Raw genomic sequence first — 143775 nt, 5'->3', positions numbered from 1 at the left:
GACTTACATGGTACGACTTGCCTCATGTGACAAAGTTGTACTGAGTAAATTGGCCCCTAACAGTACTGCAGTCTAAAGTTTGCTCTTCCCTCTCCTACAGATTTTAAGTGGTAATTTAATTTGATGAATTGACACATGAAATATTTAATATTTAGGGGGGCTATGATGATTTTCGGGGGGGGGGGGGTTGGTTTTTCAACAGTGCCTTTCAGGGAGGGACTTTCCTAAAGTGTATAAGACAGAATACTTGGGGGAGCAGAAATCCATAATGTTGTTGCCTTCTTCATACTTCCTATCTTGAAGCTTTCTGTAGAAGCTTGTAGAAGTGATCTTTCATGTCACACTTGTCTGATCACCCACACCAGCATTTACACAGTCAATTCCACTTTACATTGCCAAGACACTCATCCTCATGCACCACTGACACAGGCTCAAAACACTGCAGGAGACGCTGACTATGAATGACATGTATGCTATCGTATTTGAATTAAATAGGGACTCCTTATCAGACGCAGAGTGTTTCTTTTTGCTGTTTTGTTTTAAGCTAAAAATCCACTGTCGCAAAAACAAAATCTGAGCTCGAGGGTTACATTTCGCCATCAACAATACACAGAGTTGGAAAAAAGCCCTGGGGGTACTTGTGTAAATGGGCTATATAGGATGTACTGTCCCAATGAGTATAGTAAGGTTTTTTTAGCTGTTAGTGTCGGTCAGAAATAGGGTATTGAATTTGGTCAGTTTGGTCTCAAAAAGGGTGTGGTTTTGCACTCTACTTATGAATTGGGTATTGCTTTTAGAAGAAGCAACTTTTACATTTTAAGGCAGGCCTAAAACAGGGTATTGGGTGTTGATTTAAGGGTCAGGTCTTAAATAGGGTTTCAATGTTTTTTTTCATGGCATAAATAGGGTTAGGAAAATTGCAGATTTTGGTTTAGGGTTTTGAGAAGTCGGTTGCACACCCCCACCCAATTTATCTGAGAGTACTCCTCCCCCTGGTAAAAAATGAGACTAAAGTGAAAGATAAATTCCATTCATGTTTTATTCATTTCTTCAACTATAGTAAAAATCTCTACACATAAGTGTTATGAAACGCAAAACAGGTTCTGCAGTCATTAGTAACAACTTATATGTTGTTGAGCATGATGCAATGACATGAGACATGAGACATGAGACTTGTTCACTAATGAAAGCCGGCTTATAACTGGAAGAATCATGTAAATATGAGCACATGAGAGTTGTCAGGGCGTGGGTTTTCTTGGAAGGGCAGGTGGTGATCCAGGGGTGTAGCCAGGATTTTTCAAAGGGTGGGGAGGGGGGGTCACACTGCGTCAAAATGGGCTTCTTAACAATGGTCAAGATATCATCATGATGTTTTCGTCACCTGTTGTTGCTTAAAAAAGGCTTACAAAAGGGGGGATCACGGGCACCCCACAACCCCCTAGCTATGCCCCCGGGGTGATCATTATGACAGCTGTGATGATAAATAACACCCAAAATGTCAAAACAAATAGTTGGCAAAGTACAGAAGCATGTAATTTGATCACATTTTCATTATTTTTTTTTACTACATATTATATTATATAACCGCTTAGCCCACCTCACCTCGATTATCACAATGTTGTGTGGGAAAACTGCTGAAAAGCTTCTAATCAGAAACGTACTGTCTGCTAGTTATGATTGTGTCTAGTTGATTTGTTCTGGGCATTAGGGTTGCAAATTAACTCAGTCACTCAGTCATCAAAGGTGACTCATCCCTCAGGCATTTGATGGGCATTTGACAGGTTGTACTTTGTACCTAAGAAAAGATATAAGCGAGCTATATTGTAAACATTTTTCAAGTACATGATGATTACATCCCCAACATTAACAAGTACAGAATAAACTACTGTTGGACCAAGTTATTTCTCTTCCTTGGTGTCCGTAGAGGAGACCACTGAACTAGATCCTTGCAGTGTACCAGGAAATCATGAACAGGAAACAGACTTCAATAAAGGAAAAATTATTCAAATCAATATTGACTGAAAATTAATGTGGCAAAAATTTGGCTCAAGAATCAAGGCTGACATCAGCGAGTTAGTCAGGAGATTTCCTCTAGTAGTAACTGATGAAGGGTTCATTTAAATAAGAGTACAAATATGTCACGAGTTCCACTAAAAGCTTAGCTATAAATCCAGTGTCCATTCAAATAACGATACTCTCGTAACAAACAAGCCCAGATATCCACAAAATTTCCCCTGTTAGTATAAACAACCAGTTTGGGAAATGAATCGTCAAGGAAAGATTTTAACCCAGTTCCCATTCCTGGTTACTCTTGCCTGCTTCATGTACCCAAGTCCCAGGGAGGGTACTTGCAGTATACATGATGGGAAGGGAGTCTGAAGTATTTTGGGGGGTTGAAATTTATACCCTCTGTATTTTTTGGGGTCGAGATCTGTCACATATTTTTTTAGGTCTTAAAAAAGTATGCGGCCGTATTTGGAGAGCTTTTACATCTCTAAGCGAAATTTTTGCTGCATTCAGTGGATCTGAAGATTATTCGTTTGAACTTTTTTTCAGCAACGTGTGAGTTCTGGAAAAAATAATGACATAGTATTGAGGGGAATCCAAGTGTTGTATTTTTCGGGGTAGGAAATTTTGATGCCAGATAGTTTTTTGGATGTAAAATGATGCTGACCATTAGGGCTGTCATTAAGTTTTGATTCACCGGTAGCCTTGACCTTCACACCCATAACAAACTTGTTACCTTATGGGTGAGTGGGGGAATTGTATCAACTACAGGCAAGTTCCCCCATATTACATCAAGGGCCCATCAGCCAAGCTCAGCCATAACATCTAATGTTTAACGAAGCAGGCTTTTATTTTTAAAAAGTACCGATTTACAATTCTTTGTATTTCATGACTAAATTGTCAAATGCCACACCCCCAAGCAGCCCTAAAGGGAGCAAATGTCACACACGTGTGGAAGGAAAAGATGCTTAAGTTATTCTTTTCAAATTTTCGTGAAATTCTGCTTTCTCCAACAAAGAAATTATGAAGAGCAGCTTGTACAAAGGTACAAGGTTCAATCTTAAATGAATATTTAACAAAGGTAATAAGAGATATGCAGCTAATGGTAAACCTCTCATAACACCCTTCTGACTTAGAAACTCTGACTACGAAATAGCAATTATGACCAATTATACCAAATATCAAGTTAGGAAAACTATTTTTACCAAGAGATTATGATCAATCTCTTGTTGTTACCAAGATCTTTTTTTCTGCCAAGACAATTTAAGGCAAACCAGTTTTGTGAGAACTTGTATCATTTTTCATACTGTTACACTCAACTCAAAAACAAGAGTCAAAAGAGCATGTAGTGTGCAAAGAAACTTGTGTCTGATAGTCCAGGGCTTTTGGATTTTCTAGTCAGATCAGGGTATGAGATTCTGTCAGTAACTTGCCAATGGGCTTCTTAGACGCCCTGTACTTAAGAGAAAAAAGAAATTTCTCTAGTTTCTCTAACAAACGGTGGAAAAGTTGGAATTCGAGTAATTTGCTCAAGTTGAACTGGAAATAACGAAAAATTTGATGTGAAGGTTTTGCATGACAAAGCACAACACATGCAACATGCTGACGTAGTTCATTAATGCACAATAGGAAATCAAAATCCTCTCAAGTCTTAATATGACTTGTCATAGTCTAAATGTTAAGTCTTAATTTATGACTTGTTGTTCTCTACTCAACTTGATAAAATGGATGATGCCTGCATGTCATTCTTTTCACCTTGTATATTCTTCAAGTTATCTAGCATGGGACTTATTTTTTTCTTATCTAGTCTTGTGCATTATTTAAGTCATCTAATATAAGTAATCTGACGATAACTAACCCACCTAGATCAGCCTAATGTTACTAGCAGATCAGTTTTACCCTTCTATTAAGGAAGTATTCTGCCTGAAATGTGCCTCAGGGCCTAAGCGAGATGATGGGCATCCCCAACATTTTCATATGGGAATCCTATGGCGTATTTCCTGCTTCTATATCTGTATCGAACAAAAAATAGTTCAAATAATTACATACTACAAACAAAAAGTAGTGATAGAGGGCAAAACAATAAATACTTTCGTGAACTTATGTCATGATTTCTTGTCTCTCACTGAGCATAAAGAGAGGGGAATCTCTGTCTTACAGAGTAACTATAACTATAACCTTGTTTCTGCTTTGAAAGACCTCATCACTTGTAAAGCACACGGCTGTAAGATGGGCTATTTATTACCACTTAAGATTTGTAATAACGATATTTAAACATAAAGGCAGTAGTGTACCACTAGGTGTTTTCAGCTAGCCCTTGTAAAATTAATAGACTAAATTAAAATAAACTACTTGTGTTGTATCACAAATGCTGTTGTCTTAGTGGCTTTTCATGAGTTTGAAATGGATTTTCGTGAAACTTTGCACATCTACTAAACTGGGCATGAAAAATCGAGTGGAGAGGCTTATTTTTTGTTTCAGTGAAAAATTTGGAAAAGCATGACATTGGTCTCTGAAAGCAGAGTTCCAGATAAGTGAGGGTAAAAAAAACCCGACAAGATCAGCTACATGACCTGAAAAATTAATAGAAAATTTATAATGATTTGGTTGGGTAGTAGGGATTGAACTATTGGAATTTCTTATAAACACCTTGCCTTGAAAACTTATCTTAAACCTCGTGAAAGGTCCATTAGGCTGATCCAGGATCAGTGTGGATGTTTATTCTAGTTTACGACATTTTACCTTGAGTTATCTTTTTCACATTGTGTGGTCCTAGAAAATATCCATAACCACCCAAGGAGGGATATTGGGTATTGAAAATTCCAAAGGGATGAGGGTCTAAAAGGGAAATTGTTTAAAGGGAAATGTGAACCAAAACTGGAATTTCCAGAGGGACGGGGAAGGGGTTCAAACCAAAACGTCCTCCATGCAGGTGTTTGGTTATTCCTGGATCAACACATTTCCTTCAGTTTTCATGAGGGGGGTGGATAGGGGTATGTAAATCTGCCGATCCGTGCCTTTTTTTTTTGCCAAATCCATTGATCTGCCAATATTTTTGTTCAAATCTGAAGCCACAACCACATCCGGAAACAGAACCGTAAAAGTTCAAAGGTAAACTGGTAAATGTGAATGCTATTGTTAATTTTGCCCAAATAGTAAAGAAAGCAACATGCTTGACGACTATAACACAGTACATTTGTACAATTCCAATAACAGTCTCACACCTGATTTAAAATGAGCTTCATTCGAAAAAAGAAATCGTTTGGATGAACTCGTTAACATACTGACCAAGGCTGAAGGAAGATCTATAATCCAAATTGCAATTAGGACCCAAGATCCGAACATCAAGATGGGCACGATCCGGAATCCGCACCAAAGTTCACAGCTGATCCACGATCCACTGTGTTTTCAAAATCCGCAAATCTGCTTGATTTACTGTAAAAATCCACAATCCGTGCACTTTTTAAGGCCAAATCCGTCGATCTGAAAACCTATTCACCCCCCTCTTTTATGTTGGCTTGCCTCAAATCAAAACAAAAAAACATTAGAAACCTTCTTGTGCAAGAAAAATGAAGTCCTTAATCAACTTTTTATCCTGGATCAGTGTTAATGTGTAGTTCCAGAAAAATATCTATACCTCCCCCACAGAAGGGATTTTCTCTAACACCTCCCCACCCCTCTGGAAATTCCAGTTAAGCTTCATACATTTCTTTAAATTTTTTAGTCTCATAGAACTCCCCACCCCCCAGGAAATTCCAATCCCATTCTGTGGGGGGAGTATGGATATTAATTTTTCTGGAACCACACAATCAGGTTTCAAACAACTCGGCCCTGCTTAGGATGCAGAGGTTATGGCCTCCTGTGCAGATGCACTTTGGGCTCGTCACACAATCTTCCTCATGGGTGAGGAAGATTGCGTGATGAGCCCAAAGGATGTCTGCATAGGAGGCTACAGAAGTTATGGCCTGTGGCCGCTTTTCTGCTATGTCTTACATGTTGGAAGGTTATAATCCCCAATCAAATCAAGTTCAAAGAGAGTTGCGACTGTAATGAAGACTAAGTAAATAATAAGAAATGCCATTCCAAGGCACTTATTTAAATGCCATTTGTTTGCTACTACCAGAAATATGGTCACAAACACAGTGCCAAATAGAGATATTGATGTGTAAATTATGCTGCCACTCAGGACAGCAACATAACCTCCTGGGTCCACAGCTGACGTCTTCAGTAGCCAAGGGAGTCCGAGGCACAGTAAAATGTCAAAAACATTGCTGCCTACTGTGTTAGAGACAGCCATGTCACCATCTCCTTGACGTGCAACAATCAGGCTAGATATCCCATCAGGCACACTGCTCCCTGCAGCCAGAAATGTGAGGCCCATGATGACATCTGGGATTCCAAGTGTGAAGCCTATGATTGTCACCATCCAAACCAAAACATAGGAGAGTAATGCAATCCACACCACCGATACAAAGAATGAGACGAGATACCACTTCTCCCATTTGTCACTGCGGCAGTCGGGAATTGTGACGTAACACAAACATGCGACTGGTAACGCCAAGATCCACAAGACTCGTGAAACGAACCCCTGGGGCATTGAAAATGGCGACTCGTCACTTTGGTCGATAATTTTAACTTCCTCTGCAGCACCGGAAGGATTTAACCTTTCTTCGCCATCCCCAGCATCGCCTCTCAAGAGGGATTGCTCTTCATCGCTACCTCTGCCATTTCTTTCAATATCAGTTTCTCCATTGTTAATTCTTGTTAGCCTCTCAAAGCAACCTTCAAGGCTTGTGTTAAAGTACATGATAACCACGTACAGGAGGTACATGGTCACCAGGACTACAGCCTCGTACCAGTAAACTTTCTTGTCGTAACTGATTGCGATCAAGGCCGCGATACTCAACAAGTAACATGTACAGTCACGCAACAGAGGCCAAGGCGTAAGGCGAAGCGCAGATCCAGCGAACAAACCGCATATCGCAACAATGAAAAGAATATTGAATACCGCGGATCCCACAATAGTTCCTAGGCCAACGTCGCTCTTTGTAATAAAAACGCCAATAACTGAGGTAAACAGCTCAGGGGCAGAGCTTCCAGCAGCCATGAAGGTCGCACCGGCAACATCAGAATCTATGTTCAACTTTTTGGTGATCTGTTCCAATGAAGGAACGAAATAGTCGTCGCACACCACAGCCAAGGCACCGAACATGTAAATGGCCAGAAGGAAATGAATAACGACGCCTCCTTGCTCTCTTCGCTGGTACTGAGTCATGAAATCATCGGGGAATTCGTCTATAGAGGGTTTAACGCAGTTCTGAGGCGGCGCTGAGATTTTGCTTCGTTCAAGCTCGGTCGATCTCGCCTCTCGAGTGGAACGTTCAAGTACTAAATCAGTTTTTCGTGTCATGGGCGATATCGACTTGTAGAGCAAACTTGGGTACATGAAACAGGCGAGAACAACTACCAAAGCATATCGGGTTAAAATCTTTCCTTCTCGAGCCATGTTTCGGTAAGACCTGCACATACGATTTCAGGCGAAAAAAACGTGTTTCGTGATTTTCAATTTGGTGCAAAAGTGAAAATTTTTCAGCAGGGGTAGGGGTGGGGATTATCATTCTCTAACCACAACGTATTCGCTCTTCTCAGCTCTACTCCGTCAGTGGAATAGAGTGTGGTCACGTGACGTCATCAAATTCTCAAATCCCAAACTAAAGATCGCCTAAAGGTCAGACATAAGAGGTACTAAATTGATATCCGCTTACAAGTTTCCAGCTCAACAGCGTCTTTCGTTTGGAAACCAGTGCATTTTAAATTTCGGAGTTATGGCGGTGCGTGACATGAAGCTAAGATCGCGTTTGTCGAAAAATATACACTTATCTCGTGATTTTTAACCATTTTAGGAGTTGAAGTATTAGGAAAAGTGCTTGTGTGAATGTTTTTTGGTTCGGTTCAGATAATCAGGTGATAATCAATCAGGAGGCATGCAAAGCCTCTGCTGCGTCGTGTGCTTTCTGCACGTCATGCGGCGCAAGCGTTGCGAATAGAGTTTTGGACATTATGCCGGCATTATTTTGAGCATAATGTGAGGCAATAGAATCGATCATTTTGCCGGAATAATAGAGACACTGAAACTGGCTGATGGCCTGGGCCTTGGCAGGTGCCTGGGCAAGTCGTGACTGACTTGTGACGATATATAGCTACCTGTTGGTCTCAGCATGAAGGAGAGCTTCCAAATTGGTCAAATTGGGCTTCAGCACACAATAAGGTTTTGCTAATTCAACCCACCAGAGCAATGGCGTCGCTCACGCCTCAATATAATTAGCGTTAAGCTTTATCTTTTACATGTAAGCATGACGGAGTATAATAGTGACGCCTTTGAAGCATAATAGGATCGTGATTTTCAGCAGACAATCAAGGCATGTTGCCTTATTTTAATAACATGACAGGGACATGAATTTTGTGATCTGACACGGCTGTCTTTTATTCAGAAAGAAAACGAGTGCAAGATAACAAAGGTTTAAACTCGGTGTTCTAAAATTAATTCAAAAAGAGAGTACAAGATACAAGCGTCGTTAATCATTATGGTAATATTAGTATGAATGCGAGTGCAATGAAGCATTTACACTGCGAGTGATATTTAAAATTTCTCTCAAAATTGCACGAGCCTTTAGGCGAGTGTAGGTTAAAAGAATTTATAAATATCACGAGTAGTGTAAATCCTTAATTGCTCGAGCTTTCATACGATTACTCATTTACAGTATATGACTGAGAAAATTGCGAACGCGCGGGCGTTAATTTGTACTGCAGTGCAAATTAAGAATTAATGATAAATTGGCTGCTCTCAACCAGTCACAATGAAGGATTTTTTTTCTCAGGTCTTACTGCCCAGTGTTTTGTATAAATTTTCTATGTAGATTCCACACTCAGAGGGCCCCCGTAACTTTGACCTATCTGGTTTGTGTTACAAGCCTCCGCTCTCCTCAAGAGAGCCCTCAAGAAATATTGGTACTGTCCATGGATTTAATGATTAAACCATTTCGGTGTCACGACATCTGTCATGACACACGGAGACAACAAAGGAAATTGCTCTCTGCACTTGAAACAGTTATGACCTTTGCAATGTTCACAAACAGAAAACGGACACGTGAGGAATAATTTCTCCGATTATCTCTGTTAATTTTGTTTTGAATCTTTAAAATTCTAAATGTATTAGAATCTCACTCACAAAATGTACCAAATCTACATTGTGGCCTCTACGGCCATCTCTCGAATCTCGAGATATTTTTCCGCAAGACCGATAAAAGAAGCCATAGCGAAAACGCAAAGCACTTACTTCGACAATTTACAACATGACTTAAACAGAAAACGATCGATGAACCAATCAAGTCGTTTCCTAGTCTTCTCATGTGGGAAGTCACGCAACGCTCGGGGAACGTTGCATGACATCCCAAAAACGGTTACTAGTCGCTTTCCACGCATTTAAGGAAAAAAATCGCGAGGCCTTGAACACAGACGCCCTCAGATTTTAGAGTTGGACCATTAGATTAGATTAGGAGGGGGGGAGGGGAGTGTAAGTACTTTTTCGACCCAGAGAAGAGGAAAAATGCGCGCAATGAATTAACCAAACACCTCAGATGATAAAACTTATGATTTATTTAATATTCTGGATATTTACTCCCAACCTACTTTACCCCAACCTCCACCCTCCGCACATTCATCAATTTGCACTCCCTCCTTAAAATGTCGTCACGTGTTCCTCTTCGTTTCTCTGCGAGCACGGGCACGAGACAAACAAACAGCCACGTGAACACCTACACCTGTACTCACTCATTGGGCATGGACCTAAACATAACAGACCCGAAGCGGAATACGCCGTAGGTTAGTTTTGGGCAAAGGATTTCAATGATTCCTGATTGATTATTGCTAAGTAACTAGTTTTCCTAAATGGTACAAAATGCTGCCGAAGGGAAGAATGATGTAAGGAGTGTGCAGAGCAGGATTGTTCCCATACAGAGCCCAGGATTGTCGGAACAGTAACAAACTGGTTTATTTAACTTCTCGGAATACAGCAGTCGGCTGCATGCAGCACTAAGCCTCATTACATTTTCATTGTTCTCTTATGGACGAAACTCGCGCTCTTATACAAGTACACCTGAGAGTTTCCAGAAACTTCTCAAAGGAATTGAATAGCATTGTTGCAAGGTTTCTAAATTATACATTCGTATACAAATTATACGAATATTACATGAGAAATACAACATTCCAGAAGGTTTTAGATCACGGCTGAAGGACTTCCGGTTGGAGATTTTTAATAACAAGCCGTGATTTTTGCGAAGGATTTGATTGAAGTATATCCTTTCCCCGTGTGATTTCCAAAATGTTGAGTTAAGTTGTGCAGGTAGAATATATAAAAGGTACCGGTAAAATCTGTGACTTCAAAAATAATATTAGCTTCAACAGATCGCAAATAACACCTGAAAATTATAGGGAACTCTGCTTCAAACTATGAAACAGCTGCCTGGTTAGAAATCAAAATTTTGCTTTTGCACAATTAAACATCATCAATAGCACAATACAACGTCGAACCTTTTTCAACTGGTTTACTTCTACAAATCTAGTTTTGAGAGTTTTAATGTTTACGGTAAGCAAACGATAAAATTTTGAAAACTGACTTGGTTCTATCACGGCGGGCGCCTTAGCCCTTCAAACTTCTTCTTTTCTGTATTAACTGATGCTTCTGTTGTCCAGGCTCACTCACTGCGCAGCAATAAAGGATAACAAAAGCGTAAAAAACCCAGCAACAAGCGTAAAAAAACAGAACAATTTACTCAGCTGAGAAAACCTCACCCCCGAACAGTCTTCAACGCGAGAGAGCACATGGAAAACAGCGCATATTAATTTTTCCATTCGCGCATAACCACAATTCCTTGCGCCTTTGATCTTACCGCTACCACAATTCCCTGCGTTTCGCAAAAACGCGTTCAGGGCCCCTTCAATGTGACCTTCTCCCGATTAGAGAGCTGCCTCGTTCGTTCGCTTCAGGCTCGCTCACCGCGGCGGCAACTAGTGTAAGCTAAAAGTTTGTAGAGAAGATCAAACGAGTATTCCGGTGTTTCTGGTTTTAGTTCAGACAAAGCCGGGATTCTAGGACGCCTCTCTAAACTCGTGTAAATGGCAATTCGCAGGGCTGTGTAAAGATGGTTTCGTTAAAATGCAAACGGACATTTACCAATGCGGTGCCGCTTGTCCATAAAGCTATTGGCACTACATTTACAACTGCTAACAAGATATGTCTTTTTCATCTTCTTCGCCAAACAGCCATGACAGTCATATTCTGATAGTGTGTCTCGATCGCTAGAGAAACTCTGGTTAAAAACCACTCGATCACCAGTTCAACTGAAGTGTGAATGGCAAAAGTCTGTAGCAACGTCAAAGGATGATCTTTTTCGCGGAAGTACATCAACTGATATAAATACAAGAAGCCGTTAACAGACACTATAGCAGTTGATTCATACAACATGCTCATGATAGCGATATCAGCCATTAGTCTTTCACGGCGAGGAGTACGAAAACTTCCCCAAGGAGCTGATGTTCTTTTGCAAAACAGATGAAAAACGTGATCAATCACAACAATGGTGCTGCGTTCTATGACTTCTGTAGCGCCATGAATTATTCCAAGAAGAGCAATGGAGTGCAAGGTACCTAGATCCGCGTGTAAAACTCGAAAAGTTACTGCCGTGCCAAGGTACAATGGCGCTAGTAAGACATACGAATATCGTGGATGGCTAAGGTCCCAGCACCGTTGAATTCCAACTCGTGATATTGTTTTGAGAGCGACCCCAATGAGAGGAGAAAAGACTGCAATAAGTAGCTTTCCTTCTTCGTTTTCCCTACTATATGCTGGATAAAGAAAGAGTACTACGGTAGTTACAGTGAAGAAATAAAAAAATGCCATCAGTGTCATTTGTAGGAACAATGTTATCCGTTTTCTTCTTGATGACCGTGTGCAGAGATGTTTCGTTAACAAATGGACTTGCCAACAAACACTGATGAAAAGCAAAACTTTGAGCGGAAGCTTTTGTAACGAAGTTAACTTTGAATGAGACATTCTTAAAGCTAGCAGAGTAACACGAGTTTCCTTTTCACCCCCATTAACTGATTTGGACGGAAAAGTAAGAACAAACTTGTGAAGAACCAAATGTGTTAAAAAAAATTCAAAGATGACATTTGACATTGTTCGCATCCACTGAACCTGCAACGGAATTGATGTTGCTGGGTGCAGTTCGCACTGGAGTTTAGTTTTAAAACAGAGATACGAGAGCAACAGGTATACTATACCTATCGTGGTCGCTGTAAAAATGAAAATCAAAGCTCCATTGTACATTGATTTACAAATTGTTCGTAGAGCGGATGGTCTGAGTCGCTTCCAGGCCATTGCTCTATCTTCATCTTGCTGATCTTCCTGTGTTTCATTGTTCTCCTCTGGTAAACTTGCGTCTATAAGTCTTGCATTTATTTAATTCTGCTGGATCTTATGAAGTCTAAACGTGTGGCTTCTCTGTCGCTGTATTCTTGATAAATACACTCCTCATCAGGATCTCCGTGACGATACCATTCTCGACCTGTGCTTTCTAGAGGATCGTAGCCAAAAGACTCTGTCGTGTATTCAGGTTCTTGTGGGTTGTAGTGCTCTGTCACTCCTCGTGTAAAACTGAACACGATATGGCCAAACACCTCTATCACTGTACTGCTACTCATCTCACTTGTCATCAAACCAGTAACAACTATGTCTAATGTCTACAATGCTAACAGCCTTAAAACCTGAACTGACGTATTGAGAGAACATCGTTGCGAAGATTTAAGAAAGTGGAAACTCTTCTTCAAGGCGCTTTCAGAAATGCTTTCTGGTTAGAAACTTCCACCAACGAATCGAATGGTTTGCCCCAGATTTTCCAATCGCATAGATTTTCTGCTTGAACTTGCTTGGGCTTCCTCAATGTAAATTAGTGGAATATTAGCTTTCGAAAGCTAGAATATGAAAAAAGAAAATTACTACCTTTTTTAATCTTCATTCTTGACTTCCTCCGCTCTTTATGCCGATTACGAGAGGAGCAAGCCCGTGGCGGGATTCCCATATAAAAACGACGGGGGTGCTCGTCGGAAATTTTGAAAAGCACCCCTAAGAGGCACCAAGTTCCTGTTTTGTGGGCGTGGCTTGAATTTTTTTTTAACCCCTAAGTTCCAATTCTAAAACAACTCGTTATCTCCTGTCATACGTTTTTCTGATCAATACCCTAAAAGATACCTTAAAAGCTTCCGCTGTGGACCCTTTGAGGCTGAACACCCTAAGAGATATGAAAACCGCTTTTTAACCCCTATAAGGTACGACTTGAATCCCCGTCCTTTATATATGGGACCTCCCCGGGGATGAGGAAGACACTCTTGGTGCGAGTCAAGTGTTGTTTTAAAGTGCTTTAACGCGACTCGATAATGGTAACTTGTGATCAGTGCAAAGAAGTAGAAGCGTTTTATTGTTTGCTATGGATTCACTCATGGTCATTAGATAGAAACCCTTCCACAACATGGACACCAGGAAACCGCATTCCGTTCCACTGTTCAGACCTAAGTCTCAACAGGTTTAGTTTTACGTACAATCTTGACTGCTTTTTCTTTTTCCTGTATTCGGAAATTTTGCCGATAATTTTCCAAAGCGAGGGGTACACCTGTTATGTGAGTAGAGACCTTTACTGAAATTGAAATCCGTTCAAGTTTAAAATGACTTTTCACCTTTGTTTTAGATCATGGCTACGTGAGTGAATGCGGAGGTGGTAATGGATTTTGAATACAATTTGACATAGTGGCGTTCCCTGGCAACGGTCGATTCACAAAGGAACGAGAAACGACGTTCACCTTCATTTCTCAAACTCTTAATAATTCATTAAGTTAAAACAAAGAAAATCATTACCCGGTCTTAATTAGCATAGATTTTCACGATTTTAGTTCTCCGTTTACTCTTTAGTTTTTGTTTCGATTGAGAAGATCAGTATATCAAACACTCGAGATAGTGTTTCATCTGCTATCCAAACACCTCGAATTTCGTCAAAATTACTCCGCTGCGCGTCGTATTCTCAACTCTTTTCTCGGCGTTTGGGTATCCCGACGAAACACACTCTCTCGTGGTAGATATATTACATCATTCACAGAGCCTATCCCGCCTGCCCCCGCAGGCCAAGAGAGACCCTGACTCTGATGAGATGCCCACCACTATATGTGTTCAAAATGTAATCTCTCGAACGGAATATTCACGCAGGGCTGACTTAAAGACTCTTTAACGCGTCCATGTATAAATGCCAAAGGGATGTACTAGTCCACAACGCCACCGATACTGCAGTTTCAGTTGCCAATAAAATGCCCTTTAAACAGCCATAATAACCATGTTCTGTTAGTGAGTTTCGATCACTTTGAAAATGCTGGGGAAAAGCCACTCAGTCACCAACTAAACTGAAGTATGAAAGGCAAAAAACTGCCAGGGAATCGTTTTGTAAGTAAATAAATTGCCACAAGTACAAAAATTCGTTAACAGACACTGTAGCAGTTGATTTCCACATGACCATGATAGCGACGTCAGTCATTAATATCTTTTGGCGAGGAGTACAGACCTTCCCGTCCCCACAGAGCTAACGATCTTTTTAAAATTCTATCACTGACAAATGCGGTCAATCCCAGCCATAGTGCAGTGCGGCGAATTATTAGTGAATAGGCTTCATACATGACTACGTCACACGCTCAAAATTCACCGTCAGGCCTCGTTGGCGAAAAGGTTTCGGCTTCAAACCTCCTACACCCTCGTGTTGTTTTCACGACGGTATTGTGGTCATCTTTGCTGCGTTGGGAATTTATCCACAATAAAATCTACCTATATACGTGCAGGGTGTTGTTTTTGGCCTCGCTACCCTGAACAAGGTATAGAATTTTATGAGAATCTGTCCTAAGAGGGGTCTGAACCCATCCTGAACAGGGTATGATCGCACGTTTGCTGTCATTACCTGTGGTTTAACAGTATGTTACAAGCCGAAATCGGAGACGTTTGCCGGTGTTTAGATGGTCACTACTTAGTCAGCATCACTCAATTTTCAGGATTATGCAGTACTTGTATTGTTGTCGATATCCTCTAATCTCATCAAATCTTTTGTCCTAAACAGGATTCTAGATAGTCTTGTCCTACTCGTCAGGGATTTTTCTTTGTCTTGGGTCAGGGTTTCAAACCACCGGCGACACCCCTATACCCAACCATTGGTCAAATACCACCCCCCTGCACTGTCCTTGTTTCTTACATTAAGATACATGTACATCTAGCACAAATTGTCTAATTGAACCCGAAAGTGCCTATTACTTTGGCTAGAGTACATATGTAAATGTTGGATTTATTGAGTTTCACACGTGCAAAATAAAAAAAAAAAAATTAAAAAAAATAGTAATAAATAATAATAATAAAAAAAAAGAAACAGAGAGACATAAAGTACATCAAGTTGCAAAACGAGTGCTACAAATATAATACAGACCTACCGAAACACTAGCCGAAAAAATTCTTGTTTTTCGGCCATTTCAATTTCAGGAGAAAGATAAAACAAACAGCGGTTACACATGTTGTAGCATACAAAACGTAGAGTTTTTAAAATATACCATAAGAAACCCGTTTGTTATCGGTTTGTAACCGCTGTTTGTTTTCTCTTTCTCCTGAAACACTAACCGTATGTAGGTATAGAACATACTTCATTTAACTAACTAAGCGATGACAAACAAAACTCTCGTAAAATATTTCTACACAATTTTCATCACGATATTTAAAGTAAAGTTCTATTATGAATTGATTAACTTACTGGCAGTAAGGAAAACAAACCAAACACTTGCACATAGAATACTTGTCTCTAAAGAAGACCACCGTACATACTTCCTATAGCCAGCTTACTTTCATTTTAGCTGCTCAATATTCCCACGTTTACTGTACACACATTAATCATAACATTTACAATTTCCTCAAGGGTGATTGGTGCATGAACTGCTGTGTTTTACTCTAGTTAATGCAACAAATGCAGGACAAAACAGCAGAACAGTTTAATAATTAAGCATTTTTATTTGTAATTTTTATCCTTTGGAAATCTATAAACATTTTATCATATTTGTACATTTTAGCCTTTTAAGTATTTTTTTAAAGTTTTTATTATTTCTACTCTAATTTCAAATTTCTAAATTGTACTTAATTTTTTAGATCTTATAGATTGTACATATCTTTATTCCCCAGGATCCCTGTGGATACCAGCCTCGTTGCTGAATGGGCTACCGTGGTTACTTACTCAGTCACTTGCTTACTAAAAGTTAAGTTTCAACATTTTAAGTCTTCCTGATGGTTGCCAGAGTCTCTACTGTCCTCAGTAGCTTATGTCCTCAAGTTCTCTGGTGAATTTGATGTAAAGCTGACCCATACCTCTTGGCGCTTATCTCCAATATATGTGACTTAAAATTTAAGCGTCTACTCCCCCTGGGTGGGTTGCTAGTCCATTGCTGGTTACTCTACAACATTCTATTAGGTTGGCCCAACAATTCGCCGGTACCCATTTATACTCCTGGGGGGAGAGAGGCACTGAAAGAGTAAAACTTCTTCCCTAAAAACACAAAATAATAACCCTGGCTGGGCCTGGAAGGCTGACCGCTAGATATTGGGTCAAGTGAACTAGCTATTAGGCCACTGCGTCTAATGGTTAGTTAAGCGGCAGTTTAGCCCTCAGATAAAGCTCTTAGATAAAGTCCTCAGATAAAGCCCTTAGATAAAGCCCTTCGATAAACTAGCCCTTAGATAAAGCCCTTCGATAAACTAGCCCTTAAAAAAACCCTCCGATAAAGCCCTTAAAAAAGCCCTTACTGATGTAAAGTCCTTACATAAAGCCCCTAAATAAAGCCCTTAGATAAAGTCCTGAGATAACGCCCTTAAAAAGAGCCCTTAAAAAAGCCCTTAGATAACGCCCTTAGATAGTCCTTAGATAAAGCCCTTAAAAAAGCCCTTAGATAAAGCCCTTAGAAAAAGCCTTTAAAAAAGTTCTCAGATAAAGCCCTTAAAAAAGCTCTTAGATAAAGCCCTTAGATAAAACCCTTAGATAAAGACCTTAGATAGTCCTTAGATAAAACCCTTAAAAAAGCCCTTAGATAAAGCCCTTAAAAAATCCCTTGGATAAAGCCCTTTAGATAAAGTCCTTAGATAAAGTCCTTAAAAAATCCCTTAGATAAAGCCCTTAGATAAAGTCCTTAGATAAAGCGCTTAAAAAAGCCCTCAGATAAAGCCTTTAGATAAAGCCCTTAGATAAGGCCCTTAATAAAGCCCTTAGATAAAGCCCTTACATGTAAAAAAAGTCCTTAAATAAAGCCCTTAGATAAAGTCCTTGATAAAACCCTTAGATAAAGCTTTAGATAAAGGCCTTAAAAAATTTCTTAGATAAAGCCCTTAGATAAAGTCCCTGATGAAGACCTTAGATCAAGCCCTTAGATAAATGTCTTAGATAATTAAAGCCCCCAGATTAAGCCCTTAGGGCCTGTTTACAAGGAGGGAGGGTTATCCTAGCAAGCGGGTTAACCCTAGCTGGAGGGCAAAAGATAGTCCGGGTTTACAAGCAAAATTTTACAAGTAGGGTAACCCTACATCCCGGGACAACTTAATGGACGGTTACACTTAAAGGGTCTGGAAACAATTAGAAAGTTAACCCGGGTAGGCGGGTTAACCCTACCTGGAGTGTTTACAAGGGAAAAAGTTAACCTACCTGCCAGGGCAACTCCCGCACGCAGATATGGTAACCCTCCTATCCGGGTAACCCTAGCAGCCTTGTAAATACGACGAAGAAATAAAACAGGAAATGTGCGAGTGCTAGGGTAACCCTCTCTTCTTGTAAACAGACAGGCCCCTAGATAATAGTACATTTTAAATCAGTTTTTCTCAAGTAAACTATCTCCTTTGGCTAAAGGTTTCACGATGTGGTAGCTCTCTTGCGTAGCGTCTTTAGCTAAACGGCATTTTACAAGGCTGGCTCAAAGATTCGTTAAAGCGCCCATGAGCAATTAATGAAAGGAATGTACTGGTCCATGATGTTACTATTGCGGCAACAATGGTTGCCAATAAAATGTGCCTTTTCCATCTTCTTCGCCAAACAGCCATGACAGCCATATTCTGATAGTGAGTCTCGATCGCTAGAGAGACGCTGGTGAAAAACCACTCAATTACCAGTTGAACCGAGGTTGTGATAGCAAACGACTGCAGCAACTTTAAAAGGGAATCGTTTTGTAAGTAAATAAAGTGATACAAGTACAGAAAGCCGTTCACAGACACTATAGCAGTTGATTCAAACAACATGCTCATGATAGCGATATCAGCCATCAGTCTCTCACGGCGAGGAGTACGAAAACTTCCCCAAGGAGCTGATGTTCTTTTCCAAATCACATGACAAATGTGATCAATCACAACCATGGTGCTTCGTTCTATGACTTCTGTAGCGCCGTGAATTATTCCAAGAATGACGATGGATTGCAAACTGTCAAGATCTGCTTGCAACACTCGGAACATAACCGCTGACATGCACCACAAAGGTGCTAACAAGGTATGCGAATATCCCGGATGGGTAATGTTCCATGACCGCTGTACACAAATTCGTGAGATTACTTTGAGAAGGACTCCAATGAGAGGAGAGAAAAGTGCGATTAGAAGTTTACCATCCTTGTCTTGTTTGTTATAGGCTGGGTAAATTATTTCGGCTTCAGGAATGACAATAATTACAACAGAAAACACGAGAATTAACGTTTGAAAGAAAAACAACGCCTGCTGTCTCCTTGAGCAGCGCTCGAAAAAGTGTTTTGTTAGAAGATAAAATTGCCGGCATGAACTTAGAGTACTGAAAACGAAAAGTGGAATCTTTTGCACTGTCGAAAGTTTGGAATGAGACACTCCTAGCGCTTGTAGGAGCATGCGATAAGATGCGTCTAAACCATATGCAAGGCAAATAACTAAGATCAGTTGTCTCTTCACCCCATTTAACTGATATGAGCGAAAAAGAAATCGAAAAACCAACAATTCCGATCCATACAGAAAAGCAACACAGATGGCATCAGAAATCGATCTCAACCACTGCACTTTCACTGGAATGGTCTCCTTTGGGTAAAATTCGCATCTGTTTATAGTTTTATAACAAACATAAGAGATGAAAATGCATACTGAGCCGATGATTGTAGCAGTTAGTAAAGAAATCATAGCTCCAATGTACATGGATTTACAAACTGTGCGGAGAGCAGATGGTCTGAGTCGCTTCCAAGCCATTGCTCTATCTTCATCTTGTTGATCTTCCTCTGTTTCTTCGTTCTCCTCTGGCGTACACGCATTTATAACCCTTATATCTGGGTGGTTAGACGCTAGATAGTCCAAGCTTGTGGCGTCTTTGTCGCTGTATTCTTGATAAATGAGCTCATCAACAGGAGCATAATACCATTCTCGACCTGTGCTTTGTAGAGGATCGTAGCCAAAAGACTCTGCTGTGTATTCAGGTTCTTGTGGGTTGTAGTGCTCTGTCACTCCTCGTGTAAAACTGAACGCGATATGACCAAAAACCTCTATCAGTGTACTGCTACTCATTGTTGCTTCGAATACCGAACGAATGTAAAGAAAATTTTTGTCAGTGTAATTTGACGGGTTTCTTGTATGAAGGAAACCGAATTGTGTACTCCACGATGACTTGGAACAGGTAAACTAAAATATTCCTGTGTTCCTTGGCATTTTAAAGCTCTTTGGGAGTCCTATTTGCTACCGAACTTTGAAACATTAATTTACGATTGTTTGGAACCAAGTACGCATAAATGAAACTAAAAATTATTGTCATTATTCAGTAATAGTCTATAGATCGTGAGGCTGTTTCATGTGATTCGCCTCAGTAAACCCAAGCCAAGGATATTGTTATGTTGAAAGTCTCAATTAATAATATGATACTCATTAAAACTGCTGTGAAATAGTTTTTTTATTGTAGAGTTGAGGCATGATTTCAAAGATACATTGGAACAATTACGACAAGCAAATCATTTTCCGAGCATTCCGAACCCACCTTTATTTTTAAGTCATCTTGCTGAGTTAGTTAGAAAGCATTATTGGAGAACAATAGATTCCCTGCTAGTTATGTGGTAAACATCTGGTTCGGAAGTAAAACTTGCATCTCGAAGGAAAAATTGTGTGGAAAAATTATTTAGTAACGTTTTTTTTTTCTTGTTAGATTCAAACGGACACAAGACAATTCTTTCCCCTTAGGTTTCCAGCGCTGCTTAATTTTGGAATATCTTGTTCTGTATCATTGAGAGCTGGTAACCGAAAAACCTTGTCAACAGGATGTGGATACCAGTCTGCTCCCGGCGTTCTCATTGAAGAGGATCGAAACTTGTTTTCTCAGTTATTAATGCCCTTTTTCTTGGCTCGTTTAGAACTGCTAGCTCCACTGAGACACCATCACTGTATTGGAACTTATTTCATTTTGAATACCATGGAAAATGGTTTAAAGTAAAAAGTATGTTATTGAAGTTAGCAACGGGTCCATGAACTCTTTGAGCCAAGTAAATTGAAATCTCTCAGTTTCTAGAAGGTGCAACTGAAACCCTCAGGCTAACGCTGTAACGAACATCTCCTGTCGAGAACGTACCATGCATTCAACGCTTTCCGGTTTATAGAAGCAAGAGATGATAATCTAATGATAGATGCTAGTAGAGGGAAACGTCCCGAGAATTAGTCAACTGAATTTAAACGGTCATTAACTGAACTTAAGGTGACCAATTTATTCCAGAACTCTCTATGCATGTACAAGCAGACATAAATAGGCAGACATAAAATAGTCGATGAAACGAAAACAACCCCCCTGGGGGACTCCCATATAAAAAGGACGTGCGTGCTCGTCGTACCTTGTAGGGGTAAGGTAAGGCGGTTTTGGCACCTCTTAGGGTGCTCAACCTCAAAAGTTCCACAGCAGGAGCTTTTGCGCTATCTGGTAGGGTACTGAGCCAAAAAAAAAAAAAATGTGACAGGAGATAGTTGACAATTTTAAAACTTTACGAGTACAGACTGTAGAAGGTATTCGAAGCAATCGTCTTTATTGCTGTTAGAAATAATGAAAGTCAGTTAATGCGCTGTTTTACAATTGGTACCTCTTAGGGGTGAAAAAACATTCAAGCCACGCCCACAAAACAAGATTGTGGTACCTCTTAGGGGTTTTTTTTCAAAATTTCCGAAGAGCACCCCCGTCCTTTTCATATGGAAGTCCCCCCGGGAAACAACCGTATCCAATTGGCTGCAGCCATTTTCCTTTTCGGTGGATCCAGTCTGGCTCTTGACACGTTTGTGAAGGAGTTCAACCACCCGAGAATAGATATAAGTAATGTCTGTAAGAAAGCTAGCCAGAGAATTGGAGTGATCATGAGGTGGAAGAATCTTATACCAACTGAGGCCAAATTACACCTGTACAAAGCAGCTATTCTCCCTCATCTTACATATTGCCACCTAGTGTGGCATTTTGCAGAGCCTCGGACACTCGTAGATTAGAGAGAGAGTACAGGAGCGAGGACTGCGTGCTGTTTTTAGAGATAAGTTGTCTAGCTACCAGCAGCTGTTAGAGAAAGCCAGTCTACCAACATTGTATAATAGGAGACTACAAGACATATGTATTTTAATGTATAAGGTTAAACATAATTTGTGCCTGCGGACTATTTGTAACATGTTTTATGCTAATAGCCACACTTCTAATTTACGGCAGAGAGATTTTCATTTACCTAGATTTAACACTGCTACGTATGGAAAACATTCAATTCGATATCTAGGCCCAAGACTGTGGAGCAAACTAACAAGTAAAGAAAGATCGGCGATAAATCTCAAGCAGTTTAAGACCCACGTACGGAGGCCAGATCTAGACAACATCTTAGATGGATGTAGTGACTGTCATCTTTGTAACTCATAATTTCTCTTATAGGACTTTTCTATTAGCAGTGGGGATTCTCCACTGCTAGATGTAATTAACACGGTAATAAAGTTATTATTATTATTATTATTATTATTACTATTACTATTACTATTACTATTACTATTGCTATTGCTATTGCTATTACTATTATTATTATTATTATTATTATTATTATTATTATTATTATTATTATTAGTCAAATCCTTGTGCACCAAAAAGCGTTATTAACTACAGTCGAACCTCCCGTAAGCGACCACCCAAAATTTCAAGCCTAGGTAGTCGCTTACGAGAGCTTGGATCATATTGGGTGAAACCGAGAGCGGGGCCTTAACGGGAAAATCTCAAACCGAGACAGTGTCACTGGCTGCATGTGTGGATTTTCTAGCCTCACAGACCTTCTCACAAAATTTTAACAGAGGAGTATTTCGTTATGCAAATTTATCGGACGCACGAATGCAACTAATAGGTGGTTTTCACATGACGTCACTAAAATTCGACCTACAAAACTATTGATCTTCCTGAGATTTTACTGAAATGATGTATAAGAGCAGCTGAAAACTAATGTTCATACAAATTTTCGCTCCGAATGGGTTCTTGGTTTTGTGATACACTACGCTTAAATTTCTAAGCTTTTGCGTTACGCGGCATTTACATGACGGCTTAGCCGAGAGCTGTAATGATGGTTAAAAGAGTGACTTATTTCGGAGAACTTGGCTATCTGAACAGTTCATGTCTTAGAAAAAGTATTATTTTAATGTTTTAGAGTTCCTTGAGGGATAAATTCACTCTTTTGTTGCAAAACTCAGTGTCAGATGTTTCTGTTGGTTTCCGGCCGCCATGTTGGTGCCCATACGGATGGGCACCAGCATGGCGTCTCCATACGAATCTCTATAAATTTGGGTAAAAAATTTCTTGGCATATCTCGCATAAGAAAAATTGCTGTGACCAGAATTTTGGCGAGAGTCTTCGCATATTTACCTTCTTTCATTTCCCAGATTCTGGACTTTATCTATTGACCGGTTTTAATTTTTATTTTGATCTATTTTGAATTGCGTGACACTGAAAACCAGCAATTCGAACAGAGAGATTCAACCAGACAGTTCAGGTTCCCTGTTATTGTTATAAAAACAGGTTCACGTTGTTAACTGGATGTATATCGAGTTATAGATACACTTGAAAATTTAAATAGCACTCGAAAATCTCGATTTATTCTTGGCTACGATCATTCACGTCTCCAGATCTAGAGCTGCATGTCTATACATGTCCATCTTATATATAATCGGCAGTGAAACTCTTATTAATTCAAACAACTAGCTGATCTTGTGCCTTCAGCGCCATCTTTCCTTTGTGCTAAGCTAAGAGTGACAGTTGGCTCTGCCGGAGACGAGAATGACCTACGCGTCGATCAAATCATTGTATCCAGACAAAACTTGACTGAAGCAGCTGAGCAACAGCGATAAGCATTGAACGATTCTTTCTTATTCACAGTTTCGACACTGATTGAAACTTCCTCAGCTGAATGTTAATCAAATAGTTTTTCAAAAAAAAATTAATGATGATTTTCGGACAAAAATGATACCTTGTTCAACATTTCATGTACTTCAATAAGTCACGTCAATTTGATCTCCTGATAAGTAATGTTTTCAAAGTGGTTGTCCAAAGTTTTTAAAAAGCGTTTTGGAATCCCCGCAATTTTTCAGTTATTCAGTTAAAAGTAAGAGTAGCTATAGTTCTTGAGAGTACATTCAACTGATGCAGTTTCCGAGCCAAACATTTTCGTTATGAGTAACACGCTGATAGAGGTGTTTAGGGTTCATTGTGTTAGCTTAACTCGAGGCACAATTGCATATGCTGGACAAAAAGCTTGAAAAAACTGAGAGAAAAATAAGTTTCGATCCGTGGACGCAAGGGTCGAGAGAGGAATGACGTGCCTCGATCCAGCTACTGACAGAAAAACAGAAAATGCAGCCAAGTTCGAACCACTGAAAGATGTTTGAGAACACTTTGAAAAGACCGCAGTTCCTTTAGCTTAAATATTCATGAAGTTGCCATGTTATCATATCGACAAATAAAATTCAATTTTTTCGGCTTGAAAATTTGAATGTGGCATACAGGGAGATCTTTCCTTGGTTTGCATGAAAAAGACTTTCTAGAATCGCACGAAAATGCGTACCCTATGATTTGCCAAGTAAAACACCCTTCCATGAACAGCCAATAGATAGATCATTATTGACCACCTGCTTTTTACTTAGATTTTAAAGTCGAAAATTGAGGGTTTTAGTAGATATATAGTAATTAACAGGCGGAACAAAAAAGTGTTCATAAAAAGTGAATATTTGAAAACATAACTTCACAAGACACAACAGTTATACGGCCCGCTGATTTCTCGACAGAAGGCTTCGAACGAAAGAAAAACAAATATCACCGGAAGACATAGTTTGTCAAATGCAGATTGCCACCAAAGTTCAGTCACGTTGCTTGCTGTACCCCTAAGAGCATCACTAACCAGGTGTCGATTAGAAAACGGGCTCCTGCACTGACAAAAAACTAGGTGGGTTTTGAAATATTTGTTCAACTGGTCTCCCAACCAAACACGATGAATGGAAACGCCCTGATCGAGGTTTTTGGTCATATCGTGTTCAGTTTTACACGAGGAGTGACAGAGCACTACAACCCACAAGACCCTGAATACACGGCAGAGTCTTTTGGCTACAGTCCTGTAGAGAGCACAGGCCAAGAATGGTACCGTCACGGAGATGCTGACGAGGAGTGTATTTATCAAGAATACAGCAACAGACAAGCCACAACTTTAGACTTCATAAGATCTAGCAGAATTAATGCAAGCCTTATAGACGCAAGTTTCCCAGAGGAGAACGATGAAATAGAGGAAGATCAACAAGATGAAGATAGAGCAATGGCTTGGAAGCGACTCAGACCATCCGCTCTCAGAACGGTTTGTAAATCAATGTACATTGGAGCTTTGATTTCTTTACTAACTGCTACAATCATAGGTTCAGTATACATGTTGAGCTGCTATCTATGTCTTAAGACTGTAAACAACTGTGAATTTTACCCAAAGAGATCCTTTCCAGTAAACGTCCAATGGATGAGATCAATTTCTGCTGCAGTGGCTTGTGTTTTCCTATACAGTTCCTTCTTTGTGAACACCTTATTTCTCTTTCGCCGGTATCAATTAATGGGGGTGAAAGGAAAACTGATCCTGGCTGCTTGCCTCACATATTTCTTGGACTCAACTTATCGAGTGTTTCTACAAGCTTTGGGAATATCTCATTCCAAGCTTTCTACTTTGCAAAAACTTCCACTCTATGTCTTTTTCTTTATGAGTGTATGTGTTCAAGCCTATCTTCTAACGAATCACTTCCGTCTGCGACGGACAAGGAGACAGCAGCTGGCTTTGTTCTTGCAAATGACAGCTCCTCTCTGTTCCATTATAATTCTTGCCGTTGCTGTGGTCGCTATCATTTATCCTCTGTGTAACGTGCAAAGCAAGGAAAGTATTCTACGCCTGGTAATCGCACTCTTTGCTCCTCTCATTGGAGTCTTATTTAAAGTAATCTCACGAATTTCTGTTCAGCGGCTAGGCAACGTTACCCATCCAAGATATTCGTGTGTCCTGTTAGCGCCATTGTATTGTGCCTCAGCGATTATGTTCCGAGTGTTGCAAGCAGATCTTGACAGTTTACAATCCATGGCTGTTCTTGGATTGATTCACGGCGCTACAGAAGTTATAGAACGAAGCACAATGATTCTGATTGACCACATTTGTCATGTGATTTGCAAACGGACATCAGCTCCTTGGCGAAGTTTTCGTACTCCTCGCCGTGAGAGACTAATGGCTGATATCGCAGTCATGAGCATGTTGTTCGAATCAACTGCTATAGTGTCTGTTAACGGATTATTGTACTTGTATCAATATGTATACTTAAAAGAATATTCTCTTTTAAAACTGCTACGGTCCTTTGCTATCACAACTTCAGTTCAACTGGTGATCGAGTGGTTTTTCACCAGCGTGTCTCTAGCGATCGAGACTCGCTATCAGAATATAGCTGTAATGGCTGCTTGGCAAAGAAGATGGAAAAGACACATTTTAATGGCAGTTGTAGCTACTATGTCGTCAGCCCTATGGGTTAGCGCAAACCTTTTAGACATGGCACATGAGCGTTTTGAAGTGCCCTCCAATCAGCCTTGTGAAATGCCGTTGGCTTAAAGCTAGCGATCACAAAGACTTTGAGCTACAAGCTGCTCAACCCGAACAATACCACACCGCTGACTGCAGAGACCCGTGATTCTGGTTGTTGGCTTGGAAGTGATTGGGAATTTTCACGCCATCATCGAAGTGAACAATCAACTAATGTGTTAATGTACTAATTAACACAAAACGTCCTAGTGTTCTGTTTCGACATCGGCTTCGAGTTTTTGGATCGAATATCAGAGTGTCTGGAGTAAGGAAAAATTTGCAGCTATTCTAGGATATTCCCAGTTTTAGCTGGGTAATATTCGGTCACTTAACGTGTTTAGACCAATCACGCGCGAGCGAAATATTTGATGGATTGTAGTCAAGCTTATACTCAAATGTTAAGATTTAGTACTTTAAGATTGTTTTGCATTTGTTACCATGTTAGTTATAGGGGGTTCTGATTAGCTTAATCGTTACTGATCAAGCCTGCAAAATGCTGTCTAAGTCAGAATCAGGGCAAAGGTGATAGGCGCACCAACGTAAGACTTCGTACTCTTGCACATATTTAAATCTCACCGGCCTGCTGACAAGACAATATTCACAGCTGTCATAATTTTAATCAATTTTTTTTTTTTACGATAACAAGTTGTTAAATTGTCCGCTCTCGCTCGTTGACGCATCGCATTAAATATGAATTCATGTGTCTGTCCGCTTATTGAGAATGAAAATTAGCCATTCTACGCGCGAGAATTTCTGTAGTTATCGTAAAATAACAAATGGAAAGCGTTTTCCGCTTTTGATCGAGTTTTGGTAGATTTCTACTCCACTACAAATACTTCAATGTGATTGGCTGAGGTAACGTACACTATCAGGAAAAAGTAGCCACTCAGGTGTGTTATATTGGAAATCCGCCAATCTGATTGGTTCTCTGGTCATTTTCTAATTTTAGGCTTAAAAATGGAAGGTTTTACTCTGTAATTAGAGTGTCTACTAAAACAATTAGACTACTCGTCCCCGTTTTCTATGAACGAAAGTCCACTCGGCTACGCTTCGATGATTATTCGCTCATAGAAATCTCACGCTCGTAGTCAAATTGTTAATTAGAGAGAATTGGCTGGAGTTCCTCTACATAATGGTGGCGTTTTCTCCTCTTCTTATTAATTTAGAAATATTACTGGATAATTTAATTTCTAGGAAGGCCAAGAAAGGAATTTTCCCCTTTTGCGACGTTTTAAAACCGCAAAATTGTTTAATGTACTGATGAGTGCGAATACACAGGTTTGTTATACCTTCCAACCCAAATACGTTTTCCGATTGGAGGAGAACGTGTAACGTATACCGTGGGTCAAAACTCACTAACTCCCTAGGGAAACAACAACTTGAACTAACGACTCGCACGTAATCAGGTCGTGATTCGTTAAAACCGCGGCAAATTTGTGTGCCAGCCGGCCTCAGAAAGCAAATTGATTTTTTGCGGTTTTTTAAATTTATTATTGAGTTGAGAAGTATAACAAAACATTCAATGACTGGCCCCGCGGGATACAGTGAGTTTTGTTTCCCCTTGACCGCAACCTCGGGAACATTGAGGGTCTCGGGGAAACAAAGCTCACTGTTTCCCGCGGGGGCCAGTCATTAAGTGCTTAGTAAGTTTCAAACTACAATTCATGTCGCGCTTGACTTTGCCAAAGGGTAAAGGGTTTAATACTACTTAAAATTTGTACAGGTAGACGGAAATATTAAAAAATTTTAATTGAAGGAAATTTTGTCGGGTTTTTACTTAAACAATTAGATTATTCGCTCTCCTTTTTATTAAATGATTAGATACTTGATTCGGCTCAGCTTTTACCCCTTAGAAAAACCGAGCTCTTAATCTAATTATCAAATAGAAACATGGGCGAAAGTTATGGAGAACGAGAAAATGCTAGTTTCTTTTCAACTAGCTGGTTGATTTTGTTTTTTTTTTTTAACCGAGTTCAGTTTTCAGTTATTTTATCCAAAGGCACTATAGTTAGAGGTAGTCGTGGGTAAAATTGCTTTTAGGAAACACTTCCCTCCCCCCCTCCCCCCCCCCCCCCCCCCGCAAAAAAAAAAAAAAAAAAAAAAAACGGGAAGGGAAAGTTGTTCGTATATTTTGATTACTTAAATGTAAAATCTCTTTCAGTGTCACGCCATCATTACGGCAAAACTTTCATTCTAGTTCTTTGTTTCTGTGCTAGCGTCTTATTTAGGCTAAAATAGCAATTTCAAATTAATCAATGGCTTCTGACTTTCGATTGAATTTGCAAAAAGATTATTTCTTTTAGTTTTTCTGTGCCTGAGACAGAGTGCTGCGATTGCCATAAAATTAAGCACACTTTCCGTAATGTATTTTTCGATTCTCACTATAGTAAATAAAGTTTAGTTTTGAAAATTCAGTATTATTCAAAGGCTCTATTCGTTTGAAATTATCGGGGAAATAATTGCCGTGATGAAATACAAGTAAAAATATCTATGAGAGTCTTTGGCTACGATCCTCTTTAAAGCCAAGCCGGGAACCTTCAATTCCTTGCATTCTATTTTGGAAAATAGTAAACGATACAAATTGATAATATACAAGGCTAAAAACTTAAAAAGAAGATTTATTACCCAACCAAACGTTTTCGACATATTCTCATCATCAGGGTTGATGATTCTGAAGGTCTTGCCAACTTTTCTATGGGTCTGAATTTTCTGGTCCCACAAAGTATTACCGTAATGCATGATATTCGCGGAAACGATTTCTTACGTAAAACATCTTAAACAGAGTGAAAGTTATGCTCTAGATTACATTGTAAGAAGTGCAATCAAAACCCTCGGTGATTTTTATTGAGAGTTTCGGACCTAACACGCTAACAGCTTTAAGGAAGAAAAGACAAGTGCAGTGCTTGGTTCATTATTCGTTGGATTTGAGAAAACTTTATCAGTTCAATCAATCATAAGTAATGATCGTCGACGTTCGACGAGTCACTATTTTCGAGTGCAGAGGATGTTACAGCTGAAATTACTTACGAATCTTTGCGACCGAACAAGTCAACTGGTTTCTTGCTGATTTTACTGATATCACGATGATGTCTTTCACATCACTTTGGAGTCGAAACTGATCACATGAGGCGGAAATGAGGAGGAAATAGGAAACACGAAGATGTTACATCCTCTGGCTGCGTTTTTTTCCCTTTGGACCAAATTCAAGGTTATCACCTTTTGTTCGACTCTCTTACGGGGCAATGAGTAACAGAACACTGATAGAGGTGTTTGGTCATATCGTGTTCAGTTTTACACGAGGAGTGGCAGAGCACTACAACCCACAAGAACCTGAATACACGACAGAGTCTTTTGGCTACAGTCCTCTAGAAAGCACAGACCAAGAATGGTATCGTCACGGAGATCCTGATGAAGAGTGTATTTGTCAAGAATACAACGACAGAGAAGCCACAAGCTTGGACTATCGAGCGCGGTCTAACAGCCAGGCAATCAGGCTAGTAAACGCGTGCTCAACAGAGGAAAAAGACGAATCACAAGAAGATCACGAAGACGAAGATGGAGGGATGGCTTGGAAGCGACTCAGACCATCTGCTCTCCGAACGGTCTGTAAATCAATGTACATTGGAGCTTTGATCTCTTTGCTAACTGCCACCATTATTGGGTCAGTATACATGTTGATCTACTATCTATGTTTTAAAACTATAAACAACTGTCAATTTTACCCAAAGAAGTCCATTCCAGTAAAAGTCCAATGGATGAGATCAATTTCTGCTGCAGTTGCTTGTGTTTTTCTATACATCTCGTTCTTTGTATACACCTTATTTCTTCTTCGCCCACATCAGTTAATGGGGATCAAACGAAAACTTATCCTGGTTGTTTGCCTCGCATATTTCTTGGACACAACTTTGCGACTTTGCAAAAACTTCCTCTCAATGTTTTGTTTTTTATGAGTATATGTGGGCAAGCCTATCTGCTAACGAGTCACTTCCGTCTGCTACGGACATGGAGGCAGAAGATTGCCTTAGGTTTACAAATGACAGTTCCCTTCTGTTCTCTCATAATTGTTGCCGTTGTCGTGGTCTCCATAATTTACCCACTGTATAACAAGCAAAGCGAGGAAAGTCTACTGCGCCTGGTAATCGCACTCTTCGCTCCTCTCATTGGAGCCTTATTTAAAGTAATCTCACGAATAGTTGTTCAACGGCTAGGAAGCATTATGCATCCGGGATATTTTATGTGTCTTGTTAGCGCCATTGTATTGTGCCTCAGCGATTATGTTCCGAGTGTTGCAAGCAGATCTCGACAGTTTACAATCCATGGCTGTTCTTGGATTGATTCACGGCGCTACAGAAGTTATAGAACGAAGCACAATGGTTATGATTGATCACATTTGTCATGTGATTTGCAAAAGGAAATCAGCTCCTTGGGGAAGTTTTCGTACTCCTCGCCGTGAGAGACTAATGGCTGATATCGCTATCATGAGCATGTTGTATGAATCAACTGCTATAGTGTCTGTTAACGGATTATTGTACTTGTATCAATACGTATACTTAAAAGACGAGTCCCTTTTAGAACTGCTACAGTCTTTTGCTATGACGACTTCAGTTCAATTGGTGATCGAGTGGTTTTTCACCAGCCTCTCTCTAGCGATCGAGACTCGCTATCAGAATATAGCTGTAATGGCTGTTTGGCAAAGAAGATGGAAAAGACATATTTTAATGGCATTTGTAACTACTATGTCTTCAGGACTATGGTTTAGTTCAAATCTTTTAGACATGGCACATGAGCGCTTTAAAGAGCCCTTAAATCAGCCTTGTGATATGCCCTTTACTTAAAGCTAGCGATCGCAAAGATCTGCAAGCTGCTCGACCCGAACGTTGCCACACTGCTGACTACAGATATCCGTGATTCTGGTTGTTGGCTTAAAATTGTAAGTAAAAGGCAGTTAATCAGACTCATAACGTCTCAGCGCACTGGTGCGTCATAAGCCTGGAACGTCTCTTAAGAATGGCTGACTGTTAGGATCGAGAACCGCCGGTCAACGACCCATTTGGCAAATCGCTCATATTTTGCCCAAAGATACCCTTAGGTGACCTAATTCTAAAAATCATATTTCAAGGTTCCAGCGAATTTTTATTTTTCAGAAATTCGCGAAAATTTGAAAGCGCGGTCAAAGTGCGGTTTTTCGTGTAATAAAATGACCGAAATAAGGTGCGAGGACGAAGCGCTGGCAAAGTCTTAAAATAAATTCAGTTGACTTCAAACTTCACACAAATGTGGAACAACCACTCTAATTTATTCCTCGTTTTAAACTAATCTCAGAGATGTTGATATAGTGGTTTTCCGAACCATTTTAAAAACACCTATGAAGCGTGTGAAAAATAACGGCAAACTATAGGTCATGTTTAACAGCATAAAAATGCATCTGGTACCTCACTTTCCGATTATTTTACTTCACAGCCTAGAAATATCATTATTAAACATATATCATGCCAAGTTTCATGCTCGAACTCGCAGTATTTCCCTTTGAGAAAAACGAAAATCTATGTCAATGTGTTGGGCGTAAATAACACAATAATTATAAACGAACAAGAGACAAATCAGTTTCAACGGCGAAAGTAAAAGGCCATCATTCATTAAAATCCCATCAATTCACTGCTATCAGTAGAAACATAATGTCCACTACATAGAAACTGTTTTTAGACGTTTTCGAAACATTGCGCGTTAACTTTGTTTAATTTCCTGTCCGCCGTCATGTCTAGTCTGTCATCGCGTGTATTTCCTTAATGTAAACAACACTCTGAATGGTTTTCACGACAAACGCAAGAGATTTCCTGTAACCTTAATGTTTTCGGTTCACCAAAACGCTTTAAGTTCGTTAAGACACAATAATGGGTCAACTTGGAATGCTGTTTAGCATTAAGGACGTTAAAGGACTGTAAATTAATCGAGTTGAAATATCTTGAAGCAAATCAAGATCGCGCCCTTATTCTAATTTGGCAAACAGCCGACCTCCGTTCAAGTTCAAGAAGTCGAGAGGTTAATTCGGCAATGTATTACCGGTACAACAACAAAATCAAACCGAGGTCACAAAAGTGTAAGTTTAAAAGTGTAGTGGCAAGTCCCAAATAAATTTCGCCTATATAAAATGGAAACAAGAAGTGAAACGCACTGCCTCGAAACAAATAAACAAAATATTAATACGACTAATTTAATCCGAAAATGTTACAGAAAACATACCTAAAAGCCGTCGATTCCCCTCAATACCACTCCACATTGCCTTAAAGAGCCCAAGCTTTCTGCTGTAAGAATCAGGGGCCCCAGGAATCTGTTTTTATCATATCGGCAACCATGCTGCGTGGCTGATATTCGAGACTCAGTAAAAGTTGTCACACAACCGTACGAGCAGCCCAGTCACGCTTTCACTGCTCTTGCGCAAATGTTCAACATTTCGCAATTTACCTAAACCGATTACAAGTTTAAAGTAGTGACAGTAGATTGAAATGCGCTTCTTAAAGCTGACCTATCCAGGAGCAATTATTTCTTGTTCTTGAATGGCTCTTAGTTGTAGCTACAGTCGGGAAGGGGGGGGGGGGGGGGAGAGGGTACTCCTGGAAATTTCGGATATCTGTATGCAGTGGAAGATTAAGTGGTCTCCAGCTCTTAACGCCAACACTGACACACCAGATGATTCTCGAAGTATCACAGGGATCACTAAGCTAAATAATTTTGAGTTTAGCTCCGCTTAGTCAATTACCTGTTGGCGCGCATATTGCATTGACCGTGGACAGGTGGGAAAACAGTTAAACCGGAAAAGCCTGGTGCACATTGTAATTTAGCGTTGTCCAACACGCAATCGGTCAGGTTGTAATGCTAATCGTATTTGACAGAATCTCAAGTTTTCTTTCGACACATACTGGGGTGACATACTCCTAGATGGGTGTGACCGGGAGCCATGAGTCAAGTCAGTCAACTCGCAAAGCTTAACAGAAGAGTGATAGTGAACCACTGGTGGAAGGACTGCAGATTGTCCCTACGCTTTACCCTGATAGGTCTCTGTTTTATTCTAATGAACTGATGCTGTGACAACAATACTATTTAGCTTTACGAAAATGCTAATTGTCAAGGGTTTCTTTTGCAATTTAGTTAGACATCGCTCTTTCTTTATTTTTTGCTGGAAACATCGTTCTCTAAAGGAGACTTCAGGTCATTTTCTAAAAAGGCACGAACACTGCGACCCCAACATCGGTGCTATTATCAACGGGTGTGACCGAGAAAGCGTCTGGTGATGTTTCCATGGATAGTAACCATGCATGGCAGGGGTGTATTAATGTCTTGAAGGCGGCTGTATTCGTGTCTTTCATAGCCTGTCCACTTTAGAGAGGCACTTGTCTCTGGAGAAATATACGCAGTTACTGGAGAGACAGTCCCTTATGGACTTAGCCAAAATGTGCTACAAATCCTGCTTGGCGCAAGCGTTGGCGTGTTACTCAAAGCCACAATAGGTCACCAAGAAGCCCTTGTTGTTTCAAAAGAGGGTTGGGCTCTCAGGGCAGTCAGTGACAAGCAGCAATCGTATCTTATGGCAAAATTCCGCACTGGTCAAACGACAGGCCGAAAGCTTGACGCCGAAATGGTGGCGCGGGAAATCCGCAGAGCCCAGGATCCTTATAATATTCGTCTTTTTCAGGTGCTAATTTTTCGGGGCGGGGGAGGATCGTTAAATTTTTGTAGAGAGGGAGAGGGAGTAGAGGAGGAAGGCCCTTTAGAGGAAAAACTCATGGCCGAATCGTCTCAACCTCGTTCCCAGGGTCTCTCATCTTACCGCACCCTGGAGCGTACTCCAGTCGGGCGGTAAGATGAGACTCTAGGAACGAGGTTTGAATCGCCCTTTTGATTTGAGTCACCCTTTCCAATTTCGCTGCAACGATTAATTTACCTTTATCGACTTAAAATTAGATGATCTAATGCATTTTGTTTCCGACACTGCGCGTAGACGCAGCGCAACAGTGCCTTAACAAACTAATCACTCTAGAACATCTGAAAACATAGATCTCGCAAACAGCTTACTTTCCTGAAAATAGTTTTTCACAAAGAACTACTTATTTATGATTCTTTTATACTGCAAAAGAAACCCTTGACCACTAGCATGTTCATAAAGCTAAATGGTATCATTGTCACAGCATCAGTTCATTAGAATAAAACAGAGGCCTATCAGGGTAAAGCGTAAGGACAATCTGCAGTTCTTCCACCAGTGGTTCACTATCACTCTTCTGTTAAGCTTTGCGAGTTGACTGACTTGACTCATGGCTCCCGGCCACGCCCATCTAGGAGTATGTCACCCCAGTATGTGTCGAAAGAAAACTTGAGACTCTATCAAATACAATTAGCATTACAACCTGACCGATTGCGTGTTGGACAACGCTAAATTACAATGTGCACCAGGCTTTTCCGGTTTAACTGTTTTTCCACCTGTCCACGGTCAATGCAATATGCGCGCCAACAGGTAATTGACTAAGCGGAGCTAAACTCAAAATTATTTAGCTTAGTGATCCCTGTGATACTTCGAGAATCATCTGGTGTGTCAGTGTTGGCGTTAAGAGCTGGAGATCACTTAATCTTCCACTGCATACAGATATCCGAAGTTTCCAGGAGTACCCCCTGCCCCCCCCCCCCCTTCCCGACTGTAGCTACAACTAAGAGCCATTCAAGAACAAGAAATAATTGCTCCTGGATAGGTCAGCTTTAAGAAGCGCATTTCAATCTACTGTCACTACTTTAAACTTGTAATCAGTTTAGGTAAATTGCGAAATGTTGAACATTTGCGCAAGAGCAGTGAAAGCGTGACTGGGCTGCTCGTACGGTTGTGTGACAACTTTTACTGAGTCTCGAATATCAGCCACGCAGCATGGCTGCCGATATGATAAAAACAGATTCCTGAGGCCCCTGATTCTTACAGCAGAAAGCTTGGGCTCTTTAAGGCAATGTGGAGTGGTATTGAGGGGAATCGACGGCTTTTAGGTATGTTTTCTGTAACATTTTCGGATTAAATTAGTCGTATTAATATTTTGTTTATTTGTTTCGGGTCAGAGCGTTTCACTTCTTGTTTCCATTTTAGAAAGGCGAAATTTATTTGGGACTTGCCACTACACTTTTAAACTTACACTTTTGATGACCGCGGTTTGATTTTGTTGTTGTACCGGTAATACATTGCCGAATTAACCTCTCGACTTCTTGAACTTGAACGGAGGTCGGCTGTTTGCCAAATGAGAATAAGGGCGCGATTTTGATTTGCTTCAAGATATTTCAACTCGATTAATTTACAGTCCTTTAACGTCCTTAATGCTAAACAGCATTCCAAGTTGAGCCATTATTGAGTCTTAACGAACTTAAAGCGTTTTGGTGAACCGAAAACATTAAGGTTACAGGAAATCTCTTGCGTTTGTCGTGAAAACCATTCAGAGTGTTGTTTACATTAAGGAAATACACGCGATGACAGACTAGACATGACGGCGGACAGGAAATTAAACAAAGTTAACGCGCAATGTTTCGAAAACGTCTAAAAACAGTTTTTATGTAGTAGACATTATGTTTCTACTGATAGCAGTGAATTGACGGGATTTTAATGAATGATGGCCTTTTACTTTCGCCGTTGAAACTGATTTGTCTCTTGTTCGTGTACAATTATTGTGTTATTTGCGCCCAACACATTGACATAGATTTTCGTTTTTATCAAAGGGAAATACTGCGAGTTCGAGCATGAAACTTGGCATGATATATGTTTAATAATGATATTTCTAGGCTGTAAAGTAAAATAATCGGAAAATGAGGTACCAGATGCATTTTTATGCTGTTAAACATGACCTATATTTTGCCGTTATTTTTCACACGCTTCATAGGTGTTTTTAAAATGGTTCGGAAAACCACTATATCAACATCTCTGAGATTAGTTTAAAACGAGGAATAAATTAGAGTGGTTGTTCCACATTTGTGTGAAGTTTGAAGTCAACTGAATTTATTTTAAGACTTTGCCAGCGCTTCGTCCTCGCACCTTATTTCGGTCATTTTATTACACGAAAAACCGCACTTTGACCGCGCTTTCAAATTTTCGCGAATTTCTGAAAAATAAAAATTCGCTGGAACCTTGAAATATGATTTTTAGAATTAGGTCACCTAAGGGTATCTTTGGGCAAAATATGAGCGATTTGCCAAATGGGTCGTTGACCGGCGGTTCTCGATCCTAACAGTCAGCCATTCTTAAGTAAGGAAGAATCTAAGCCCGCGAGGGAACCTTAAAGTCTTTTTGCTGTTGTATCCAAGCATAACTCAAATATTACGATTTATACCACGCCATAGAAAATACAGCCAATCAGAATACAGGAGAGCCGTTGTATATTGGACGGTGTTACATTCAACATTCCCATCGTGCGCCGCGCGTATGTCCCATTGACTGTGTTGGTCAATGTATTTTAATTGTTAGTAATAATAGTAATAGAGCGGTTTTCAATTGAGTGTCGAAAGAAATTAGACAATTCCTTTGGTTTTGGTTTTGGTTTTGGTTTTGGTTTTGCTACGGTTTGAGACTGGCTGAGTAGTCTAATTGGTAAGTAATTGGTTTGGTTTTGGTTTTACGACACTAAAAAACCTACTATTTCCCTTGACGCCAGTCATTAAGTGTTTATTATACCATGATAGCTCTACCAATATGGTAAGCGTGCACGTGATTTTTTGGTTCGTTTTTATGTCAGATTAGTTTTCTATATTACAGGAGCGTTTTTAATGAAACAATTATTCCACTCGCGCTTGTTGGATATGAGATGATTACAGCCAACTCGGCGCTGGGCGTCTTTTTGGCTATTTACCATCTCAAATCCAACGCGCGCTCGTGGAATAAATAAACAATAGCCTCCATTTCATACGAGAATATTCTCGGATATTTGTCCGCCAAAATTAGCTATTCCGAGAAGCGAAAACGACGGAAAGAAAAGTGTAATTTTTGAAAAGTGTGAAAGAAAACTGTGAGTTTTGAGGAAAAGATCATGTCCAAGAGCATATATACCAGCATATTTTCGCCTCAAATGGAGCCTGTTGTGTATATTATCCTTCAGATGTTTTTAGCAACACTTGCGGTTTTGAAAATTAGGGAATATCACTCGGACATTCCCCAGTTTTTGCTGTAGAATATTCAGTCACGTGACGCATTTAGACCAATCGCGCGGGAGCGAAAACATTTGATGGATTATAATTGTTAATAACACGAGAGAGCGTTGCATAACTATTATTAAAACCTCTCAGTCGTAATTTAACACTGCTTGGACCAAACATACAGCAGAATCGCCTTGATAGTGCCAATCTCTTAAAGCTTGTTCTGTATTTAGTGCCATGTTAAGTGTGAGAGGTTTAACAGAAACGTTTTTGCAGATCAAGCCTGAGAAATACTGTCTAGGTCAGAATCATGGGACAGGTGACAAGCCTTTAAGTGTTTCTACGGTTCTCTCAAGCTTTCACAAGTGTTTCTATAACTCAGTAGAAACACCAAGAAAATGTTATTTGTTACTCTTAGATAAAAAGAGAGAAAAAAAAAAAAAAAACTAACGAAAAGTTGGTCGTTTATTTCGAGTACCAAAATGTAAATTCTATTTTCTGATGCGTCCACAACGTTAAGACCTCGTGCTATTTCTGTCTTTCAAGTCGAGTTAGAGAAATACGCCGGCTTTTAGTGTGACTTTTCTGATGGGGTGTTTCCTAGTATGATCCTTAGTTCGGTGTACTTTAGGCTAAAATAGCAATTTTAAATATACAAAGTAAAATATGGCCTTGGGCCGAGTATTGTTAACGAACTATATAAGCAGAAAGAAACTAGTTATTCACTTAGAAATAGTGATTTTGATATCCCTACTTTCAATACTATAAACTATTGAAAACATTCTCTAAGATATCAAGGACCGCGCATATGGTCGAAACTAGATAATAAATTGTAAGGCTCTCTGAATATCGAATCATTCCAAAAGAACATTAGGAAAAAAGACCTCACGTCATTTCTGTACAACAACAATATTTGTTGTAACCTCTGTAATTCTTAAAGACCACCTATAACATGCCTACGTACTGTTTTCATGTACTACTTATACATGCGTTTTTACAGAGTGATTGTATATACACTTCTTTTTTTTTACTTTTTTAATTGTAAATAATTTTAACGTTGTTGTTGCTGTTGTTGTATTCCCAATTGGTAGTTAATACTAAATACATTGACTCTTCAATGAAGCTGTTATTATTATTTGATTAATTTTAAATCAGTGGCTTTAGAAAAGTTTAGAATGACTTTGTAAAGGGATTATTTGTTTTGGTTTTGCTTTGGCTGAGCTCTGCGATTGGCTTAAAAAAATCAAGTTTCGACAAGCGTCGCGCCCTTTCTATATTAAGAACTGATATTTTTGTAGCTCGGTCATCAGGTAAATGAAATAATCATGCTTATGTGCAAATATTGTAAACAAAGATTACCCTGTTGGCGGACTCTATTTATCTGCTGGTTTTACATTTGTAAATATTGCCATGCGATTATAGTATCAAACATAATATCACTACCATTAGTTTCTTTTTAGCCAACTTGTTGATTTTTTTTGCTTATATATGTAATATACCGAGCTTTTCACTTGTCACTGTCATGAGATATTGTTACTCAAAGGCCGGATTCTTCACGTTGATAACTGGATTTATATCGAGTTATAGATACACTTGAAAGTTTAAAGAGCACTCGAAAATCTAGATTTACTCTTGGCTACGCTCATTTACGTCTCCAGATCTAGAGCCGCATGTCTATACCTGTCCATCTTAGCCGGCACTGAAGTTCTTAGTTCAAACAGGTAGCTGATCATATCATAGGTCTCCTGACCCAGTTTTCCCCAGTACCTCTCTCGGGCTCAACAAACTCCTACTGCATCGAGACAAAATTTGACTGAAGCAGGCTAAGTAGAAACGACAAGCATGAGGCGATTCTTTATTATTCACAGCTTCGATACTGATCGAAACTTCGTAAGCTGAATGCTAATCAAATAGTTTTTCAAAATGATAAATATGATTTTACGTGACAAAGGAAGCTACGAACGAATATCGCCTAAAAGGATAACTTATAGTTCAACATTTCATGTACTTTGTAAGTCACGTCAACTTCACCTGAAAGATAACGGTTTCAAAGTTGACGACCATAAGTTTTTAAAAAACGTTTTTGAATCTCGGAATCATTGAGTTATTCAGCTAAAAGTAAGAGTAGGTATAGTTGTTGTGGGTACAGTCAATCCACTTTGAAAACTTCAAACCGTGACTTCCAATATTTTTTATTAAACCAGCCGGACACGAGTAACACGCTGATGAAGTTGCTCATGATCAGGGTTCACTGTGTTAAGTTTTACATGAGGCAAAATTCCTCATCATGCTTGAAAGAAAGCTAGAAAAAACTGAAAAGAAAAATAAGTTTCGATCCATGGACGCACGTGTCGAGACCTAGACGGACTTTAATTTAGCGACTGACAGAAATGAAGCCAAGTTCGAAACACTGACAGGTGTTTGAGAGCACTTTGGAAAGACAGTTCCTTTTGCTTAACCATTCATTCCAAGTTATCATGCTATCAGATCGACAAATTAGATTCCAGTTTTTTGGCTGGAAATTTTGAATGTAGGATACACGAAGACCTGGCTTTACTTGTGTGAAAACGACTTTCTAGACTCGTAAGAAAATGCGTACTCTATGATTTGCCGAATAAAAAACCCTAAAAAGGAATTGCTAAAAGATTGATCATTATTGGTATAAATGCTTTTTCTTAGCTTTTAAAGTCGAAAATTGGGGGTTTTCGTACTTGTTTAATTAACAGGCGGAACACAAAAGCCCGCTTTATTAAAAGTGAATATTCGAAAGTATAACTTTACAAGACACAACAGTGATACGGCCCGCTGGTTTCTCCACAAAAGGATTGGAACGATACTGAAGCAAATAACACAGGAAGACATAGTTTGTCAACTGCGATTGTCACCGAATTTCATTTAAGCTGCTTGTTCTATTCCTAAGACCATCACTAACCAAGTGTCGGTTAGGAAACGGGCTCCTGAACTGACAAATCTACTCCTTGGGTTTGAAAATATCTGTTCAACCGCATGATCTCCTAACCAAACACAATGAGTAGCAACACATTGATCGAAGTGCGATAGCAAGTCCACTGAAGTATACATGTACTCGCTAACTTACCCTTTCTTATGAATTTAGCTGATACCACGATGATGTCTTTCATATCACTTTCGAATCGAAACTGATCACATGAGGCGGAAATGAGGGGGAGTAAACAAGACGAACATGTTACATCCTGCACTGGTAATTTTTTCTCACTTTGGACGAAGTTCATGATTTATAGCATTTGTCCGGTTCGAGTCTCTGAGGAGCAATGAGTAGCAGAACACTGATAGAGGTGTTTGGTCATATCCTGTTCAGTTTTACACGAGGAGTGACAGAGCACTACAACCCACAAGAACCTGAATACACAGTAGAGTCTTTTGGCTACAGTCCTCTAGAAAGGGCAGGCCATGAATGGTATCGTCACGGAGATCCTAATGAGGAATGTATTTATCAAGAATACAGCGACAGAGAAGCCACAACTTTAGACTTCGTAAGATCCAGCAGAATTAATGCAAGCCTTACAGACGCAAGTTTACCAGAAGAGAACGAAGAAACACAAGAGGATCAGCAAGATGAAGATAGAGCAATGGCTTGGAAGCGACTCAGACCGTCCGCTCTCAGAACGGTTTGTAAATCAATGTACAATGGAGCTTTAATTTCTTTACTGACTGCCACAATCATAGGTTCAGTATACTTGTTGATCTCGTATTTGTGTTATAAAACTATAAACAACTGTGAATTTCTCCCAAAGATGTCCATTCCAGTAAACGTCCAATGGATGAGATTAATTTCTGCTGCAATCGCCTCTGGTTTTCTATACGTCTCGTTTTTTTTATGCACCTTATTTCTTTTTCGCCCACATCAGTTAATGGGGGTGAAAGGAAAATTGATCCTGCTTGCCTCGCATATTTCTTGGACACAACTTATCGAGTGGTTCTACAAGGCCTGGGAATATCTCATTCCAAGCTTTCGACTTTGCAAAAACTTCCACTCTATGTTTTGTTTTTTATGGGTGTATGTTGGCAAGCCTATCTTCTAACGAATCACTTCCGTCAGCGACGGACAAGGAGAGAGAAGATGGCTTTGTTTTTACAAATGACAGTTCCCTTCGGATCTATTATAATTCTTGCCGATGCTGTGAAATGTATTATTTACCCACTTTATAACAAGCAAAGTAAGGAAAGTGTTCTACGCCTGGTAATCGCATTCTTCGCTCCTCTCGTTGGAGTCTTATTTAAAGTAATCTCACGAATTTTTGTTCAGCAGCAAGAGAGCATTACCCACCCGGGTTATGCGTGTGTCTTGTTAGCGCCATTGTATTGTCATTCAGCGATTATGTTTCGAGTGCTGCAGGCAGATCTTGACAGTCTACAATCCATGTCTGTTCTTGGATTGATTCACGGCGCTACAGAAGTCATAGAACGAAGCACAATGGTTGTGATTGATCACATTTGTCATGTGATTTGCAAAAGAGCATCAGCTCCTTGGGGAAGTTTTCGTACTCCTCGCCGTGAGAGACTAATGGCTGATATCACAATCATGAGCATGTTGTATGAATCAACTGCTATAGTGTCTATGAACGGCGTTTTGTATTTGTATCAATATATGTTCTTAAAAGACGATTCACTCTTAGAACTTTTACAGTCTTTTGCTATGACAACTTCAGTTCAACTGGTGATCGAGTGGCTTTTCACTAGCGTCTCTCTAGCGATCGAGACTCGCTATCAGAATATAGCTGTCATGGCTGTTTGGCAAAGAAGATGGAAAAGACACATTACAGTGGCAGTTTTAGTTACTATTTCATCAGCCCCATGGGTTAGCGTAAACTTTTTACACATGGCGCATGAGCGTTCTGAAGCGCCCTCCAATCAGCCTTGTAAAATGCCGTTTGCTTAAAACTGGAGATCACAAAGACTTTGAGCGGCAAGCCACTCTAACCGAACAGTGCCACACTGCTGACCACAAAGATCCGTGATACTGGTTGTAGCCTTCCAATGGATTGTATTTTCGTGCCATTAGTGGAGTAAACGCAAATCACACACTAAACGGCTCGGCGTTCTGCTACGTCATTAGCTTGGCTCATTTAGGGGGAAGAACCTATTTTTTTGTACAATTCCAACCAAAGTTTACTCAAATAACGATTCCTGATTATTTTTCTACTTATGACAATGTATTAAGGGCCCATTAACCGATATTGTGATCTCCAGTCTCATCTAACCTCCTCATTTTTAGTTACTTCAGAGTTATTTCATGTGTTTCAACTTTTTCATGACCAGTAACACTAGTGATGACTTCATCAGGCCACGCCCTTGAACATGTGACTAATACAGAAAAAATGCAAAGGCTCCCAGCCAAATTACTTTCTCGGGATTGTTTCCATTGATTTAATATTTTAATTTAAATCCTGATTACGCCATGCATCGATTTTGTTTCATTTCTAAAAGGTCAGATTTTGGGAGCATTTCAAAATATTGAAAAATTCGTAATTTTCTTTAAAAAGCATGATTTCGAAAAAGGAATGCATAGCTATGTTGCCAACGTTGGCTTTAATCGAAATTCGTCGAAAAAGGCTGGATTTAATGAAAAACCGCGTTTCCTTTAGCGTTTAAAGACACCGGAAGTGCGCCCGATATCTATTGGAAGTTACCCTATCAGCGCGTGCGCAATTTACCCTACCAGCGCACTTCGGTAAGCTCACACAAAGCCACGCGGAGTTAGTTTTTCTCTTTCTATTGCTCTTGTTTTTCTGTATTTCTCTTATTTTGTCTTGCTTGTACTTTTTTTACTTTGCATTTTGTGAAACACAAAGAAAAACATCTAAAATGTATGCGAATTTGCAAGCTTTTGAGTTGTTTTTATTTTCCGTGCTCAGGCTGACGTAAGTGACCGGAAGTGAAATTTCACCTTCTTAGCAACGCGCGCGAGCGCGCGCATGAATCGGTTAATGGGCCCTTAAACTTTTTACCTTAGAAAAATCGCGTAGAAAAATAATGGCTTTAAAAAAGTTTGGACGGAATTGGTAAATAGATGATTTCTTTTTGTTTTGCTTTTAATGAGCTCTGCGATTGCCTTAAAAATTAAAGCATAGTTTGAATAAGTGTTCTGACCAATTCCTTGTTGTAGTGTGTTATGCCAGGACCTTTCAATAGTCAGAGTTGATATTTTTGTAGCTCGGTCAGTAAATGAAGTGCTCATGCTTATATGCAAATATTGTAAACAAAGATTACGCTGTTGGTTGACTCTATTTGCTTGCCTTTCTATTGCTTTTAAATATTGTCTAAGCGATCGTAGTGTGTATAATATCATATCAGTATCATTATTTTCCTTTCAGCTAACTTGTTGATTATTTGAAATTGTCTTTGGTAACTGAGTAATTCAATTATCTCTGTAAATAAAGTGTTTAAAAATTATTACTGAAAGGTGTATTTGTTTGAGAGTTTTTGTGTAAATAATTGCCCTGCTACAATAAAAGTATAGATATCCGTTTGAGTGTTTGGATACGATCCTATTCATGGGGCCAGGCCTGTAACGGAGTGACTGCATGTGTAACCGTATGTGTAAATTATGTCTTCATTGTATACAAGCATGCAATATAATGTATGGATAGAGCACATAAAGAGTTGGCCAGAGTTTGTAACGGTTTCGAAACGTTGACATCAAAGCGCTAGACATTTAAAAAATTCCGAGAAACTAAAGAGTCTTGTCATTTTCGAAAGTAGCAAATGATTGTGAAGGTTAATTTATATGTATGACGCTGACAACTAAAAATGAAAATTTATTGTAAAACCCAACGTTTTCGACATATTCTCATGATCAGGGTTGGTCATGAGGACATTGAAGGTGGATACGTTAGCCTTCATTCCGTCTCACTAATGTAAATCATTTTCTACAGCTAGAGTGCAAGCTTATGCAGTAGATTACATTGCAAGATGGATGTGCAATCGAAAGCATCGGTAAGTTTAATTGAATGTTCCGAACCGGACACGTTGATAGATTTCAGAAGAAAGCGAGAAGTGTTACATCACGCGCGCGAGAGCTTTTAAAATGACGTTTCTGGCTATTCTTCAGCTTTGCGAGAACTTTGACTTCGTGGGGGGGGGGGGGGGGGAGAGGGGGTGGGGGGAGGTACTTCCAGAAAAATTGAGCGGGGGTGTGCGGCCCGCTTCTCAAAACCCTTACCCTATTTATGACCAAACTCTGCGGTATTCCCTACCCTATTTATGACCTGACCAAAAATTCGAAACCCTATTTATGACCTGACCCTTAAATCAAAACCTTGTTTTAGACCTGCGTTATTATTGGTTCCCTAGTTCAGACCAATGTTAAGTTACAATAAACATAATTTGTGAAGGGCTTTTGTTGTTTTTCTTTTCGATAATGATAAAAAAGTGGCTTCTTCTTAAAAACTTACCCATATGAAGGCTAGAGTGCAAAAACGATACCCTATTTATGACCAAAATCAGCTAAAGTCTATACCCTATTTATGACCAAAACGGCTGAAAAACCATACCCTTTGGGGCCGCATATACCTATATAGCCCATATAAGGGAGTACCCCCCCCCCGGCTTTGACTAAACAGTTGCCGAGATTCTTGTCGTTTTCAGGGGTCTCCTCTCATTGGAGTGCTATTTAAAGTAATCTCACGAATAGTTGTTCAACGGCTAGGGAGTATTATGCATCCGGGATATTCGTGTGTCTTGTTAGCGCCATTGTATTGTGCCTCAGCGATTTTGTTCGAGTGTTGCAAGCAGATCTTGACAGTTTACAATCCATGGCTGTTCTTGGATTGATTCACGGCGCTACAGAAGTTATAGAACGAAGTTCCATGGTTGTGATTGATCACATTTGTCATGTGATTTGCAAACGGACATCAGGTCCTTGGGGAAGTTTTTGTACTCCTCGCCGTGAGAGACTTATGGCTGATATCGCTATCATGAGCATGTTGTATGAATCAACTGTTATAGTGTTTGTTAACGGATTATTGTACTTGTATCAATATGTATACTTAAAAGACGAGTCCCTTTTAGAACTGCTACAGTCTTTTGTTATGACGACTTCAGTTCAATTGGTGATCGAGTGGTTTTTCACCAGCCTCTCTCTAGCGATCGAGACTCGTTATCAGAATATAGCTGTAATGGCTGTTTGGCAAAGAAGATGGAAGACATACTTTAATGGCATTTGTAACTACTATGTCTTCAGGACTATGGTTTAGTTCAAATCTTTTAGACATGGCACATGCGCGCTTTAAAGAGCCCTTAAATCCGCCTTGTGATATGCCCTTTTGTTAAAGCTAGGGTTCGAAAAGATCTGGAAGCTGCTCAATCCGAACGGTACCGGCACACGGCTGACTACAGAGAACCGTGATTCTGGTTGTTAATGGGCTTGAAATTGTTAGTAAACAGTTAACCAGACGCAAAACGTCTCAGCGTACTGGTGCGTCCCAAGCCTGGAATGTCTCTTAAGTAAGGAAGAATCTAAGCCCGCGAGGGAACTTTAAAGTCCTTTTGCTGTTGTATGAGAGCATAACTCAAATATTACGATTTATACCATGCCATAGAAAATACAGCCAATCAGAATACAGGAGAGCCGTTGTATATTGGACGGTGTTACATTCAACATTCCCATCATGCGCCGCGCGTATGTCGCATTGACTGTGTTGGCCAATGTATTTTAATTGTTAGTAATAATAGTAATAGAGCGGTTTTCAATTAAGTGTCGAAAGTAATTAGACAATTACTTTGGTTTTGGTTTTGGTTTTACTACGGTTTGAGATTGGCTGAGTAGTCTAATTGGTAAGTAATTGGTTTGATTTTGGTTTTACGACACTCAATTAAAAACCACTTAATGCAACACTCTCTCGTGGTATGCTTAACATTTATTCCACGAGCGCGCGTTGGATATAAGATGGTGGATAGCCAACGAGGCGCGTAGGGGTGGGCTATAATCTTTTCATATCCAACAATCGCTAGTGGAATAGTTGTTTTATTAAAAACACCCTCAAAAGATAGAGAAATAAACTAAAACAAATATAAAAGCTTCCCCCAAATGCTACGCGCATGCTTACCATATTTGTAGAGCGTAGTATAATAACTCATAACCCATAATGGCTAAGTCAATAAAAACTCTCAAACATCATTATTTAATGATGCAGTCTTTAATAACATTGAATATGCCATTCGTTGCTTGTATTTTCTTGGTATACACACTCGCCTAAAGGCTTGTGTGTCAACCGAGAAAATACAAATGTCTCTTAGGATATTCCATGTTATTAAAAACTGGATCGTTAGATAATGCAATTCGAGAGATTTCATTGGCTTAGCCATCATGGGTTATGAGCCATTGTTATACCTCGCAACGCAAATACGTTTTCCGATTGGAGAAGAGCGTGTCCCGTGTCGTGGGTCAAAACTCACTAACTCCCTAGGACGAACAAAACTCACAAACTCCTTAGGGAAACAACAATTTGAACTTTCGACTAGCACGTGATCAAGTCGTGCTCCTTGAAATAGCGGCAAATTTGTGAAAAATTTGTGTGGCAAATTTTTTTGTTTTTATCTTTTAATTTGGGCGGTATGACAAAACACCTAATGACTGGCGCCAAGAAAAACAGTGAAGTTTGTTTCCCCGAAACCTTCAATGTTCCCAGAGACGCAGCCGAGGGGTACATCGAGGGTCTCGGGAAAACAAAACTCACTATTTCCCTTAGGGCCAGTCATTAAGTAGACTACAAGTAGTCCCTCTTTCGCTTAGTCCGTCGTGCATGACGCGAAAGAAAACCGCGAGAAAATAATTGCTGCGCGAAATCCTGGAGGCGGGGAGCGCGCGAAAGGAGGGACTACCGCCTAAGCCCAAGTGTTTGAATTATGCGTTGCTCTCACAACGCAAAAATATTATTGGCTTATGTTAGGGGCGTTGACAACGTGTTGTCAACATTCGAGATACGTATGACGTCTTGCAGGAATGTTTTGGAACCGGAGCAAATCGAGGCGGTACCAGAGCAAAGCGAAGCGTTGGAATCGCGCTTTGCAAGCCGTGATGTTCTTGCGAATCTGCCAGCAGGCTTTCGAAAGATTTAAATTTATCCAGTGTTTTGTTTGGCAAAGCTTTCCGTCTCCAACCCGGCTGCAAGCGTGTTAATGATTTCGCCGTTCAACAGCATCGTCCAAGTCAGCGAATATAAGTTTTCTGAGATTGGCCTTTCTGCCGTCCAGTTGAAAGATTGAACCGGACTTTCACTTGAAACCGGACATTCACCTGAAATTTTCCGCTGCTATCGGCAAACATTTCACCGCAGTTGGTTGGTCTCCTATGTCAAATGCATAATGTAAATTCTCGGTTGACACTCTGCATTTGAAATTTTCGCAATAACCTTTACATTTACACCTACAGACGCAGCGAAAATCGCTAAAAGATGCCTCATTCGCAGTCTTCTTTTTAAAACTTCTTTGACAATTACGCTGAAAGAACACTAAACGAAGATATAATTCTCACGGCATATGTTTTTGCAATTTTATTCAGGATGTCTCCCGGGCTTATTGACAACAAGCGATAATAAGAGGACGTCAAGATGAGAAATCCTACACCGAAAAATCACTCGCCCGTGAAAGGGCAAACTCTTGGGCTTAGGTGCCGGTGGTAGTCCCTCCTTTCGCGCGCTCCTCGCCCCCAGGATTTCGCGCAGCCATTTTTTTCTCGCGGTTTTCTTTCGCGTCACCCACTACGGACTAAGCGAAAGAGGGACTGCTCGTAGTCTAGTCATTAAGTGCTTATTACACCGTGCTCTACAAATATGATAAGCGTACGTATACGCGTGATTATTTTGGGCGTTTTTATTTCAGATTAGTTTTCTGTATTACTGGAGCGTTTTCAGTTACTGACAATTATTCCACTCGCGCTTGTTGGATATGAGATAATTACAGCCAACTCGGCGCTAGGTGCCTCGTTGGCTACTTTCCATCTCAAATCCAACGCGCGCTCGTGGAATAAATAAACAATAGCCTCCATTTCATACGAAAATATTCTCGGATATTTGTCCGCCAAAATTAGCTGTTCCGAGAAGCGAAAACGACGGGAAGAAAAGTGTAATTTTTGAAAAGTGTGAAAGAAAACTGTGAGTTTTGAGGAAAAGATCATGTCCAAGAGCAAATATACGAGCATATTTTCGCCTCAAATGGAGGCTATTGTGTATCTTATCCTTCAGATGTTTTTCGCAACACCTGCGGTTTTGAAAATTAGGGAATATCACTCGGACATTTCCCAATTTTTGCTGTAGAATATTCAGTCACGTGACGCATTTAGACCAATCGCGCGGGAGCGAAAATATTTGATGGATTATAATTGTTAATAACACGAGAGAGCATTGCATAACTATTATTAAAACCTCTCAGTCGTAATTTAACACAGCTTGGACCAAACATACAGCAGAATCGCCTTGATGGTGGCTGTCTCTTAAAGCTTGTTCTGTATTTAGTGCCATGTTAAGTGTGAGAGGTTTAACAGAAACGTTCCTGCAGATCAAGCCTGAGAAATACTGTCTAGGTCAGAATCATGGGACAGGTGACAAGCCTTTAAGTGTTTCTACGGTTCTCTCAAGCTTTCACAAGTGTTTCTATAACTCAGTAGAAACACCAAGAAAATGTTATTTGTTACTCTTAGACAAAAAAAAAAAAAAAAACTAACGAAAAGTTGGTCGTTTATTTCGAGTACCAAAATGTAAATTCTAGTTTCCCATGCGACCACCACGTTAAGACCTCGTGCTATTTCTGTCTTTCAAGTCGAGTTAGAGAAATACGCCGGCTTTTAGTGTGACTTTTCTGATGGGGTGTTTCCTAGTATGATCCTTAGTTCGGTGTACTTTAGGCTAAAATAGCAATTTTAAATATACAAAGTAAAATATGGCCTTGGGCGGAGTATTGTTAACGAACTATATAAGAAGAAAGAAACTAGTTATTCACTTAGAAATAGTGATTTTGATATCCCTACTTTTAATACTATAAACTATTGAAAACATTCTCTTAGATATCAAGGACCGCGCATATGGTCGAAACTAGATAATAAACTGTAAGGCTCTCTGGATATCGAATCATTCAAAAAGAACATTAGGAAAAAAGACCTCACGTCATTTCTGTACAACAACAATATTTGTTGTAACCTCTGTAATTCTTAAAGACCACCTATAATATGCCTACCGTTTTCATGTACTACTTATACATGCATTTTTGCAGATTGATTGTATATACACTTCTTTTTTTTTTTTACTTTTTTAATTGTAAATAATTTTAACTTTGTTGGTGTTGTTGTTGTATTCCCAATTGGTAGTTAATACTAAATACATTGACTCTTCAATAAAGCTGTTATTGTTATTTGATTAATTTTAAATCAGTGGCTTTAGAAAAGTTTAGAATGACTTTGTAAAGGGATTATTTGTTTTGGTTTTGCTTTGGCTGAGTTCTGCGATTGGCTTAAAAAAACCAAGTTTCGACAAGCGTCGCGCCCTTTCTATATTAAGAACTGATATTTTTGTAGCTCGGTCACCAGTAAATGAAATAATCATGCTTATGTGCAAACATTGTAAACAAAGATTACCCTGTTGGCGGACTCTATTTATCTGCTGGTTTTACATTTGTAAATATTGCCATGCGATTATAGTATCAAACATAATATCACTACCATTAGTTTCTTTTTAGCCAACTTGTTGATTTTTTTTGCTTATATATGTAATATACCGAGCTTTTTACTTGTCACTGTCATGAGATATTGTTACTCAAAGGCCGGATTCTTCACGTTGATAACTGGATTTATATCGAGTTATAGATACACTTGAAAGTTTAAAGAGCACTCGAAAATCTAGATTTACTCTTGGCTACGCTCATTTACGTCTCCAGATCTAGAGCCGCATGTCTATACCTGTCCATCTTAGCCGGCACTGAAGTTCTTAGTTCAAACAGGTAGCTGATCATATCATAGGTCTCCTGACCCAGTTTTCCCCAGTGCCTCTCTCGGGCTCAACAAACTCCTACTGCATCGAGACAAAATTTGACTGAAGCAGGCTAAGTAGAAACGACAAGCATGAAGCGATTCTTTATTATTCACAGCTTCGATACTGATCGAAACTTCGTAAGCTGAATGCTAATCAAATAGTTTTTCAAAATGATAAATATGAGTTTACGTGACAAAGGAAGCTACGAACGAATATCGCCTAAAAGGATAACTTATAGTTCAACATTTCATGTACTTTGTAAGTCACGTCAACTTCACCTGAAAGATAACGGTTTCAAAGTTGACGACCATAAGTTTTTAAAAAACGTTTTTGAATCCCGGAATCATTGAGTTATTCAGCTAAAAGTAAGAGTAGGTATAGTTGTTGTGGGTACAGTCAATCCACTTTGAAAACTTCAAACCATGACTTCCAATATTTTTTATTAAACCAGCCGGACACGAGTAGCACGCTGATGAAGTTGCTCATGATCAGGGTTCACTGTGTTGAGTTTTACGTGAGGCAAAATTCCTCATCATGCTTGAAAGAAAGCTAGAAAAAACTGAAAAGAAAAATAAGTTTCGATCCATGGACGCACGTGTCGAGACCTAGACGGACTTTAATTTAGCGACTGACAGAAATGAAGCCAAGTTCGAAACACTGACAGGTGTTTGAGTGCACTTTGGAAAGACAGTTCCTTTTGCTTAACCATTCATTCCAAATTATCATGCTATCAGATCGACAAATTAGATTCCAGTTTTTTGGCTGGAAATTTTGAATGTAGCATACACGAAGACCTGGCTTTACTTTGTGTGAAAACGACTTTCTAGACTCGTAAGAAAATGCGTACTCTATGATTTGCCGAATAAAAAACCCTAAAAAGGAATTGCTAAAAGATTGATCATTATTGGTATAAATGCTTTTTCTTAGCTTTTAAAGTCGAAAATTGGGGGTTTTCGTACTTGTTTAATTAACAGGCGGAACACAAAAGCCCGCTTTATTAAAAGTGAATATTCGAAAGTATAACTTTACAAGACACAACAGTGATACGGCCCGCTGGTTTCTCCACAAAAGGATTGGAACGATACTGAAGCAAATAACACAGGAAGACATAGTTTGTCAACTGCGATTGTCACCGAATTTCATTTAAGCTGCTTGTTCTATTCCTAAGACCATCACTAACCAAGTGTCGGTTAGGAAACGGGCTCCTGAACTGACAAATCTACTCCTTGGGTTTTAAAATATCTGTTCAACCGCATGATCTCCTAACCAAACACAATGAGTAGCAACACATTGATCGAAGTGCGATAGCAAGTCAACTGAAGTATACATGTACTCGCTAACTTACCCTTTCTTATGAATTTAGCTGATACCACGATGATGTCTTTCATATCACTTTCGAATCGAAACTGATCACATGAGGCGGAAATGAGGGGGAGTAAACAAGACGAACATGTTACATCCTGCACTGGTAATTTTTTCTCACTTTGGACGAAGTTCATGATTTATAGCATTTGTCCGGTTCGAGTCTCTGAGGAGCAATGAGTAGCAGAACACTGATAGAGGTGTTTGGTCATATCCTGTTCAGTTTTACACGAGGAGTGACAGAGCACTACAACCCACAAGAACCTGAATACACGGCAGAGTCTTTTGGCTACAGTCTTATAGAAAGGGCAGGCCATGAATGGTATCGTCACGGAGATCCTAATGAGGAGTGTATTTATCAAGAATACAGCGACAGAGAAGCCACAACTTTAGCCTTCATAAGATCCAGCAGAATTAATGCAAGCCTTACAGACGCAAGTTTACCAGAAGAGAACGAAGAAACACAAGAGGATCAGCAAGATGAAGATAGAGCAATGGCTTGGAAGCGACTCAGACCGTCCGCTCTCAGAACGGTTTGTAAATCAATGTACAATGGAGCTTTAATTTCTTTACTAACTGCCACAATCATAGGTTCAGTATACTTGTTGATCTCGTATTTGTGTGATAAAACTATAAACAACTGTGAATTTCTCCCAAAGATGTCCATTCCAGTAAACGTCCAATGGATGAGATTAATCTCTGGTGCAATCGCCTCTGGTTTTCTATACGCTTCGTTTTTTTATGCACCTTATTTCTTTTTCGCCCACATCAGTTAATGGGGGTGAAAGGAAAATTGATCCTGGTGGCTTGCCTCGCATATTTCTTGGACACAACTTATCGAGTGGTTCTACAAGGCCTGGGAATATCTCATTCCAAGCTTTCGACTTTGCAAAAACTTCCACTCTATGTTTTGTTTTTTATGGGTGTATGTTGGCAAGCCTATCTTCTAACGAATCACTTCCGTCAGCGACGGACAAGGAGAGAGAAGATGGCTTTGTTTTTACAAATGACAGTTCCCTTCGGATCTATTATAATTCTTGCCGATGCTGTGAAATGTATTATTTACCCACTTTATAACAAGCAAAGTAAGGAAAGTGTTCTACGCCTGGTAATCGCATTCTTCGCTCCTCTCGTTGGAGTCTTATTTAAAGTAATCTCACGAATTTTTGTTCAGCAGCAAGAGAGCATTACCCACCCGGGTTATGCGTGTGTCTTGTTAGCGCCATTGTATTGTCATTCAGCGATTATGTTTCGAGTGCTGCAGGCAGATCTTGACAGTCTACAATCCATGTCTGTTCTTGGATTGATTCACGGCGCTACAGAAGTCATAGAACGAAGCACAATGGTTGTGATTGATCACATTTGTCATGTGATTTGCAAAAGAACATCAGCTCCTTGGGGAAGTTTTCGTACTCCTCGCCGTGAGAGACTAATGGCTGATATCACAATCATGAGCATGTTGTATGAATCAACTGCTATAGTGTCTATGAACGGCGTTTTGTATTTGTATCAATATATGTTCTTAAAAGACGATTCACTCTTAGAACTTTTACAGTCTTTTGCTATGACAACTTCAGTTCAACTGGTGATCGAGTGGCTTTTCACTAGCGTCTCTCTAGCGATCGAGACTCGCTATCAGAATATAGCTGTCATGGCTGTTTGGCAAAGAAGATGGAAAAGACACATTACAGTGGCAGTTTTAGTTACTATTTCATCAGCCCCATGGGTTAGCGTAAACTTTTTACACATGGCGCATGAGCGTTCTGAAGCGCCCTCCAATCAGCCTTGTAAAATGCCGTTTGCTTAAAACTGGAGATCACAAAGACTTTGAGCGGCAAGCCACTCTAACCGAACAGTGCCACACTGCTGACCACAAAGATCCGTGATACTGGTTGTAGCCTTCCAATGGATTGTATTTTCGTGCCATTAGTGGAGTAAACGCAAATCACACACTAAACGGCTCGGCGTTCTGCTACGTCATTAGCTTGGCTCATTTAGGGGGAAGAACCTATTTTTTTGTACAATTCCAACCAAAATTTATTCAAATAACGATTCCTGATTATTTTTCTACTTATGACAATGTATTAAGGGCCCATTAACCGATATTGTGATCTCCAGTCTCATCTAACCTCCTCATTTTTAGTTACTTCAGAATTATTTCATGTGTTTCAACTTTTTCATGACCAGTAACACTAGTGATGACTTCATCAGGCCACGCCCTTGAACATGTGACTAATACAGAAAAAATGCAAAGGCTCCCAGCCAAATTACTTTCTCGGGATTGTTTCCATTGATTTAATATTTTAATTTAAATCCTGATTACGCCATGCATCGATTTTGTTTCATTTCTAAAAGGTCAGATTTTGGGAGCATTTCAAAATATTGAAAAATTCGTAATTTTCTTTAAAAAGCATGATTTCGAAAAAGGAATGCATAGCTATGTTGCCAACGTTGGTTTTAATCGAAATTCGTCGAAAAAGGCTGGATTTAATGAAAAACCGCGTTTCCTTTAGCGTTTAAAGACACCGGAAGTGCGCCCGATATCTATTGGAAGTTACCCTATCAGCGCGTGCGCAATTTACCCAGGGGCGGGGCAGAAGACTCCTGAAATTTTTGTACTGGATCATCCAACAAAAAGTGACGTCACATCCGGTTTAAACGGTGCCGCGCAGCTCGTTTCACAAAGCGAAAAAATGGCGTTTCGATTGGGGAAGATTTTCCTCTATTTGCAAACCATCAGGTTCGTGTCCTTCCATACTGAGGATAGAAATATCTTGAAGGCACATTTCTTCGACTTTTGAAGCAAACCTGTTGGCAAAAGAGAACAGTTTAGTATTGTTTTGAAGGAAAATAACGGAGAGCCTTCTGTCATCGAATGGCGGATTTTACACATATTCAAAACTGGTGTTGTTCCGACTTTTGGTTCTTATTGTTCGTGATTCGGTGATAACACTAAGTGCAATAGCCTATAATGTTAACAACAACCTGGATGAAGTATTGCTGGCCATTGTTTGCACTGTGTACAACGGGAACATATTTAACAGAAGCCGTTTTTTTCTGAAAGTGAACACAGTTGAAGTTCTATATCCACGTGCGTGTGGTGGAAAAGACATGCTGAAGCGTATACTCAAGGTTAGTATCCTATTTCCGTATCTCTTGTTGAATACGGTTTTTCTCTGTAAGATATAAGCAATGTAGAGAGTTAGAGGCGAGCTTTGGGGATATCAGATTTCCCCGAAGAGATCAACAAAGGGGTGAAGCACTCCCCAACCAAATTTTCTGGGAGTACCCCCCCCGGGTACTGTGAAGTTGTTCATAAATATACATGTATGCTGGACAGAATTCCAATTTTATCCAGTGGTCAATTGTACATTCCTCTGTATTGTCTGAACTGCAACGCTGGCCTGGGGATCAACTTCTTTGGGCAGTTCCAAAAGAGGGGGGTTGGCCTGTTTACGGTTAGCTCCTTGGCCCTTAACTTTACCTCCGCTTTTGACAAGTACCCACTTCTACTGTGACCCGGGACGGGGGGTACTCCCTTATATGCACTATTGGGGTATGTGTGGCCCCAAAAGGTATGGTTTTTCAGTCGTTTTGGTCATAAATAGGGTATCAGTTTTGGCCATTTTGGCCTTAAATAGGATATGGGTTTTGTACTCTAGTCTTGAATTGGGTAATGTTGTTTAGAAGAAGCTACTTTTTCATCATTATTGATAAGACCATAAACAAAAGGCCGTCAAAAATTATGTTTAGGGCAACTGTGTCAGCTACCATGGTGGTAAATAGGTTATCAAATTTTTATTCTGGTAATAAATAGGGTAGGGAGAATCGCAGATTTTGGTAGTCATAATTAGTTAATTCAACTATTTTGAGATTTTAAAGATATGTTCTATATATCAAATTGACTCAACAAGAGATGCTGTGGAAACACAGGCCGCTGGAGATTGTTTTCACAGCTTTTTTAGTTCTTCCAAAGGATCTGTTTACAACACCTCATCTTCTGTTAATCTGGTGGGGATACAATGTAGCTCTGTAGCAACGGGACCTTTGTTCATCATTTGATCAATGGTTAAATGGCATCTACCTTCCATCTTGTAAAGAAAGAATGAAAAATGGCTGTCTCATACGCATGCATCAAATAATTCACAAAGGTCAGTTGTGATTGCTCCATTGTGGGTGGGCTGAGAATTCTAGCTTGGTTTGATCTTAAAGTGATTGTTTGCCATTTATTTCCCCACGCATTTGACTGAATTTGACCCTGCATGACTATTCAAAACCCTTATTGAATAATCAAATGGGCAATATCCCTATTTGTTTGAGTTTCCCTCAGTCATTCAATCACAGTGGGTTTTGCTGAGTTAATTTTCTCTTCTTTGTAAATTGATATTGCTGCTTTAAATTCTAAATCTAGGCATGTGACACTCGCCATGCGAAGAGTTGTCCCGGTTAGCCAAGCCAAAGTGTTTCTATAAAGAAAAGTTGTCCTGCCTGTCAGGGTGCCAAGGCATGACATGAGCCAAGGCTAGACAACTCACCCACCCCTGTTGTCTCACAGGTGAGACAGGTTCATGATCCTAAACGTAAACAGTTGGTTGAATTTTCAAAGAAATAAATGAAAAGTTAGCTTGGCCAGGGTAACTCAGGAGAAGGGTTGTCTTGGGTACCCAAGACCATATAAATGGTCCCTGGTAGGGCCATTCTATTTTATTTCCACACTCCCTCTTCCTCTGTTGACATGAGCTTTAGACGGGGCTATGAAAGAGTTATTTCTGCACTTTTATCTTTTCTGTTAGGTGGTAAATATTGACTTATTTAGTGAGTGTGGCTGGGGAAGGGGGTGTGGATATAAAATGGAATATCTCTAGTCAGCTCTGGGCCCAAGTTGTGTGTTGTCTAACTGATTATACAAACTATACTTTCCAAAATCTTCATGGGTAGGTGTTTGAGAGGATCATCTTATATGTTCATCACTACGGTGGAACCCCTGCGAAATAAATTCCCAGTAGTCTGGGAATTCCTAGGAATTCCTAGGAATTCCTAGGAATTCCAAGTTATTCCAAGATATGCAAATTGTGCTTTATCCAAGACCTTGGAATTTCTGGGAATATTTGGGAATAGTGGAAGTATGACTGGGAATTATTGGGAATTCCTAGGAATTCCAAGTTATTCCAAGCCATGCAAATTATGCTTAATCCAAGACCTTGGAATTTCTGGGAATATTTGGGAATAGTGAAAAGTATGACTGGGAATTATTGGGAATAATCCTTGGAACTCCTATTATTTCCCAGAGTGCTTTAAAAAATGTGTTTGGAATATCTAGGAGTTTTGGGGAATAGCTAAAACACCTGAAATATTGTTGGAAATTTCTATAAATTTCCAAAGTGTCAAAATTAAAGATGAACTCAGTGTATGAATCAATTTCCGTACATTAGTAAAAATCAACACGATCATTTCTCTGTAGTTCCATCCTTTTTTATTGTTGTCAAGCTCCAAGGTAATTATTTCCAAACAAATGTTACTACATTAATTCCAGTTTAAGTCTGACAACTCAACATAAAACTATAGCACTGATAACATTGCTTTTTAGATCCAACATGATTTGTTAGTGTATATGTGCCCATATGGACCCTTAAATCAAACACCCAGAGTTTGACTGATAGAAAAATGGATGCTCTTAGATTTGATAAATAGATTAAGCAAAAAACTCCTGTCAGCATAAATGAATATATATTATTTACAATTCCAATAAAACCAAAAGTATATATATGCATGTATATATTTAATATAATTGTAGATTCACACACATACCCATCACAGCCCACTGTTGAACAATTTTTGACTTGATCCTTTTTGAATTTAGGAAAAAGAGGAAGACATCTCTCTCAGATGTCATAAATGAAAAGCTCACAGTTTCCACACACCTGCTGTACATTTGTAAAACTGTACTGTGACATTCTCTGGACAAATTACCGGTAGTTTCATTAAAACAACGATATCTTTAGCAGCCTCTCATTGTCATACAATGTCTTGAAATTAAGGCCAGAATAGCCATACAGGCATATTCTTTGGCAGAAAATGTCTTTTTCTTAGGAACCATTAGTTTCACTTTCATCAGGGGAGTCAAGTGAATGGCCGTCAGTGTCAGAGTTCTCAAATTCTTCAGAGGAGTCAGAACTAGAAACTTCAACATCATTATCTGAATCACTGTCTGTGGACAAATCTGAGTTGTTGTGTATTACATCAGTTGGTATTTCTGTAGTCTTTTCAGGTATATGCAACTCCATTTCATCAAATGCTTCTGTGAAGCTTCAATTCTTGCATAAAGGTTGACTCCACAATCCATCAAAGTCATCCACAACATTTTTGCCAACAGCCATCTCACTCAGGTGAGCCGAAGACTCTGAGGTGTTCTGTTCATGGTGCTGGAAATGATCTCCAGCAAAAAGTGATGCAAGAGAGGGAGATGACATCAACAGGCCTGTGAAGACTGCTTTAAGCGATTTTTGTGGTCGAATCTTGTAGATTTTGGTATGGGCATAGTGGGATCATCAATATGTTTCTTGTATTTCCTTGTCCTTGCGGTCACTTTAATTCATAACACAACAAAATCAAACGAATAAAAAAGATTGAGTCAGTGGGAAACAAATAAATAACTGACACAAATAAATGACAATGCAAATAAAAAAAACCTACATCTTGATGTATTGAAAAGACTATAGATCTCATATCATGTTAATCCTTATAAATAATTCAAAGGAAAAAATGACAAGCATTGCAAATTTATACTTGCTGCATTGTGCTGACTAGGTGTTGAAACATGTGGGCTCTCAAAATAGATTTGGTGGACTAATACAACAAGCTTAAGCTTATTTCGCAGAATTTATCTCGTTTCCTTAAGTCGATTTGAAACTTTTCAGGTGAATTTCGGCTTTTGGGGTTTTTAAAGAGCACACAATGCATCGCTTAGTTTGATTTATTTACAATTATAGCTTATCATAACAGAAAATCCCTATATAATTGGATTCCTTACCTTTGCAGTGAACTTGATTTAAGTGCCTCACGATCCTTTGTTATCTTGACAACCGTCGAGAACAGATCAACCAGTTAAAGTACGTTCCATTTTCCTCCTTGATTTCTTCGTAAAAAGTCTGTGTAGTTTTTTCCTTTTGAAGCAAGACCCATCTCCCAAAAGACCACCAAAATCGCGTGGAAAGGAGCGACTGGTCCGGCAGCCTCGTTGCCAGTCTCTCTCTCCTTCTTCTCCAGTTCCATTCTCTCCTCAACTGATCAACGGAACCAATCACAGCACGCCAATTTTCACCTGACTATCCTCGTGACTGAACGTGACAAAGATCGCGTTATCCATTCTCTTTTGGCGCCCATCTTTGAATTCAGCGTTAACGGTTGATCGCTCGTGCGTTTTAGTAGATTTCACTTCCAAAATTATATCAAAATGGTTTTTGCTGCGGTCCTGTGACCAGAAGAAAACAGGGTGAGTGTCATTAACGAGAAACAAGTTATTCTTGGCGAAGATTTGGAGCTAAAGGAAAGTCTTACTGTGGATGTTTCAACGGGGAAAAATTCAAAGGGCAGATTAGCCGTATACAAAATTATTTGGTGAGTAATCGAATTCAAGTAACCTTATATTATACAAAGTAAATTCTTGTATTTAGACAGAAGCTTTTCAATGAACTTTGTCATCACGAATCATACACGAGTGGGTCACTCAGTCATGGTATGAAATTAATTCTGGCTAAAGCAAAGTTGAAATAATTTAGGTTGCCCAGTCAGCGCGTGCCTAAACAATTTGATTTGCGAATAACAAGTAGTTTCTCTCGCCACACTTGTTCAAACGAAACAAATATAGCAGTTCTCTCTGATCCCAGTCAAAGTTCTTCACAAAAACTCCGACGAGGCAGCCACAGTGTGCATGAGTTTGATACGTGTCTCCTGTGTGTTTCAGCCTGACTGTATGGCAATCCGTGTTGATCTTCAATTTTTGTCCATCCGTATATTCCTTTGTGTTTACTCTATTATTTAAATGTTCCTTTAATGTTTTAAGTGTCTTTTTTAATATTTCTAATGTCTAAATTTGGCTAAAAACCGTGATATATATATCCTCCAATTCGAGGGTTGTTGATACACTGACAGAAGAAGGAAAACCTTGATTTAATCAACTGTAAGCTCAAGATTTATGTAACATATTTATCAATAGTATACAAGCACCTTCACAATTATCAAGTCTTCTCTTTTAACATTTCAACCAGCTTACAGTCAGGTCTTAATTAGCTGCATGTATTAAACTGTGAGCACATAAACATTTGGATCTCAGTCTTACAGTACCTCATATATATCGCAATGTAATGTATTTTTTTAAAATTTGTTTTAGGTGTCATACAACAAAGATGACGATTAAGAGGCTAGCTGTTGACACCCTAATTAGAGGGCAACAAAAGAAGCTGCAGAATCAACAGAAATAACTGAACAGCAGCTAAGTTTGCCCAAACTCAGCCTTTTTTAATTTTAAGGAGTGTTTCAGTTTTGTTCTTACCATTGATTCCTTACAATCATGAAAATCCAGATTTGTTCCACATAATAACAATAATTTAAGCTACAATCTTGTGAATGGAAAATTGTTGGATTTCTAAACCAAAAAAGTAAGTAAATTATCTGAAAGAGTTCTCTTTTTATCAAACATGTAAAAGTTTGACCATCATATCTGTTTTCAGTTTTGCTTTTGATTCTTGATGTAATAAAAAAGAAACAGGATAGTTAATCTTATGTATAAATTCATGAAAGCAAATGTAATAAACCATTGATTAAAACCTGTTTGATGTGATATCAGTGACTTTATTTGTTATTTTAATGCCGGGCATTAATCATCAAAATTTTGTCTGACCTACAAATGATACAAAATTCCCAGTTTTTCTCAGATTTTCCAAAAAATTCCAACCTATTCTCAAAAAATCCTACAAATTCCAAGTTATTCTCAGAAATTCCTAGGAATTTTAGGGAATTTTAAGGAATTTTCAAGGTGAGTAAATTTCAGTTGGAATTCCTAGGAATTCCTAGGAATTCCAAGTCAGCTCTATGTAAACTTGGAATTCCTAGGAATTCCTAGGAATTCCGAGTCCGAATTACCGTGAAAATTCACACCTTAGATTCCTAGGAATTCCTAGGAATTCTTGGGAATTCCTAGGAATTTTTTCCTAGGAATTCTTAGGAAATTCCTAGGAATTCCTAGGAATTCTTAAAGTTATCTCACAAGGGAACCCTGCCTTATGGCCACCCCATTCACATAGCCACCTTGTTATTATGGCCTCTTGATTCTGGCTTGAACAAAGGCTCAGTCAGTCGGTCATTTTCTTATTTAAAGAACCCCTTTAACCACACTGTTAATGTGGTCAGATTTTTGTGGCCCAGCAACTGGATTAACAAAGTTCCACTGTAATTTAAAATTGTCAGTGTTGGTTGTTTGAAGAATATTTGTACCTCACTGAGGTGAAAATGAATTTGAGCTATTACCCACAAAACAAAATTCTGGATTGTACATTTTAGGAGTATTAATATACACAATTTATAATAAACATCAGGCATCACTTTGATAGTGAAGTCCCATAACTCTATTATTTGGAGATTGGTTATCCACTATCCCTGAAATTACCAAGGCTGATATCTCTATTATCATGTCATCAAAGCCATAATATTTTGACACCTACTGTAACCAACACAGTTTCCTTAAGCAGTAACAAGAGTCTTTCTTTAGTAAACCAAAATAGTACTTGCTGCCAGATGCTTTATAAAAGTATAACCCTTCCAGAAGCCTTCACAAAGTAATATCAGTAGCTAACAGTCTTTTTGTGGCTGATTTAAACCTTGTATTAAATCACATTGAACTGGCCCAAGTTTAATATACATTTTGTTGCATTTAGCTCACATGTTTTCAGTTTAAAGGAGAAGGTCACTCCAAAAAGCTTACTTTTTTTGTCTTCACTTATAGCAAGTGAATATTCAGCATTTCCACTCACCAAAGGTTCAGCATCTGAAGTGCCTGCTATCCTTAAGAAGTTCATCTCGAAATTAAGAAGCGACTTCGGAGGCCACCATTTTGCAACTGTCTTGGCAGCCTGAGGCTGTGTTTATGTGACTTCATTCTGTCTAACTCGAAATTGGTGGGAAGGAGAAGAACCTGCAACTGACTTGGCATCTGTCAAGAGGTCAGCAAAATCTTTTTTTTTTTTTCCAAGCGATTATCCTCTTCACTATCTTCAATGCTATTATTTTGGAGTTTAGAGCATGTTTAGCTCAAAATAAAATGTCTCGATCAAGAGCAGCCATAACCCAGAGTGGTAGTCAAAAGGCTTGTCACAAGCCATCAGGACAAAATCTGTCAGACAGAATGACGTCATGAAAATTTGGCCTGGGTGCTTCTTTGGAGGCAAACTTCATAAGGAAAACCTGCACTTTAGACACTGAAACTTCTGTGAGTGGCTAACCTTAGTGCAAGGTTTTCATTAGCGTTGACATAAAATTTATGTTTTTTGGAGTGACCTCCTGTAAAATACACACGTTAAGACTTAACTCAGTAGCAAGGTACCTCTTGTATGACCAGTAACAGTATACATGTATCCAAAAAACAAAATATATATTGTCCAAACTCAGTCATGTTAGTAGTGTTAGTGTCTAATGAGTTCCTGCAAAGAGATAATTATACAATCATTCTAGTAACTCTCCTCAATATTCTGGGAGTCTCCCACCTACCATTTAGATCATCCATCCCAGGCAAGTTTTGAATTATTGTCCAGATACAAGGGACCATGGACTCCTAGGGACAGTGTTTTAAAGTGCTATTATGATGAAATTTGCAGATGTCCTCCATAATATGAGCATAACAGTTTTGTTACCATGGCAACATACTGGGTTTCAACCTTCCCTGATGATTATAGGCTTTTCTGGCCACCTTTAGCTTTCCATTTTGATATTTGCCAATGGTGCCTCATCAGCACGATCTAGGAAGCATATTAACATGCAAGGTCAAAGTCGTAGCCTCGTTTAACATTTTTCAAGCTGAAAATCACTGAATTAGTGAAATCAGGTTAGAGGGGACTGGAAAGGAGCAAGTTGCCATGGGAAAATACAGGCTGTATATAATTTTTATAGCCATAGGTGTGTTTCCTGTAGTTCTAACTATAAGCCTACCAACCTAATGTAATATTGGGTTAAGTGTATGACAACATCAGTCACCTCATTTGCATATTTCTATTTTTTATACCTTCATATCTTTGGAACTGATGCAGATATTTGCAAAAGGTAAACAGCATTTTTAATCTTTTGTGGAATTCTATGTGATAGACCTGAAAATTCTTACTCAAGGGGTAAAAATTTAAGGATAGAAGCACGTTAAAGCATTGAGTTGAATTTATGCTGTTGGCAAAATTTTACTGTAAGGTGTCGAAAGGAATTTGGAGGGGAATTTGGTGTGGTTATTGAATTGACAGACATTGGTTCTGTTGTTATTGTCATTATCTTCTATATTTTTGAGGCAGAATGGTTGTTGGCAAAAGCAAAACTGGCAATATCCTCACTGACCTGTGTTTAGATGTTTTTAGGTTTTTGTCTCTGACAATGAAGGTCAATTTGAGTAGTTACACTGTCTTTACAATAGAACATATGGATATCAATAGTATAGTTATATTTCAATATCCTCATACTAAAATTATAGTAATTTTATGGCTCAATTTCTACCTCTGCTTTAATTTGTTTAAACCAGTTTATTTTTTTAAACCAATTTAATTGCATCAAAGGGGAAGGGGGAATCTGAGAGCAACAATAAATTAGACCAACAAATATAAGGACATTTGCAATGGTTGCTTTCATGGCCTAATGGAGATGAAGTGGACCAAAAAGTCGGAGATCTGATGTTTGAATCTAGGTCTGTCTGTACAAAGATTGTATTGTAGTATAGGAGTATTATGGTAAGTGATCACTTATGTTGGGGGGTTGATATGGGATCCTGGCTGTACTGTTGTAGGGTAGGAATAGGGATTGAGGGGTGGGTGGTGTGCTTGTGATCGTTTTTAAAAACCACTCTAAAAGTGAAAACAAACTGATTTCAATTGAAAAATTTACAGCACACGTAAAAATGATACATTATCGGTATATGTTGTTTTTTATAGGTGGTAAATGAGCAAATACCCTCATGATCAAGAGACCTGTCCAAGTGTGATTTTTTTTTTTTTTACTGATAATGGAAATCATAATAAAGATGCAAAGCCACCTTGGTGTGATTTCTTCCTTGACAGTGAAGTGCAACCTAACCAAAAGTTGCATTCTGTAAGAGGTTTACAAAAATTAAATGGAAAATTAAACTACACCAGTTTGTATTAATTTTATAAGTACTCCTCTCTCCAAAATATATTTGGTATGTTGTCATACATGTACTGGCAAGAATATAATGTAGAAATTTTATGGGAAATGTTTCCATTTAAAAAATATGGAGCTCAGACAAATAGCAATAATTCTCATTTCTGTGGTGTTTTCTTTGGTGTGAAAGTGTAAAAACAGATTCTATTACCCTACATGTAAGTTGAAGAACATAGGAGCTCCTCTGAAAAAGTTTTTTTTTTTTTCTGTTCATTTTTTTTGTTGAACATTTATATTTTCCTATAAGCAGTTTCTTCACAACACATTGTAAGATAATAACTAGCCATAAAAAGGATGTTTTTGTCTCAGAGATCATTTTCAAGATAAAAAAAAAGTGATTTTCATTTATATTTTTTATTTTCTTTGGGCAGAGACGTTTTGAGAATTTCCCTAAAAATATCACAAGGTGCAAAGGAAGGGGCAAAAATAAAAGTTATGTTTTCATTATCAGTGTGAGTCTCTCTCTGAAGCTGCAAAGTATGGTTATTTTATACTGTTGTGGATAATGTTAGGCCCATTTTAATTCAAAATACAAATGGGAACTTACATTGATAATCACACAATCCCTTAAATTGGCACTGTTTTGTTTTTTGCTTTTTCCCAGAAAACAATTTGAACATCCTTGTTACACAAGGAGGGGGGGGGGGGGGTATTCTACATAGTTTTAAATGGGGAAGCTCGACCTCAAGGTCCAACCCCTTAATACTGTATCCCTTTTTTAAACCCCTAGAAAGTAGTTTTAAAATATCTTTTTGAACAATATATCAGAATCCACTCATTCTGGGTCATGAGAGTAAATGAGAGATTATCAACAACATTTTAGAACTAGAAGAAGGGAAATCCCTAAAAGAAAGATTTCTGTACCCTTTCATTATACACCTGAATTCAACTTGTCAGAAATCCCTTACCCTTTAATAGTTATATCTGAAGCCTGAAAACTTTTGAGCAGAGTTTCTTGATATATGTCATTACATGGAGTCTCCCACATACACAATCCAGGAACTCTTGACAAGTTGCGATGAAGCTGGCTTTAAGACTGTCTGATCAAGCAGCTTCTTCAGTTTTTGAGTACAAACTTGTCACTCTCAGTCAACTTCTAGTATGGAACCTTTTCTTTTCTGGTCTGGTCCAAGTTCACAGACACTACTAGCTAGCCATCACTTTCACAACACTAACACTAGCAATGCCAGTCGCAGTCTGGTTGTTCAGTTTCACCGCACCATGTTTCATGGTCACTCATCATTGTCAGACATGAGTTCATAATAGCTTGTAACATTCACCAGCCTGGCAGTGTCATTGTTGCTATTACCTGTTCCCAGACTTCCTTTTATGGCTGGGTGTTGGGGCATGATATTTCAGTACTGTTTGCAAACAGTTTGTTAAGATTGCACATTGAAAGCGTGATGAATTAAAATAATTGAACTCTATGAAAGAGAATTCTCAGAATTGCTAGGGTTCTCTCATTCCCTGGAACTGAAATGTCTTGATGTAAGCTTATATAGAGAAAGCAGACTGAAAATAGAGCAAAATGTCTAAGTAACCTTTCAAGATAAGTTGCTAATACATTTGATAGTTAGGGATTAAAAGATAGGGAACTTGTTCTGTAAACAAGGCAGTTGAAAGGAATCGAAGCAATTAAAGGTGCATGCTTGACTTCCCAGGATCGGGGCGGGGGGGTGGTGTATTGAAACTTTATAGTGTCACTGACATTTAACACTGTTGAAACAGAAAAATAAATTACATTATAACTGAAAAAAAAAAAAAAAAAAAAAAAAACGACATACCCCGATTTCTGAATCGCTCATAAAAATATCCTCTTGTTTATATTTAAGGGGTTCATGGCCTGCTTATGTACATGTTAAAGGAAGCGTTCACCATTATTACGGGATTACCAAGAGAAAAGTTAAGATATCTCGTTTAAGATTCTTAACAAATCGTAACAGAATTTATAATGCCAGTTTGAGTCACAAGCCAGAACACGAATCTGAGTTAGTGTCGATTGGCACGAAAGTTCCGCCACGTTATATGTGTGGGTCTTCATAGTGTGATACGATTAACAGCTCTCCATTACTCTCAAGTGTTTGTCAATGGTAAATTTCAAAAATTGGGCTTCTGTTAAATAGGTTCTCCCACGGGTAGAAAACTGACATTGCGCTTTTCTCTCAGTGTAATGCCTACCTAAGAGAATAGGATATTTGAATTGAGTGCAACTTACCTAGAATTCATTATTTCCACGTAAACGATGACTCCTGTGGAATTCAGCTACGAAGAAACGACGACATTTCGTAAAAACACACCCCTTCAAAACAGCGTCTTTTTGAAGAAATAATTGTTCTGTTCCTCAAACAAACGATATGGCGAGGAAGAAGACAAAATTTTGTTTATCATGGCCAAATAAAACGTTAGAAATACCCCGCCGATTGCGAAATATTGCTGTTTTACTTACAGGGAGAACGATTATGTCGCAGTCAAACTTTTTTTTGTCGCTCAACCCGCTTGTTTACCGGATGTGACGTCACTTTTTGTTGGATGACACAAAAAAAGTGCCAGGCGTCGCAGAGTGTTCTCCCCCACCCCTGAATTTACCCTACCAGCGCACTTCGGTAAGCTCACACAAAGCCACGCGGAGTTAGTTTTTCTCTTTCTATTGCTCTTGTTTTTCTGTATTTCTCTTATTTTGTCTTGCTTGTACTTTTTTTACTTTGCATTTTGTGAAACACAAAGAAAAACATCTAAAATGTATGCGAATTTGCAAGCTTTTGAGTTGTTTTTATTTTCCGTGCTCAGGCTGACGTAAGTGACCGGAAGTGAAATTTCACCTTCTTAGCAACGCGCGCGAGCGCGCGCATGAATCGGTTAATGGGCCCTTAAACTTTTTACCTTAGAAAAATCGCGTAGAAAAATAATGGCTTTAAAAAAGTTTGGACGGAATTGGTAAATAGATGATTTCTTTTTGTTTTGCTTTTAATGAGCTCTGCGATTGCCTTAAAAATTAAAGCATAGTTTGAATAAGTGTTCTGACCAATTCCTTGTTGTAGTGTGTTATGCCAGGACCTTTCAATAGTCAGAGTTGATATTTTTGTAGCTCGGTCAGTAAATGAAGTGCTCATGCTTATATGCAAATATTGTAAACAAAGATTACGCTGTTGGTTGACTCTATTTGCTTGCCTTTCTATTGCTTTTAAATATTGTCTAAGCGATCGTAGTGTGTATAATATCATATCAGTATCATTATTTTCCTTTCAGCTAACTTGTTGATTATTTGAAATTGTCTTTGGTAACTGAGTAATTCAATTATCTCTGTAAATAAAGTGTTTAAAAATTATTACTGAAAGGTGTATTTGTTTGAGAGTTTTTGTGTAAATAATTGCCCTGCTACAATAAAAGTATAGATATCCGTTTGAGTGTTTGGATACGATCCTATTCATGGAGCCAGGCCTGTAACGGAGTGACTGCATGTGTAACCGTATGTGTAAATTATGTCTTCATTGTATACAAGCATGCAATATAATGTATGGATAGAGCACATAAAGAGTTGGTCAGAGTTTGTAACGGTTTCGAAACGTTGACATCAAAGCGCTAGACATTTTAAAAATTCCGAGAAACTAAAGAGTCTTGTCATTTTCGAAAGTAGCAAATGATTGTGAAGGTTAATTTATATGTATGACGCTGACAACTAAAAATGAAAATTTATTGTAAAACCCAACGTTTTCGACATATTCTCATGATCAGGGTTGATCATGAGGACATTGAAGGTGGATACGTTAGTCTTCATTCCGTCTCACTAATGTAAATCATTTTCTACAGCTAGAGTGCAAGCTTATGCAGTAGATTACATTGCAAGATGGATGTGCAATCGAAAGCATCGGTAAGTTTAATTGAATGTTTCGAACCGGACACGTTGATAGATTTCAGAAGAAAGCGAGAAGTGTTACATCACGCGCGCGAGAGCTTTTAAAATAACGTTTCTGGCTATTCTTCAGCTTTGCGAGAACTTTGACTTCGTGGGGGGGGGGGGGGGGGGAGAGGGGGTGGGGGGAGGTACTTCCAGAAAAATTGAGCGGGGGTGTGCGGCCCGCTTCTCAAAACCCTTACCCTATTTATGACCAAACTCTGCGGTATTCCCTACCCTATTTATGACCTGACCAAAAATTCGAAACCCTATTTATGACCTGACCCTTAAATCAAAACCTTGTTTTAGACCTGCGTTATTATTGGTTCCCTAGTTCAGACCAATGTTAAGTTACAATAAACATAATTTGTGAAGGGCTTTTGTTGTTTTTCTTTTCGATAATGATGAAAAAGTGGCTTCTTCTTAAAAACTTACCCATATGAAGGCTAGAGTGCAAAAACGATACCCTATTTATGACCAAAATCAGCTACAGTCTATTATGGGGCGCCGTTTGTAAATTTATTATTTAGACCGAATTTATGCCATTTTCCCCTTATTTATAAATAATTGGAAATGCTACAAAATTTGTCTATAAATAAGACTCAAGAACTTGTCTGTTGATATGTATATAATTATTTTAGGTACGTCCTGGTTTATAAATAATCTTTTACCATAGAGTTATTATATATAAATAATAAACTAAACAACTTCAATTATTTATAAATCAGGTCATCTCTAAAAAAGTTTTTTACATATCATAAAGTTTGTAAATCCCATTATTTATAAATAAATTACTTCGCCGGGAGTGTAAATTCATTATTTAGAAATAATAAATTTCACCTTACCGAGTGTAAATTTATTATTTATAAATAATGAACTTCACTGAGTGTGTAAATCCATTATTTAGAAATAATGAATTTCTCCTCGCCCAGTGTAAATTTATTATTTAGAAATAATGAACTTCACTGAGTGTGTAAATTCATTATTTAGAAATAATGAACTTCACTGAGTGCGTAAATTCATTATTTAGAAATAATGAATTTCACCTCGCCGAGTGTAAATTTATTATTTATAAATATGAACTTCATTGAGTGTGTAAATTCATTATTTAGAAATAATGAAGTTTCATCTCGCCGACTGTAAATTTATTATTTAGAAATAATGAATTAAACGTGTGTGTAAACTCGTTATTTAGAAACTCATTATTTAGAAATAATGAAGTTTCATCTCGCTATTACTTAGAAATAATGAACTTCACTGAGTATGTGAATTCGTTATTTAGAAAGAATGAAAGTATGAATGGCTGACCCAGCGTCTCTTGCCCGATCGATTTCAGAGGCTGTTTCTCGCGTTATAAGACAGTTATTCAGGTAGGTATGTAGCCTGAAACTCAGCAGTGGCGGATCTAAGGGAGGTTCCCCCCCCCCCCTTATTTTGGTTAATTGTGTTTAAGCGAGAATCACGCTTCAAATATCTATTACGTAGTTCTTATCCACTCAACAATTCGGCAGCTCACACTGCAACAGGAACAACGACAACGACAACGACAACGACAACAACTACTCAAAGGCCGAGGTAACAGGTAAATTTTAAGCCAAGAAATTGCTGCATGAAGAAAATGCAGAACTTTTAACATCGGGAAATCGAATAATGTATTTACATGCTTAGATAATTCTTTGTAGCCTGCGAACAGGCTCACGTTGGAGCACAAACGCGCTCGGCGTAGCTGAGAGCGAGAAATCGACGGGCGAAGCCGCGAGAGGAGAAAGTCACTTCTTGGCGCCTCTTTCCCGCCGATCGCTATTCCTCTTCGTCACTCGCGCGTTTGATTCAAACGTGAGTTTGCTCGCAGGTTAAATTCTTTGTGACCTTTGTGACCTTTGGACGGATAGCTGTGTGACACACTTTGTTTGGCTTGATCAAGTCACGGCTGGGCATGTCTATTCCAGGCAAGTCCAAAGATCGTACACGTGGAAAGCTAAATTCATTTACGTTTAAACCATTATTGAATTTCAATAGAAATCAGACCTTTCACTTAACACGCCAAGCGATTTTTATTTTCTTCATGCAGCAGTTTCTTTTCTTAAAATTTACCTGTTACCTCGGCCTTTGAGGTTGTTAGTTGTTCCTGTTGCAGTGTGAGCTGCCGAATTGCTGAGTGAATAAGAACTCCATAATAGATAGCTGAGGCGGGGAATGGGGGGCGGGGGGGAGAGCGGGCTCCCCGAGCCCCTCCCCCAGATCCGCCAGTGCTGAATTTCAGGCTACATACCGCCGCCGTTACCTACTTGAGCAAGGGTAGCATTGACTGTCTCACTTATAGCGCGAGAAACAGCCTCCGAAATCGATCGGGCAAGAGACGCTGGGTCTGCCATTCATACTTTCATTATTTCTAAATAATGAATTTACAAACTCAGTGAAGTTCATTATTTCTAAATAATTAATTTCTAAATAATGAATTTACACACACGGTTAAATTCATTATTTCTAAATAATAAATTTACAGCCGGCGAAATGAAACTTTATTATTTCTAAATAATGAATTTACACACTCAATGAAGTTCGTTATTTACAAATAATAAATTAACACTTGGCGAGGAGAAATTCATTATTTCTAAATAATGGATTTACACACTCAGTGAAGTTCATTATTTCTAAATAATAAATTTACACTCGGCGAGGTGAAATTTATTATTTCTAAATAATGGATTTACACTCCCGGCGAAGTAATTTATTTATAAATAATGGGATTAACAAACTTTATGATATGTAAATAACTATTTTAGAGATGACCTGATATATAAATAATTGAAGTTGTTTAATTTATTATTTATATATAATAAATCTATGGTGAAAGATTATTTATAAATCAGGACGTACCTAAAATAATTATATACATATCAACGAACAAGTTCTTGTGTCTTATTTATAAACAAATTTTGTGGCATTTCCAATTATTTATAAATAAGGGGAAAATGGCATAAATTCGGTCTAAATAATAAATTTACAAACGGCGCCCCATAGTCTATACCCTATTTATGACCAAAACGGCTGAAAAACCATACCCTTTGGGGCCGCATATACCTATATAGCCCATATAAGGGAGTACCCCCCCCCGGCTTTGACTAAACAGTTGCCGAGATTCTTGTCGTTTTCAGGGGTCTCCTCTCATTGGAGTGCTATTTAAAGTAATCTCACGAATAGTTGTTCAACGGCTAGGGAGTATTATGCATCCGGGATATTCGTGTGTCTTGTTAGCGCCATTGTATTGTGCCTCAGCGATTTTGTTCGAGTGTTGCAAGCAGATCTTGACAGTTTACAATCCATGGCTGTTCTTGGATTGATTCACGGCGCTACAGAAGTTATAGAACGAAGTTCCATGGTTGTGATTGATCACATTTGTCATGTGATTTGCAAACGGACATCAGGTCCTTGGGGAAGTTTTTGTACTCCTCGCCGTGAGAGACTTATGGCTGATATCGCTATCATGAGCATGTTGTATGAATCAACTGTTATAGTGTTTGTTAACGGATTATTGTACTTGTATCAATATGTATACTTAAAAGACGAGTCCCTCTTAGAACTGCTACAGTCTTTTGTTATGACGACTTCAGTTCAATTGGTGATCGAGTGGTTTTTCACCAGCCTCTCTCTAGCGATCGAGACTCGTTATCAGAATATAGCTGTAATGGCTGTTTGGCAAAGAAGATGGAAGACATACTTTAATGGCATTTGTAACTACTATGTCTTCAGGACTATGGTTTAGTTCAAATCTTTTAGACATGGCACATGCGCGCTGTAAAGAGCCCTTAAATCCGCCTTGTGATATGCCCTTTTGTTAAAGCTAGGGTTCGAAAAGATCTGGAAGCTGCTCAATCCGAACGGTACCGGCACACGGCTGACTACAGAGAACCGTGATTCTGGTTGTTAATGGGCTTGAAATTGTTAGTAAACAGTTAACCAGACGCAAAACGTCTCAGCGTACTGGTGCGTCCCAAGCCTGGAATGTCTCTTAAGTAAGGAAGAATCTAAGCCCGCGAGGGAACTTTAAAGTCCTTTTGCTGTTGTATGAGAGCATAACTCAAATATTACGATTTATACCATGCCATAGAAAATACAGCCAATCAGAATACAGGAGAGCCGTTGTATATTGGACGGTGTTACATTCAACATTCCCATCATGCGCCGCGCGTATGTCGCATTGACTGTGTTGGCCAATGTATTTTAATTGTTAGTAATAATAGTAATAGAGCGGTTTTCAATTAAGTGTCGAAAGTAATTAGACAATTACTTTGGTTTTGGTTTTGGTTTTACTACGGTTTGAGATTGGCTGAGTAGTCTAATTGGTAAGTAATTGGTTTGATTTTGGTTTTACGACACTCAATTAAAAACCACTTAATGCAACACTCTCTCGTGGTATGCTTAACATTTATTCCACGAGCGCGCGTTGGATATAAGATGGTGGATAGCCAACGAGGCGCGTAGGGGTGGGCTATAATCTTTTCATATCCAACAATCGCTAGTGGAATAGTTGTTTTATTAAAAACACCCTCAAAAGATAGAGAAATAAACTAAAACAAATATAAAAGCTTCCCCCAAATGCTACGCGCATGCTTACCATATTTGTAGAGCGTAGTATAATAACTCATAACCCATAATGGCTAAGTCAATAAAAACTCTCAAACATCATTATTTAATGATGCAGTCTTTAATAACATTGAATATGCCATTCGTTGCTTGTATTTTCTTGGTATACACACTCGCCTAAAGGCTTGTGTGTCAACCGAGAAAATACAAATGTCTCTTAGGATATTCCATGTTATTAAAAACTGGATCATTAGATAATGCAATTCGAGAGATTTCATTGGCTTAGCCATCATGGGTTATGAGCCATTGTTATACCTCGCAACGCAAATACGTTTTCCGATTGGAGAAGAGCGTGTCCCGTGTCGTGGGTCAAAACTCACTAACTCCCTAGGACGAACAAAACTCACAAACTCCTTAGGGAAACAACAATTTGAACTTTCGACTAGCACGTGATCAAGTCGTGCTCCTTGAAATAGCGGCAAATTTGTGAAAAATTTGTGTGGCAAATTTTTTTGTTTTTATCTTTTAATTTGGGCGGTATGACAAAACACCTAATGACTGGCGCCAAGAAAAACAGTGAAGTTTGTTTCCCCGAAACCTTCAATGTTCCCAGAGACGCAGCCGAGGGGTACATCGAGGGTCTCGGGAAAACAAAACTCACTATTTCCCTTAGGGCCAGTCATTAAGTAGACTACAAGTAGTCCCTCTTTCGCTTAGTCCGTCGTGCATGACGCGAAAGAAAACCGCGAGAAAATAATTGCTGCGCGAAATCCTGGAGGCGGGGAGCGCGCGAAAGGAGGGACTACCGCCTAAGCCCAAGTGTTTGAATTATGCGTTGCTCTCACAACGCAAAAATATTATTGGCTTATGTTAGGGGCGTTGACAACGTGTTGTCAACATTCGAGATACGTATGACGTCTTGCAGGAATGTTTTGGAACCGGAGCAAATCGAGGCGGTACCAGAGCAAAGCGAAGCGTTGGAATCGCGCTTTGCAAGCCGTGATGTTCTTGCGAATCTGCCAGCAGGCTTTCGAAAGATTTAAATTTATCCAGTGTTTTGTTTGGCAAAGCTTTCCGTCTCCAACCCGGCTGCAAGCGTGTTAATGATTTCGCCGTTCAACAGCATCGTCCAAGTCAGCGAATATAAGTTTTCTGAGATTGGCCTTTCTGCCGTCCAGTTGAAAGATTGAACCGGACTTTCACTTGAAACCGGACATTCACCTGAAATTTTCTGCTGCTATCGGCAAACATTTCACCGCAGTTGGTTGGTCTCCTATGTCAAATGCATAATGTAAATTCTCGGTTGACACTCTGCATTTGAAATTTTCGCAATAACCTTTAGATTTACACCTACAGACGCAGCGAAAATCGCTAAAAGATGCCTCATTCGCAGTCTTCTTTTTAAAACTTCTTTGGCAATTACGCTGAAAGAACACTAAACGAAGATATAATTCTCACGGCATATGTTTTTGCAATTTTATTCAGGATGTCTCCCGGGCTTATTGACAACAAGCGATAATAAGAGGACGTCAAGATGAGAAATCCTACACCGAAAAATCACTCGCCCGTGAAAGGGCAAACTCTTGGGCTTAGGTGCCGGTGGTAGTCCCTCCTTTCGCGCGCTCCTCGCCCCCAGGATTTCGCGCAGCCATTTTTTTCTCGCGGTTTTCTTTCGCGTCACCCACTACGGACTAAGCGAAAGAGGGACTGCTCGTAGTCTAGTCATTAAGTGCTTATTACACCGTGCTCTACAAATATGATAAGCGTACGTATACGCGTGATTATTTTGGGCGTTTTTATTTCAGATTAGTTTTCTGTATTACTGGAGCGTTTTCAGTTACTGACAATTATTCCACTCGCGCTTGTTGGATATGAGATAATTACAGCCAACTCGGCGCTAGGTGCCTCGTTGGCTACTTTCCATCTCAAATCCAACGCGCGCTCGTGGAATAAGTAAACAATAGCCTCCATTTCATACGAAAATATTCTCGGATATTTGTCCGCCAAAATTAGCTGTTCCGAGAAGCGAAAACGACGGGAAGAAAAGTGTAATTTTTGAAAAGTGTGAAAGAAAACTGTGAGTTTTGAGGAAAAGATCATGTCCAAGAGCAAATATACGAGCATATTTTCGCCTCAAATGGAGGCTATTGTGTATCTTATCCTTCAGATGTTTTTCGCAACACCTGCGGTTTTGAAAATTAGGGAATATCACTCGGACATTTCCCAATTTTTGCTGTAGAATATTCAGTCACGTGACGCATTTAGACCAATCGCGCGGGAGCGAAAATATTTGATGGATTATAATTGTTAATAACACGAGAGAGCATTGCATAACTATTATTAAAACCTCTCAGTCGTAATTTAACACAGCTTGGACCAAACATACAGCAGAATCGTCTTGATGGTGGCTGTCTCTTAAAGCTTGTTCTGTATTTAGTGCCATGTTAAGTGTGAGAGGTTTAACAGAAACGTTCCTGCAGATCAAGCCTGAGAAATACTGTCTAGGTCTGAATCATGGGACAGGTGACAAGCCTTTAAGTGTTTCTACGGTTCTCTCAAGCTTTCACAAGTGTTTCTATAACTCAGTAGAAACACCAAGAAAATGTTATTTGTTACTCTTAGACAAAAAAAGAGAGACAAAAAAAAAAAAAAGTAACGAAAAGTTGGTCGTTTATTTCGAGTACCAAAATGTAAATTCTAGTTTCCCATGCGACCACCACGTTAAGACCTCGTGCTATTTCTGTCTTTCAAGTCGAGTTAGAGAAATACGCCGGCTTTTAGTGTGACTTTTCTGATGGGGTGTTTCCTAGTATGATCCTTAGTTCGGTGTACTTTAGGCTAAAATAGCAATTTTAAATATACAAAGTAAAATATGGCCTTGCGCCGAGTATTGTTAACGAACTATATAAGAAGAAAGAAACTAGTTATTCACTTAGAAATAGTGATTTTGATATCCCTACTTTTAATACTATAAACTATTGAAAACATTCTCTTAGATATCAAGGACCGCGCATATGGTCGAAACTAGATAATAAATTGTAAGGCTCTCTGGATATCGAATCATTCAAAAAGAACATTAGGAAAAAAGACCTCACGTCATTTCTGTACAACAACAATATTTGTTGTAACCTCTGTAATTCTTAAAGACCACCTATAATATGCCTACTGTTTTCATGTACTACTTATACATGCATTTTTGCAGATTGATTGTATATACACTTCTTTTTTTTTTACTTTTTTAATTGTAAATAATTTTAACTTTGTTGGTGTTGTTGTTGTATTCCCAATTGGTAGTTAATACTAAATACATTGACTCTTCAATAAAGCTGTTATTGTTATTTGATTAATTTTAAATCAGTGGCTTTAGAAAAGTTTAGAATGACTTTGTAAAGGGATTATTTGTTTTGGTTTTGCTTTGGCTGAGTTCTGCGATTGGCTTAAAAAAACCAAGTTTCGACAAGCGTCGCGCCCTTTCTATATTAAGAACTGATATTTTTGTAGCTCGGTCACCAGTAAATGAAATAATCATGCTTATGTGCAAATATTGTAAACAAAGATTACCCTGTTGGCGGACTCTATTTATCTGCTGGTTTTACATTTGTAAATATTGCCATGCGATTATAGTATCAAACATAATATCACTACCATTAGTTTCTTTTTAGCCAACTTGTTGATTTTTTTTGCTTATATATGTAATATACCGAGCTTTTTACTTGTCACTGTCATGAGATATTGTTACTCAAAGACCGGATTCTTCACGTTGATAACTGGATTTATATCGAGTTATAGATACACTTGAAAGTTTAAAGAGCACTCGAAAATCTAGATTTACTCTTGGCTACGCTCATTTACGTCTCCAGATCTAGAGCCGCATGTCTATACCTGTCCATCTTAGCCGGCACTGAAGTTCTTAGTTCAAACAGGTAGCTGATCATATCATAAGTCTCCTGACCCACTTTCCCCCAGTGCCTCTCTCGGGCTCAACAAACTCCTACTGCATCGAGACAAAATTTGACTGAAGCAGGCTAAGTAGAAACGACAAGCATGAAGCGATTCTTTATTATTCACAGCTTCGATACTGATCGAAACTTCGTAAGCTGAATGCTAATCAAATAGTTTTTCAAAATGATAAATATGATTTTACGTGACAAAGGAAGCTACGAACGAATATCGCCTAAAAGGATAACTTATAGTTCAACATTTCATGTACTTTGTAAGTCACGTCAACTTCACCTGAAAGATAACGGTTTCAAAGTTGATGACCATAAGTTTTTAAAAAACGTTTTTGAATCCCGGAATCATTGAGTTATTCAGCTAAAAGTAAGAGTAGGTATAGTTGTTGTGGGTACAGTCAATCCACTTTGAAAACTTCAAACCATGACTTCCAATATTTTTTATTAAACCAGCCGGACACGAGTAACACGCTGATGAAGTTGCTCATGATCAGGGTTCACTGTGTTAAGTTTTACGTGAGGCAAAATTCCTCATCATGCTTGAAAGAAAGCTAGAAAAAACTGAAAAGAAAAATAAGTTTCGATCCATGGACGCACGGGTCGAGACCAAGACGGACTTTAATTTAGCGACTGACAGAAATGCAGCCAAGTTCGAAACACTGACAGGTGTTTGAGAGCACTTTGGAAAGACAGTTCCTTTTGCTTAACCATTCATTCCAAGTTATCATGCTATCAGATCGACAAATTAAATTCAAGTTTTTTGGCTGGAAATTTTGAATGTAGCATACACGAAGACCTGGCTTTACTTTGTGTGAAAACGACTTTCTAGACTCGCAAGAAAATGCATACTCTATGATTTGCCGAATAAAAAACCCTAACATTAATTGCTAATAAATTGATCATTATTGGTATAAATGCTTTTTCTTAGCTTTTAAAGTCGAAAATTGAGGGTTTTCGTACTTGTTTAATTAACAGGCGGAACACAAAAGCCCGCTTTATTAAAAGTGAATATTCGAAAGTAAAACTACACAAGATACAACAGACACAACAGTGATACGGCCCGCTGGTTTCTCCACAAAAGGATTAGAACGATACTGAAGCAAATAACACAGGAAGACATAGTTTGTCAACTGCGATTGTCAGCTAATTTCATTTAAGCTGCTTGCTGTACTCCTAAGACCATCACTAACCAAGTGTCGGTTAGGAAACTGGCACTACGAGATTCATGAGGATCTGAAATCATGGACCCCTGCCGATGTTCTACGGTTGAACCGTAGAACATCGGCAGGGGTCCTAGTTTATTCGACACGTAGCTTAACAGTAGGAATGAAATTTCTTGACGCCTCTTCGCAAGAGACGTGTTAAGAAATCAATTTAATCAGACCGCGATCTGACAACAGAAACACGAACCCGTCAAGTTGATCGAATGAATACAGGCTCAGAAACAAGGGCACAAACAGACATTTATTTATCTGCAAAGAAAAAACACAGAGATTATTCAGCGGATAAATTGAAAAACCTGCCGCTTCAGATGCCGGTAAATGTATTTGTTAATAGAGGACGCTTCTTCGCTGTAAACAAAACAACACGGTGTCCTTGGGCATCGCAGGAATTAAATTCGGTGTTCAATTAATGTTTGATTGGTCAGGAGTGAGTTTTTTTTGCAATCGCTTCTTTCCATTCAAAACAACTCGCAAAATATGGCACACGAACCGCTCGAAATAAAGTAAGAACAAGAATTTCCACAGGTATTTTTACTAAGTATAACGGCGTACTATTCTATTCACAAATTTAAACAATAGCTTTTAAATCTGGCCGGAACTCCAGATAGACTGATCACTTAATGGACATTACAAACCTTTCTAAAGCGGTAAATACTGCTCCTACGGCTCAGTCCCCTTTTACCAATTAAGATCTCTGGTGCGAAGATTTGTACGGAGTTTCTTAGTTTCGACAGCAAGAGATTTTCGTTTGGAGAAGTGACGAAATCATAAGTTTGGCTCTACTTGTTCTTAGATCTATGTGACATGTCCCCTTTGTTAAAAGGAATCTAAAATAAGGAAGTCATTAGAGAAACATTTCGACACAAAGCAACCTGGAAATGATACACCAAGCAGAACTGAGTTTTCGTTATCAAATAAAACAGCTCCGAAAGTTCATCCTCGCCTTCTAAAAGAGCGTGATCTGCAGTATTTGGAACGGCTGACAGAAATAGCGGAGGGAATCGGCTTTACGCACAATCCCAATGCTCCCGGTAAGTACTTTTAAGTACTTAAATTGTGCCGCAAATTTTTAGAAAATTGCCGCACAATGAGTTGACACCATCACGTTCTAATTACCAGGGCCGAGAAATGTAGAACTTTTAAATTATCCTGGCAAAGAGACAGTCAACATGGTCAAGCGCGAGGTGAGCAAAAAGCGCGACTTGCGTGTGATTATATAAGAAAAAAGAGAAACTGTCAAGCCTCGTATCCCCTTTAAGTCGCTTGCACTCGAACGAGAAAAGGGTCGTCTCCTCAACTGTGAGGTCGTGCTGCCCTGGAAGCTACAAAGAAAAAGAAAACTACAAAGCAAGCCTCTCTTCACTCTCTGAAATAATAATTGGTGAGAAGGGCAAGGTAGAGAAACTTGGGAGTGTTGCGAACTAATACATTATGGTGTCCCGTGTTGGACACTTTCACTTATGGATACTAACTGTGGGACTCTATGTTGGAAAAGTACATCGTCAGACAGCATAAAAGATATTAAAGGGACTAATGGTACACTAATCTCTCAGTTCCCTGGATTTTTCTTCTGCTCAGCTCAGATAAATCACATTTAATAAGGGCAACTGTATTTCATTATTCCAGGCAAACTATTAAGATTTAAATCCTCAAAATTATGCATGAAAGTATAATTTAATGAGCTTGACTGTTAGTTCCCAATGAAACACCCGGAGAATAAATTCTCACAGAACCACAGCCTAAAGAGGCTAAGCTGCTCTGCTGCTTCAGGGATTAAGCCAAACAATGTCATTTGGGTGTCAATACAATTAAGATTTAAAACCTCAAAATTATGCATGAAAGTATATTTAAATAAGCTTGACTGTTAGTTCCCAAAGAAACACCCGGAGAATGAATTCTCACAGAACCACAGCCTGAAGAGGCTAAGCTGCTCTGCTGCTTCAGGGATTGAGCCAAACAATATCATTTGGGTGTCAATAAAATAATTTAAGATTTAAATCCTCAAAAGTATTAAAATATATTAAAATGAGCTTGACTGTTAGTTCCCAATGAAACACCCGGAGAATAAATTCTCACAGAACCACAGCCTAAAGAGGCTAAGCTGCTCTGCTGCTTCAGGGATTGAGCCAAACAATATCATTTGGGTGTCAATACAATTACTGTAAGATTTAAATCCTCAACTTTATACATGAAAGTATATTTAAATGAGCTTGACTGTTAGTTCCCAATGAAACACCCGGAGAATAAATTCTCACAGAACCACAGCCTAAAGAGGCTAAGCTGCTCTGCTGCTTCAGGGATTAAGCTAAACAATATTGTTTTGGTATCGAAACAATTAAGATTTAAATCATTGATCAAAAATTATGTATTAATGTTTAATTTCAGTAAGCCTGACTTTTTCTTCCCAATGAAACACCCAGAGAATGAATTCTCACAGAACCACAGCCTAACGAGGCTAAGCTGCTCTGCTGCTTCAGGGATTAAGCCAAAACAATATCATTTAGGTGTCAACACAATTAAAATTTAAATCCTCAAAATTATGTCTCAAAGTATATTTAAATAAGCTTGACGGTTAGTTCCATATGAAACACACGGTGAATAAATTCTCACAGAACCACAGCCTAGAGAGGCTAAGCTGCTCTCTTGCTTCAGGGATGAGGATTAACAATATTTGGTGCCAAATCAAAATTAAATTCTCAAGTTTAGTAATATTTTAATAATAAATTAGTAATCAATCAGTAATAAAATGAACATTTAAAATATTTTTAAGTGTATCTAGTGGTCAAAATTCAATAGATGTGCAACCTTGAATAGGCAGGGCAAAAAAAAATGCTTAATTTAGCCATTACGTAGTGTTTGAAACTACACTCACTGTGACACTTGTGTTTTAGTGACAATGACAACAATAGACTTAATCGCTGTGATGCAATGAGGACTTACATTCACTTCATTTTTAGCCGAGGATCGATCCTAGGACCATTTAGCATTTTTCGAACTCTTTCAAGGCTTCCAACGGTTGTTTAACCAGACTTGCTTCGACATTGCAGGGCTTGAACACGCTTTATATTTTCTGGTGAAGGTGGCGGCGTCTCGAGCAAGTAGGCGGAAATCTCACCAGTTCCCGCCATTTCATCGATTGGAAGGGAATTTATCAAAGTTTGATTGTTTTGAACTCCACTGAAACGATCATTGATCGCCTTGTAGATTTTTACCGTCGCAAGAATGCCAGAACTAGTGGAAACCGACCGTATACCTTTTCCTTTCCGAGCCAAACCATCGAGGTCCATCGACCTTGGCGCCAAATGTGATCGATTTGGTAAGGTCGGTGCAAACTTCAACAATACCATGGATAAACTGTTCTTGCTACGGTAGTTATAGGATTCGGTCTGTAAGACAATTCACTCGAAATTGCGTCCGGTTTGCGTAGTATCCGAACACTCGTGAATACGGATAATAGTTCACACACGACCATTCTCTCCGGCGCTCAATCTTAAATGTTATTATCGCTGTCATAATAATTAACAATTCGCAATGCATGACTATTTCTTGTCTGGTCTTCTTCTTTTACTCTTGCGGTGAGATGCGTGACAGGTCGATTACCGCAAACTACACAGCGATGACAGAATTTTCGATCTCGTAACACAACCCACCGGAAATTAGAACCCATACCCTGCTGCGAATTTCAGAATCGCATGAATCTCGTCATGCCTGAACTGACAAATCTACTCCTTGGGTTTTAAAATATCTGTTCAACTGCACGATCTCCTAACCAAACACAATGAGTAGCAACACATTGATCGAGGTGCGATAGCAAGTCAACTGAAGTATACATGTACTCGCTAACTTGCACTTTCTTATGAATTTAGCTGATACCACGATGATGTCTTTCATATCACTTTCGAATGGAAACTGATCACATGAGGCGGAAATGAGGGGGAGTAAATAAGACGAACACGTTACATCCTGCACTGGTAATTTTTTCTCACTTTGGACGAAGTTCATTATTTATAGCATTTATTCGGTTCGAGTCTCTGAGGAGCAATGAGTAGCAGAACACTGATAGAGGTGTTTGGTCATATCCTGTTCAGTTTTACACGAGGAGTGACAGAGCACTACAACCCACAAGAACCTGAATACACAGCAGAGTCTTTTGGCTACAGTCCTCTAGAAAGGGCAGGCCATGAATGGTATCGACACGGAGATCCTAATGAGGAATGTATTTATCAAGAATACAGCGACAGACAAGCCACAACTTTAGACCTCATAAGATCCAGCAGAATTAATGCAAGCCTTACAGACGCAAGTTTACCAGAAGAGAACGAAGAAACACAAGAAGATCAGCAAGATGAAGATAGAGCAATGGCTTGGAAGCGACTCAGACCATCCGCTCTGCGAACGGTGTGTAAATCAATGTACAATGGAGCTTTAATTTCTTTACTAACTGCTACAATCATAGGTTCAGTGTACTTGCTGATCTCGTATTTGTGTGATAAAACTATAAACAACTGTGAATTTCTCCCAAAGATGTCCATTCCAGTAAACGTCCAATGGATGAGATTAATCTCTGGTGCAATCGCCTCTGGTTTTCTATACGCTTCGTTTTTTTTATGTACCTTATTTCTTTTTCGCCCACATCAGTTAATGGGGGTGAAAGCAAAATTGATCCTGGTTGCTTGCCTCGCATATTTCTTGGACACAACCTATCGAGTGGTTCTACAAGGCCTGGGAATATCTCATTCCAAGCTTTCGACTTTGCAAAAACTTCCACTCTATGTTTTGTTTTTTATGGGTGTATGTTGGCAAGCCTATCTTCTAACGAATCACTTCCGTCAGCGACGGACAAGGAGAGAGAAGATGGCTTTGTTTTTACAAATGACAGTTCCCTTCGGATCTATTATAATTCTTGCCGATGCTGTGAAATGTATTATTTACCCACTTTATAACAAGCAAAGTAAGGAAAGTGTTCTACGCCTAGTAATCGCACTCTTCGCTCCTCTCATTGGAGTCTTATTTAAAGTAATCTCACGAATTTTTGTTCAGCAGCAAGAAAGCATTACCCATCCGGGATATGCGTGTGTCTTGTTAGCACCATTGTATTGTCATTCAGCGATTATGTTCCGAGTGCTGCAGGCAGATCTTGACAGTTTACAATCCATGTCTGTTCTTGGATTGATTCACGGCGCTACAGAAGTCATAGAACGAAGCACAATGGTTTTGATTGATCACATTTGTCATGTGATTTGCAAAAGAACATCAGCTCCTTGGGGAAGTTTTCGTACTCCTCGCCGTGAGAGACTAATGGCTGATATCACAATCATGAGCATGTTGTATGAATCAACTGCTATAGTGTCTATGAACGGCGTTTTGTATTTGTATCAATATATGTTCTTAAAAGACGATTCACTCTTAGAACTTTTACAGTCTTTTGCTATGACAACTTCAGTTCAACTGGTGATCGAGTGGTTTTTCACTAGCGTCTCTCTAGCGATCGAGACTCGCTATCAGAATATAGCTGTCATGGCTGTTTGGCAAAGAAGATGGAAAAGACACATTACAGTGGCAGTTTTAGTTACTATTTCATCAGCCCCATGGGTTAGCGTAAACTTTTTACACATGGCACATGAGCGTTCTGAAGCGCCCTCAAATCAGCCTTGTGAAATGCCGTTTGCTTAAAACTGGAAATCACAAAGACTTTGAGCGGGAAGCCACTCTAACCGAACAGTGCCACACTGCTGACCACAAAGATCCGTGATACTGGTTGTAGCCTTCCAATGGATTGTATTTTCGTGCCTTTAGTGGAGTAAAAGCAAATCACACACTAAACGGCTCGGCGTTCTGCTACGTCATTAGCTTGGCTCATTTCGGGGGAAGAATCTATTTTTTGGTACAATTCCAACCAAAATTTACTCAAATAACGATTCCTGATTATTTTTCTACTTATGACAATGTATTAAGGGCCCATTAACCGATCTTTTCGAGCCGTTGATAAGGAAAATTCAGTCTCATCTAACCTCCTCATTTTTAGTTACTTCAGAGTTATTTCATGTGTTTCAACTTTTTCATGACCAGTAACACTAGTGATGACGTCATCAGGCCACGCCCTTGGTCATGTGACTAATACAGAAAAAATGCAAAGGCTCCCAGGCAAATTACTTTCTCGGGATTTTTTTCATTGATTTAATATTTTAATTTAAATCGCATTACGCCATGCATCGATTTTGTCTCATTTCTAAAAGGTCAGATTTTGAGAGCATTTCAAAATATTGAAAAATTCGTAATTTTCTTTAAAAAGCATGATTTCGAAAAAGGAATGCATAGCTATGTTGCCAACGTTGGCTTTAATCGAAATTCGTCGAAAAGTGCTGGATTTAATGAAAAACCGCGTTTCCTTTAGCATTTAAAGACACCGGAAGTGCGCCCGATATCTATTGGAAGTTACCCTATCAGCGCGTGCGCAATTTACACTGCCAGCGCACTTCGGTAAGCTCACACAAAGCCACGCGGAGTTAGTTTTTCTCTTTCTATTGCTCTTGTTTTTCTGTCTTTCTCTTATTTTGTCTTTGCTTGTACCTTTTTTACTTTGCATTTTGTGAAACACAAAGAAAAACATCTAAAATGTATGCGAATTTGCAAGCTTTTGAGTTGTTTTTATTTTCCGTGCTCAGGCTGCCGTAAGTGACCGGAAGTGAAATTTCACCTCCTTAGCAACGCGCGCGAGCGCGCGCATGAATCGGTTAATGAGCCCTTAAACTTTTTACCTTAGAAAAATCGCTTAGAAAAATAATGGCTTTAAAAAAGTTTGGACTGAATTTGTAAATGAATGATTTCTTTTGGTTTTGCTTTTAATGAGCTCTGCGATTGCCTTAAAAATTAAAGCATAGTTTGAATAAGTGTTCTGACCAATTCCTTGTTGTAGTGTGTTATGCCAGGACCTTTCAATAGTCAGAGTTAATATTTTTGTAGCTCGGTCAGTAAATGAAGTGCTCATGCTTATGTGCAGATATTGGAAACAAAGATTACGCTGTTGGGTGACTCTATTTGCTTGCCTTTCTATTGCTTTTAAATATTGCTAAGCGATCGTAGTGTGTATAATATCATATCAGTATCATTATTTTCCTTTCAGCTAACTTGTTGATTATTTGAAATTGTCTTTGGTAACTGAGTAATTCATTTATCTCTGTAAATAAAGTGTTTAAAAATTATTACTGAAAGGTGTATTTGTTTGAGAGTTTTTGTGTAAATAATTGCCCTGCTACAATAAAAGTATAGATATCCGTTTGAGTCTTTGGATACGATCCTATTCATGGAGCCAGGCCTATAACGGAGTGACTGCATGTGTAACCATATGTGTAAATTATGTCTCCATTGTATACAAGCGTGTAATATAATGTATGGATAGTGCACATAAAGAGTCGGCCAGAGTTTGTAACGGTTTCGAAACGTTGACATCAGAGCGCTAGACATTTTAAAAAATTCCGAGAAACTAAAAACTCTTGTCATTTTCGAAAGTGGTAAATGATTGTGAAGGTTAATTTATATGTATGACGCTGACAACTAGAAATGAAAATTTATTGTAAAACCCAACGTTTTCGACATATTCTCATGATCAGGGTTGATCATGAGGACATTGAAGGTGGATACGTTAGTCTTCATTCCGTCTCACTAATGTAAATCATTTTCTACAGCTAGAGTGAAGTGAAGTGAAGTGAAAGACTTTATTTAATGAGGGTGACCCGTGACAGTAACTTAAGTTACTGATAAACTTGGGGCCCTCAGCTTAAAATAATTAGAATGCTAAAAATATATTATTTACAATAAAATGCTAAAATACGATATTATTTACAATAAAATACTTAATTAAGTTAATTAAGAGTGCAAGCTTATGCAGTAGATTACATTGCAAGATGAATGTGCAATCGAAAGCATCGGTAACTTTGATTGAATGTTTCGAACCGGACACGTTGATAGATTTCACAAGAAAGCGAGAAATGTTACATCACGCACGCGAGAGCTTTTAAAATGACGTTTCTGGCTATTCTTCAGCTTTGCGAGAACTTTGACTCGGGGGGGGGGGGGGGATACTTCCAGAAAAATTGAGTGGGGGTGTGCGGCCCGCTTCCCAAAACCCTTACCCTATTTATGACCAAAATCTGCGATATTCCCTACCCTATTTATGACCTGACCAAAAATTTGAAGCCCTATTTATGACCTGACCCTTAAATCAAAACCCTGTTTCAGACCTACGTTATGATTGGTTCCCCAGTTCAGACCAATGTTAAGTTAAAATAAACATAATTTGTGAAGGGCTTTTGTTGTTTTTCTTTTCGATAATGATGAAAAAGTGGCTTCTTCTTAAAAACTTACCCATATGAAGGCTAGAGTGCAAAAACCATACCCTATTTATGACCAAAATCAGCTAAAGTCTATACCCTATTTATGACCAAAACGGCTGAAAAACCATACCCTTTGGGGCCGCATATACCTATATAGCCCATATAAGGGAGTACCCCCCCCCCCGGCTTTGACTAAACAGTTGCCGAGATTCTTGTCGTGTTTAAGGGTCGTCCTGGATAGATTTAAGTTAAACATGGCCTAATTCTTCTCCCCGTCACACCAACGTAAAGCTTGATATCATTATACACAGCGTGCAAGTTACGCTCGTGATTACATTGTAAGACGGATGAGCAGTCGAAACCACCGGTGATTTTAATTGAGTGTTTCGGATCAGACACGTTGACAGATTTGAGAACGAAACGTTAGTGACCCACCATTAGAAAAGTGATAACGGGGTGGGGGAGGGGGGGGGGGGGAATAGGAGGTCTTCAGCTTGCAGGAAATCTTTTGCACCTTCACTGCCTCTGCAGGATTCTTTTTTGGGAGTCAAGTCCCCTGCACGATATTTTGCTGTCGCAATCTTAATCTTGACTCTCGCCACAATCTGATTGCCTAAAACAGGCAACAAGTATTTTTTCTTTCACACTGCCGTTTTGCTTTCCTGTCCAAAGTATACTCCAGGGGAAACATAACCAAGTATCAGAAACATTTAGGAACTGTTGCCTAACTGATGGGGCTGCATTGCATCTTTTATTATTATTATTATTATTATTATTATTATTATTATTTTTTTTTTTTTGTTTGTTTTTTTTTGTTTTTGTTTTTGTTTTTGTTTTTTTTTTTTTGATGTTAAGGGAAATATAAACTTAATTGATTCATTCCCCTTGTAATAAAATTCATTCCTGGCGTGGATTGAATCAAGGTTTTAGCTAGGATACATTGTGACTAGCCGTCCACTAACAAACATGGAGGGAAAAGGCATATTCCACTAGGAAGTTCTTGGGGCATGCTTCCCCATCCCCTCCCCTCAAAAGATTTTGCAAAATTGACGCGTTTTTTTGGTGCGTTTTCCACGATTTTTAGCCAATAAATTTAATGTATCGATTGGACTTGAATGATAATGCGTCGTTTACTTTGTCAAAGATTTAAAATAGATTAAAAAAGCCCATACTGAACGCATCAGTTCATGATTGCCTTTGATTACGACGTTTGTCCAACGGGGAAGTACTAGTGTTACGGTTCGCCATGGGTGTGCAAATGTGTGTCCACAATCGTCATTTATTCATGTCAGTTGCGAAATCACTCCTATATGTCGAGGCTTTCAAAACACGGTATATACTTGCTTAACTGCAAATGAATCAAGCAGGATAGCTGTTTATATATATAGTACATGGTCTTCTTTTCTTATCACTTTTAAGCCATGGTTATGCGTAAGGGTTTTTGTGCAAGGATGTTTGGCTACTTAACAAGTGTCCATGATGAGGTTGCTACGCACAAAATGTATCAGCCTTGAAAGGGCAAAATGCCGTTTTCCTAATTATAGAGAAAACCACTCAGTTGAATGGGGATCCCACTAGGCTTTTATAGACTGTGCTAGGATAATTTTTAGTATAATTTGAGCAAACTGGCGTAATTTTTCCCATTTTTTAAAAAATTAACGCTGCTAGTGTAATTCGCATAGTTTGATAGTTATCGAATCCTTTTTGATCCTATAATTTGATCATTTTTGATTTCAAGTCCCAAGCACTTGCTGACGTTATTCAATGTTTAATGTTTTAGTACAATTAGTACATTTGCAGTTCACTGATCCCGGGAACTAGAGCCTGGGATGCAGTGCAACCGGAAGTGACATTGTAAACCATGTCGGTCTCAGTACCTATCATTAGGCAAGGCTACAAAATTGCTGCTACTGAGGATGTGGCTATTAAATGCGAGGGAAGAAACGTTGAGTGGTGGAAGGTCCCCGAAGAGAGGCTTCCTAATTGGTTTTCTGCAGTCAAGAAAGTCTTGCTTGTTTACTGACCTTCGTCTACTGCTGGAGAAAGAGTTTTTAGCCTGCTTTCGGCGTCTTTCCATGAGCAGCAAGACAGTGCACTTTCTGACTACTTGCAAGCAAGTGTAATGCTGCAATATAACAATCACAGATAAGCTACATGAAAGTATAGACTAGTACTAGTGTGTGTTTATTTGAATTTCAATGTGGTATTTGTTCCGTTTCTTTCTTGTAGATCAACGGCTTCTAATAGAAATTTATTTTTGGACCTATTTGCAATTTATTCAAAGAGCATAATTTTAAAAAAAGTGGCATAATTTGGAAAAACGAGCATAATTTTAGCATAATTTGGCCTGAAAAAGGGCAGCACTACCAGCAAAATATGCTACTTTTACTAGCATAATCTATCAAGGCCACCAGTACCAAGAAATCAAAAATGCAGTGTAAAGGGGTTGCCAAGGTGCCCTTCAGGCGAGTACAGTTTGTAAATCCGACAGTGCAAATCACTCTGCAGGAATCCTTTTTTCTTCACTTTTTCTTTGCACTTTTTCTTTGTGGGAGGCGCGGTGGCCTCATGGTTAGTGCGCTCGTCTCCGGATCGAGCGGTCCGGGTTCGAGCCCTGGCCGGGGTCATTGTGTTGTGTTCCTGGGCAAGACACTTTACTCTCACAGGGCCTCTCTCCACCCAGGTGTATAAATGGGTACCGGCGAACTTAATGCTGTGGGTAACCCTGCGATGGACTAGCATCCCATCCAGGGGGGAGTAGAAATACTCCTAGTCGTTTCATGCTACGGAAACCTGCATGCAGACTTTACCTTTCTTTGCACGAGTTTTTTTTAGTCACCCTTCCTTGCATGACTTTTTTTTTGGGTGTTTTATTTCGAGTGCGCGGGGCGTTTCAGCTGACACCACTTACGAATCTTTGCACTAGCAAGTCAAACGAAAGTATGCATTAATATACTTTGGAAGAAATGTGTAGTACGAAAGAAACCGCTAAAGATTCAAGAAGGCAACTTTAAGAATCGCAAGAATCGCCAACACTTTCTTATTGATTTAGCTAACGTCACTGCGTCTTTTACATTACTTTCGAGTCGAAACTGATCACATGAGGAGGAAATGAGGGGGAAATATAGAAACCGAAGAGGTCACATCCTACGGCTAAGGTTTTTTTTTTTTTTACCTTAGACCAAATTAAAATTATTACCTTTGATCGAGTCTCTGAGTTGGAATGACCAGCAGTATACTGATAGATGTGTTTGGTCATATCGTGTTCAGTTTTACACGAGGAGTCACAGAGCACTACAACCCACAAGAACCAGAATACACGGCAGAGTTGTTTGGCTACAGTCCCCTAGAAAGCACAGGTCAAAAATGGTATCGTCACGGAGATCCTGATGAAGGGTGTATTTATCAAGAATACAGGGACAGAGAAGCCACAACTTTAAACTTCATAAGATCCAGCAGAATTAATGCAAGCCTTATAGACCCAAGTTTACCAGAAGAGAACGAAAAAGCAGATCAACAAGATCAACAAGATGAAGATAGAGCAATGGCTTGGAAGCGACTCAGACCGTCCGCTCTCAGAACGGTTTGTAAATCAATGTACATTGGAGCTTTGATTTCTCTACTAACTGCCACCATCATTGGGTCAGTATACATGTTGATCTACTATCTATGTTTTAAAACTATAAACAACTGGGAATTTTCCCCAAAGAAGTCCATTCCAGTAAAAGTCCAATGGATGAGATCAATTTCTGCTGCAGTCGCTTGTGTTTTTCTTTACATCTTGTTCTTTGTATACACCTTATTTCTTCTTCGCGCACACCAGTTAACGGGGATCAAACGAAAACTTATCCTGGTTGTTTGCCTCGCATATTTCTTGGACACAACTTATCGAGTTGCTCTACAAGGTCTGGGAATATCTCATTCAAAGCTTTCGACTTTGCAAAAACTTCCTCTCAATGTTTTATTTTTTTTGAGTGTCTGTGGGCAAACCTATCTGCTAACGAGTCACTTCCGTCTGCTACGGACATGGAGACAGAAGATTGCCTTGGGTTTGCAAATGACAGTTCCCTTCTGTTCTATTGTAATCATTTCCGTTGCCGTGGTCTCCATAATTTACCCACTGTATAACAAGCAGAGTGAGGAAAGTGTACTGCGCCTGGTAATCGCACTCTTCGCTCCTCTCATTGGAGTCCTTTTAAAGTAATCTCACGAATAGTTGTTCAGCGGCTAGGGAGTATTATGCATCCGGGATATTCATGTGTCTTGTTAGCGCCATTGTATTGTGCCTCAGCGGTTATGTTCCGAGTGTTGCAAGCAGATCTTGACAGTTTACAATCCATGGCTGTTCTTGGATTGATTCACGGCGCTACAGAAGTTATAGAACGAAGTTCCATGGTTGTGATTGATCACATTTGTCATTTGATTTGCAAACGGACATCAGGTCCTTGGGGAAGTTTTTGTACTCCTCGCCGTGAGAGACTTATGGCTGATATCGCTATCATGAGCATGTTGTATGAATCAACTGTTATAGTGTTTGTTAACGGATTATTGTACTTGTATCAATATGTATACTTAAAAGACGAGTCCCTTTTAGAACTGCTACAGTCTTTTGTTATGACGACTTCAGTTCAATTGGTGATCGAGTGGTTTTTCACCAGCCTCTCTCTAGCGATCGAGACTCGTTATCAGAATATAGCTGTAATGGCTGTTTGGCAAAGAAGATGGAAGACATACTTTAATGGCATTTGTAACTACTATGTCTTCAGGACTATGGTTTAGTTCAAATCTTTTAGACATGGCACATGCGCGCTTTAAAGAGCCCTTAAATCCGCCTTGTGATATGCCCTTTTGTTAAAGCTAGGGTTCGAAAAGATCTGGAAGCTGCTCAATCCGAACGGTACCGGCACACGGCTGACTACAGAGAACCGTGATTCTGGTTGTTAATGGGCTTGAAATTGTTAGTAAACAGTTAACCAGACGCAAAACGTCTCAGCGTACTGGTGCGTCCCAAGCCTGGAATGTCTCTTAAGTAAGGAAGAATCTAAGCCCGCGAGGGAACTTTAAAGTCCTTTTGCTGTTGTATGAGAGCATAACTCAAATATTACGATTTATACCATGCCATAGAAAATACAGCCAATCAGAATACAGGAGAGCCGTTGTATATTGGACGGTGTTACATTCAACATTCCCATCATGCGCCGCGCGTATGTCGCATTGACTGTGTTGGCCAATGTATTTTAATTGTTAGTAATAATAGTAATAGAGCGGTTTTCAATTAAGTGTCGAAAGTAATTAGACAATTACTTTGGTTTTGGTTTTGGTTTTACTACGGTTTGAGATTGGCTGAGTAGTCTAATTGGTAAGTAATTGGTTTGATTTTGGTTTTACGACACTCAATTAAAAACCACTTAATGCAACACTCTCTCGTGGTATGCTTAACATTTATTCCACGAGCGCGCGTTGGATATAAGATGGTGGATAGCCAACGAGGCGCGTAGGGGTGGGCTATAATCTTTTCATATCCAACAATCGCTAGTGGAATAGTTGTTTTATTAAAAACACCCTCAAAAGATAGAGAAATAAACTAAAACAAATATAAAAGCTTCCCCCAAATGCTACGCGCATGCTTACCATATTTGTAGAGCGTAGTATAATAACTCATAACCCATAATGGCTAAGTCAATAAAAACTCTCAAACATCATTATTTAATGATGCAGTCTTTAATAACATTGAATATGCCATTCGTTGCTTGTATTTTCTTGGTATACACACTCGCCTAAAGGCTTGTGTGTCAACCGAGAAAATACAAATGTCTCTTAGGATATTCCATGTTATTAAAAACTGGATCATTAGATAATGCAATTCGAGAGATTTCATTGGCTTAGCCATCATGGGTTATGAGCCATTGTTATACCTCGCAACGCAAATACGTTTTCCGATTGGAGAAGAGCGTGTCCCGTGTCGTGGGTCAAAACTCACTAACTCCCTAGGACGAACAAAACTCACAAACTCCTTAGGGAAACAACAATTTGAACTTTCGACTAGCACGTGATCAAGTCGTGCTCCTTGAAATAGCGGCAAATTTGTGAAAAATTTGTGTGGCAAATTTTTTTGTTTTTATCTTTTAATTTGGGCGGTATGACAAAACACCTAATGACTGGCGCCAAGAAAAACAGTGAAGTTTGTTTCCCCGAAACCTTCAATGTTCCCAGAGACGCAGCCGAGGGGTACATCGAGGGTCTCGGGGAAACAAAACTCACTATTTCCCTTAGGGCCAGTCATTAAGTAGACTACAAGTAGTCCCTCTTTCGCTTAGTCCGTCGTGCATGACGCGAAAGAAAACCGCGAGAAAATAATTGCTGCGCGAAATCCTGGAGGCGGGGAGCGCGCGAAAGGAGGGACTACCGCCTAAGCCCAAGTGTTTGAATTATGCGTTGCTCTCACAACACAAAAATATTATTGGCTTATGTTAGGGGCGTTGACAACGTGTTGTCAACATTCGAGATACGTATGACGTCTTGCAGGAATGTTTTGGAACCGGAGCAAATCGAGGCGGTACCAGAGCAAAGCGAAGCGTTGGAATCGCGCTTTGCAAGCCGTGATGTTCTTGCGAATCTGCCAGCAGGCTTTCGAAAGATTTAAATTTATCCAGTGTTTTGTTTGGCAAAGCTTTCCGTCTCCAACCCGGCTGCAAGCGTGTTAATGATTTCGCCGTTCAACAGCATCGTCCAAGTCAGCGAATATAAGTTTTCTGAGATTGGCCTTTCTGCCGTCCAGTTGAAAGATTGAACCGGACTTTCACTTGAAACCGGACATTCACCTGAAATTTTCCGCTGCTATCGGCAAACATTTCACCGCAGTTGGTTGGTCTCCTATGTCAAATGCATAATGTAAATTGTCGGTTGACACTCTGCATTTGAAATTTTCGCAATAACCTTTAGATTTACACCTACAGACGCAGCGAAAATCGCTAAAAGATGCCTCATTCGCAGTCTTCTTTTTAAAACTTCTTTGGCAATTACGCTGAAAGAACACTAAACGAAGATATAATTCTCACGGCATATGTTTTTGCAATTTTATTCAGGATGTCTCCCGGGCTTATTGACAACAAGCGATAATAAGAGGACGTCAAGATGAGAAATCCTACACCGAAAAATCACTCGCCCGTGAAAGGGCAAACTCTTGGGCTTAGGTGCCGGTGGTAGTCCCTCCTTTCGCGCGCTCCTCGCCCCCAGGATTTCGCGCAGCCATTTTTTTCTCGCGGTTTTCTTTCGCGTCACCCACTACGGACTAAGCGAAAGAGGGACTGCTCGTAGTCTAGTCATTAAGTGCTTATTACACCGTGCTCTACAAATATGATAAGCGTACGTATACGCGTGATTATTTTGGGCGTTTTTATTTCAGATTAGTTTTCTGTATTACTGGAGCGTTTTCAGTTACTGACAATTATTCCACTCGCGCTTGTTGGATATGAGATAATTACAGCCAACTCGGCGCTAGGTGCCTCGTTGGCTACTTTCCATCTCAAATCCAACGCGCGCTCGTGGAATAAATAAACAATAGCCTCCATTTCATACGAAAATATTCTCGGATATTTGTCCGCCAAAATTAGCTGTTCCGAGAAGCGAAAACGACGGGAAGAAAAGTGTAATTTTTGAAAAGTGTGAAAGAAAACTGTGAGTTTTGAGGAAAAGATCATGTCCAAGAGCAAATATACGAGCATATTTTCGCCTCAAATGGAGGCTATTGTGTATCTTATCCTTCAGATGTTTTTCGCAACACCTGCGGTTTTGAAAATTAGGGAATATCACTCGGACATTTCCCAATTTTTGCTGTAGAATATTCAGTCACGTGACGCATTTAGACCAATCGCGCGGGAGCGAAAATATTTGATGGATTATAATTGTTAATAACACGAGAGAGCATTGCATAACTATTATTAAAACCTCTCAGTCGTAATTTAACACAGCTTGGACCAAACATACAGCAGAATCGCCTTGATGGTGGCTGTCTCTTAAAGCTTGTTCTGTATTTAGTGCCATGTTAAGTGTGAGAGGTTTAACAGAAACGTTCCTGCAGATCAAGCCTGAGAAATACTGTCTAGGTCAGAATCATGGGACAGGTGACAAGCCTTTAAGTGTTTCTACGGTTCTCTCAAGCTTTCACAAGTGTTTCTATAACTCAGTAGAAACACCAAGAAAATGTTATTTGTTACTCTTAGACAAAAAAAAAAAAAAAAACTAACGAAAAGTTGGTCGTTTATTTCGAGTACCAAAATGTAAATTCTAGTTTCCCATGCGACCACCACGTTAAGACCTCGTGCTATTTCTGTCTTTCAAGTCGAGTTAGAGAAATACGCCGGCTTTTAGTGTGACTTTTCTGATGGGGTGTTTCCTAGTATGATCCTTAGTTCGGTGTACTTTAGGCTAAAATAGCAATTTTAAATATACAAAGTAAAATATGGCCTTGGGCCGAGTATTGTTAACGAACTATATAAGAAGAAAGAAACTAGTTATTCACTTAGAAATAGTGATTTTGATATCCCTACTTTTAATACTATAAACTATTGAAAACATTCTCTTAGATATCAAGGACCGCGCATATGGTCGAAACTAGATAATAAACTGTAAGGCTCTCTGGATATCGAATCATTCAAAAAGAACATTAGGAAAAAAGACCTCACGTCATTTCTGTACAACAACAATATTTGTTGTAACCTCTGTAATTCTTAAAGACCACCTATAATATGCCTACCGTTTTCATGTACTACTTATACATGCATTTTTGCAGATTGATTGTATATACACTTCTTTTTTTTTTACTTTTTTAATTGTAAATAATTTTAACTTTGTTGGTGTTGTTGTTGTATTCCCAATTGGTAGTTAATACTAAATACATTGGCTCTTCAATAAAGCTGTTATTGTTATTTGATTAATTTTAAATCAGTGGCTTTAGAAAAGTTTAGAATGACTTTGTAAAGGGATTATTTGTTTTGGTTTTGCTTTGGCTGAGTTCTGCGATTGGCTTAAAAAAACCAAGTTTCGACAAGCGTCGCGCCCTTTCTATATTAAGAACTGATATTTTTGTAGCTCGGTCACCAGTAAATGAAATAATCATGCTTATGTGCAAATATTGTAAACAAAGATTACCCTGTTGGCGGACTCTATTTATCTGCTGGTTTTACATTTGTAAATATTGCCATGCGATTATAGTATCAAACATAATATCACTACCATTAGTTTCTTTTTAGCCAACTTGTTGATTTTTTTTGCTTATATATGTAATATACCGAGCTTTTTACTTGTCACTGTCATGAGATATTGTTACTCAAAGGCCGGATTCTTCACGTTGATAACTGGATTTATATCGAGTTATAGATACACTTGAAAGTTTAAAGAGCACTCGAAAATCTAGATTTACTCTTGGCTACGCTCATTTCCGTCTCCAGATCTAGAGCCGCATGTCTATACCTGTCCATCTTAGCCGGCACTGAAGTTCTTAGTTCAAACAGGTAGCTAATCATATCATAGGTCTCCTGACCCAGTTTTCCCCAGTGCCTCTCTCGGGCTCAACAAACTCCTACTGCATCGAGACAAAATTTGACTGAAGCAGGCTAAGTAGAAACGACAAGCATGAAGCGATTCTTTATTATTCACAGCTTCGATACTGATCGAAACTTCGTAAGCTGAATGCTAATCAAATAGTTTTTCAAAATGATAAATATGAGTTTACGTGACAAAGGAAGCTACGAACGAATATCGCCTAAAAGGATAACTTATAGTTCAACATTTCATGTACTTTGTAAGTCACGTCAACTTCACCTGAAAGATAACGGTTTCAAAGTTGACGACCATAAGTTTTTAAAAAACGTTTTTGAATCCCGGAATCATTGAGTTATTCAGCTAAAAGTAAGAGTAGGTATAGTTGTTGTGGGTACAGTCAATCCACTTTGAAAACTTCAAACCATGACTTCCAATATTTTTTATTAAACCAGCCGGACACGAGTAGCACGCTGATGAAGTTGCTCATGATCAGGGTTCACTGTGTTGAGTTTTACGTGAGGCAAAATTCCTCATCATGCTTGAAAGAAAGCTAGAAAAAACTGAAAAGAAAAATAAGTTTCGATCCATGGACGCACGTGTCGAGACCTAGACGGACTTTAATTTAGCGACTGACAGAAATGAAGCCAAGTTCGAAACACTGACAGGTGTTTGAGTGCACTTTGGAAAGACAGTTCCTTTTGCTTAACCATTCATTCCAAATTATCATGCTATCAGATCGACAAATTAGATTCCAGTTTTTTGGCTGGAAATTTTGAATGTAGCATACACGAAGACCTGGCTTTACTTTGTGTGAAAACGACTTTCTAGACTCGTAAGAAAATGCGTACTCTATGATTTGCCGAATAAAAAACCCTAAAAAGGAATTGCTAAAAGATTGATCATTATTGGTATAAATGCTTTTTCTTAGCTTTTAAAGTCGAAAATTGGGGGTTTTCGTACTTGTTTAATTAACAGGCGGAACACAAAAGCCCGCTTTATTAAAAGTGAATATTCGAAAGTATAACTTTACAAGACACAACAGTGATACGGCCCGCTGGTTTCTCCACAAAAGGATTGGAACGATACTGAAGCAAATAACACAGGAAGACATAGTTTGTCAACTGCGATTGTCACCGAATTTCATTTAAGCTGCTTGTTCTATTCCTAAGACCATCACTAACCAAGTGTCGGTTAGGAAACGGGCTCCTGAACTGACAAATCTACTCCTTGGGTTTTAAAATATCTGTTCAACCGCATGATCTCCTAACCAAACACAATGAGTAGCAACACATTGATCGAAGTGCGATAGCAAGTCAACTGAAGTATACATGTACTCGCTAACTTACCCTTTCTTATGAATTTAGCTGATACCACGATGATGTCTTTCATATCACTTTCGAAACGAAACTGATCACATGAGGCGGAAATGAGGGGGAGTAAACAAGACGAACATGTTACATCCTGCACTGGTAATTTTTTCTCACTTTGGACGAAGTTCATTATTTATAGCATTTGTCCGGTTCGAGTCCCTGAGGAGCAATGAGTAGCAGAACACTGATAGAGGTGTTTGGTCATATCCTGTTCAGTTTTACACGAGGAGTGACGGAGCACTACAACCCACAAGAACCTGAATACACGGCAGAGTCTTTTGGCTACAGTCTTATAGAAAGGGCAGGCCATGAATGGTATCGTCACGGAGATCCTAATGAGGAGTGTATTTATCAAGAATACAGCGACAGAGAAGCCACAACTTTAGACTTCGTAAGATCCAGCAGAATTAATGCAAGCCTTACAGACGCAAGTTTACCAGAAGAGAACGAAGAAACACAAGAGGATCAGCAAGATGAAGATAGAGCAATGGCTTGGAAGCGACTCAGACCGTCCGCTCTCAGAACGGTTTGTAAATCAATGTACAATGGAGCTTTAATTTCTTTACTGACTGCCACAATCATAGGCTCAGTATACTTGTTGATCTCGTATTTGTGTTATAAAACTATAAACAACTGTGAATTTCTCCCAAAGATGTCCATTCCAGTAAACGTCCAATGGATGAGATTAATTTCTGCTGCAATCGCCTCTGGTTTTCTATACGTCTCGTTTTTTTTATGCACCTTATTTCTTTTTCGCCCACATCAGTTAATGGGGGTGAAAGGAAAATTGATCCTGGTGGCTTGCCTCGCATATTTCTTGGACACAACTTATCGAGTGGTTCTACAAGGCCTGGGAATATCTCATTCCAAGCTTTCGACTTTGCAAAAACTTCCACTCTATGTTTTGTTTTTTATGGGTGTATGTTGGCAAGCCTATCTTCTAACGAATCACTTCCGTCAGCGACGGACAAGGAGAGAGAAGATGGCTTTGTTTTTACAAATGACAGTTCCCTTCGGATCTATTATAATTCTTGCCGATGCTGTGAAATGTATTATTTACCCACTTTATAACAAGCAAAGTAAGGAAAGTGTTCTACGCCTGGTAATCGCATTCTTCGCTCCTCTCGTTGGAGTCTTATTTAAAGTAATCTCACGAATTTTTGTTCAGCAGCAAGAGAGCATTACCCACCCGGGTTATGCGTGTGTCTTGTTAGCGCCATTGTATTGTCATTCAGCGATTATGTTTCGAGTGCTGCAGGCAGATCTTGACAGTCTACAATCCATGTCTGTTCTTGGATTGATTCACGGCGCTACAGAAGTCATAGAACGAAGCACAATGGTTGTGATTGATCACATTTGTCATGTGATTTGCAAAAGAACATCAGCTCCTTGGGGAAGTTTTCGTACTCCTCGCCGTGAGAGACTAATGGCTGATATCACAATCATGAGCATGTTGTATGAATCAACTGCTATAGTGTCTATGAACGGCGTTTTGTATTTGTATCAATATATGTTCTTAAAAGACGATTCACTCTTAGAACTTTTACAGTCTTTTGCTATGACAACTTCAGTTCAACTGGTGATCGAGTGGCTTTTCACTAGCGTCTCTCTAGCGATCGAGACTCGCTATCAGAATATAGCTGTCATGGCTGTTTGGCAAAGAAGATGGAAAAGACACATTACAGTGGCAGTTTTAGTTACTATTTCATCAGCCCCATGGGTTAGCGTAAACTTTTTACACATGGCGCATGAGCGTTCTGAAGCGCCCTCCAATCAGCCTTGTAAAATGCCGTTTGCTTAAAACTGGAGATCACAAAGACTTTGAGCGGCAAGCCACTCTAACCGAACAGTGCCACACTGCTGACCACAAAGATCCGTGATACTGGTTGTAGCCTTCCAATGGATTGTATTTTCGTGCCATTAGTGGAGTAAACGCAAATCACACACTAAACGGCTCGGCGTTCTGCTACGTCATTAGCTTGGCTCATTTAGGGGGAAGAACCTATTTTTTTGTACAATTCCAACCAAAATTTATTCAAATAACGATTCCTGATTATTTTTCTACTTATGACAATGTATTAAGGGCCCATTAACCGATATTGTGATCTCCAGTCTCATCTAACCTCCTCATTTTTAGTTACTTCAGAGTTATTTCATGTGTTTCAACTTTTTCATGACCAGTAACACTAGTGATGACTTCATCAGGCCACGCCCTTGAACATGTGACTAATACAGAAAAAATGCAAAGGCTCCCAGCCAAATTACTTTCTCGGGATTGTTTCCATTGATTTAATATTTTAATTTAAATCCTGATTACGCCATGCATCGATTTTGTTTCATTTCTAAAAGGTCAGATTTTGGGAGCATTTCAAAATATTGAAAAATTCGTAATTTTCTTTAAAAAGCATGATTTCGAAAAAGGAATGCATAGCTATGTTGCCAACGTTGGTTTTAATCGAAATTCGTCGAAAAAGGCTGGATTTAATGAAAAACCGCGTTTCCTTTAGCGTTTAAAGACACCGGAAGTGCGCCCGATATCTATTGGAAGTTACCCTATCAGCGCGTGCGCAATTTACCCAGGGGCGGGGCAGAAGACTCCTGAAATTTTTGTACTGGATCATCCAACAAAAAGTGACGTCACATCCGGTTTAAACGGTGCCGCGCAGCTCGTTTCACAAAGCGAAAAAATGGCGTTTCGATTGGGGAAGATTTTCCTCTATTTGCAAACCATCAGGTTCGTGTCCTTCCATACTGAGGATAGAAATATCTTGAAGGCACATTTCTTCGACTTTTGAAGCAAACCTGTTGGCAAAAGAGAACAGTTTAGTATTGTTTTGAAGGAAAATAACGGAGAGCCTTCTGTCATCGAATGGCGGATTTTACACATATTCAAAACTGGTGTTGTTCCGACTTTTGGTTCTTATTGTTCGTGATTCGGTGATAACACTAAGTGCAATAGCCTATAATGTTAACAACAACCTGGATGAAGTATTGCTGGCCATTGTTTGCACTGTGTACAACGGGAACATATTTAACAGAAGCCGTTTTTTTCTGAAAGTAAACACAGTTGAAGTTCTATATCCACGTGCGTGTGGTGGAAAAGACATGCTGAAGCGTATACTCAAGGTTAGTATCCTATTTCCGTATCTCTTGTTGAATACGGTTTTTCTCTGTAAGATATAAGCAATGTAGAGAGTTAGAGGCGAGCTTTGGGGATATCAGATTTCCCCGAAGAGATCAACAAAGGGGTGAAGCACTCCCCAACCAAATTTTCTGGGAGTACCCCCCCGGGTACTGTGAAGTTGTTCATAAATATACATGTATGCTGGACAGAATTCCAATTTTATCCAGTGGTCAATTGTACATTCCTCTGTATTGTCTGAACTGCAACGCTGGCCTGGGGATCAACTTCTTTGGGCAGTTCCAAAAGAGGGGGGTTGGCCTGTTTACGGTTAGCTCCTTGGCCCTTAACTTTACCTCCGCTTTTGACAAGTACCCACTTCTACTGTGACCCGGGACGGGGGGTACTCCCTTATATGCACTATTGGGGTATGTGTGGCCCCAAAAGGTATGGTTTTTCAGTCGTTTTGGTCATAAATAGGGTATCAGTTTTGGCCATTTTGGCCTTAAATAGGATATGGGTTTTGTACTCTAGTCTTGAATTGGGTAATGTTGTTTAGAAGAAGCTACTTTTTCATCATTATTGATAAGACCATAAACAAAAGGCCGTCAAAAATTATGTTTAGGGCAACTGTGTCAGCTACCATGGTGGTAAATAGGTTATCAAATTTTTATTCTGGTAATAAATAGGGTAGGGAGAATCGCAGATTTTGGTAGTCATAATTAGTTAATTCAACTATTTTGAGATTTTAAAGATATGTTCTATATATCAAATTGACTCAACAAGAGATGCTGTGGAAACACAGGCCGCTGGAGATTGTTTTCACAGCTTTTTTAGTTCTTCCAAAGGATCTGTTTACAACACCTCATCTTCTGTTAATCTGGTGGGGATACAATGTAGCTCTGTAGCAACGGGACCTTTGTTCATCATTTGATCAATGGTTAAATGGCATCTACCTTCCATCTTGTAAAGAAAGAATGAAAAATGGCTGTCTCATACGCATGCATCAAATAATTCACAAAGGTCAGTTGTGATTGCTCCATTGTGGGTGGGCTGAGAATTCTAGCTTGGTTTGATCTTAAAGTGATTGTTTGCCATTTATTTCCCCACGCATTTGACTGAATTTGACCCTGCATGACTATTCAAAACCCTTATTGAATAATCAAATGGGCAATATCCCTATTTGTTTGAGTTTCCCTCAGTCATTCAATCACAGTGGGTTTTGCTGAGTTAATTTTCTCTTCTTTGTAAATTGATATTGCTGCTTTAAATTCTAAATCTAGGCATGTGACACTCGCCATGCGAAGAGTTGTCCCGGTTAGCCAAGCCAAAGTGTTTCTATAAAGAAAAGTTGTCCTGCCTGTCAGGGTGCCAAGGCATGACATGAGCCAAGGCTAGACAACTCACCCACCCCTGTTGTCTCACAGGTGAGACAGGTTCATGATCCTAAACGTAAACAGTTGGTTGAATTTTCAAAGAAATAAATGAAAAGTTAGCTTGGCCAGGGTAACTCAGGAGAAGGGTTGTCTTGGGTACCCAAGACCATATAAATGGTCCCTGGTAGGGCCATTCTATTTTATTTCCACACTCCCTCTTCCTCTGTTGACATGAGCTTTAGACGGGGCTATGAAAGAGTTATTTCTGCACTTTTATCTTTTCTGTTAGGTGGTAAATATTGACTTATTTAGTGAGTGTGGCTGGGGAAGGGGGTGTGGATATAAAATGGAATATCTCTAGTCAGCTCTGGGCCCAAGTTGTGTGTTGTCTAACTGATTATACAAACTATACTTTCCAAAATCTTCATGGGTAGGTGTTTGAGAGGATCATCTTATATGTTCATCACTACGGTGGAACCCTGCCTTATGGCCACCCCATTCACATAGCCACCTTGTTATTATGGCCTCTTGATTCTGGCTTGAACAAAGGCTCAGTCAGTCGGTCATTTTCTTATTTAAAGAACCCCTTTAACCACACTGTTAATGTGGTCAGATTTTTGTGGCCCAGCAACTGGATTAACAAAGTTCCACTGTAATTTAAAATTGTCAGTGTTGGTTGTTTGAAGAATATTTGTACCTCACTGAGGTGAAAATGAATTTGAGCTATTACCCACAAAACAAAATTCTGGATTGTACATTTTAGGAGTATTAATATACACAATTTATAATAAACATCAGGCATCACTTTGATAGTGAAGTCCCATAACTCTATTATTTGGAGATTGGTTATCCACTATCCCTGAAATTACCAAGGCTGATATCTCTATTATCATGTCATCAAAGCCATAATATTTTGACACCTACTGTAACCAACACAGTTTCCTTAAGCAGTAACAAGAGTCTTTCTTTAGTAAACCAAAATAGTACTTGCTGCCAGATGCTTTATAAAAGTATAACCCTTCCAGAAGCCTTCACAAAGTAATATCAGTAGCTAACAGTCTTTTTGTGGCTGATTTAAACCTTGTATTAAATCACATTGAACTGGCCCAAGTTTAATATACATTTTGTTGCATTTAGCTCACATGTTTTCAGTTTAAAGGAGAAGGTCACTCCAAAAAGCTTACTTTTTTTGTCTTCACTTATAGCAAGTGAATATTCAGCATTTCCACTCACCAAAGGTTCAGCATCTGAAGTGCCTGCTATCCTTAAGAAGTTCATCTCGAAATTAAGAAGCGACTTCGGAGGCCACCATTTTGCAACTGTCTTGGCAGCCTGAGGCTGTGTTTATGTGACTTCATTCTGTCTAACTCGAAATTGGTGGGAAGGAGAAGAACCTGCAACTGACTTGGCATCTGTCAAGAGGTCAGCAAAATCTTTTTTTTTTTTTTCCAAGCGATTATCCTCTTCACTATCTTCAATGCTATTATTTTGGAGTTTAGAGCATGTTTAGCTCAAAATAAAATGTCTCGATCAAGAGCAGCCATAACCCAGAGTGGTAGTCAAAAGGCTTGTCACAAGCCATCAGGACAAAATCTGTCAGACAGAATGACGTCATGAAAATTTGGCCTGGGTGCTTCTTTGGAGGCAAACTTCATAAGGAAAACCTGCACTTTAGACACTGAAACTTCTGTGAGTGGCTAACCTTAGTGCAAGGTTTTCATTAGCGTTGACATAAAATTTATGTTTTTTGGAGTGACCTTCTCCTGTAAAATACACACGTTAAGACTTAACTCAGTAGCAAGGTACCTCTTGTATGACCAGTAACAGTATACATGTATCCAAAAAACAAAATATATATTGTCCAAACTCAGTCATGTTAGTAGTGTTAGTGTCTAATGAGTTCCTGCAAAGAGATAATTATACAATCATTCTAGTAACTCTCCTCAATATTCTGGGAGTCTCCCACCTACCGTTTAGATCATCCATCCCAGGCAAGTTTTGAACTATTGTCCAGATACAAGGGACCATGGACTCCTAGGGACAGTGTTTTAAAGTGCTATTATGATGAAATTTGCAGATGTCCTCCATAATATGAGCATAACAGTTTTGTTACCATGGCAACATACTGGGTTTCAACCTTCCCTGATGATTATAGGCTTTTCTGGCCACCTTTAGCTTTCCATTTTGATATTTGCCAATGGTGCCTCATCAGCACGATCTAGGAAGCATATTAACATGCAAGGTCAAAGTCGTAGCCTCGTTTAACATTTTTCAAGCTGAAAATCACTGAATTAGTGAAATCAGGTTAGAGGGGACTGGAAAGGAGCAAGTTGCCATGGGAAAATACAGGCTGTATATAATTTTTATAGCCATAGGTGTGTTTCCTGTAGTTCTAACTATAAGCCTACCAACCTAATGTAATATTGGGTTAAGTGTATGACAACATCAGTCGCCTCATTTGCATATTTCTATTTTTTATACCTTCATATCTTTGGAACTGATGCAGATATTTGCAAAAGGTAAACAGCATTTTTAATCTTTTGTGGAATTCTATGTGATAGACCTGAAAATTCTTACTCAAGGGGTAAAAATTTAAGGATAGAAGCACGTTAAAGCATTGAGTTGAATTTATGCTGTTGGCAAAATTTTACTGTAAGGTGTCGAAAGGAATTTGGAGGGGAATTTGGTGTGGTTATTGAATTGACAGACATTGGTTCTGTTGTTATTGTCATTATCTTCTATATTTTTGAGGCAGAATGGTTGTTGGCAAAAGCAAAACTGGCAATATCCTCACTGACCTGTGTTTAGATGTTTTTAGGTTTTTGTCTCTGACAATGAAGGTCAATTTGAGTAGTTACACTGTCTTTACAATAGAACATATGGATATTAATAGTATAGTTATATTTCAATATCCTCATACTAAAATTATAGTAATTTTATGGCTCAATTTCTACCTCTGCTTTAATTTGTTTAAACCAGTTTATTTTTTTAAACCAATTTAATTGCATCAAAGGGGAAGGGGGAATCTGAGAGCAACAATAAATTAGACCAACAAATATAAGGACATTTGCAATGGTTGCTTTCATGGCCTAATGGAGATGAAGTGGACCAAAAAGTCGGAGATCTGATGTTTGAATCTAGGTCTGTCTGTACAAAGATTGTATTGTAGTATAGGAGTATTATGGTAAGTGATCACTTATGTTGGGGGGTTGATATGGGATCCTGGCTGTACTGTTGTAGGGTAGGAATAGGGATTGAGGGGTGGGTGGTGTGCTTGTGATCGTTTTTAAAAACCACTCTAAAAGTGAAAACAAACTGATTTCAATTGAAAAATTTACAGCACACGTAAAAATGATACATTATCGGTATATGTTGTTTTTTATAGGTGGTAAATGAGCAAATACCCTCATGATCAAGAGACCTGTCCAAGTGTGATTTTTTTTTTTACTGATAATGGAAATCATAATAAAGATGCAAAGCCACCTTGGTGTGATTTCTTCCTTGACAGTGAAGTGCAACCTAACCAAAAGTTGCATTCTGTAAGAGGTTTACAAAAATTAAATGGAAAATTAAACTACACCAGTTTGTATTAATTTTATAAGTACTCCTCTCTCCAAAATATATTTGGTATGTTGTCATACATGTACTGGCAAGAATATAATGTAGAAATTTTATGGGAAATGTTTCCATTTAAAAAATATGCAGCTCAGACAAATAGCAATAATTCTCATTTCTGTGGTGTTTTCTTTGGTGTGAAAGTGTAAAAACAGATTCTATTACCCTACATGTAAGTTGAAGAACATAGGAGCTCCTCTGAAAAAGTTTTTTTTTTTTTCTGTTCATTTTTTTTGTTGAACATTTATATTTTCCTATAAGCAGTTTCTTCACAACACATTGTAAGATAATAACTAGCCATAAAAAGGATGTTTTTGTCTCAGAGATCATTTTCAAGATAAAAAAAAAGTGATTTTCATTTATATTTTTTATTTTCTTTGGGCAGAGACGTTTTGAGAATTTCCCTAAAAATATCACAAGGTGCAAAGGAAGGGGCAAAAATAAAAGTTATGTTTTCATTATCAGTGTGAGTCTCTCTCTGAAGCTGCAAAGTATGGTTATTTTATACTGTTGTGGATAATGTTAGGCCCATTTTAATTCAAAATACAAATGGGAACTTACATTGATAATCACACAATCCCTTAAATTGGCACTGTTTTGTTTTTTGCTTTTTCCCAGAAAACAATTTGAACATCCTTGTTACACAAGGAGGGGGGGGGGGGGGGGGGTATTCTACATAGTTTTAAATGGGGAAGCTCGACCTCAAGGTCCAACCCCTTAATACTGTATTCCTTTTTTAAACCCCTAGAAAGTAGTTTTAAAATATCTTTTTGAACAATATATCAGAATCCACTCATTCTGGGTCATGAGAGTAAATGAGAGATTATCAACAACATTTTAGAACTAGAAGAAGGGAAATCCCTAAAAGAAAGATTTCTGTACCCTTTCATTATACACCTGAATTCAACTTGTCAGAAATCCCTTACCCTTTAATAGTTATATCTGAAGCCTGAAAATTTTTGAGCAGAGCTTCCCGATATATGTCATTACATGGAGTCCTCCCACATACACAATCCAGGAACTCTTGACAAGTTGCAATGAAGCTGGCTTTAAGACTGTCTGATCAAGCAGCTTCTTCAGTTTTTGAGTACAAACTTGTTACTCTCAGTCAACTTCTAGTATGGAACCTTTTCTTTTCTGGTCTGGTCCAAGTTCACAGACACTACTAGCTAGCCATCACTTTCACAACACTAACACTAGCAATGCCAGTCGCAGTCTGGTTGTTCAGTTTCACCGCACCATGTTTCATGGTCACTCATCATTGTCAGACATGAGTTCATAATAGCTTGTAACATTCACCAGCCTGGCAGTGTCATTGTTGCTATTACCTGTTCCCAGACTTCCTTTTATGGCTGGGTGTTGGGGCATGATATTTCAGTACTGTTTGCAAACAGTTTGTTAAGATTGCACATTGAAAGCGTGATGAATTAAAATAATTGAACTCTATGAAAGAGAATTCTCAGAATTGCTAGGGTTCTCTCATTCCCTGGAACTGAAATGTCTTGATGTAAGCTTATATAGAGAAAGCAGACTGAAAATAGAGCAAAATGTCTAAGTAACCTTTCAAGATAAGTTGCTAATACATTTGATAGTTAGGGATTAAAAGATAGGGAACTTGTTCTGTAAACAAGGCAGTTGAAAGGAATCGAAGCAATTAAAGGTGCATGCTTGACTTCCCAGGATCGGGGCGGGGGGGTGGTGTATTGAAACTTTATAGTGTCACTGACATTTAACACTGTTGAAACAGAAAAATAAATTACATTATAACTGAAAAAAAAAAAAAAAAAAAAAAAAAAAACACGACATACCCCGATTTCTGAATCGCTCATAAAAATATCCTCTTGTTTATATTTAAGGGGTTCATGGCCTGCTTATGTACATGTTAAAGGAAGCGTTCACCATTATTACGGGATTACCAAGGGAAAAGTTAAGATATCTCGTTTAAGATTCTTAACAAATCGTAACAGAATTTATAATGCCAGTTTGAGTCACAAGCCAGAACACGAATCTGAGTTAGTGTCGATTGGCACGAAAGTTCCGCCACGTTATATGTGTGGGTCTTCACAGTGTGATACGATTAACAGCTCTCCATTACTCTCAAGTGTTTGTCAATGGTAAATTTCAAAAATTGGGCTTCTGTTAAATAGGTTCTCCCACGGGTAGAAAACTGACATTGCGCTTTTGTCTCAGTGTAATGCCTACCTAAGAGAATAGGATATTTGAATTGAGTGCAACTTACCTAGAATTCATTATTTCCACGTAAACGATGACTCCTGTGGAATTCAGCTACGAAGAAACGACGACATTTCGTAAAAACACACGCCTTCAAAACAGCGTCTTTTTGAAGAAATAATTGTTCTGTTCCTCAAACAAACGATATGGCGAGGAAGAAGACAAAATTTTGTTTATCATGGCCAAATAAAACGTTAGAAATACCCCGCCGATTGCGAAATATTGCTGTTTTACTTACAGGGAGAACGATTATGTCGCAGTCAAACTTTTTTTTGTCGCTCAACCCGCTTGTTTACCGGATGTGACGTCACTTTTTGTTGGATGATCCAGACACAAAAAAAGTGCCAGGCGTCGCAGAGTGTTCTCCCCCGCCCCTGAATTTACCCTACCAGCGCACTTCGGTAAGCTCACACAAAGCCACGCGGAGTTAGTTTTTCTCTTTCTATTGCTCTTGTTTTTCTGTATTTCTCTTATTTTGTCTTGCTTGTACTTTTTTTACTTTGCATTTTGTGAAACACAAAGAAAAACATCTAAAATGTATGCGAATTTGCAAGCTTTTGAGTTGTTTTTATTTTCCGTGCTCAGGCTGACGTAAGTGACCGGAAGTGAAATTTCACCTTCTTAGCAACGCGCGCGAGCGCGCGCATGAATCGGTTAATGGGCCCTTAAACTTTTTACCTTAGAAAAATCGCGTAGAAAAATAATGGCTTTAAAAAAGTTTGGACGGAGTTGGTAAATAGATGATTTCTTTTTGTTTTGCTTTTAATGAGCTCTGCGATTGCCTTAAAAATTAAAGCATAGTTTGAATAAGTGTTCTGACCAATTCCTTGTTGTAGTGTGTTATGCCAGGACCTTTCAATAGTCAGAGTTGATATTTTTGTAGCTCGGTCAGTAAATGAAGTGCTCATGCTTATATGCAAATATTGTAAACAAAGATTACGCTGTTGGTTGACTCTATTTGCTTGCCTTTCTATTGCTTTTAAATATTGTCTAAGCGATCGTAGTGTGTATAATATCATATCAGTATCATTATTTTCCTTTCAGCTAACTTGTTGATTATTTGAAATTGTCTTTGGTAACTGAGTAATTCAATTATCTCTGTAAATAAAGTGTTTAAAAATTATTACTGAAAGGTGTATTTGTTTGAGAGTTTTTGTGTAAATAATTGCCCTGCTACAATAAAAGTATAGATATCCGTTTGAGTGTTTGGATACGATCCTATTCATGGAGCCAGGCCTGTAACGGAGTGACTGCATGTGTAACCGTATGTGTAAATTATGTCTTCATTGTATACAAGCATGCAATATAATGTATGGATAGAGCACATAAAGAGTTGGCCAGAGTTTGTAACGGTTTCGAAACGTTGACATCAAAGCGCTAGACATTTAAAAAATTCCGAGAAACTAAAGAGTCTTGTCATTTTCGAAAGTAGGAAATGATTGTGAAGGTTAATTTATATGTATGACGCTGACAACTAAAAATGAAAATTTATTGTAAAACCCAACGTTTTCGACATATTCTCATGATCAGGGTTGGTCATGAGGACATTGAAGGTGGATACGTTAGTCTTCATTCCGTCTCACTAATGTAAATCATTTTCTACAGCTAGAGTGCAAGCTTATGCAGTAGATTACATTGCAAGATGGATGTGCAATCGAAAGCATCGGTAAGTTTAATTGAATGTTTCGAACCGGACACGTTGATAGATTTCAGAAGAAAGCGAGAAGTGTTACATCACGCGCGCGAGAGCTTTTAAAATAACGTTTCTGGCTATTCTTCAGCTTTGCGAGAACTTTGACTTCGTGGGGGGGGGGGGGGCGGGGGAGAGGGGGTGGGGGGAGGTACTTCCAGAAAAATTGAGCGGGGGTGTGCGGCCCGCTTCTCAAAACCCTTACCCTATTTATGACCAAAACTCTGCGGTATTCCCTACCCTATTTATGACCTGACCAAAAATTCGAAACCCTATTTATGACCTGACCCTTAAATCAAAACCTTGTTTTAGACCTGCGTTATTATTGGTTCCCTAGTTCAGACCAATGTTAAGTTACAATAAACATAATTTGTGAAGGGCTTTTGTTGTTTTTCTTTTCGATAATGATGAAAAAGTGGCTTCTTCTTAAAAACTTACCCATATGAAGGCTAGAGTGCAAAAACCATACCCTATTTATGACCAAAATCAGCTAAAGTCTATACCCTATTTATGACCAAAACGGCTGAAAAACCATACCCTTTGGGGCCGCATATACCTATATAGCCCATATAAGGGAGTACCCCCCCCCCGGCTTTGACTAAACAGTTGCCGAGATTCTTGTCGTTTTCAGGGGTCTCCTCTCATTGGAGTGCTATTTAAAGTAATCTCACGAATAGTTGTTCAACGGCTAGGGAGTATTATGCATCCGGGATATTCGTGTGTCTTGTTAGCGCCATTGTATTGTGCCTCAGCGATTTTGTTCGAGTGTTGCAAGCAGATCTTGACAGTTTACAATCCATGGCTGTTCTTGGATTGATTCACGGCGCTACAGAAGTTATCGAACGAAGTTCCATGGTTGTGATTGATCACATTTGTCATGTGATTTGCAAACGGACATCAGGTCCTTGGGGAAGTTTTTGTACTCCTCGCCGTGAGAGACTTATGGCTGATATCGCTATCATGAGCATGTTGTATGAATCAACTGTTATAGTGTTTGTTAACGGATTATTGAACTTGTATCAATATGTATACTTAAAAGACGAGTCCCTTTTAGAACTGCTACAGTCTTTTGTTATGACGACTTCAGTTCAATTGGTGATCGAGTGGTTTTTCACCAGCCTCTCTCTAGCGATCGAGACTCGTTATCAGAATATAGCTGTAATGGCTGTTTGGCAAAGAAGATGGAAGACATACTTTAATGGCATTTGTAACTACTATGTCTTCAGGACTATGGTTTAGTTCAAATCTTTTAGACATGGCACATGCGCGCTTTAAAGAGCCCTTAAATCCGCCTTGTGATATGCCCTTTTGTTAAAGCTAGGGTTCGAAAAGATCTGGAAGCTGCTCAATCCGAACGGTACCGGCACACGGCTGACTACAGAGAACCGTGATTCTGGTTGTTAATGGGCTTGAAATTGTTAGTAAACAGTTAACCAGACGCAAAACGTCTCAGCGTACTGGTGCGTCCCAAGCCTGGAATGTCTCTTAAGTAAGGAAGAATCTAAGCCCGCGAGGGAACTTTAAAGTCCTTTTGCTGTTGTATGAGAGCATAACTCAAATATTACGATTTATACCATGCCATAGAAAATACAGCCAATCAGAATACAGGAGAGCCGTTGTATATTGGACGGTGTTACATTCAACATTCCCATCATGCGCCGCGCGTATGTCGCATTGACTGTGTTGGCCAATGTATTTTAATTGTTAGTAATAATAGTAATAGAGCGGTTTTCAATTAAGTGTCGAAAGTAATTAGACAATTACTTTGGTTTTGGTTTTGGTTTTACTACGGTTTGAGATTGGCTGAGTAGTCTAATTGGTAAGTAATTGGTTTGATTTTGGTTTTACGACACTCAATTAAAAACCACTTAATGCAACACTCTCTCGTGGTATGCTTAACATTTATTCCACGAGCGCGCGTTGGATATAAGATGGTGGATAGCCAACGAGGCGCGTAGGGGTGGGCTATAATCTTTTCATATCCAACAATCGCTAGTGGAATAGTTGTTTTATTAAAAACACCCTCAAAAGATAGAGAAATAAACTAAAACAAATATAAAAGCTTCCCGCAAATGCTACGCGCATGCTTACCATATTTGTAGAGCGTAGTATAATAACTCATGACCCATAATGGCTAAGTCAATAAAAACTCTCAAACATCATTATTTAATGATGCAGTCTTTAATAACATTGAATATGCCATTCGTTGCTTGTATTTTCTTGGTATACACACTCGCCTAAAGGCTTGTGTGTCAACCGAGAAAATACAAATGTCTCTTAGGATATTCCATGTTATTAAAAACTGGATCATTAGATAATGCAATTCGAGAGATTTCATTGGCTTAGCCATCATGGGTTATGAGCCATTGTTATACCTCGCAACGCAAATACGTTTTCCGATTGGAGAAGAGCGTGTCCCGTGTCGTGGGTCAAAACTCACTAACTCCCTAGGACAAACAAAACTCACAAACTCCTTAGGGAAACAACAATTTGAACTTTCGACTAGCACGTGATCAAGTCGTGCTCCTTGAAATAGCGGCAAATTTGTGAAAAATTTGTGTGGCAAATTTTTTTGTTTTTATCTTTTAATTTGGGCGGTATGACAAAACACCTAATGACTGGCGCCAAGAAAAACAGTGAAGTTTGTTTCCCCGAAACCTTCAATGTTCCCAGAGGCGCAGCCGAGGGGTACATCGAGGGTCTCGGGAAAACAAAACTCACTATTTCCCTTAGGGCCAGTCATTAAGTAGACTACAAGTAGTCCCTCTTTCGCTTAGTCCGTCGTGCATGACGCGAAAGAAAACCGCGAGAAAATAATTGCTGCGCGAAATCCTGGAGGCGGGGAGCGCGCGAAAGGAGGGACTACCGCCTAAGCCCAAGTGTTTGAATTATGCGTTGCTCTCACAACGCAAAAATATTATTGGCTTATGTTAGGGGCGTTGACAACGTGTTGTCAACATTCGAGATACGTATGACGTCTTGCAGGAATGTTTTGGAACCGGAGCAAATCGAGGCGGTACCAGAGCAAAGCGAAGCGTTGGAATCGCGCTTTGCAAGCCGTGATGTTCTTGCGAATCTGCCAGCAGGCTTTCGAAAGATTTAAATTTATCCAGTGTTTTGTTTGGCAAAGCTTTCCGTCTCCAACCCGGCTGCAAGCGTGTTAATGATTTCGCCGTTCAACAGCATCGTCCAAGTCAGTGAATATAAGTTTTCTGAGATTGGCCTTTCTGCCGTCCAGTTGAAAGATTGAACCGGACTTTCACTTGAAACCGGACATTCACCTGAAATTTTCCGCTGCTATCGGCAAACATTTTACCGCAGTTGGTTGGTCTCCTATGTCAAATGCATAATGTAAATTGTCGGTTGACACTCTGCATTTGAAATTTCGCAATAACCTTTAGATTTACACCTACAGACGCAGCGAAAATCGCTAAAAGATGCCTCATTCGCAGTCTTCTTTTTAAAACTTCTTTGGCAATTACGCTGAAAGAACACTAAACGAAGATATAATTCTCACGGCATATGTTTTTACAATTTTATTCAGGATGTCTCCCGGGCTTATTGACAACAAGCGATAACAAGAAGATCTGTTAGATCTTATAACCGCGCTTTTAAAATTTAACTGTTTTCTTAGTACTACAGTCGCAACGCAGTGCATATTCCAAAGCAATCTTTGATGATTCATTGATTACTGTAGACATCACAGCACTTGATCAACATAAACTCTATTATCGCACCATCAGTCGTAGCCGTTGTGACATCTCCGATGACGTAATAGTCTTAATCTGGAAGTTTCTTCGGGATATGTATGGGCATGAAGATACGAACACTATTACAAACCGCTTTCTTTCTTTAAAGTCACGATTAAATTTAATTGTTTTTTTCCCTTGAGTTAAGGGTTAGCAAAGAAGTCACACGAGTCACATAATTCAAGAATTGCGTTATCTACGGCTATCTTTAGTACGGTGGTTATTTCCCTATCAATGACGTAATCTTTGCACGTTCTGACACGTTCTTTGCTTGGCTTCCAAACATTTAATTTTCTTTCCGATCTATGAACTCGCTGCGATGAAACAGTCAAAGGATTTACTTCATTTGCCTAAAACCGCAAGAAATACTCGCAAAATTACAAATAAATTAATCACCGTCGCTTCTGCCGAAATAAACTTGCAAAGTAAACACGATCTTATTTGTCACGTAGCGAAAGTGAAAGCTGCAACGTCAGCGCATTCCATGGCTGACGTAATACCTTTTTTCAGCGTATTTATTTTTCCCTTTAAATCCAACGCTTTGATAAAGCGAAAAGAAAATATATTTTACCCACAAAAAAGAAAACAATATCCGTAAAATTGTTCGTGTGTTTATGTTTTAACAGCTTCTGGCGGAAAAACATCACACGTTGCGTGACTCAAAGTTTGGCCGAGCGGAGGTCTGCGTCTTGTCACCGACAAAAAAAATACAAAAAAAAATAATAAACCACGGGTAAACCTAGAACCGCGCTCGGCCCATGGCCGCGCGGTTAATAAGAGGACGTCAAGATGAGAAATCCTACACCGAAAAATCACTCGCCCGTGAAAGGGCAAACTCTTGGGCTTAGGTGCCGGTGGTAGTCCCTCCTTTCGCGCGCTCCTCGCCCCCAGGATTTCGCGCAGCCATTTTTTTCTCGCGGTTTTCTTTCGCGTCACCCACTACGGACTAAGCGAAAGAGGGACTGCTCGTAGTCTAGTCATTAAGTGCTTATTACACCGTGCTCTACAAATATGATAAGCGTACGTATACGCGTGATTATTTTGGGCGTTTTTATTTCAGATTAGTTTTCTGTATTACTGGAGCGTTTTCAGTTACTGACAATTATTCCACTCGCGCTTGTTGGATATGAGATAATTACAGCCAACTCGGCGCTAGGTGCCTCGTTGGCTACTTTCCATCTCAAATCCAACGCGCGCTCGTGGAATAAATAAACAATAGCCTCCATTTCATACGAAAATATTCTCGGATATTTGTCCGCCAAAATTAGCTGTTCCGAGAAGCGAAAACGACGGGAAGAAAAGTGTAATTTTTGAAAAGTGTGAAAGAAAACTGTGAGTTTTGAGGAAAAGATCATGTCCAAGAGCAAATATACGAGCATATTTTCGCCTCAAATGGGGTCTATTGTGTATCTTATCCTTCAGATGTTTTTCGCAACACCTGCGGTTTTGAAAATTAGGGAATATCACTCGGACATTTCCCAATTTTTGCTGTAGAATATTCAGTCACGTGACGCATTTAGACCAATCGCGCGGGAGCGAAAACATTTGATGGATTATAATTGTTAATAACACGAGAGAGCATTGCATAACTATTATTAAAACCTCTCAGTCGTAATTTAACACAGCTTGGACCAAACATACAGCAGAATCGCCTTGATGGTGGCTGTCTCTTAAAGCTTGTTCTGTATTTAGTGCCATGTTAAGTGTGAGAGGTTTAACAGAAACGTTCCTGCAGATCAAGCCTGAGAAATACTGTCTAGGTCAGAATCATGGGACAGGTGACAAGCCTTTAAGTGTTTCTACGGTTCTCTCAAGCTTTCACAAGTGTTTCTATAACTCAGTAGAAACACCAAGAAAATGTTATTTGTTACTCTTAGACTAAAAAAAAAAAAAACTAACGAAAAGTTGGTCGTTTATTTCGAGTACCAAAATGTAAATTCTAGTTTCCCATGCGACCACCACGTTAAGACCTCGTGCTATTTCTGTCTTTCAAGTCGAGTTAGAGAAATACGCCGGCTTTTAGTGTGACTTTTCTGATGGGGTGTTTCCTAGTATGATCCTTAGTTCGGTGTACTTTAGGCTAAAATAGCAATTTTAAATATACAAAGTAAAATATGGCCTTGGGCCGAGTATTGTTAACGAACTATATAAGAAGAAAGAAACTAGTTATTCACTTAGAAATAGTGATTTTGATATCCCTACTTTTAATACTATAAACTATTGAAAACATTCTCTTAGATATCAAGGACCGCGCATATGGTCGAAACTAGATAATAAATTGTAAGGCTCTCTGGATATCGAATCATTCAAAAAGAACATTAGGAAAAAAGACCTCACGTCATTTCTGTACAACAACAATATTTGTTGTAACCTCTGTAATTCTTAAAGACCACCTATAATATGCCTACCGTTTTCATGTACTACTTATACATGCATTTTTGCAGATTGATTGTATATACACTTCTTTTTTTTTTACTTTTTTAATTGTAAATAATTTTAACTTTGTTGGTGTTGTTGTTGTATTCCCAATTGGTAGTTAATACTAAATACATTGACTCTTCAATAAAGCTGTTATTGTTATTTGATTAATTTTAAATCAGTGGCTTTAGAAAAGTTAAGAATGACTTTGTAAAGGGATTATTTGTTTTGGTTTTGCTTTGGCTGAGTTCTGCGATTGGCTTAAAAAAACCAAGTTTCGACAAGCGTCGCGCCCTTTCTATATTAAGAACTGATATTTTTGTAGCTCGGTCACCAGTAAATGAAATAATCATGCTTATGTGCAAATATTGTAAACAATGATTACCCTGTTGGCGGACTCTATTTATCTGCTGGTTTTACATTTGTAAATATTGCCATGCGATTATAGTATCAAACATAATATCACTACCATTAGTTTCTTTTTAGCCAACTTGTTGATTTTTTTTGCTTATATATGTAATATACCGAGCTTTTCACTTGTCACTGTCATGAGATATTGTTACTCAAAGGCCGGATTCTTCACGTTGATAACTGGATTTATATCGAGTTATAGATACACTTGAAAGTTTAAAGAGCACTCGAAAATCTAGATTTACTCTTGGCTACGCTCATTTACGTCTCCAGATCTAGAGCCGCATGTCTATACCTGTCCATCTTAGCCGGCACTGAAGTTCTTAGTTCAAACAGGTAGCTGATCATATCATAAGTCTCCTGACCCAGTTTTCCCCAGTGCCTCTCTCGGGCTCAACAAACTCCTACTGCATCGAGACAAAATTTGACTGAAGCAGGCTAAGTAGAAACGACAAGCATGAAGCGATTCTTTATTATTCACAGCTTCGATACTGATCGAAACTTCGTAAGCTGAATGCTAATCAAATAGTTTTTCAAAATGATAAATATGATTTTACGTGACAAAGGAAGCTACGAACGAATATCGCCTAAAAGGATAACTTATAGTTCAACATTTCATGTACTTTGTAAGTCACGTCAACTTCACCTGAAAGATAGCGGTTTCAAAGTTGATGACCATAAGTTTTTAAAAAACGTTTTTGAATCCCGGAATCATTGAGTTATTCAGCTAAACGTAAGAGTAAGTATAGTTGTTGTGGGTACAGTCAATCCACTTTGAAAACTTCAAACCGTGACTTCCAATATTTTTTATTAAACCAGCCGGACACGAGTAACACGCTGATGAAGTTGCTCATGATCAGGGTTCACTGTGTTAAGTTTTACATGAGGCAAAATTGCTCATCATGCTTGAACGAAAGCTAGAAAAAACTGAAAAGAAAGATAAGTTTCGATCCTTGGACGCACGGGTCGAGACCTAGACGGACTTTAATTTAGCGACTGACAGAAATGCAGCCAAGTTCGAAACATTGACAGGTGTTTGAGCGCACTTTGGAAAGACAGTTCCTTTTGCTTAACCATTCATTCCAAGTTATCATGCTATCAGATCGACAAATTAAATTCCAGTTTTTTGGCTGGAAATTTTGAATGTAGCACACACGAAGACCGGGCTTTACTTTGTGTGAAAACGACTTTCTAGACTCGCAAGAAAATGCATACTCTATGATTTGCCGAATAAAAAACCCTAACATTAATTGCTAATAAATTGATCATTATTGGTATAAATGCTTTTTCTTAGCTTTTAAAGTCGAAAATTGAGGGTTTTCGTACTTGTTTAATTAACAGGCGGAACACAAAAGCCCGCTTTATTAAAAGTGAATATTCGAAAGTATAACTACACAAGACACAACAGACACAACAGTGATACGGCCCGCTGGTTTCTCCACAAAAGGATTGGAACGATACTGAAATAAATAACACAGGAAGACATAGTTTGTCACAAAAGCCCGCTTTATTAAAAGTGAATATTCGAAAGTATAACTACACAAGACACGACAGACACAACAGTGATACGGCCCGCTGGTTTCTCCACAAAAGGATTGGAACGATACTGAAACAAATAACACAGGAAGACATAGTTTGTCAACTGCGATTGTCACCGAATTTCATTTAAGCTGCTTGTTCTATTCCTAAGACCATCACTAACCAAGTGTCGGTTAGGAAACGGGCTCCTGAACTGACAAATCTACTCCTTGGGTTTTAAAATATCTGTTCAACTGCATGATCTCCTAACCAAACACAATGAGTAGCAACACATTGATCGAGGTGCGATAGCAAGTCAACTGAAGTATACATGTACTCGCTAACTTACACTTTCTTATGAATTTAGCTGATACCACGATGATGTCTTTCATATCACTTTCGAATCGAAACTGATCACATGAGGCGGAAATGAGGGGGAGTAAATAAGACGAACATGTTACATCCTGCACTGGTAATTTTTTCTCACTTTGGACGAAGTTCATTATTTATAGCATTTATCCGGCTCGAGTCTCTGAGGAGCAATGAGTAGCAGAACACTGATAGAGGTGTTTGGTCATATCGTGTTCAGTTTTACACGAGGAGTGACAGAGCACTACAACCCACAAGAACCTGAATACACAGCAGAGTCTTTTGGCTACAGTCCTCTAGAAAGGGCAGGCCATGAATGGTATCGTCACGGAGATCCTAATGAGGAGTGTATTTATCAAGAATACAGCGACAGAGAAGCCACAACTTTAGACTTCATAAGATCCAGCAGAATTAATGCAAGCCTTACAGACGCAAGTTTACCAGAAGAGAACGAAGAAACACAAGAAGATCAGCAAGATGAAGATAGAGCAATGGCTTGGAAGCAACTCAGACCGTCCGCTCTCAGAACGGTTTGTAAATCAATGTACAATGGAGCTTTAATTTCTTTACTAACTGCCACAATCATAGGTTCAGTACACTTGTTGATCTCGTATTTGTGTGATAAAACTATAAACAACTGTGAATTTCTCCCAAAGATGTCCATTCCAGTAAACGTCCAATGGATGAGATTAATCGCTGGTGCAATCGCCTCTGGTTTTCTATACGCTTCGTTTTTTTATGCACCTTATTTCTTTTTCGCCCACATCAGTTAATGGGGGTGAAAGCAAAATTGATCCTGGTTGCTTGCCTCGCATATTTCTTGGACACAAGCTATCGAGTGGTTCTACAAGGCCTGGGAATATCTCATTCCAAGCTTTCGACTTTGCAAAAACTTCCACTCTATGTTTTGTTTTTTATGGGTGTATGTTGGCAAGCTTATCTTCTAACGAATCACTTCCGTCAGCGACGGACAAGGAGAGAGAAGATGGCTTTGTTTTTACAAATGACAGTTCCCTACGGATCTATTATAATTCTTGCCGATGCTGTGAAATGTATTATTTACCCACTTTATAACAAGCAAAGTAAGGAAAGTGTTCTACGCCTGGTAATCGCATTCTTCGCTCCTCTCATTGGAGTCTTATTTAAAGTAATCTCACGAATTTTTGTTCAGCAGCAAGAGAGCATTACCCATCCGGGATATGCGTGTGTCTTGTTAGCGCCATTGTATTGTCATTCAGCGATTATGTTCCGTGTGTTGCAAGCAGATCTTGACAGTTTACAATCCATGGCTGTTCTTGGATTGATTCACGGCGCTACAGAAGTCATAGAACGAAGCACAATGGTTGTGATTGATCACATTTGTCATGTGATTTGCAAAAGAGCATCAGCTCCTTGGGGAAGTTTTCGTACTCCTCGCCGTGAGAGACTAATGGCTGATATCACAATCATGAGCATGTTGTATGAATCAACTGCTATAGTGTCTATGAACGGCGTTTTGTATTTGTATCAATATATGTTCTTAAAAGACGATTCACTCTTAGAACTTTTACAGTCTTTTGCTATGACAACTTCAGTTCAACTGGTGATCGAGTGGCTTTTCACTAGCGTCTCTCTAGCGATAGAGACTCGCTATCAGAATATAGCTGTCATGGCTGTTTGGCAAAGAAGATGGAAAAGACACATTACAGTGGCAGTTTTAGTTACTATTTCATCAGCCCCATGGGTTAGCGTAAACTTTTTACACATGGCGCATGAGCGTTCTGAAGCGCCCTCAAATCAGCCTTGTAAAATGCCGTTTGCTTAAAACTGGAAATCACAAAGACTTTGAGCGGCAAGCCACTCTAACCGAACAGTGTCACACTGCTGACCACAAAGATCCGTGATACTGGTTGTAGCCTTCCAATGGATTGTATTTTCGTGCCATTAGTGGAGTAAAAGCAAATCACACACTAAACGGCTCGGCGTTCTGCTACGTCATTAGCTTGGCTCATTTCGGGGGAAGAATCTATTTTTTGGTACAATTCCAACCAAAATTTACTCAAATAACGATTCCTGATTATTTTTCTACTTATTACAATGTATTAAGGGCCCATTAACCGATCTTTTCGAGCCGTTGATAAGGAAATTCAGTCTCATCTAACCTCCTCATTTTTAGTTACTTCAGAGTTATTTCATGTGTTTCAACTTTTTCATGACCAGTAACACTAGTGATGACGTCATCAGGCCACGCCCTTGGTCATGTGACTAACACAGAAAAAATGCAAAGGCTCCCAGCCAAATTACTTTCTCGGGATTTTTTTCATTGATTTAATATTTTAATTTAAATCCGCATTACGCCATGCATCGATTTTGTTTCATTTCTAAAAGGTCAGATTTTGAGAGCATTTCAAAATATTGAAAAATTCGTAATTTTCTCAAAAAAGCATGATTTCGAAAAAGGAATGTATAGCTATGTTGCCAACGTTGGCTTTAATCGAAATTCGTCGAAAAAGGCTGGATTTAATGAAAAACCGCGTTTCCTTTAGCATTTAAAGACACCGGAAGTGCGCCCGATATCTATTGCAAGTTACCCTATCAGCGCGTGCGCAATTTACACTGCCAGCGCACTTCGGTAAGCTCACACAAAGCTACGCGGAGTTAGTTTTTCTCTTTCTATTGCTCTTGTTTTTCTGTCTTTCTCTTATTTTGTCTTTGCTTGTACTTTTTTTACTTTGCATTTTGTGAAACACAAAGAAAAACATCTAAAATGTATGCGAATTTGCAAGCTTTTGAGTTGTTTTTATTTTCCGTGCTCAGGCTGACGTAAGTGACCGGAAGTGAAATTTCACCTCCTTAGCAACGCGCGCGAGCGCGCGCATGAATCGGTTAATGGGTCCTTAAACTTTTTACCTTAGAAAAATCGCTTAGAAAAATAATGGCTTTAAAAAAGTTTGGACTGAATTTGTAAATAAATGATTTCTTTTGGTTTTGCTTTTAATGAGCTCTGCGATTGCCTTAAAAATTAAAGCATAGTTTGAATAAGTGTTCTGACCAATTCCTTGTTGTAGTGTGTTATGCCAGGACCTTTCAATAGTCAGAGTTGATATTTTTGTAGCTCGGTCAGTAAATGAAGTGCTCATGCTTATGTGCAAATATTGGAAACAAAGATTACGCTGCTGGGTGACTCTATTTGCTTGCCTTTCTATTGCTTTTAAATATTGTCTAAGCGATCGTAGTGTGTATAATATCATATCAGTATCATTATTTTCCTTTAAGCTAACTTGTTGATTATTTGAAATTGTCTTTGGTAACTGAGTAATTCAATTATCTCTGTAAATAAAGTGTTTAAAAATTATTACTGAAAGGTGTATTTGTTTGAGAGTTTTTGTGAAAATAATTGCCCTGCTACAATAAAAGTATAGATATCCGTTTGAGTGTTTGGATACGATCCTATTCATGGAGCCAGGCCTGTAACGGAGTGACTGCATGTGTAACCGTATGTGTAAATTATGTCTTCATTGTATACAAGCATGTAATATAATGTATGGATAGAGCACATAAGGAGTCGGCCAGAGTTTGTAACGGTTTCGAAACGTTGACATCAGAGCGCTAGACATTTTAAAAAATTCCGAGAAACTAAAAACTCTTGTCATTTTCGAAAGTAGTAAATGATTGTGAAGGTTAATTTATATGTATGACGCTGACAACTGGAAATGAAAATTTATTGTAAAACCCAACGTTTTCGACATATTCTCATGATCAGGGTTGATCATGAGGACATTGAAGGTGGATACGTTAGTCTTCATTCCGTCTCACTAATGTAAAGCATTTTCTACAGCTAGAGTGCAAGCTTATGCAGTAGATTACATTGCAAGATGGATGTGCAATCGAAAGCATCGGTAACTTTGATTGAATATATCGAACCGGACACGTTGATAGATTTCACAAGAAAGCGAGAAATGTTACATCACGCACGCGAGAGCTTTTAAAATGACGTTTCTGGCTATTCTTCAGCTTTGCGAGAACTTTGACTCGGGGGGGGGGGGGGGGGATATTTCCAGAAAATTGAGTGGGGGTGTGCGGCCCGCTTCCCAAAACCCTTACCCTATTTATGACCAAAATCTGCGATATTCCCTACCCTATTTATGACCTGACCAAAAATTCGAAACCCTATTTATGACCTGACCCTTAAATCAAAACCCTGTTTCAGACCTACGTTATGATTGGTTCCCTAGTTCAGACCAATGTTAAGCTAAAATAAACATAATTTGTGAAGGGCTTTTGTTGTTTTTCTTTTCGATAATGATGAAAAAGTGGTTTCTTCTTAAAAGCTTACCCATATGAAGGCTAGAGTGCAAAAACCATACCCTATTTATGACCAAAATCAGCTAAAGTCTATACCCTATTTATGACCAAAACGGCCGAAAAACCATACCCTTTGGGGCCGCATATACCTATATAGCCCATATAAGGCAGCAGCTCCCCCCCGGCTTTAACTAGACAGTTGCCGAGATTCTTGTCGTGTTTAAGGGTCGTCCTGGATAGATTTAAGTTAAACATGGCCTAATTCTTCTCCCCGTCACACCAACGTAAAGCTTGATATCATTATACACAGCGTGCAAGTTACGCTCATGATTACATTGCAAGACGGATGAGCAATCGAAACCATCGGTGATTTTAATTGAGTGTTTCGGTTCAGACACGTTGACAGATTTGAGAACAAAACGTTAGTGACCCACCATTAGTTAAGTGATAATGGGGTGGGGGAGGGGGGGGGGGGGGAATAGGAGGTCTTCAGCTTGCAGGAAATCTTTTGCACCTTCACTGCCTCTGCAGGATTCTTTTTTGGGAGTCAAGTCCCCTGCACGATATTTTGCTGTCGCAATCTTAATCTTGACTCTCGCCACAATCTGATTGCCTAAAACAGGCAACAAGTATTTTTTCTTTCACACTTCCGTTTTGCTTTCCTGTCCAAAGTATACTCCAGGGGAAACATAACCAAGTATCAGAAACATTTAGGAACTGTTGCCTAACTGATGGGGCTGCATTGCATCTTTTTTTATTATTATTATTATTATTATTATTATTATTATTATTATTATTATTATTATTTTTTTTTTTTTTTTTTTTTTTTTTTTTGATGTTAAGGGAAATATAAACTTAATTGATTCATTCCCCTTGTAATAAAATTCATTCCTGGCATGCATTGAATCAAGGTTTTAGCTAGGATACATTGTGACTAGCCGTCCACTAACAAACATGGAGGGAAAAGGCATATTCCACTAGGAAGTTCTTGGGGCATGCTTCCCCATCCCCTCCCCCCAAAAGATTTTGCAAAATTGACGCGTTTCTTTGGTGCGTTTTCCACGAGTTTTAGCCAATAAATTTAATGTATCGATTGGACTTGAATGATAATGCGTCGTTTACTTTGTCAAAGATTTAAAATAGATTAAAAAAGCCCATACTGAACGCATCAGTTCATGATTGCCTTTGATTACGACGTTTGTCCAACGGGGAAGTACTAGTGTTACGGTTCGCCATGGGTGTGCAAATGTGTGTCCACAATCGTCATTTATTCATGTCAGTTGCGAAATCACTCCTATATGTCGAGGCTTTCAAAACACGGTATAGACTTGCTTAACTGCAAATGAATCAAGCAGGATAGCTGTTTATATATATAGTACATGGTCTTCTTTTCTTATCACTTTTAAGCCATGGTTATGCGTAAGGGTTTTTGTGCAAGGATGTTTGGCTACTTAACAAGTGTCCATGATGAGGTTGCTACGCACAAAATGTATCAGCCTTGAAAGGGCAAAATGCCGTTTTCCTAATTATAGAGAAAACCACTCAGTTGAATGGGGATCCCACTAGGCTTTTATAGACTGTGCTAGGATAATTTTTAGTATAATTTGAGCAAACTGGCGTAATTTTTCCCATTTTTTAAAAAATTAACACTGCTAGTGTAATTCGCATAGTTTGATAGTTATCGAATCCTTTTTGATCCTATAATTTGATCATTTTTGATTTCAAGTCCCAAGCACTTGCTGACGTTATTCAAAGTTTAATGTTTTAGTACAATTAGTACATTTGCAGTTCACTGATCCCGGGAACTAGAGCCTGGGATGCAGCGAAACCGGAAGTGACATCGTAAACCATGTCGGTCTCAGTACCTATCATTAGGCAAGGCTACAAAATTGCTGCTACTGAGGATGTGGCTATTAAATACGAGGGAAGAAACGTTGAGTGGTGGAAGGTCCCCGAAGAGAGGCTTCCTAATTGGTTTTCTGCAGTCAAGAAAGTCTTGCTTGTTTACTGACCTTCGTCTACTGCTGGAGAAAGAGTTTTTAGCCTGCTTTCGGCGTCTTTCCATGAGCAGCAAGACAGTGCACTTTCTGACTACTTGCAAGCAAGTGTAATGCTGCAATATAACAATCACAGATAAGCTACATAAAAGTATAGACTAGTACTAGTGTGTGTTTATTTGAATTTCAATGTGGTATTTGTTCCGTTTCTTTCTTGTAGATCAACGGCTTCTAATAGAAATTTATTTTTGGACCTATTTGCAATTTATTCAAAGAGCATAATTTTAAAAAAAGTGGCATAATTTGGAAAAACGAGCATAATTTTAGCATAATTTGGCCTGAAAAAGGGCAGCACTACCAGCAAAATATGCTACTTTTACTAGCATAATCTATCAAGGCCACCAGTACCAAGAAATCAAAAATGCAGTGTAAAGGGGTTGCCAAGGTGCCCCTCAGGCGAGTACAGTTTGTAAATTCGACAGTGCAAATCACTCTGCAGGAATCCTTTTTTCTTCACTTTTTCTTTGCACTTTTTCTTTGTGGGAGGCGCGGTGGCCTCATGGTTAGTGCGCTCGTCTCCGGATCGAGCGGTCCGGGTTCGAGCCCTGGCCGGGGTCATTGTGTTGTGTTCCTGGGCAAGACACTTTACTCTCACAGGCCCTCTCTCCACCCAGGTGTATAAATGGGTACCGGCGAACTTAATGCTGGGGGTAACCCTGCGATGGACTAGCATCCCATCCAGGGGGGAGTAGAAATACTCCTAGTCGCTTCATGCTACGGAAACCGGGATAAGCTCCGGCCTGATGGGCCACTTGGCTCGCATGCAGACTTTACCTTTCTTTGCACGAGTTTTTTTTAGTCACCCTTCCTTGCATGACTTTTTTTTTGGGTGTTTTATTTCGAGTGCGCGGGGCGTTTCAGCTGACATCACTTACGAATCTTCGCACTAGCAAGTCAAACGAAAGTATGCATTAATATACTTTGGAAGAAATGTGTAGTACGAAAGAAACCGCTAAAGATTCAAGAAGGCAACTTTAAGAATCGCAAGAATCGCCAACACTTTCTTATTGATTTAGCTAACGTCACTGCGTCTTTTACATTACTTTCGAGTCGAAACTGATCACATGAGGAGGAAATGAGGGGGAAATATAGAAACCGAACAGGTCACATCCTACGGCTAAGGTTTTTTTTTTTTACCTTAGACCAAATTAAAATTATTACCTTTGATCGAGTCTCTGAGTTGGAATGAGCAGCAGTATACTGATAGATGTGTTTGGTCATATCGTGTTCAGTTTTACACGAGGAGTCACAGAGCACTACAACCCACAAGAACCAGAATACACGGCAGAGTTGTTTGGCTACAGTCCCCTAGAAAGCAAAGGTCAAAAATGGTATCGTCACGGAGATCCTGATGAAGGGTGTATTTATCAAGAATACAGGGACAGAGAAGCCACAACTTTAAACTTCATAAGATCCAGCAGAATTAATGCAAGCCTTATAGACCCAAGTTTACCAGAAGAGAACGAAAAAGCAGATCAACAAGATCAACAAGATGAAGATAGAGCAATGGCTTGGAAGCGACTCAGACCGTCCGCTCTCAGAACGGTTTGTAAATCAATGTACATTGGAGCTTTGATTTCTCTACTAACTGCCACCATCATTGGGTCAGTATACATGTTGATCTACTATCTATGTTTTAAAACTATAAACAACTGGGAATTTTCCCCAAAGAAGTCCATTCCAGTAAAAGTCCAATGGATGAGATCAATTTCTGCTGCAGTCGCTTGTGTTTTTCTTTACATCTTGTTCTTTGTATACACCTTATTTCTTCTTCGCGCACACCAGTTAACGGGGATCAAACGAAAACTTATCCTGGTTGTTTGCCTCGCATATTTCTTGGACACAACTTATCGAGTTGCTCTACAAGGTCTGGGAATATCTCATTCAAAGCTTTCGACTTTGCAAAAACTTCCTCTCAATGTTTTATTTTTTTTGAGTGTCTGTGGGCAAACCTATCTGCTAACGAGTCACTTCCGTCTGCTACGGACATGGAGACAGAAGATTACCTTGGGTTTGCAAATGACAGTTCCCTTCTGTTCTATTGTAATCATTTCCGTTGCCGTGGTCTCCATAATTTACCCACTGTATAACAAGCAAAGTGAGGAAAGTGTACTGCGCCTGGTAATCGCACTCTTCGCTCCTCTCATTGGAGTCCTATTTAAAGTAATCTCACGAATAGTTGTTCAACGGCTAGGGAGTATTATGCATCCGGGATATTCGTGTGTCTTGTTAGCGCCATTGTATTGTGCCTCAGCGATTATGTTCCGAGTGTTGCAAGCAGATCTTGACAGTTTACAATCCATGGCTGTTCTTGGATTGATTCACGGCGCTACAGAAGTTATAGAACGAAGTTCCATGGTTGTGATTGATCACATTTGTCATGTGATTTGCAAACGGACGTCAGCTCCTTGGGGAAGTTTTTGTACTCCTCGCCGTGAGAGACTTATGGCTGATATCGCTATCATGAGCATGTTGTATGAATCAACTGTTATAGTGTTTGTTAACGGATTATTGTACTTGTATCAATATGTATACTTAAAAGACGAGTCCCTTTTAGAACTGCTACAGTCTTTTGTTATGACGACTTCAGTTCAATTGGTGATCGAGTGGTTTTTCACCAGCCTCTCTCTAGCGATCGAGACTCGTTATCAGAATATAGCTGTAATGGCTGTTTGGCAAAGAAGATGGAAGACATACTTTAATGGCATTTGTAACTACTATGTTTTCAGGACTATGGTTTAGTTCAAATCTTTTAGACATGGCACATGCGCGCTTTAAAGAGCCCTTAAATCCGCCTTGTGATATGCCCTTTTGTTAAAGCTAGGGTTCGAAAAGATCTGGAAGCTGCTCAATCCGAACGGTACCGGCACACGGCTGACTACAGAGAACCGTGATTCTGGTTGTTAATGGGCTTGAAATTGTTAGTAAACAGTTAACCAGACGCAAAACGTCTCAGCGTACTGGTGCGTCCCAAGCCTGGAATGTCTCTTAAGTAAGGGAGAATCTAAGCCCGCGAGAGAACTTTAAAGTCCTTTTGCTGTTGTATGAGAGCATAACTCAAATATTACGATTTATAACATGCCATAGAAAATACAGCCAATCAGAATACAGGAGAGCCGTTGTATATTGGACGGTGTTACATTCAACATTCCCATCATGCGCCGCGCGTATGTCGCATTGACTGTGTTGGCCAATGTATTTTAATTGTTAGTAATAATAGTAATAGAGCGGTTTTCAATTAAGTGTCGAAAGTAATTAGACAATTACTTTGGTTTTGGTTTTGGTTTTACTACGGTTTGAGATTGGCTGAGTAGTCTAATTGGTAAGTAATTGGTTTGATTTTGGTTTTACGACACTCAATTAAAAACCGCTTAATGCAACACTCTCTCGTGGTATGCTTAACATTTATTCCACGAGCGCGCGTTGGATATAAGATGGTGGATAGCCAACGAGGCGCGTAGGGGTGGGCTATAATCTTTTCATATCCAACAATCGCTAGTGGAATAGTTGTTTTATTAAAAACACCCTCAAAAGATAGAGAAATAAACTAAAACAAATATAAAAGCTTCCCCCAAATGCTACGCGCATGCTTACCACATTTGTAGAGCGTAGTATAATAACTCATAACCCATAATGGCTAAGTCAATAAAAACTCTCAAACATCATTATTTAATGATGCAGTCTTTAATAACATTGAATATGCCATTCGTTGCTTGTATTTTCTTGGTATACACACTCGCCTAAAGGCTTGTGTGTCAACCGAGAAAATACAAATGTCTCTTAGGATATTCCATGTTATTAAAAACTGGATCATTAGATAATGCAATTCGAGAGATTTCATTGGCTTAGCCATCATGGGTTATGAGCCATTGTTATACCTCGCAACGCAAATACGTTTTCCGATTGGAGAAGAGCGTGTCCCGTGTCGTGGGTCAAAACTCACTAACTCCCTAGGACAAACAAAACTCACAAACTCCTTAGGGAAACAACAATTTGAACTTTCGACTAGCACGTGATCAAGTCGTGCTCCTTGAAATAGCGGCAAATTTGTGAAAAATTTGTGTGGCAAATTTTTTTGTTTTTATCTTTTAATTTGGGCGGTATGACAAAACACCTAATGACTGGCGCCAAGAAAAACAGTGAAGTTTGTTTCCCCGAAACCTTCAATGTTCCCAGAGGCGCAGCCGAGGGGTACATCGAGGGTCTCGGGAAAACAAAACTCACTATTTCCCTTAGGGCCAGTCATTAAGTAGACTACAAGTAGTCCCTCTTTCGCTTAGTCCGTCGTGCATGACGCGAAAGAAAACCGCGAGAAAATAATTGCTGCGCGAAATCCTGGAGGCGGGGAGCGCGCGAAAGGAGGGACTACCGCCTAAGCCCAAGTGTTTGAATTATGCGTTGCTCTCACAACGCAAAAATATTATTGGCTTATGTTAGGGGCGTTGACAACGTGTTGTCAACATTCGAGATACGTATGACGTCTTGCAGGAATGTTTTGGAACCGGAGCAAATCGAGGCGGTACCAGAGCAAAGCGAAGCGTTGGAATCGCGCTTTGCAAGCCGTGATGTTCTTGCGAATCTGCCAGCAGGCTTTCGAAAGATTTAAATTTATCCAGTGTTTTGTTTGGCAAAGCTTTCCGTCTCCAACCCGGCTGCAAGCGTGTTGATGATTTCGCCGTTCAACAGCATCGTCCAAGTCAGCGAATATAAGTTTTCTGAGATTGGCCTTTCTGCCGTCCAGTTGAAAGATTGAACCGGACTTTCACTTGAAACCGGACATTCACCTGAAATTTTCCGCTGCTATCGGCAAACATTTCACCGCAGTTGGTTGGTCTCCTATGTCAAATGCATAATGTAAATTCTCGGTTGACACTCTGCATTTGAAATTTTCGCAATAACCTTTAGATTTACACCTACAGACGCAGCGAAAATCGCTAAAAGATGCCTCATTCGCAGTCTTCTTTTTAAAACTTCTTTGGCAATTACGCTGAAAGAACACTAAACGAAGATATAATTCTCACGGCATATGTTTTTGCAATTTTATTCAGGATGTCTCCCGGGCTTATTGACAACAAGCGATAATAAGAGGACGTCAAGATGAGAAATCCTACACCGAAAAATCACTCGCCCGTGAAAGGGCAAACTCTTGGGCTTAGGTGCCGGTGGTAGTCCCTCCTTTCGCGCGCTCCTCGCCCCCAGGATTTCGCGCAGCCATTTTCTTTCGCGTCACCCACTACGGACTAAGCGAAAGAGGGACTGCTCGTAGTCTAGTCATTAAGTGCTTATTACACCGTGCTCTACAAATATGATAAGCGTACGTATACGCGTGATTATTTTGGGCGTTTTTATTTCAGATTAGTTTTCTGTATTACTGGAGCGTTTTCAGTTACTGACAATTATTCCACTCGCGCTTGTTGGATATGAGATAATTACAGCCAACTCGGCGCTAGGTGCCTCGTTGGCTACTTTCCATCTCAAATCCAACGCGCGCTCGTGGAATAAGTAAACAATAGCCTACATTTCATACGAAAATATTCTCGGATATTTGTCCGCCAAAATTAGCTGTTCCGAGAAGCGAAAACGACGGGAAGAAAAGTGTAATTTTTGAAAAGTGTGAAAGAAAACTGTGAGTTTTGAGGAAAAGATCATGTCCAAGAGCAAATATACGAGCATATTTTCGCCTCAAATGGGGTCTATTGTGTATCTTATCCTTCAGATGTTTTTCGCAACACCTGCGGTTTTGAAAATTAGGGAACATCACTCGGACATTTCCCAATTTTTGCTGTAGAATATTCAGTCACGTGACGCATTTAGACCAATCGCGCGGGAGCGAAAATATTTGATGGATTATAATTGTTAATAACACGAGAGAGCATTGCATAACTATTATTAAAACCTCTCAGTCGTAATTTAACACAGCTTGGACCAAACATACAGCAGAATCGCCTTGATGGTGGCTGTCTCTTAAAGCTTGTTCTGTATTTAGTGCCATGTTAAGTGTGAGAGGTTTAACAGAAACGTTCCTGCAGATCAAGCCTGAGAAATACTGTCTAGGTCAGAATCATGGGACAGGTGACAAGCCTTTAAGTGTTTCTACGGTTCTCTCAAGCTTTCACAAGTGTTTCTATAACTCAGTAGAAACACCAAGAAAATGTTATTTGTTACTCTTAGACTAAAAAAAAAAAAAACTAACGAAAAGTTGGTCGTTTATTTCGAGTACCAAAATGTAAATTCTAGTTTCCCATGCGACCACCACGTTAAGACCTCGTGCTATTTCTGTCTTTCAAGTCGAGTTAGAGAAATACGCCGGCTTTTAGTGTGACTTTTCTGATGGGGTGTTTCCTAGTATGATCCTTAGTTCGGTGTACTTTAGGCTAAAATAGCAATTTTAAATATACAAAGTAAAATATGGCCTTGCGCCGAGTATTGTTAACGAACTATATAAGAAGAAAGAAACTAGTTATTCACTTAGAAATAGTGATTTTGATATCCCTACTTTTAATACTATAAACTATTGAAAACATTCTCTTAGATATCAAGGACCGCGCATATGGTCGAAACTAGATAATAAACTGTAAGGCTCTCTGGATATCGAATCATTCAAAAAGAACATTAGGAAAAAAGACCTCACGTCATTTCTGTACAACAACAATATTTGTTGTAACCTCTGTAATTCTTAAAGACCACCTATAATATGCCTACCGTTTTCATGTACTACTTATACATGCATTTTTGCAGATTGATTGTATATACACTTCTTTTTTTTTTACTTTTTTAATTGTAAATAATTTTAACTTTGTTGGTGTTGTTGTTGTATTCCCAATTGGTAGTTAATACTAAATACATTGACTCTTCAATAAAGCTGTTATTGTTATTTGATTAATTTTAAATCAGTGGCTTTAGAAAAGTTTAGAATGACTTTGTAAAGGGATTATTTGTTTTGGTTTTGCTTTGGCTGAGTTCTGCGATTGGCTTAAAAAAACCAAGTTTCGACAAGCGTCGCGCCCTTTCTATATTAAGAACTGATATTTTTGTAGCTCGGTCATCAGTAAATGAAATAATCATGCTTATGTGCAAATATTGTAAACAATGATTACCCTGTTGGCGGACTTTATTTATCTGCTGGTTTTAAATTTGTAAATATTGCCATGCGATTATAGTATCAGACATAATATCACTACCATTAGTTTCTTTTTAGCCAACTTGTTGATTTTTTTTCTTATATATGTAATATACCGAGCTTTTTACTTGTCACTGTCATGAGATATTGTTACTCAAAGGCCGGATTCTTCACGTTGATAACTGGATTTATATCGAGTTATAGATACACTTGAAAGTTTAAAGAGCACTCGAAAATCTAGATTTACTCTTGGCTACGCTCATTTACGTCTCCAGATCTAGAGCCGCATGTCTATACCTGTCCATCTTAGCCGGCACTGAAGTTCTTAGTTCAAACAGGTAGCTGATCATATCATAAGTCTCCTGACCCAGTTTTCCCCAGTGCCTCTCTCGGGCTCAACAAACTCCTACTGCATCGAGACAAAATTTGACTGAAGCAGGCTAAGTAGAAACGACAAGCATGAAGCGATTCTTTATTATTCACATCTTCGATACTGATCGAAACTTCGTAAGCTGAATGCTAATCAAATAGTTTTTCAAAATGATAAATATGATTTTACGTGACAAAGGAAGCTACGAACGAATATCGTCTAAAAGGATAACTTATAGTTCAACATTTCATGTACTTTGTAAGTCACGTCAACTTCACCTGAAAGATAACGGTTTCAAAGTTGACGACCATAAGTTTTTAAAAAACGTTTTTGAATCTCAGAATTATTCAGTTATTCAGCTAAACGTAAGAGTAAGTATAGTTGTTGTGGGTACAGTCAATCCACTTTGAAAACTTCAAACCGTGACTTCCAATATTTTTTATTAAACCAGCCGGACACGAGTAACACGCTGATGAAGTTGCTCATGATCAGGCTTCACTGTATTGAGTTTTACGTGAGGCAAAATTCCTCATCATGCTTGAAAGAAAGCTAGAAAAAACTGAAAAGAAAAATAAGTTTCGATCCATGGACGCACGTGTCGAGACCTAGACGGACTTTAATTTAGCGACTGACAGAAATGAAACCAAGTTCGAAACACTGACAGGTGTTTGAGAGCACTTTGGAAAGACAGTTCCTTTTGCTTAACCATTCATTCCAAGTTATCATGCTATCAGATCGACAAATTAAATTCAAGTTTTTTGGCTGGAAATTTTGAATGTAGCATACACGAAGACCTGGCTTTACTTTGTGTGAAAACGACTTTCTAGACTCGCAAGAAAATGCGTACTCTATGATTTGCCGAATAAAAAACCCTAACATTAATTGCTAATAAATTGATCATTATTGGTATAAATGCTTTTTCTTAGCTTTTAAAGTCGAAAATTGAGGGTTTTCGTACTTGTTTAATTAACAGGCGGAACACAAAAGCCCGCTTTATTAAAAGTGAATATTCGAAAGTATAACTACACAAGACACAACAGACACAACAGTGATACGGCCCGCTGGTTTCTCCACAAAAGGATTGGAACGATACTGAAATAAATAACACAGGAAGACATAGTTTGTCACAAAAGCCCGCTTTATTACAAGTGAATATTCGAAAGTATAACTACACAAGACACGACAGACACAACAGTGATACGGCCCGCTGGTTTCTCCACAAAAGGATTGGAACGATACTGAAACAAATAACACAGGAAGACATAGTTTGTCAACTGCGATTGTCAACGAATTTCATTTAAGCTGCTTGCTGTACTCCTAAGACCATCACTAACCAAGTGTCGGTTAGGAAACGGGCTCCTGAACTGACAAATCTACTCCTTGGGTTTTAAAATATCTGTTCAACTGCATGATCTCCTAACCAAACACAATGAGTAGCAACACATTGATCGAGGTGCGATAGCAAGTCAACTGAAGTATACATGTACTCGCTAACTTGCACTTTCTTATGAATTTAGCTGATACCACGATGATGTCTTTCATATCACTTTCGAAACGAAACTGATCACATGAGGCGGAAATGAGAGGGAGTAAATAAGACGAACATGTTACATCCTGCACTGGTAATTTTTTCTCACTTTGGACGAAGTTCATTATTTATAGCATTTATCCGGCTCGAGTCTCTGAGGAGCAATGAGTAGCAGAACACTGATAGAGGTGTTTGGTCATATCGTGTTCAGTTTTACACGAGGAGTGACAGAGCACTACAACCCACAAGAACCTGAATACACAGTAGAGTCTTTTGGCTACATTCCTCTAGAAAGGGCAGGCCATGAATGGTATCGTCACGGAGATCCTAATGAGGAATGTATTTATCAAGAATACAGCGACAGAGAAGCCACAACTTTAGACTTCATAAGATCCAGCAGAATTAATGCAAGCCTTATAGACGCAAGTTTACCAGAAGAGAACGAAGAAACACAAGAAGATCAGCAAGATGAAGATAGAGCAATGGCTTGGAAGCGACTCAGACCATCCGCTCTCCGAACAGTTTGTAAATCAATGTACAATGGAGCTTTAATTTCTTTACTAACTGCTACAATCATAGGTTCAGTATACTTGTTGATCTCGTATCTGTGTTATAAAACTATACACAACTGTGAATTTCTCCCAAAGATGTCCATTCCAGTAAACGTCCAATGGATGAGATTAATTTCTGATGCAATCGCCTCTGGTTTTCAATACGCTTCGTTTTTTTTATGGCCCTTATTTCTTTTTCGCCCACATCAGTTAATGGGGGTGAAAGGAAAATTGATCCTGGTTGCTTGCCTCGCATATTTCTTGGACACAAGCTATCGAGTGGTTCTACAAGGCCTGGGAATATCTCATTCCAAGCTTTCGACTTTGCAAAAACTTCCACTCTATGTTTTGTTTTTTATGGGTGTATGTTGGCAAGCCTATCTTCTAACGAATCACTCCCGTCAGCGACGGACAAGGAGAGAGAAGATGGCTTTGTTTTTACAAATGACAGTTCCCTACGGATCTATTATAATTCTTGCCGATGCTGTGAAATGTATTATTTACCCACTTTATAACAAGCAAAGTAAGGAAAGTGTTCTACGCCTGGTAATCGCATTCTTCGCTCCTCTCATTGGAGTCTTATTTAAAGTAATCTCACGAATTTTTGTCCAGCAGCAAGAAAGCATTACCCATCCGGCATATGCGTGTGTCTTGTTAGCGCCATTGTATTGTCATTCAGCGATTATGTTCCGAGTGCTGCAGGCAGATCTTGACAGTTTACAATCCATGTCTGTTCTTGGATTGATTCACGGCGCTACAGAAGTCATAGAACGAAGCACAATGGTTTTGATTGATCACATTTGTCATGTGATTTGCAAAAGAACATCAGCTCCTTGGGGAAGTTTTCGTACTCCTCGCCGTGAGAGACTAATGGCTGATATCGCTATCATGAGCATGTTGTATGAATCAACTGCTATAGTGTCTGTTAACGGCGTTTTGTATTTGTATCAATATATATACTTAAAAGACGATTCCTTTTTGAAACTGCTGCAGTCTTTTGCTATGACAACTTCAGTTCAACTGGTGATCGAGTGGTTATTCACCAGCATGTCTCTAGCGATCGAGACTCGCTATCAGAATATAGCTGTCATGGCTGTTTGGCAAAGAAGATGGAAAAGACACATTGTAATGGCATTTGTAGCTACTATTTCATCAGCCATATGGGCCAGTAGCGAAAACCTTTTAGATATGGCACATGAGCGTTTTGAAGACCCTTTAAATCAACCTTGTAAAATGCCGTTTGCTTAAAACTGGAGATCACAAAGATTTTGACCTGCAAGCCGCTCGAGCCGAACAGTGCCACATAGCCTGCGTAGCAAGCGTTTCCGTGGGGTTTGGGAGTAAAGAAAGACCGAGGAACGGGATTTTCGGTGTTTTGGCCGCGCGAAAAATGGGGCGAGAGCCAAAAACCGAAAGAGGGGAGTGGGATCGACACATGTCAATAATGTTCCACAAGCCAAGCCAATCACGAGCTCCGTTCGCTGGCGAACGAAGGTTTTCAAAATCCAGGGGTTTGTCTGCAAGCGTTTCCTTCCTTCCCCTCCCCCACCCCGTCTTTCGTTTTTTGGCTCTCGCCCCATTTTTCGCGCGGGCAAAACACCGAAAATCCCGTTCCTCGGTCTTTCTTTACTCCCAAACCCCACGGAAACGCTTGCTACGCAGGCTAAATGCCACACTCCTGACCACAAAGATCCGTGATTCTGGTTGTAGCCTTCTAATGGATTGTGTATTTTCCTGCCATTACTGGAGTAAAAGCAAATCAAACACTAAACGGCTCGGCGTTCTGCCAATTTCCGCATTGAATCTTTGACTTGTCTCGACCATGGAAGAATTTTGGGCGCGTCGAATGAAGAATGCGTCATAAAGTCTGTTTCCTTTAGGTATGCGAGTGCTAACATAACTCAAATATTTCACAATAAGGTTATGAGCTCGAGATCAGGCTCTATGAGGTGATAGCTGATGAGGCCGAAGCTAATTATGGTCGAATCAACTATCACTTGGTAGAAATCGAGAGGGAAGAATCTAAATTTTTTGTAGAATTCCAACTAAAATTCACGTCAAATAACGGTTTCCAATTATTTTTCCACTGATGACAATGTATTAAACTGCACGTAAGAAAAATCGCTTAGCAAATTAATGGCTTTAGAAAAGTTTGGACTGACTTTGTAAACAGAGTATTTGTTTTCGTTTTGCTTTGACTGAGCTCTGCGATTGCCATAAAATTAAGTTTGGATAAGTGTTCTGACCAATTCCTTGATATAGTCTGCTGTGTCATGACCTTTCAATATTCAGAGTTGATATTTTTGTAGCTCGGTCAGTAAATGAAGTGCTCATGCTTATGTACAATATTGCAAACAAAGATTACCCTGTTGGTTGACTCTATTTGCTTGCCTTGCTTGCTTTTAAATATTGCTAAGCGATCGTACTTTGTATGATATCTTATCAGTATCATTATTTTCCTTTAAGCTAACTTGTTGATAATTTGAAATAATCTTTGGTTAATGAGTTATTCAATTATCCCTATAAATAAAGTGTTAAAAAAATTATTACTCAAAGGTGTATTTGTTTGAGATTTTTGTGTAACTAATCGCCCTGCTACAATAAAAGTATAGATATCCATTTGAGTCTTTGGATACGATCCTATTCATGGAGCCAGGCCTGTAACGGAGTGACTGCATGTGTAACCGCATATGTAAATTATGTCTTCATTGTATACAAGCATGTAATGTAATGTAATGTATGGTTATAGCACATAAACAGTCGGCCAGAGTTTGTAACGGTTTCGAAACGTTGACATTAAAACGCTAGATATTTTGAAAAATTGTGAGAACCTAAAAACTCTTGTCATTTTCGAAAATGGTAAAAGATTGCGAAGGTAAATTTATATGTATGACGCTTAAAACTGGAAAAGAAAATTTATTGTAAAACCCAACGTTTTCGACATATTCACATGATCAGGGTTGATCATGATGATACTGAAGGTTATCAGTCTTCTTCCCGTTCCACTAACATAAGGCATTTTCTACAGAGTGCAAGCTTATGCAGTAGACTGACATTGCAAGATGGATGTGCAAGCGAAACCATCGGTAATTTTGATTGAGTGTTTCGGACCGGACACGTTGACAGATTTCAGAAGAAAGCGAGAAGTATTAGATCACGCGCGCGAGAGCTTTTAAAATAACGTTTCTGGCTATTCTTCAACTTTGCGAGAGCTTGGCTAAACAGTTGCCGATATTCTTGTCGTGTTTAAGGGAAATAAGTGGTGGTGAGTAAAAAATTCTGTCTGTTTGTGGGTCGTCCTGGATAGATTTAAGTTAAACACAGCCTAATTCAGTTCTACCCGTCACACCAACGTACTGAGGTTTATATCATTATTTACAGAGTGTAAGTTACGCTCTTGATTACATTGCAAGATGGGTGAGCAATCGGAACCATCGGTGATTTTGATTGAGTGTTTCGGATCAGACACGTTGAAAGATTTGAGAACGAAACGTTCACTAGGGACCCACCCTGATTATGAAAGTGATAAGGGGTGGGGTGGGTGGGACTTCTTCGGCTTGCAGGAATTTTATTTCGCCTTCACTGCCTCTGCAGGAAATTTTTACGGAGTCAAGTCCCCTGTACGGATTTTTTATTTTTTTCTGGCGAGGCGGCGGGGGGGAGGAGAAGGGGGGGGGGAGGAGAAGGGGGGGGGGGGAGGAGAGGGTACCTGGATTTTCTACTCTCGCAATCTTAATCTTGACACTCGCCACAATCTGATTACCTGGAGGAGGCTTCAAACAAATATTTTTCATCTTTCACACAGTCGTTTTGCTTTCCTGTCCAAATTATACTCCGGGGAAAACACAACCAAGTATCAGACACATTTAAGTGCTATTGCCTAACTGATGTGGCATTTTTGCATTTTTTTGTTTGGGAAATATAAATTTTATTTATTCATTCCCCTCGTAATAATATTCCTTCTTGGCATGCATTGAATCAAGGTTTTAGCTAGGATTCTGTGACTAGCCGTCTAGTAACAAACATGGAGGTTGAACATACATAACGTGCTAGTGGTAGGACGTGTTTTTTGTTGCTCCTTGAAATGGCGGAGTAACAAGTGATCATGCACGTTTCCGAAGCAAACCATTGAAATGCCTGAAGATGGTGGAAAACCTAATGAACCCAAAAGAGGAAGAAGTAGGAAACGTCAAAGAGGAAGCAGCTCCAAAACGGACGAAGAAACTAACGATTCTGACATGATTTGCGGCCAACATGGCGACCAAGTTGACCAAGACGACGATCAGACAAGCGCTGCTCGCTTTGAAGAAATTAATCAGAAGCTTGACAAGCTCTTGGTTCTTTGTCCTCTAATTGAAGACCTTAAGACCGAGTTAGCGCTGCTAAAGGAAGAAAACACAGAGCTAAAGGAGGGTCCACAATAGGTTTGGCGGGATGCGGGATTTGCCTTTTTTTCGCCGTGATATTCGGGATTTGAGCTGAAAACAGGGGCGGGAAGCGGGAATTAGTATTAAGAGCGAGAGTGGGATTTTGTGTTTTTATGTTGTTGGGATGCGGGCTTCGTGAGGGGAACAGAGCGGGATACGGGATTTCCATTCTTTTGTGACCTCATAAATTCATAATTGACCAGCGCAAAAACTGCAAGTTGGTAGAAACGAACCTTTTGTGCGTATAGCTGTGTCAGGTTTCAAGTGATGGATAGCAATGGCTCTGTGCCCTGTCAGGTTCTGTCAAAAGCATCCATTATGGCTTGACTACGTTAGTATTATGAGACTATGAGATGGTCTTTGAGTTCTATTGCGATCATTTGTGTTGGCCTCTGACATCAATGACATCTGTCCATTTCCGACATTTTTGACGCTTGCGCCTGTAATCAAAACCCCCCGATCCTTTCTAGTTTTTCTAGTCTTTTGACCTTTTCCAGAGCTCTTGGCTTGTTTTGGCCAGGACGGCCACACCGGATGGTGGCAATAGTGATTTATCAGAACAAAGTATTCGACATTATAAATTGCATCGCCATATATTACGAAAATGTGTGCAATTGGGAATGCCTTCATTTGGAAAGAAAAGTTCTGAGCCAAGATTTCAAGGAAAGTGAAGATGCTGAAAGCTTTGAAAGAGATTGTCAGGTGTGTTTAAGGGCCATGTCTTGAATATGGGAGTGAACAATTGTTTTCTTTCACTGATACGTGGACAAAAGAAAACAAAACAGTAAACCGTTTACAGAAAGAAACGTTACAATCATTTGTGCTTACTTATCTGCTATCCATTGAATCCTTTTGTGATCTTTTATGTGATATCTTTTTTAAACAAGTTTCTTTGTTAATTATTAATTTAACAAATTAATAATTAATACAGAAAAGTTTAAAAGTGGGTGGGATCGGGATTTCAGGGCAAAAACGGGCGGGATGACGTGATTAATAGGAAAAAATGGGCGGGAAAGCGAGATCCCTATTGTGGACCCTCCTAAAGAAATCATTACAATGGGCGACAGACGAAGTAAACGATTTGCGAAACAACCAGAATGAAATGAGAACCGAACTAAACAGCTCCAGAGACATGTTGCAATATGTCCAGCAAGATCTCCAGATGCAGACCATACGCAACATTAAAATTGAAGCTTAGTCAAGGCGAAGCAACATTAAGTTCTTTGGAGTGCGAGAAGCAGAAGCTGAAAGTAACCCGTACGAAACAGAGAGGATCGTAAAACTTTTTCTTGTCAACGACCTCAAAATGCCAATTGAAGACGTGACGAATTTAAAATTCGAAAGAGTACACCGCATGCCAACTAAACGCTAAGCAAGGACAACAACGAGTGGACCAAGACCTATTATAGCCAAGCTGAGTTTTTAAAAGGATAAGCGCCGTATATTTAAGCACGTGAAGAATATCGACCCTGAGTTAAAGATCGGCGTCGCAGATGGCTATCCAAGGAAATAGATGAAATGAGGAAGGCGCTACTACCAGTGCTAAGGAAGGCCAAGAGGAAAAAGGCTTCAGCCTCGTTCAACGTGGACAGACTTGTAATTAAAATGAAAATTTACCCTGGACCTGAAACTGAGAATTTTCCTTTCTATGCAAAATTTTTGTCTTCGTAAAATCGCTATCTGATCTTATTTAAATCACAAGACAGCTTCGGGAATCCATCTTGCACGGTAAGCCGTCACATTTTCAAGGGAGTTGGTTACATTTAGGTTATATGCACACTTGAGACTCCCTTACCTCCTTTGCTAATTGTTAGTAAAGTAGTCAAAAGTGCCAGATTCTAGCTTTGCCGCCGTTAATTGCTTTGCCCTAAAATTTCCTAAATTTTCGCGACTTTAGCTGCACAAATTCGATAAATTTATGCTTGCACTTTTTCATTTATTTGTGTTTAGGTTGGTTTTATATTCAAGTGTCGATGATCGTTTACATATTAAGAATGAGTACCCAATTAGGTTTAAATAATAGACTCCATCTTACAGCCAACTACAGAAGATTTTATAACAATTTGTATAGAAAGCACAGGTCAAGAATTCTATTTGCGGTTCTGGTCTTTGCTAAGAGAAGAAATGGTACAAAGTCTCAACTACGCATATGAACACGGACAACTGAACATAATGCAAAAACAGGGCATTATCAAGGTGATACCAAAAAATAAAAGGAAAGACAAGTCATTCCTTGAAAACTGGAGACCCTTAAGCTTACTCAATGTTGATTACAAAATCGCTACAAAAGTTATAGCACACAGGATTTCAAGTGTTCTTCCAATCATTGTCAAGGAAGACCAAATCGGATATGTCAAAGGCCGGTACATCGGTCAAAATATAAGGCTAATCACAGACATCATGAAGGTAACAAAACTAGAAAGTATACCTGGTTTGGCCATTTTTATTGATTTTAAAAAGCATTCGACACGGTGGATTGGAACCTCCTCTTCAGGGCGCTGCAAGCTTTTAAGAGGCTGTCTTTGTAAAAACCGACCACTGATTTTACTTCGAAAATTCGATTTTTCTCATAAGCTGGTATTTCGAAGCCCTTACCTATTCAATCACTAAAATGAGTTTTATTTGATTAAAAATTCTATTTGAATTTTTCTGGGATAGATTGAAGTTCGGTCCGCTCGACACAAGTTGCGTGCCTGCCGAAACTGGAAAAATAGCACATATTGCCGGCGCTCTAAAAAAAACTAATATTCGCTCAAAAGTCCCAATTCTTTTTTCAACCATAGATATATCATAGCAGTTTGTTTAGCCATGTTGCAATTATAATTCAATGTTGTTCCTTCAACGGTTAAAAGAAGATTTTCTACCCGTTAAATCGAGTTTTGAACCAAACACGAAAATAGCTCTACTTTGAAGGCACGTTTTAAAAATGTGGCACCTGTTTGAAACTGCCGAACTACATGAATAGAAAGTATAAATGGCCCTTAATTTAAAACAGTAGTAAAATTTGTCTGCCCACTAGGTTTTCAAAACTAACGACCGCTTAAAGTCAGGATATTTTGAAAATAGTCCAGTGAGTAACTTACATACTCGCCTTCGTAAAGTGCTCCGATAAATTCACGTAAATCGTTAACCTGGCTTCAAGATTAAAGTTTAGGTCGTTTGTAGCGATCCTTGAAACCTAGGTAGCATTAAAACTGCCAGCTTTTCCTTCCAGCTGTAGGTTTGTATACAAGGTACATTTATGCGTTCCTCATGTGTGTCGAGCGTGACGGTAACATACTTCGATGCTTTTTTGTATTACTGACCATTGTTTTCCTCGAAGTCGGTTTAGTCATGTAGAGTCCTCTTGAAACGTTTGCAGAAGCACTCTTTCGGACATTTCTCGGCACACATACAAGTATGAACAGTAAACTGTGACCCGAGGATCCAAGGAAGGATTGATAAATGCTACGGCTATTTTGTGTTTACAATAGCTGTTTTACTTCCCAATCTGATGTGATACTCACGGTCTGTTCGTATAGGGCCCCGTCAAACTGAAACAGCTGCCCCTTTGTAGCAACGTGTGGAAGATCAACGAGATCAGATCTAGTCAAGTTTAGGTCATAGATGTCATTGAACCAGTTGTTCTCGAAAGCTTTCGAGAACTTACCGCCGTTACGTAGATGACACTCTAGTCAGGATGCCAGATCTGGCAGCAGCTACAGTATTTTTGGATACCTTGAACCACGCCCATAGCACCGTCAGCTTCACTATGGAGGTAGAGGAAAATGGGATGCTCCCTTTCCTTGGGGTGCAGCTTCTAAATCGCGCACCACGTATTGAAACAAAGGTTTACGTTAAGCCGACAAACACTGGGCTACTCCTGCACTATCACAGCCATGTGGACAGCCGCTACAAGCATGGTTTGCTCGTCACCATGCTTGATCGCGCGCACCGACTAACGTCATCTTGGGCGCATTTCTCAGAAGAGTGTGAACGTTTGAGAGGAGTCTTCCGTAAGCTGAGGTATTCGAATCACCTTATTGATTCCGTCATCAACAGGTTTATTACCTCGAGAGTCGCATTGGACCAGCCCAAACAGCATACCGATGACGCCATCGGGATAGTTATCCCCTATAAAGATCAGGATGCTGCACTGTCTGTCAAACGACAACTTAAAAATCTTAGCAGCAAGGTGCAAAAGACCATCCAACTCGTGTTTACTAGCCGCAAGCTTAAACAAGATCTAAGCCTACGTGAGCCTAAGCCTAACACCTTAACCCAGCAATGCATTGTTTATTTATTCAAGTGTGACCTGTGTGATGCAGGTTATGTCGGGTACACAAAGGGCCACTGCACCTTCACACGCGCGTTGAGGGATATCGTCAAAAGGCGTCATCTATTTACAAGTATTATTCCAAAGAACATAACACTACTGTTCCGACCAATTTCTTAACACGCTTCAATGTAATCAAGAAATGCACGAACAAATTTGACTGCCTTGTTAATGAAATGCTTTGTATTCAAGATCTTAAACCAGCACTGAATGTACAGTCTGATTCTCTTCGTGCTAAAGTATTCATGTAATGAGCTTGGCACCCTCTTATGCAAATTCGCTTCAATTTAGCCTCTTCACAAACCGGTTTTTGTATTTAATGCGCATGCGTATTGAACAACTATGTTGAAAACGGTTCCGTGTTAAACCATCCCAAGTGTAAAACTTCGGAGGTCCCATGGGATTTCCCGAAGAAATGAATCGTCACGAGTGTTATTTCGCACTGTCATCGTATTAAATCGGGAAGGCCGAACACCAAGTACATGAGCGCAATGGCGACCTGATGCTGGTTCACGTCGTTCGTGTGCATGGAAGCAGAGTTCGAGTAACTTGTCGTTCGAGCGTTCAAGTAAAGGCGGCCACACTGCTATAACTTCCTGGGCGTATCGTTGCATGTTGTGTTGTCGTTGCCGTTTTTTCTGTTTCGAATAATTTGGACAGCTTTCCGTCGCGAGTTGGTTTCTAATTTTCAAGGTAAGCTTAAGTTATTATCCATTTCTCAGTCACTATGTCGTTTTCTTCCTTTCTTCGTAAGTTAACTACACAGCCCTCGAGAATTTAAGCTTACCTACCAACAAATGCCTTGTTATGCCTCCTTGTTATTTCATTCAGGTGTTGCTAACCGAGTTTCCTCGGTGACAGGAGTTTCTTTGGTCACGCAAGCCATTGAAATTTCCTTTAGCCATGGCTATAAATAGTCACATTGGGATGTGATTTCAGTCGAATTGCTGAACTTACTGGAGCTGTTTGTTATCGTATTAAATGGAAAGATCAATCTGCGAATAATTGATTGTCTACCTCATCACATGTTCAACGGGGATGCTGGAATTTTATGCTTGCGATTTTTATTTAACTGTGTTTTACTCGCCAACATCGCAACAAATTAAGCTTATGTACACTATGAAAAACTGGAATCAAATGATGTTTTGGTTTACACAAATGATGTTCTACTACTACATGACAAACTGAATGATGTAGAGGAAATTCCAGGCCCTGCAATATTTGATATGATTGGTCCAACGACCACTGTGTCTGTAGACTACAAATCAGGGAATGCAACACCGTTTGGTGAAGATACTGGTGAGCAATGTGTTGAATTGTCTCATCAAATCGAATATATTAATTTGCAAACTTATTTCACTCTGAATATAATTACTGGAAATGACCTCTATAGCTCCTCAAGATATTCTGGACGAACAAATGACTGTTTGCTGTAGACTGATACACGTAGCTAACTGACTTACATCCAGGTGGTCTATGACATTTCCAGACTGCACACTTTTTATTCATTATCGCATCCTCATTTCAATTACCGAGAGCTAACCGTAAACAGGCTAACCTGAG

The 143775-nt window shown here is 39.2% G+C and overlaps 6 protein-coding genes, 2 long non-coding RNA genes and 7 pseudogenes across 9 annotated transcripts; 12 read left to right on the top strand and 3 right to left on the bottom strand.

The window, feature by feature from the left end:
* Positions 1-2838: 2838 nt before the first annotated feature.
* LOC110049597 (sodium/potassium/calcium exchanger 3-like) lies at positions 2839-7574 on the bottom strand. The gene has a single exon (XM_020755402.2). It carries the CDS (start codon positions 7532-7534, stop codon positions 5990-5992), a length of 1545 nt encoding a protein of 514 aa, XP_020611061.1. The 5' UTR covers positions 7535-7574; the 3' UTR covers positions 2839-5989.
* Positions 7575-16225: 8651 nt separating this feature from the next.
* On the bottom strand, positions 16226-19675 carry LOC110049591 (uncharacterized). Its single transcript, XM_020755395.2, has one exon. The coding sequence runs from the start codon at positions 19673-19675 to the stop codon at positions 18056-18058; it is 1620 nt and encodes a 539-aa protein (XP_020611054.1). The 3' UTR covers positions 16226-18055.
* Positions 19676-19930: 255 nt separating this feature from the next.
* On the top strand, positions 19931-27989 carry LOC149112174 (uncharacterized). The gene has a single exon (XM_089289924.1). It carries the CDS (start codon positions 24628-24630, stop codon positions 26257-26259), a length of 1632 nt encoding a protein of 543 aa, XP_089146050.1. The 5' UTR covers positions 19931-24627; the 3' UTR covers positions 26260-27989.
* Positions 27990-28861: 872 nt separating this feature from the next.
* LOC149112173 (uncharacterized) lies at positions 28862-31190 on the top strand (annotated as a pseudogene).
* An 8997-nt stretch (positions 31191-40187) lies between these two features.
* Positions 40188-43806, top strand: LOC149112172 (uncharacterized; annotated as a pseudogene).
* A 6696-nt stretch (positions 43807-50502) lies between these two features.
* Positions 50503-64607, top strand: LOC149112170 (uncharacterized; annotated as a pseudogene). The gene is made up of 5 exons (XR_016207310.1): positions 50503-54477; positions 54802-54869; positions 56149-56292; positions 61738-61954; positions 63035-64607. The product of XR_016207310.1 is annotated as an uncharacterized LOC149112170 (transcript).
* Positions 57188-61212, bottom strand: LOC149112171 (uncharacterized). The gene is made up of 2 exons (XR_016207311.1): positions 58768-61212; positions 57188-58322 (listed from the first exon to the last, which is right to left on the bottom strand). It is a non-coding gene; the product is annotated as an uncharacterized LOC149112171 (long non-coding RNA).
* A 16400-nt stretch (positions 64608-81007) lies between the features above and the next one.
* On the top strand, positions 81008-85020 carry LOC149112169 (uncharacterized). Its single transcript, XM_089289919.1, has one exon. The coding sequence runs from the start codon at positions 81857-81859 to the stop codon at positions 83486-83488; it is 1632 nt and encodes a 543-aa protein (XP_089146045.1). The 5' UTR covers positions 81008-81856; the 3' UTR covers positions 83489-85020.
* A 3060-nt stretch (positions 85021-88080) lies between these two features.
* LOC149112168 (uncharacterized) lies at positions 88081-91718 on the top strand (annotated as a pseudogene).
* A 5395-nt stretch (positions 91719-97113) lies between these two features.
* LOC149112167 (uncharacterized) lies at positions 97114-100045 on the top strand. Its single transcript, XM_089289916.1, has one exon. It carries the CDS (start codon positions 97231-97233, stop codon positions 98860-98862), a length of 1632 nt encoding a protein of 543 aa, XP_089146042.1. The 5' UTR covers positions 97114-97230; the 3' UTR covers positions 98863-100045.
* A 27-nt stretch (positions 100046-100072) lies between these two features.
* Positions 100073-105135, top strand: LOC149112166 (uncharacterized). The gene is made up of 2 exons (XR_016207309.1): positions 100073-100187; positions 104944-105135. It is a non-coding gene; the product is annotated as an uncharacterized LOC149112166 (long non-coding RNA).
* Positions 105136-117230: 12095 nt separating this feature from the next.
* On the top strand, positions 117231-120903 carry LOC149112165 (uncharacterized; annotated as a pseudogene).
* A 4127-nt stretch (positions 120904-125030) lies between these two features.
* LOC149112164 (uncharacterized) lies at positions 125031-126888 on the top strand (annotated as a pseudogene).
* A 5658-nt stretch (positions 126889-132546) lies between these two features.
* On the top strand, positions 132547-136019 carry LOC149112163 (uncharacterized). Its single transcript, XM_089290307.1, has one exon. The coding sequence runs from the start codon at positions 133084-133086 to the stop codon at positions 134716-134718; it is 1635 nt and encodes a 544-aa protein (XP_089146433.1). The 5' UTR covers positions 132547-133083; the 3' UTR covers positions 134719-136019.
* Positions 136020-141337: 5318 nt separating this feature from the next.
* On the top strand, positions 141338-142677 carry LOC149112162 (uncharacterized; annotated as a pseudogene).
* Positions 142678-143775: the final 1098 nt, after the last annotated feature.

This window comes from Orbicella faveolata, unplaced genomic scaffold, assembly GCF_042242905.1.
Source record: "Orbicella faveolata isolate gen_17 unplaced genomic scaffold, um_ofav_v1 contig_2, whole genome shotgun sequence".
NCBI classification, from domain to species: domain Eukaryota; kingdom Metazoa; phylum Cnidaria; class Anthozoa; order Scleractinia; family Merulinidae; genus Orbicella; species Orbicella faveolata.
The sequence above is the reverse complement of the archived record's forward strand: the minus strand, read 5'-3'. Positions and strand labels throughout refer to the sequence as shown.

Excerpts from the sequence above, each read along its gene's own strand:
- LOC110049597 (XM_020755402.2), bottom strand. The coding sequence starts at position 7,534 with ATGTGCAGGTCTTACCGAAACATGGCTCGAGAAGGAAAGATTTTAACC.
- LOC110049591 (XM_020755395.2), bottom strand. The coding sequence starts at position 19,675 with ATGAGTAGCAGTACACTGATAGAGGTTTTTGGTCATATCGCGTTCAGT.
- LOC149112174 (XM_089289924.1), top strand. The coding sequence starts at position 24,628 with ATGAATGGAAACGCCCTGATCGAGGTTTTTGGTCATATCGTGTTCAGT.
- LOC149112169 (XM_089289919.1), top strand. The coding sequence starts at position 81,857 with ATGAGTAGCAGAACACTGATAGAGGTGTTTGGTCATATCCTGTTCAGT.
- LOC149112167 (XM_089289916.1), top strand. The coding sequence starts at position 97,231 with ATGAGTAGCAGAACACTGATAGAGGTGTTTGGTCATATCCTGTTCAGT.
- LOC149112163 (XM_089290307.1), top strand. The coding sequence starts at position 133,084 with ATGAGTAGCAGAACACTGATAGAGGTGTTTGGTCATATCGTGTTCAGT.